The sequence below is a fragment of the Hippocampus zosterae genome, chromosome 6 (assembly GCF_025434085.1).
Source record: "Hippocampus zosterae strain Florida chromosome 6, ASM2543408v3, whole genome shotgun sequence".
Classification (NCBI taxonomy): Eukaryota; Metazoa; Chordata; class Actinopteri; order Syngnathiformes; family Syngnathidae; genus Hippocampus; species Hippocampus zosterae.
Genome location: NC_067456.1, coordinates 1593100 through 1714995, shown reverse-complemented (window position 1 = coordinate 1714995; position 121896 = coordinate 1593100). Strand labels below are relative to the sequence as shown.

The following is a 121896-nucleotide window of genomic DNA, read 5'->3' as shown; positions in this document are numbered from 1 at the left end:
TGCCATTTTACTTTATTCACTCCTTAAAAGTGTAAAAAATGTTGACTTTATTGATGTATGTCATCCGTCCTGATGTTGGCCTCTCACAACAACTGGACTTCATCTGTCAGAACTAAATTTATTCCATTCACCCGCATGCATCTTTTCTGTCGTGGTGGCAACAGGACTTTGTCATGACCGACTCTGATTTCTCAGCCAATCAAAAACGAAAATATTACTCCGCTGGCGCGGTAATGATAAAGTCATGAAATGGATTCTGACACCTTTAAATTGGCCTCACCGCTTAAGAAAATAATTGAAATGCTTGCGCGTGGATCAATCCATATTTATCTAATAAGACAAACACAAAAACAAACACAGCGAGAAATCAAATCCAATTTACCCAAAGCCAAAAATTGATGAAATTATGCTCATTTGTAGCAGATGCGCCTTGCGACTTGAGCGCTTTTGCTCCAAGCGACTGACCACAGGGTGGAAAAACGCTGACGTCATTGAGGGTTAGCGCTCTGGCCCTCCGAAGATAGATTTGTAATCTGATTGTTTGTACTGTAATGTAGCAGAATACCCCAATGCCCGCATACCCCCCCACCATCCCACCCACCACCGTGCCAAAGCTGGAACACTTTGCTGTTCTCCTCATCTGGTTTTTGCCTTCTCCTCCGTGCTTGTGCACGCGGCGCGGCAATCCCCGCAGATTCACCTTTTCACAGCGTCGCAGCCTGTCGGCAACGCTTGACATTCCCCGGAAAAAAAAAGCTCACGGGACGGCTTAAGCCGAGCCTCCACCTGTGCGAACGCGCAAAGTACCCACCAGACCCGAACTGCCGCCGCAGAATACTGTCTAAAGGTTTTCTTTTTTTTTTTAATTTTTTTTTTAGTCAAGTTAAATTTCTTTTAAAATTTGGGCCCAGATTTTTTTTTTTTGGTCTTAGGCTTTCGTTTATTAATTAGTGCAAGTAATTCATTAGTATTTTTCATCTTTAATTTTTTTAATACGATGCTTTTTTTACTTTTGATAATTGTCTTTTTAAAAAATATATATTTTTACTTTTTTTTTCTCGTTATCTTTCTATGGAGGGTTTCATTTATAATAATAATAATAATAATACATTTTATTTGTGGGCGCCTTTCTAGAAACTCAAGGACACCTTACAACAAGCGGTTAAAATCACGAGTACAATATGTTAAAAACAACATCAAATAAGATGAGAAAAAAATACAACAAAAATAAATAAATAAAATAAAATTGATGGATGTTTCATCAAAATGTCAAACAGGATGTGCTTTATAAATACGCAGTCAAAATTGCAGTCAAAATTGTTGTCAAAACCAAAAAAAAAGAGAAAAAAAAGTGCACTTTCTGAACGGCAAGGATTGAGTTGAGTGAGGAATTTCAGGTGACGAGCACTCTTGACGCTGGCTACGTTGCCGTGGTGATCAGTGTTGCAATAGGAACCTGCTCACAGGATAAAAATAATGCTCCAATTTAGAATCCCAACCACAGCATGGTCTCCATGGCAAGATGGCCTGTTTTGGAAATCATCATCATCATCATCATCATCAGCCTGTAATTGGTTTGCTGACTGTAATTGAATCATTTGAGACGCAATATAAGAGTGCCGTGAGGGCTTTTCCAAACAGTCTCATTACAATCTTCTGAAAATTCAGCCCCCGAAACCGGTTGCACTTTGCAAAGTGAAACCTGGTAAATGTGTATCACGTATAAATGTGTATCATGTATTTGAAAATTCATCGGCTGAAGCTCCTATATAGGCGTGCTAGTCAGACTGACAAAAATACTCTCAAGAAAAACCATGGCTGAAAACACAGCAAGTCAGCCATTTTGGTTCAAGGGTGTCCCTCCACAAACTAACTCTTCCTGGAAAAATTTGGAAACATCCGCCCCTGAATCCAATTGCACTTGTAACGCTTCAATGTGGTCGACATCTTCTATCGGCTCTCAAGAAGCTAATTGAAATGTTCTTTTATTGTTAGCTCTTGCTATGCTAATGCTAACTACCAGAAGTAACCTATTGAATTCTTAATAATAATAATAATAATAATAATACATTTGATTTATAAGTGCCTTTCAAGACACCCAAGGACACTTTACAATCAGGAACAAAAACAATAAAAGAGGCCTAATAGAACAAAGCTAAGCTGGAAAACACACTGAAAGTCAGCCATTTTGGATGGAAATGGCCATTTTCTTGGAGAGGGGAAAAATATCTATATAAAATATAGACATACACACACACACACACACATATTTTTCCCCCTTTCTTTTTCTCCAACCAATCTGCCGTCCTCCCCCATCCTTCGCCCTCCCATGAACCCCCCCTGCAGCACCAGCCATGCGAAATGGCTCTTGTAATTGATAGCCAGCGTGACTGTTATTTCATCCAGACGATCTTGTAAACAAAATGTCCCCTGACGGAACCAATATGGAAATCTGCATCAGTCGGGGGGCAAGACTTATGGCCAATGTCGCGACTCTGTGTGTGTGTGTGTGTGTGTGTGTGTGTGTGTGTGTGTGTGATACCAAACATTCACAAGACCCTCCGAAGATTAGATGTCCTCCACACCCGCAGATGGTCGACCGCGTGGAGGATCTTAATTTACATCTCCAAGATTCAGTCAGATGTCAACAAAATTCAGTCAGATGCACTCTCAACCTGCAGAGGGCGATCTCACAATTAAGAGTCGATGGGAGCTCAATTATCCCGAAGTGCTTACATTAGTGGGTTGCCCGGTAGTCCAGTGGTTAGCACGTCGGCTTCACAGTGCAGAGGTACCGGGTTCGATTCCAGCTCCGGCCTCCCTGTGTGGAGTTTGCATGTTCTCCCCGGGCCTGCGTGGGTTTTCTCCGGGTGCTCCGGTTTCCTCCCACATTCCAAAAACTTGCATGGCAGGCTGATTGAACACTCTAAATTGTCGCTAGGTGTGAGTGTGAGTGCGAATGGTTGTTCGTCTCTGTGTGCCCTGCGATTGGCTGGCAACCGATTCAGGGTGTGCCCCGCCTACTGCCCGAAGACAGCTGGGATAGGCTCCAGCACCCTCCGCGACCCTAGTGAGGATCAAGCGGCTCGGAAGATGAATGAATGAATGAATGAATGAATTAAGTTCGTTCATTCATTCCGTTCTGTTTTTGTTGACGTTTGGTTTTGCTCCCTCGTGTGCCCTTTTTTTTGTCTCCACCTGTTCTCTCATCAGTGTCCCTCGCGGTGAACCAATCAGCTCCCTCAAGCCACCCACATCGCGTCTCGTCCAGGTGTTCCTCGTTGCCTCGTCACTCTGCTCGCATTTAGTTCCCTGAGTGCTGTTTGTCATTGTGAGCTCTGAGTGTCGGTGTGCTCCGGTCACGTTTTTTTGTTTTCTCTCATAGGTTTTGTTACTTTGTTTTCTCCAGTGCACTCCTATTTGTATTTTCTGCTAAATACATCTCGGTCAGCCAACTCTACCCCCTCCCTGCTTTTTGGAGGTCCTCCAACTACCACCACAGTTCAACAGTTGTATAAATAAAATACATACCAGGTAAGCTAACCTCGCTAAACGTGAAGCTAGCTTCACGTTTATTTTTGTTTGCGGTACAGGTGACGAGCCGAATTGTATGGGTGGGCGTATCCGCAGATTTGTATCTCTCTAAATATGGTCACAAATCCCGCCGAGTGTGCAGGACGCTATGCGTGACGTAGCACAACCCGTAGCCTAATTAGCTGCCGCGAGGCGAAGCGCGTACAAAGTTTCACTTTGGCGAGAAAAAAAAAATACTGTTTGTCATTCAGTACCAGCCAATTCTAGACCAAGTCTGAAAAGACGTCTAAAAACGTCTTTGGGAGTGAATGAGTTAATTACAATAATTTTTTTAAAAAATCCAATATTTGAAGTTAGTTTGACAAGTATATTCGGATTAATCTGCAAAAAAAAATGAAGGGCATGATAAAAATAAAAATGTCAAGCCCAGTGAGCAGTCTGAGAACTTGATAACGCTTTGCGTTGTTTCATTCGTGGCTATCGGAGGAAGCCCGCGTCCCGGAATGCTCATTCATTACGCGTCGCCAAAAGAAGCCATCCATCACTGTCGCCGGTCATAACCCGGCATAGATTTGTGATAAGAGATGACGGCGCACTTTTCAAGTCATCTAAAAATCCAAACTCTGCGTCTGGCCCATTCGAAACGGCTGTTCTCCTTTTTACGGCGCAATCAGGCGCGGCGATATAAGGCCGACCGTCGGAGGCACAAATTGAAATGAAACCTACGCCGAGGTCCAAGGTTTTATTTGAACGGCAGATGCTCCATCTCGGTCCTCCTGGGTCGTTTGGAAAGGTTCAGGTTGCCGTGGTAACGGATCAAAAGGAGAGACGGGTCCCGGAGCCCAAAAGCCAAAACAAAGAAAAGAACGGCGTATCGTAGCAAGGAACGGGACAGAATTTGCTAACTCACTTGCGATCTGGAGGGAAATTTACAGCATCCTGTGGAAAACGGTGCAACGGCTGATTCCACGTTGTCAGAACCTGACGAAAGGTTACACTTGGCTGCTTGAAATTCTATGCGTCTATTATGAGCAGACCCGCAAAAAAAGTCACAGCTAAAAATACACATCATGTCCGCCATGTTGGTTTGATTTGCCATGTTTACAACACTTTTACTGGGGTTCTACAAAGATAAACTTGTCCCTTGATTTTTCTTTATTTTTTCTTCCTTTCAAACTTTGCCCTCGAAGCTCACTTAGAATCACGGAATTTGGTTGGTTTGTTTGTTTATTGAACATAAAACATATACAGTAATAATTTGACAGAAAATAAGGTAGATAAAAAGCAAAAGAAAGAAATCAGTCTTCATTCAACACAGTTATTATGTTCAAGGGAGTAGGATGAAGTAAAAAAACGTATCTAGTCCTACCCCGTTATGTGTTTATATCTACTAAATCATTTTTATATCAATCAGAAAATCGTGTTGATGTGAAAATCATGAGAAGACACACAAAGTCTCAAGAAGACATGCCTGAAAAAACAACCGAGTGATTTGGTTTGAAATGGCCATTTTAGGGAGATTTTGGTCCTGTCCAGGTGCTGAAAGATGATAAAAACATTTTTTACAGATGCTTTTCCTCCTCCCACATGCTTTCAACACATAAACTCATGAAAACATACTTTTTAAGATGAGTTAACAAAGTAACATAAAGGTGGCGTGGAGCTATCGTCTGAAATCTGTAAAAAAAAAAAAAAGTTCGACTAGCTTAAGCAACGTTAGCCCGCTAAGTGAGAACACTGGCAAGGAGAGGACATTCACACCAAAATGACTGGTCGCGCCACCTAAAAAAAAAAAATCCAAATCCAGCACGGCAATCCTTCACTAGCCGGGTTATTTATAAAAAAACAACAAAAATATTCCTTGTGACAAATTAAAGACAAGACGAAGGATGCATGCATAGCTGATGGCCACCAGAGGGTGCGCTTGCTCCTCCCTAAAAGATTCCCCAGAGTCTCTCACACACACACAAGCGCACACACACACGCACGCGCGCGCTTGTGAGAGTCAATCGAAAGTGGATGCGTTTTATTACAAAGTGGTTCACCGAGGCGCGGTCACGTGGTGCACGCTCGCCTGTAGAGCCGATCGATTACACGGAGAACAGGTGTCGCGCGTGTCAGCCGATGAATAATACAGAGAAGGCACGCGCGCCGCTCGCGCACGCGCACGCGGTCCCGGAGACTCGAAGACTCGATCTTGATCGTTAATGGACACTATATGTTTTGACTTTTAAAATGGATTTAAAAAAGAAGATTGCAATGGATCATTCAAAGATATGACGACGAAATACATCTTGGTAAAATATGAACAATGATGATTGACATTTGTTCATAAGTAGATGTGTAATCAAAGAATGCAAATACTTGAAAAAGTTAGTCCTGTACATGCCAAAATACCAATCAAAAAATTATTCAAATAAAGTATCGTTAAAATAACAGTCAAAATAAAAATACAATTAAATGCCTGTACCAATGGAAAAGTGATTAGTTTTTAAAGTAAAATTATGAGCAGAATAGCAAAGATCGTAGTATTAAAGTATTTTCAAGAGTTAATTAAATAAAAACCCAGTTTTAAAAATATACATTTGTTATAAGATAAATGAAATGTTTTTTTTTCAAAGATTAACTACCTGTAAAAAATGTGTAAAATGCATTTCACTTCCTTTAATTGTTTTAAAAAGGACAATTAATCAACATTATACAATGTAAATGCGACCGAGCGAGCTCAATGGAGCTGAATTTCATCGGCAGTCCCTTGGGGGCAGATGTAAAAATGAAAAATGAAAAGCATTCAAATCAAAACAAAAAAAAACCCGCCTGATGTTTCTTCAAACTATTAAAATGAAATAAACTTACGCTGACAATAAAGTCATGCTGAGTAAGGAAGAAAACAATGAGGCGGGTTTCTCTCTCTTCAGGCTAAATGAACAATGTGTGTGTGTGGGGGGGGGGATGACACTCGCGCCCCCCCTGTCTGAAATGTCAGTCAAACTGCCAAATCCCCCCCCCCCCCCCCCCCCCCCTTCATCACCACATGGACCCTCCTCTTCCTCCTCCTTCCATCCCGCGTCCGAGCCACGCTCGACTTGATGGACGCGCGCGCACACGAGCACGCACGCACGCGCACGCACAGAGTTATAGTCGGAGCCCCGTGCTGGAAGCAGCACAGTGTTTAGTTGGGTGGCGAGGAGGAGCGCACCATCTTCTTCTTCGTCATCGTCACCGTAAACCCTTTCGGATGTATTCCAATAACGCGACTCACTTTTTGCGCGAGTTGAAGATCGGACTTGTGATTTTCATTGTTGTTTTTTGGTCTTGTCAACTTGCCGGCAGGTGTCTCAACTCTGGATTGTAAAAGCGCCAGGAAGGAGCTCCGCGCGTCGTTCGCCTTTGTCGTTTCCCCGAATTCGGAGCGTCAAAGCACTTTTTGGGACTCGAGTCCGCCATGAGGTCGCCGACGGCTCCCCGCAGCTCGCCGTAAGTCGGCCACCGAGGAGACGCGCTGCCATCATCACCACCTCACCCGGGATCGAGGAGCCTCAGCCGGCATCCCCAGCCCGAGGAAGGATGGAGGCTCCGGGGGCGAGAGGAACGGGAGCGCCCCGGGGACGCGCGCGCTTCTGGAGGACGCTGCTGCTGCTCGTGCTGTGGGAAGGTAGGAAGAAAAAGTTGATCGCGATTATTTACGGCAGTTGGACGCTTTATTTTGGTTTTACTTTTTTTTTTTAATTTTTCCTCGAGACGCCGGCGAGTGATCGCATTGAAACGAAGCCCTCAAATGCAACACGTGCCATCGTGGGGATGGATTTCACTTATTTTACTTTTCTTGAAGGAAAATGATTGACTCAGTTTTGTCATTTTTTTGCCAGATACTTAATTTTTTTTTTTAAGCTGTACTCAGACTTAAATGCAGTGTATGACATCTTTCGCCACCTCTGTTGTGTTTGCGCCAGCGTGTTCGTGAAACCCGGTTCATGGTCCGGTGGAGACTTAACGGGACGTGCTGATGTGCACTGGCTCGAGACCGGAAAAAAAAAGTACAGCGATTAGATTGGGTGGGGTGGTGGTGGTGGTGGTGGTGGGGGGGTTGTTGAACAGAACAGCTGGGGCTGAGTTGCATGAAAAAAAAAAAAAAAAAAATTGCGCCCCCCCCCAAAAAAAGAACATCTGAGGTCTGGTTTGGCTTTGGTGCTTGTTTGGATTGGCTAATTTGTCATTTCCAATCCACTTCATCTTCATGAGGTTCACAGGCGTGCTGGAGCCTATGCCAGCCGTCATTGGGCAGTGGGGATGTTGAGGGGGGGGGGGCATACCTTGAACCAGTTGCCAGCCAATCGCACGGCACACTTGGAGGAACAACCATTCACACCGAAGGACAATTTAGCGGGTTCAATTAGCCTGCCAGGCATGTTTTTGGAATGTGGGACGAAACTTTGGTTGCAGTGTAAACACGACGAATCAAGTTGAACAAGGTTCAAAATCGGATTTGCTGTTGAGCGTAAACGCCGCATGCAGTCGGCGTCAAACCGAGTCGAATCAAAGCGGAAACAGATTTTTGCTCTTGACCGCAATCACGATGCTACACGTCATGTCAATCCGGGTTGAATCCGGTTCCGAACCAGATTCGGTGCCTGTGAGCTTTCAGGCTGTGTGTTCATCAGCAACACATTTCCCTTAACGTTAGCTTCACTTGGCCGACTGTGCGCGTGTGCGTGCGGGCGCATGCACGGTCGATCATTATCGGGACGCGATGACTCAAGACGGGACTCGGAAAGGATTCGCGTTTGATTTTAATCGCTCATTTATCAGCATGTGCGAATCTTGAGCGCGTGCGCGGGTTTAAGGCAGGTAACGGCTTTTTGTTGATTAAACGCTCAATCTCTTTCTGAATTTGAATGATTCTTATTTATTTCTTCATTTTTCGGTCAGACGCCAACAACAAGTGCCGTGTGTGAATGATTATGAGTGACTCAAATGTCAACTTTGAATGACTTCCTCTTAGATTTAATGCCGGTGGTGTTTATCCAGCGTATAGAACACAAACGGTGCAGCAACACATGTACCCAGCAATTGACCTCTCCATTCCAGCTTATTGGCATTGCATATTTTTGATTAATTTTTTTGTCCAATGTTCTTTTTATTTTAGGGGGGTGGGGGGTATTATTTATTCCATTTGCCTCCCTTTTTTCTCAGGAGACACATATGGAATGTTTATCAGCCATTTTTTTTTCCAGAATTTTGAGTGATTTTAATATTGCCTTTATTTACTCACCCCCCACCCCCCCACAAATGTCAATATATCAATCAAATATATGTGGCTTTTCACTCAGCATGCCCCCCCCCCCACCCGCAAATCGCGGCGCTTTATTGCACACCTGTATTAGTGCCGTACCAATGTGCTGAAAGAGGAGTTGGGGTGTGATGAGACCCCGCCCCACCGCGATCCGATTGGCTGCTGCATTCAGGCCCCAAACTTGACTCGTGAATTTCAGCGTGAGAGTCCAGCGGCCCCAAACTCTGGCGTTCCTCCCCCCATTGGCATATCGATGTGGCAGCAAGTTGCTTCTGCAGGACGTTGATTCCATCCAACCAATAGCTGCGCTTATTTCCGTTTTCATGACTTTCTGTAGGAACAAATGTGTGCATGTTAAAAAAAAAAAAACGCTTGCATGGTTGCGAGGCGTTTGTCCGGCGAGACGGAGGTTTTCAATTGGATTAGCGCGATCAAATGGAGCGCTGTTAACGGGGCGCAGGCTCTAATAGAAAATCATTTGGCTGCGGCGCACACTCACTCACAGGAATGCCGCCGCCAGAGGGGCGAGGAGGCGGACGGCGCCTGCGACAGGGCGGGAGACCCTCACAAAATGGATGGATGAGAAGAAGCGGGATGAAGGCCTTTTTTTTTTTTTGTTTGTTTGACGAGAAAAATACAAAGATAAAAGACGCCATGGCAAAAGGTGCAAGATGAGGACGAATGACCTTTTTCCTCCACAAAGTTAACATCAAAAGTATGCAAAAGGTGCAAGAGTGTCACAGATGGTGTCTTCCCACTTTGAGGGTGGCACGGTGGCATCCAACCCCTAAAAAAAAAATTAAAAAAAATATTCCAAATAAAAAGCACATCAAACACCTTCCACTAGAATAAAAAGAAGCAACGCAGGCGGAATGTGATTAAAGCAAAAAATAAAAGCAATGGACAAAAAAAAAAACAAAAGCGCAAAATATTGACCACGTGAAGAAAAAAAACATTACAAAATAAGCCGGCAAAATTTCACAAAGTGAAGTTGATAAAATATGAAAGACGACTAAAATATTCAAATAAAAAAAATCAAAGTGGGCGTTTAAAACATTTGAAAATAATTCCGAACATTCGCAGAAGACCACAAAATAACAACAACTGAGGTCAAATCCACAAGTATCAGACAAACGGCTTGACCTGAACAAGCAAGCCACTGTGACCCCCCCCCCGCCCCCCCCCACCCCCGTCAACAAGTCTGCAAAATGTGGGGGGGGGGGGGGGGGGAAATGCGCAAGCGAAGCACAAGCTAATCCCATTTGGGAAGTGGCCGCGCCGTGTGATGTCATTCAGCTCCTTGTATTGAAGTGTGTGTGTGTGGTGGGGGGGTGGTGGTGGGGGGGGTGCTGTTGCCAGGGACCACAGGACAACACTCGACGGCATCCGCGACATTCCCGAAGAGGAAGTAGAAGAAGAGCATGCGGGGGGACATTAAAAGGCCAGACGAGGCCGACGAGAGCGAGCGGAAAGAAAAAAAAATGGGATGAAGGGAGATGATGTTGTGCTGTGAAATGAGAATCGGGGCGGCGGAGGAGACGAGCCAAAAACGGGAAGAAAAAAATTTTTAAAAAGAAGATTGAGGAGGAGGTTTTGAATAAGAAGCGAGGAGGATGTGGAAAAACGAAAGCAATGAGAGCGGCAGCCCGCGCGTTTAAACTCGTACGCATGGCGGCCTTCCGGACGACGAGGCACACGCACAATTGTGAAGGAGGACCGCTTGAATTTACCCACAAAGTCTGGCACGTTGGGGCTGGTTGTCGTGTTGCGTTCGGCCACCAGTGGAAACGCAGACGTCGTTTTGAAGGAGGGCCGTCGTTTTGCGCAAAACGACAAACGTCGTTTTGAAGGACGGTCGTTTTTTTTGCGCAAAACGACAAGCCGATTTTTAATCCGAGCCAGCCGCCTGCGTCACGCAATCCAAATGCTTGGTGACCAACAACCACACGGTCCAAACTGTGCGCCTTCAATCAAAGTTCTCATTGATGAAAACAACCGTTTTTCTACAACGGATATTTTTTTCCCGGCCGTTATTGAGCGCCACAAAAAATGCCGTTGCAGTTGTTAACCGCCATCTTGCGCAATAGAAATCGCCACCCGGTTGCAAGTAATCGCCATTTGGCACCATAACGATGATCTGTCGGCGAACGTCCAGCCTCTCCTTTCTCAAGAGCACTTTCGAAACACGGAATTCATGCCGCCTGGATTCCCGTAACGCACTTTGGAATCGGGCAATCCTCCATCAAGCGTCTCCAGCGGGTCCAAAATGCTGCCGCTCGCTAAAGGCGCTAGCTAAGCGGCGGCTTATCATTCAATTTGATTCCAGGTTCGGGCCAACTTCTCCGTCGTTCTTTTTCCAGTTTGCAAAGAGACTCCAACGCCGCATCCACGTGTGATCGAGTTCGGTCAACGCGAATGACGGGGAAGATGTATTTCGCGATGACGAGCGCCAACGATAGAAATTCTTCGCCTGCTCCTAACAACCGCCTTGAACATTAGAAATGACAGCCTAGTTGTTGCTAACAACCGCCTGGCGCAATCCACACTCTTTGGCATTTCTAAATGATAACGGGCTACCCAGAAATGCGTCGCCAGTTCTTAACGACAGCGATGACTTTGCACAACAGAAATGCGGAAGCGGAATGGGGAGTGTGTGTGTGCGTGTGTGTGTGTGTGTGTGTGTTTTCCTTCGCGCTCGTTTGTCAAGGAAGCCGAAAAGTGATTAGCATCCCGCTAACCGCGCGCACGTCCTCCTTAACCAATTAGGAAAGCCCGAGGGCGGCGGTGGCGGCGGCCTCCTAATTAGATGCGCAAATAGGGGAGCTCGTTATGCAAATAGGGGAGGGAGCTCGTTAGCCGAAACGCTGGCGGCTTCACCTGAGACGCAAGTTCAAGCGCTAAGCGCGCCGCTTAGCGCGCCGGCTATAAATAAACAACGCCGACTTTAGCGGGTCGTCCAGAAGTCCGTTGTCAAGTGTGTGTGTGTGTGTGTGTGTGTAACAAGGATGCTGAAGGGAGGAAGGATGCTCGTGATGGAGGATGGAAGGAAGAAAGCCCGGGGAGGAAACGACCGCCTCTCAAAGGAAGCGGGGAAGGGTGGCATGGAAGGAAGGAGGAAAAGGGAGGAAGGATGAGGAAAGGAAACGAGGGCGGGGTGAAAGGAAGGAAGGAAGGAAGGAAGGAAGGGAGCGGTGAGGATGTTGTGAGGGCCAGGGAGGAAACTCAAATTGAAACGGAAGGAAGGAAGGACAGAAGGAAGGAAGGAAGGGGTGAGGATGTTGTGAGGGCCAGGGAGGAAGCTCAAATTGAAACGGAAGGAAGGAAGGAAGGGAGCGGTGAGGATGTTGTGAGGGCCAGGGAGGAAACTCAAATTGAAACGGAAGGAAGGAAGGAAGGAAGGAAGGAAGGAAGGTAGCGGTGAGGATGTTGTGAGGGCCAGGGAGGAAGCTCAAATTCAAACGGAAGGAAGGAAGGACAGAAGGAAGGAAGGAAGGAAGGGGTGAGGATGTTGTGACGGCCAGGGAGGAAGCTCAAATTGAAACGGAAGGAAGGAAGGAAGGAAGGAAGGAAGGAAGGAAGAAGGGGTGAGGATGTTGTGAGGGCCAGGGAGGAAGCTCAAATTGAAACGGAAGGAAGGAAGGAAGGGAGCGGTGAGGATGTTGTGAGGGCCAGGGAGGAAACTCAAATTGAAACGGAAGGAAGGAAGGAAGGAAGGAAGGAAGGTAGCGGTGAGGATGTTGTGAGGGCCAGGGAGGAAGCTCAAATTCAAACGGAAGGAAGGAAGGACAGAAGGAAGGAAGGAAGGAAGGGGTGAGGATGTTGTGAGGGCCAGGGAGGAAGCTCAAATTGAAACGGAAGGAAGGAAGGAAGGAAGGAAGGAAGGAAGGAAGAAGGGGTGAGGATGTTGTGAGGGCCAGGGAGGAAGCTCAAATTGAAACGGAAGGAAGGAAGGAAGGGAGCGGTGAGGATGTTGTGAGGGCGAGGGAGGAAACTCAAATTGAAACGGAAGGAAGGAAGGAAGGAAGAAGGGGTGAGGATGTTGTGAGGGCCAGGGAGGAAACTCAAATTGAAACGGAAGGAAGGAAGGAAGGAAGGAAGGAAGGAAGGTAGCGGTGAGGATGTTGTGAGGGCCAGGGAGGAAGCTCAAATTCAAACGGAAGGAAGGAAGGACAGAAGGAAGGAAGGAAGGGGTGAGGATGTTGTGAGGGCCAGGGAGGAAGCTCAAATTGAAAAGGAAGGAAGGAAGGAAGGAAGGAAGGAAGGAAGGAAGGAAGGATGAGGATGTTGTGAGGGCCAGGGAGGAAGCTCAAATTGAAACGGAAGGAAGGAAGGGACGAAGGAAGGAAGGGGTGAGGATGTTGTGAGGGCCAGGGAGGAAGCTCAAATTGAAACGGAAGGAAGGAAGAAAGGAAGGAGGATGTTGTGAGGGCCATGGAGGAAGCTCAAATTGAAACGGAAGGAAGGAAGGAAGGAAGGAAGGAAGGAAGGAAGGAAGGAAGGAAGGGAGGGGTGAGGATGTTGTGAGGGCCATGGAGGAAGCTCAAATTGAAACGGAAGGAAGGAAGAAAGGAAGGAGGATGTTGTGAGGGCCATGGAGGAAGCTCAAATTCAAATGGAAGGAAGGAAGGAAGGAAGGGTGAGGATGTTGTGAGGGCCAGGGAGGAAGCTCAAATTGAAACGGAAGGAAGGAAGGAAGGAAGGAAGGAAGGAAGGATGGAGGAATCCAAACAAGGATGACATAAAAAGAAGAAGGAAGGAAGCTAAAATTGTGCATTTTGTGTGTGTGTGTGTGTGTGTGGGAGGGGGGGGGGGCGGGGGCTCAGCAAGCCGAAGAATGCTCTGAAAGAGTGGAAATGACTCGGGTGCGCGTGCGCGTTTGAGTCATTAGCGTGCTGCTTCTCAGCTGATTATTTACTGTCTTGACTGCTGACTTGCGTCGCCGTCGGCAACCTTTTTCATCCCCCGTTTTTGAAAGTACACACACACACACACACACACAAATGTACACTTTCTAGGCAAATGGAAATGAATGTTGCACACTCAACTAGATTTTCCTCATGGAAATGGAAAAAACTTTTTTTTCAAAATCCCATTTAAATGAATAAAATCTTTCAACTAGAGCCACATATATTTTTCCTCTATCAGTAAAGTGAACAGAAAGCGTCTTTTAGTTACGTTTGTTTACTCGTGTATATATTTAATCTCAAATGTATTTTTTTTTAACCTTGTAATTCTCCCCACCAACTATAATTTATTTATTTTCCTCATAAAAGTACAGTAGAAAGTGGCCAGTAGTTCAAATAAAAGAAAAAAAAAATTCCCAAAAAGCAAGCAAGCTTTCTTAAGTGTCACGAGTGCGTCCGTATGAGCGGGGACACGTGGCCTGGCGTCACCGGCACCCATTTTGATCAACTGCTGACATTTGCCTCTCCATCAGATGCATTCCTGGACACGGGCGGCTGACATTTGCGCTCTTTGGCCAGTGCCCACTGTCCTCCCATCTGACATTTTGTTGGGTGTGAATGCTTATTCATGGACTCAAAATGGCACCTCTTGTTTACCTGTTTGGTTGTGTGTGCGTGCGGGCGTTTGTTTTCCTGTCTGTTGACGACCCAGGCGGGCGGGCTCAGCCAAACATCCCTTTACCGAAGGTATAAATTCCACTCAACACGTGACGACACGTTGGAATTTCAGCTGTGAGAAATGCAAATCCGTTACATATTCATTCATTCATTCATTCATCTTCCGAGCCGCTTGATCCTCACTAGGGTCGCGGGGGGGTGCTGGAGCCCATCCCAGCCGTCTCCGGGCAGTAGGTGGGGGACACCCTGAATCGGTTGCCAGCCAATCGCAGGGCACACAGAAACGAACAAACATTCGCACTCACAATCACACCTAGGGACAATTTAGAGTGTTCAATCAGCCTGCCACGCATATTTTTGGAATGTGGGAGGAAAGCGGAGCACCCGGAGAAAACCCACGCAGGCCCGGGGAGAACATGCAAACTCCACACAGGGAGGCCGGAGCTGGAATCGAACCCGGTACCTCTGCACTGTGAAGCCGACGTGCTAACCACTGGACTACCGGGCCGCTCCATTACATATTTTTGGGAAAACATTTAAGCTATCAGAAGTTAGCATCGACGTTCGGCTAAGCGTGAAGCGTCAACAACCGCGACTTCACCCGCGCGCGACGCAGTAGCGCGTCCAAACGGCATAAAACATAATGCGATATTTGACATTTCAAAATGTTTTGTCAAATGAAAGTCGGCTAGCTTCACGGCAACGTATGATGCGAAGACGGGCGAATGTAAACTAAGCGCTAAGCTCAGTGCTGCCGGACATGTTGTGGCCTAACGCGGTACTGCACTGAAGACTTGGACGTGTCCCAATACTTTGAATTGGGGGATGTTTTCGTGCTATTATGTGGCTAATGGCTAACGCTCAGTGGTGTCACGCTGATGACTTGGTGTGTGTGTGTGTGTGACTGGGGGGCAGGCAGATAAAGGTGTCTGCTTTTTTCCGATAAGGGCTCCCACCTCCACCTCGTCATCACTCCAGTGTTTTTCCCCCCCGCGTCCTCTTCCTCCCTTTCCTTCGTCTTCAACCATCCGCCATTTGCTCCTCGAGCTTCACCTTTGCTTCTTCCATTTTTATTTTTTTTTTAATTTTACAATTTTGTATTTTTGGCGGATTGGTTCATTTTTTTTTTTTTCTTCGCTACTTAGTTTGTATTCGTTTGTACACGTCATCCATTTTATTCAAATATTTTGAAATCAAAGCAATTTTTGGTCAATATTCTGACATTTTTTTTGGACTTCAATTTAAAGAATTGATTTGCTCTGTGTTGAATTTCATGACGATTGACATTTACACTTTCATTCAAGTTGAAATATGACATACGTATGTAGAAAAACAATACACAAATTAATATAGCCACTGTTTTTTCAAAATAAAATGGAGCCAAGTGTACAAATGCTATAAAAAGGAAAAGATTTTTAAAGTATTTAATATCGTTTCTAATGATTAAAAAGACTGATAGAGCGCTTTCCCAACCGCTGCAGCGATGCAAAAAAAAAAAAACGGGTGACATTTTGACGTAATTGAAATTTTTAGTCCTTTAATGTGATTAATATATTTTCTTGTAATTTTCAATTATTACGTTTGTACTGTAGGGAATTATTTTTAAATGTAATAACTGTGAAAATGAAATTCCCTTTTGGGTAATGGAATCATCCGTCATTTTATTGTATGAGACGCATTTTTCATTTTGTCATTTGATTTCATGCTTTGAAATGATGGCGCCTCTTGAACAGAGAAAAAAAAAGAATCTAAATAATTACTTTTTATACATTGTTTTCTAATATGGCTTTCCTTCATTTTGTTCTGCTTCAAATGATGTCATTTCAGGTGTGGGGAGGGGGGGGGGCAAACTTTTTTTTATTCATCACAAATCCCAAAAATGACTTCTCAAGCTCAGGATTGCTGTGCTACTCAACTGCAGAGGGTACAAGGCGTCAAGACCATCCCGTGTGACCTCTTTTGTCCCTCTCGCCGCATTCTTCCCTTTCTTTCCATTTTCCTTTCAGTGTTCTCTCCTTCCTTCCTTCCTTCCGCCATCCCTCCATCCTCCTCCTCCTCCTCTTCATCCCAGCTGGCTGTTTAAGAGCCGTTTGCCATCGGATATTCCTGGGAGAGGTAATTAAAGCCTAACTCGCGTGCGCTACATGTGTGTGTGTATTCTTGCAGTTTTTCCTCGTCTGCTCCGTGAGGTGAATGACTTTGTTGTTGTGGTCGGTGCCTCAAAGACTCTCAAAGAGGTTTTTGGTCACATGACTCGATTTGCACCTCGTCTCGTCGGCCCGCCGCCACCACCGCGCTTGTTGTTATTAGTTGTGTTGCAAGCCACGCCCACGCAGACGCTCATCCATCAAATCAAAATAGAACCCAAAACCCGGCAACCTTTTGCGTTACCATGGCGGCTCGTATTCTCTCCTTTTCTACTTGTATAAATGTTATTGCGTCATGCTATTGTGAAAGGATTCGGAACCTGGCCAAGCCCGCAAAGAGCGAAGATCTGAATTCACGAATCGGATGGAATACACTCGCCAAGAAGCATTTTCGACCGAAAAGTTACAGCGTTTCGACGAGTTTGGGACACATACTACAATCCCCCAAATTCCACTTAAAACGGCCAAAAACTGTTCGAGGCTAACTCAAGGGAATGCGCAGCCTTAGCTTCCGAGCTACCAAGCTAGCAAGACTGCGACTTGTCTACCTACCCAGTTAGCATCCCGCCAAGCTAGCTATCTAGCTACTCGGGCCGTGCGATATATTTTTATGGTATCGAAATCGAGATATAAACACACACACGATATTACAGATATATTGTTTGTTTTTGGATTAGTCCCCCCCCCCCCCCCCCCATCCCCCACAAAGGCAAGATGAGGCGTTAGGTCCCTGTTGTTGTCGTCGTCAACGTGCAGATTGGAGAAATGAGACGGCTAACAAGACGAATGGCTCCGGCGATATTAGCCGGGGTGAGCGCGAGGACAAGCGCTTATTCTTTTCCCTTTTTTTTTTTTTTTCCTATCCGCACTTCTGTTGTCGTCTTGGCAGGCTGCGCCGCCGCTCATCCTTTTTTTTTTTTTTAATTTTGTCTTCCTCTCCACTGATATCCACACGGCGCGTTAGTGTTAGCCTTTCAAAAGCACCTGCGCTAGCTAATCCTCCTTTAGCGCGCGATGACATCTGTTGATTAGCATTGCGAACGCGTGAGACAAAGTGGCAGCTTAACCCGCTGGAAAAGTTCATCATGTAATAATGCTGTTTTAACACAAAGCCATAAAAACGGCAAAATGGACTTGGGGAGTCTTGCGACTGGATTTGACTTATTTGTCACCATCGGGAGTTATTGCGTCGACTTACCGATGGCTCGGTTGAAGTCCAGATTTGCACTCAAGTGGCAACAGTTGCAGTAACGGAAGTAGCTTGTTTTTGCGTATCTGCAAAAGTCAGATACAAAATGTTTTGGGGGTGGGGGGTTGCCAATTTGGATCTCGGTTCTAGTCAATACCGATTCGTGTTTTATTCGGTACGATCGGTTTATTTCTTGACAGGAAAACGTTTCATAGTTGTTGCGCAAAACTAGTTCAACATGAGCATTGGAATAATGTCCACATTATTATACGGTTATTATACGGTTATTATACGTTTATTATACGGTTATTATATGGTTATTATACGGTTATTATACAGTGGCTCGGATAATATGAAAACATTCGAAAATGGCATAGTCAATATAAATATAAGAATTTTTAAAAATAGATATTGTGGCGCATGAGTAGTATGAAAAAATTTTTTCCATTTGCTGAAACGGCGGCGCTAACTGAGCATCAAGTCACGCCCCGTGCCCACGAGTGAGGCCGCATATCTGCGTGCGCACGTTTTGGACGGCAAACATCTGGCGCAAGTCGTGGGGGGGCGGGCGGGGGCGCGCGGCAGCGAACACGCAGTCCCCGACGACCCGTTTTTGATGCGTCATGAATTCTTCATGGGCCCAAATTTCAAGAGGACAGTCGGCGGCTTTTCGCGGCCGCCGTAATCCTTTTAGCATCCGTCAGGGCCGCTAATGCTGTGTGCTGCCTTTTCAAAGTGCTCCTTGAAATTACTTCTGCAACCTTCACACACACACACACACACACACACACACACACACACACACACACACGCACACACACACGGGCATTATCGTCATCTTTCTATCAGTTGCGACTGTCAACAGATGTCCACACACTGATTTTATGTGACATTTTGATTCTTGTAATCAAACTCAATATTGTGTCTCAAGCTAATCTAAATTCATGCGAGCGTGTGTGACTGAGACTTCAGACCAACTTTTAGTCAACAAAAACTTTGTCCATACCAGGCTGGTGAACGTTGACGGCAACCATTCATCTAAGTTAACACACACACACACACACACACACACACGTGCCTATTTGAAACATTGTTAGCATGACGAGCTTGTGTTCACCTTTTGTTAACAACTGACAGGCATCGGAAAGGACCAATCAGAAGCCTTTGTTTATAAAAAAGCCGCTGACATGACATCATCTGCAACTATTATGACACCGAAATGTTTTGGACAAAAGAATTCGGACGTCTCTCAGTTTTTCCTTGCTTGGGGAGGTTGCGGCTACTTTGCACTTGTGCCACATTTGAAGATTTTTTTTTTTTTTGTGCGCATTCAGCACCTGCCAGGCTGAATTGTTCTGCCTGGTGTCAGCCGCTGACACTTTACTAGGAACAGGTTGAGATACACTGTTGTGTGTGTGTGTGTGTGTGTGTGTGTGTGTAAGTCCGAGAGAGAAAGTAAATCTGTCTTCCCGCTTCTGCCGACAGCCTCGGGAGAGGATGAAAAAGATTTAATACCTCTGCCAAGGTGATGCCCTACAGTGCTTCCTGTCTTTCACATGATCGCACTTACCCACGCGCACACACACACACACACACACGCACGCGCACACTTGCACTCTTTTGCCTAGTTAAGAGTACAGTTAGGAAGCAAGATGCAAAAAAACAAAAACAAAAAGAAAATCAACTTTTCTTTGACTTATATTTTTTTTTCAAATTTGACATTTGACAAAAGAAAAAAAATATTAAATATATAAAAAATATAAATAAATAAAAAAATATATATTTTTTTTCATTTTATATATATATTTTTTTAAATCTCTGAATATATATATATATTTTTTTTAAATCTCTGAATATATATATATATATATATATTAAAAAAATATATGTATATACATTATATATATATATTTAAAAAAAATATATATACATTATATATATATATTTAAAAAATATATATACATTATATATATATATTTTAAATATATATATATATATTCAGAGATTAAAAAAAAATATATATATATATATATATATATATATATATATATTTTTTTTTTTTCAGTGACGAGTGAGCCAACTGTGTGCTGCCATCTTTTATCCACAATTAGGAAGCTTCTCTGACAGACGAGACGTACAGTCACACGCCCGAAATGATACATTGGCATGATTACTCCACAACACTCCCTCGCCAGCTGTGCAACACCAAGTGTTCGTATACACACACATACACACACACACACACACACACACAATCCCCGACACCCTGATGTGCGTGCAGACGTAACACCGTTAGAGGTGAAATTCATGAAAAGAAAAAGTAAGCAGGTGGCAAAGGCGCCTTGGCGGCCATCTTGCTTTCCCGTGACCTTCCGGTCCAATTGACCCGCCAAGCAAATCGTATCGCAAGTCTGCTTTCTTTTAAATATTCTTTTAAATGAGCATGAATATAAATAACACATTCATTGGCTATGATTAATAATATTTTTTTTTTCTCCGAACGCAGTCTTTCACACGTGCATCTTCTCACAATTTGGAGCATTCTTTCTTGCGAGCGTAACGTCACCCGTTGCCATTTGCCGGCGTTTTTTTGCAGCAATGTGGAACAAATTGCGGGTGGAGCGTGATGTTTGGCGTTTCTGCAAGCGAGTGGGCGAGGAAGATGAAAGAAAAAGCTTCTTCCACCTGCTGCGCTGCGTTGTCCCCTTTATCAAAGCTCTCCTGGCTTTCTTCATTCCTTCCTCATTTCCTTTTGGCGGCTGGCTGGACCGGCTCTCGTTCATTGACTCTCATTTCCTGGTGTTATTGTGGCGACGGGCCGGCGTTTTGGCTCGCTCGCCCCTTCCCCGAGCGGCAAAAGGGAACAAAGAAGGTGGAGGATGTTCCTGGAAAAACAACATCTGACGCCGCGTCTGCTCTGTCACTTTGGCCAATGCTAACTTGTTAGCCCGTGCTATCTTTCGTCTGCTCGTTGGGCCAAAAGACAAATTTGTCGCCCGATGTCGGCAAAGAAAGATTCAAATCATCTCCCTTCTCGTTTGCGTTGAAATTTGATGGTTTCTTGTCAAAAAAGCGGATCCATTAAAAAATGGTTTTTTAAAATTTTTTTTGCCATTTTCAGCTGCAAAATTTTTCCCACTCATGAATTTGGTAGCTTCATTATTTTTCATGGACAATCAAATAACTTCAAAAACGCATACTGCCACTTGCCGTCGACTAAAAATGACATCACAGAAAACAAATCCAACACATAACAAATGGAATGAAATTTCAAAATACAAAAAAATACAATTTAAAAAGGAGTGCCACCTGATGGTCACCCGGGCTCCGTCCAAAAGGTCGACCCGGGCTCCCCTTCCCATGGGCTTCCCAAGGCGGGGGGTCTGGGGGGTGGGGGGCTCCATAAACTGCCTCTGCGGACTTGAACTGTCACCTCTCTGTCAGGGAGGCGTCGGACTGGAGTGTTGTCATCGCGTACCTCCGTAGACACCCCCGCTGGTGAGGCATGTTCTTAGCGTGTCCCGTGTTTACACCACACTACTGCGTGTGTGTGTGTGTGTTTTAGTCCCACGTGCATGCGTGTGCACATCGATATTTTTAGCCGGGGCGCATCTGGTCCCCCCTTGGCCCGAGGGAGGCCAGGCGCACGCGCACCCTCAGACCAGTGCCCTCCAAAAGCATCCTCCTTTGTTGCCGTGGTAACAATGAGACATCAAAGCCACTCTGGCTTGTTGTGAATTCCCGATCTCTTTCCGACGCCACGTCAACTCCGGCTGAACTTTTCCGCCACAAAGTGTCGGGAAAAAGTTGTCGGAGTCGGATGTGATAAAAATAAGACTAGTTCACAGGAAGTGGTTTGAAAGCACACGCGCGCGTCTGCCGACTTCTTCCTTGTTAGTGCGGAAGAAGCGGCTGTCTTTTTTTTTTTGTTTTAAACAAAAACAAGAAATTTGTCACGTCTTCTCCTCCCTGTTCTACTTTTCCCGATTTGTTGTTGTGATTGACAGGAGAACTTTGTTTATGCTGATTGGATATTGCACAAGTCGGATCGGCGTTGGGCATTTTTTTCAAGTCAGGAAGTGAGCTTGAGCTCATTTTAACTCGCAAGTGCAGCGTATGAATCGAAATGGCTTCAATTCTGTCAGAAGGACACTGAAAAACAAAAAAAAGAAATCGGTCATATGGTCGTGTCTCGAGTTTAGTACAAAAGTAAAATCTGGTCTTATGCTCACTTCTTTTTTAATTTTATTTAAGGTTTCATAATTTTAGACTTGTTGGAAAAAAAGACGTAAATTTCAAATCGTTTAATTTCATTTTTGCATCAATAAAGAGTTAACGGACCTCCTTTGAAAACAGGTTCGTTAAATTTTAAGTTATTTAAATCTTTTTTTTTTTTAAATGAGAAATTTTGCGGACATCCTGTACACATTTCGTTTGTTTTTGTCAAACAAAGTCCGATTGACACAATTTGCAGTCAAATTTCCCCTATTTCAATCAAAATAGAATTTTTTTTTCTGTGTTTGAAGTTTCATAAAATTTTGAAAAATTCAACCTCTTTGGAGACAGCAACAACCAAAAGTTTTGTAAAAAAAAAAAAAAAAGATGTGTTGAGAGACATTACTTAAATGTAATAGGATTTTCAGAGGGGGGGAAACAAAAAAACATTCTTATTTTGTGGCCACCAAAAATGATCCACATGGCCACCGAGCACAGTTAGCATGACAAGCTAGCAACACGTCAGCTAGCGCGTCTTGGCGTCGTAACCCGATTCCACACACACAAAAAAAAATGCGTCGCCACCAAACAGGAAGTGACAAGGACGGATCGACTTCCCTCCTCGGCAGCCATGTTGAAAGGCGTCAAATCGTCGAGGTGGTTGTTTAAGAACATTTTATTCCCTGCTCTGTACATTCTTGGTTCCTCATTTTTTTGGTTTTTTTTGTGTGTGTTGTTTTTTTTCCCCTTCCTGTCCTGGTTTTGCCACCTCCGCCTCCCTTTGCAGCTTGTGTGTCGGCATGTCTGTGTTTTGGCTGCGTGGGCACCATCCTGTCAAAGCCCTGCTGTGTGTGTGTGTGTGTGTGTGTGTGTTTATTTTCAATTGCTGTGTGTGAGTGTGTGTGTGTGTGTGGCTGTCAGGTTTGATAAAAAGCCTCTTCTTCTTTAAATGTTTTTTAAACACACCAGCTTTTCCCGCCCCACGCGGCGGAGCCCCTTTGATCGATTGCCTTCCTCCAATCCCGCCTTTGATTGCGTGGTGCGCTGATCAATGGCTGCTCGCACGCTTTTGTGCGTATGCTCATTCGAGCAGTGCAAAAGTCAAGCGGCGCCTCGCCGGATTTCCTTCGACGGGCGAGACGGAAGCGAACTCGGTACAGGGCGAAAACCTTTGGATTAGCTTCCGTTTTGCCTGCGGATAAGGCGCGGTGGGGGTGTACGGCGGCGCCTCGAGATGCACGTGACTCTGGTTTACAAATTTTTTTATGGAGATACAGACCGTTGTTGGGTAAACTCCCATTTGGAGTGCAAATGTTGAGTGAAAACAACTGCATCGCTTTGCCTTAGGAAACTTTCTTCGACGCTAATAAATTTAGCATTAGCGCTTCGAGCAATTTTGACCGTCTCTTTTGTGTCAATGTGTGTATGTATTATACTGCCCCCAGGTGGCCAAGGCGCACACACCAGAAAAAGCACTCCCATGTCTATAAAACAAACACACACAAAAAAAAAAACACCTCCTGACATTCTGTTTCATTATCTCATTACTGTATGTTTTTATATTATTGGAGAGTGCTATTGTTTGTACTAAAACTGCAAAACAACTTATTTTTTTGTTGGTTTGTTTTGGCAGGCTGGAGTGGCCGAGGGGCATTTTTATTCCTTTTAGTGCGGGAGCACGGGCGGAATAAAGTAAACGAGCATGAAAGAGATGGTTACCATTGCTCAGTAAGATGCGCTAATATTAGTCGTCCTTGGTGGGGATAAAGAATACGTGCCTGTTTATTTGTTATATTGTCTTTTACATTTCTTGATTCATAGGAGGGCAGGGGTGGGGGGGGGACGAACGTTGCTTGCAGGGACACAATGTGGTGTTGATGCTAGTTTCATTAGCTTGTTCATGCCGTTTTGCGTTGTGTGTTAGCATAAAGCTTAATGCCTTAAGCTTTATGTTAACAGGTTGTTGTGGGGGTTGCTTTTGGTGCGTAGTTCGGCCCCATTGAATACTTGCAACTCAAATGCTTGCTTGCCACTCAAGACGAACAAAATCGACCTCTAAAAAGTCAAGTGACGCATCAATAAAGTGGCCACTAAACATTTAATCGGCGGCGTTCAACCTTGAAAGTTTGCTAGCTTAATGCTAACGCATAACGGAAAGTATCATAGACAGACAATGTTAATCTTTAACAGTTAAATTGTTTTTTTAAAAAAATATGTGTGTGTGTTTGAACAAAATCTACCAATGTAGGCAACACAGACGTGAAGCGACTTTGATGGAATTGCTCTTGAAGAACTGGGTATTTATTCCAAGACTGAGTTGAGCGAGCGTGTAGCGCTTTGACCCGGCAACAGACCGGCGGTGTGAAAATGCAGCGAAAGTGTGAATGAACGCGAGCGCGCGCGCGAGCCGGTCACATTAGCAATACACAACGCTGTGTGTGTGTGTGTGTGTGTGTGTGCGCACGCGTATGTCTTATTTGAGGACCAGCAGGCTACAGCAGGAACACTTTGCTAAGCTCTCTGTAAAGTGAAGGAAAGGAAGGAGCAAAGGGGAAGTGACAACATCTCTTAGCATTCTTCTAGCTTGCTAGCTTGATTTCTCTGAACCGACTTGTCTTCGTTTATTTTATTTTTTTTTAAGCGTCTTTGTATCTTGGTTGCATCATGAGAATATTGTTATGCTGGCGTCTTAGGCGGATTTATGTCTTTGCATCTTTGTATCTCAGCATCTTCGAATGGCTGCGGCTCGACAACCTGGCATCTTCAAATGTGGACTTAGCGTTTCGCCATCGTTGCATCTCTGTATCTCGGCGTGTTTTTGATCTCGCCATTGTGGCATTTGTATCTCGGCGTCTGGGGGATTTGTATGGACGCACCTACGGCGTACTCGTTTGTTTCTCGGCATCTTAGAATCTCGTCACGTTCTGGATGCGCATTTATTTCTCGATATCTTTGGATCTCAGCACATTAGAACATTTGTCACTCTGCTAATTTCTATCTTAGCACCTTTTACATCGTGGCTTTTTTTTGTGTGTCTTTGTAGCTTTGAATTGCCACATTCTTATCTGGGCATCTTTGAATCTCAGCACTGATACGGATTTGTACCTGTAGCAGCTTTGCACCTTTACAACTTGGTATCTCCGGGCAACACATTTAGCTTATCACGGTTGTACATCTGCATTTCAGCATCTCGGAATCTCTGTGTCTTGGCACCTTTGTGTTTCACCATCTTCAGATTCCCGCATCTTCCCAATATTTGAATCTCAGAGTCTGCGCGCATTTGTCTCGGCACCTTTGTATCGTGGCTTTTTTTGTCTCTTAGCACATTTGTAGCCTAGCATGGCTACATCTTCGTATCATCTTCAGCAGTGTTGTGCCTTTGCACCTCTGTGTCACCTCAGTTTTGCTTCGCTGTAGCTCCGCATCAAGGCACCCTGGCATCTCGGCATGGCCGTGCATCTTTTTATCTTAGCACGGTCCTCTCTGTGCATAATTGGCAAGTTTGTGTGTGTGTGTGTGTGTGTGTGTGTCTATCTATAAATAAATCCAGCTGAGCAATTAAATGAAGCTAACGATGGGAAGTATGGCTGGCCATACAGCTGGGATAGGCTCCAGCACCCCCCGCGACCCTAGTGAGGATCAAGCGGCTCGGAAGATGAATGAATGAATGGATGAATGGATGAATGAATGAATGAATATATATACACGTGTGTGTGTGTGTGTGTGTGTGTGTGTGTAGCAGGGAGTCTTTTAAAAAAGCATATTAGCGAGCGCCTCGAAAGCCGAGTGGCAGCTTTAATACTGCCTCATAACCTCATGTGCACAAATGCACATTTTTAATCACACCGTGTGTGTGTGTGTGTGTGTGTGTGTGTGCGTGCGTGCACACGTGAAAGGCTGCTTGATGTTGATAACGCTGGCGTAATAGATGTGTCACTCTGCACAATTAAAGCAGCACACTGACTATACAATTTCAAGAAGCAATATGAGTGCACACGCACGCATACACACACACACACACACACACAGCTTATTTAGAGTTGTAAAAATGTGGTGCTTCAATGAAGGATTAGGTCACTGCCTGTCACATTTGCTCCGCGCTTGTAATTAAGCCTGAAGTGATGTCTTTTACACACGCACACACACACACAGAATGTCCAACCAATCCAAGTAACCAATAAAGTCCCGTAGCTTTATGCTAACACATAATGTGAAACGACTTGGAGAGGCTAATGGAAATTAGCATCAATGTCACGGCAATCGTAAATCTTCAAACAATGCTAGCTACCGAGCTCATCTCATCACGAACACGCACAAATGTACACGCACGCACCCGTACACGAGCGGTCGCGACACTTCTCAAGCGTCCAATCAGATCGTTCGTTCGTTTTTCCCTCCATCAGAAATGATTCCATTAAAAGCTCTGCCTGGGCTGGCCGCCATTTTTTTTTGTGTAAGAAAGACCGAAGTTGGATCGAAAGACACGCCGTTGTCTGCCTCGGGGCGAAAAGAAGCTGCTGAATTATTGAGGTGACACCTGCAAACAAGTCACTCCGTGCACACGTACACGCGTGTTGTAGCGGGCGGCCATTTTTTTGCTTTGGAGAGCATGTCAAGACAACGAAACGTGACCACACAACACTTTCCCCCCCCCCCCCCCAAAATTTACAAATGAATGACTTTGCTCTCGTAATTTTGCGTTTTGTCTGGAAAATTCCTTGTTCTGACCTTGTTTTTACCCCCCACCAAAGGGTTTCCATAATTTTGGTGTAATTTATCAGCTCCAATCTGCTCTCGGCCGCTACTGGGGGGGGATGCTTTTGCCCGGAAGTCAACTCGCTTCTGGCAAAACCGCAAACGACCTCGCCGTGGTTGAATCCGACTTTGGTCCGCAAACTTTTCCATCTGATGACTTGTTTGTCCTGCCAGCTTTCGGTTGCCAGGTCAGCAGCTGTGTGTGTGTGTGTGTGTGTTAGTGCGCGGTTAGCGGCGTAGAGGACAGCCAATATCAACGCTGCAGGAGGGGACCCCCCCCCCCAAAAAAAAAAAACTGAACGATCCAGACTCAGTTAGGCATGCAAGCCATTTAAAGAAAAAAATATTATAGGGTCTACTTTGAAGAAAGTGCTTTCGATTTCCAGCAAAAAAGAGAAATAACACAGCTTTTGAATCATTTAGCGGAAACAAAGGCTAAGCATCCTTTTCTCGCAGCCTCACTCTCAATAATTTAGTGTCGTCAGTGTGTGTGTGTGTGTGTGTGATCTGCTTTGCCATTTGGCGTCAAAGATCAAATGGAGTCGTCACGCTCGCTTTGTGAAACAAATCAAACATTTTTGAGGCATAGCGCAGCATGTCGGATGCCCAGTCAAGGTCATTGATAGCGTTAGCATCTTGTATATGAGAACAAAGCGCTGTGGCATTTATGCTTCGCTTAAAATTGGCACCCAAAAATCATTTGCGGCAATAAAATAGATTGATATTTCAGAAAATGAGCGACATTTTTTTTTCCACCATGTAGAAACGCGGCCAAATCTAGAAATCATGAAATAAAATGCATCGAGAATGAGAGATGCTAGCATGCATGCTAGCACGCTTATGTACATGGTGTACATTGGTGGACGTAAAACAAAGATGCTTGATCAATTAAAGTGGATATAAATGAAAAATATTCCTCACATTCATTCGTGAAATTTCTACGGGTTGGGCCATTGGGCCACTGTTAATGTCGGACCTGGATGGAGTTAGACCGGAGTTGTTGCTGCAGCCGCTGGAGGCCGCAGCGCGTTTGCGTTTCGTCGCCATCCACTCCAAATAACATCAGCCTGGATTCATCATCTTGCATCATTTGCACGGCTCATTAAAAACCCGAAAAATAGCCAACATTCTCTTCAATAGGCTCCGTTTACTATTGTTGCAGGGTTTAGTGTGTGTGTGTGTGTGTGTGTGTGCCTCAGCATGCCACTATCTGCCTTTGTTTGCAACCTAGTGCGTGTGTGTGTGTTTGTAGGATTACCGGTTTGTTGTTGCGAGATGGGTTTGGATTACGCGAGGTGCACACACAGGAAGGAGGCGGGACATGTGACTCGAGCAATACGCACGCACACATATGCGGAGACGTGAGGTGCTAGCAAAAAAAATGACACCGCCAGGTCGTCGAAGGACATCCCAGTCGGGCTCAAGGCCCGGGCACCGTCTTGCTCTCTCGCGAATTTCGCTTTGTTGTTCATGATACACACACACACACACGCACACACACACACACACACACACACACACACACACACACACACTTGGAAACAGTCAGGTTAGCTACCCGGTCAATAGGTTGAGCTAGTTGCTCTGTGAAGTAGTTGGTTGATTAGTCGCGTTTTGCACACTGGGGGGAGTCCGCGGGACGTTTGCGGTCTCGAGGCAGAAGAAAGGTTCCCTGTAAAGAATGTCATTATGAAAATGAGGCAACCCGCAGCTTCTTATTAATTTTTGTTTATATTTGGCTGCAAAGCGACATGAATGCAGAGCCCGGCGCTAAAGGTGCGCCGCGGGTCAGCCCGCCGTTTTGCTAATACGCGTGCGCGCGCTCGCATGTTGTCTAGTTTAATGTCATCCAAAAACTTTCTGGCACGTGGTTTCGCGGTTCCAAGGCATTCCCACAGGAAATGAAACGATCAACATTAATCCATTATAGTGAGTATTCAATCAATATTATTGATCGTATTTACAGTTATCCAGATCACGTTTCACTAATTCTAATCACAACAATGTCTGTGTTTGGAGACGTTCTCTACTTTTAACCTTGTGTGTGTTTGGCTAGTCCGCTAACGGGTTCGCGTGTCACTTGCTAGCTTAGTTCGTCAGTTAGCAAGATGATCGTTTTGTTTGTCGTCGCGTTACGAGGTGGTGATGGACCCCAAAAAGCAGGCAAGGGGGGAGGAGCAGGGCGAACTTGACGAGTTGTATTGATAAAATCACGGAAAATTAAATCCTAAACAAACAAAGTCCTGAAAAAACAAAAAGAATCCAAAGTAGCTAACCAGCTAACCAAGCACCAGATTTGGTTGGTTAGCTGGTTAGCTACTTTGGATTCTTTTTGTTTTTTCAGGACTTTGTTTGTTTAGGATTGAATTTTCCGTGATTTTATCAATACAACTCGTCGAGTCCGCCCTGCTCCTCCCCCTGGCTTGTTGCTTGATTGGTTGGTTCATTATTTGGTTAGGATGGCTAGCTAGCCACTGAGTCGCTAATGGGCTTGATTGGTTTTGTTGCTCACTGCCCAGTTGGTTGCTTTTATTTTTGGATAATCTGCAAATTGTTGGGTTGCTAGCCTTGCTAGTTGCTTAGTTGGTTGGTTCATAGTTTGAGGGCTAGGTTGGTTAGTTATTCAGTGAGTTATTGGTTTGTTAGTGGCGAGCTTGTTAGGCTGATCGGTGCGCTTGTTTGTTTGTTTGTTTGTTTGAATGGCTAGTCTGGGAATCGGTTGCTTGGTACGTTCGATACTTACTTTAGGTTTTTGGTTGGTTGACTAGTTGGCTGGCGCAAGACGACTTCAAGATTTTGTGAAGTCGTTGCACATTTCAATGATCGATTGAGAACGACGCCAAAAGCCCATCTTCCAAACACACGTTTTTCTTCATGTGACGATACTGATTTGGGGTTGTTGCCGTAGCCATGGAAACAAATGATGGGTTAGCATTTCCCGCCTACCAAATTTCGTCGCACTAGTGTGTCATTTTGCATTATTTAGTGTGTGTGTGGGGGGGGGTGGGGTGTGTGTGGGGGGGGTTGTCTGTCAGACATACACCTGCCCACACGTGCACACACACACATACACGTCACTTCTGCAGGTGATATACCGACATGACAAGCGAGAGTAATCCCAGCCTCTGTCACACTTGGGGAAAGGTGAGATTTATAAAAAAAACAAAACAAAAAAAGCAACATGTGACAAAGTATTTTTTTTGTGTGCACGCATGCATGCATTGCGTTTGAAATTCGAATGCGATTTTCTTCCCCAAAGGAAATAATAGAAATAGAAATTGAAAATGAGCCCAGAATAGAGCAAGAGGAGACAGAATTTTCGACATTGGATCACGGCTGGTGTATTAAATGGAAAAGATATGTTTTGTCACCACGGTGATGATTAATGCACCCACTGCTGGCTATTTTGGCTGACCTTTTGCAACCCGCATAATATTGTGCTGGGAGACAATACAGGTGCTAGAAGGAAGAATGGACTCACCAAAAAAAAAAAAAAAAATTAAATTCTCTCCCTTACCGATTTTGAGTAATCATCACTCAGAATGTGGTTTGTGTTAGCCAAAAACATTGTTTGTTTTTTTTGTTGTTGTTGTTGTTTTGCAAAACAGAGACCTAAACATGATAATGATTTGTGATCCGAGACTGCAATGCTGGCTCCGGGTGAAATGTCGATGCCTTTTTTTTACATGGTGTGTTGCCCATTCACTCCAAGGATCGGTTGTCACCATCGTGACACGCCATCTGTTAGCTCGCTACCGAATATATACATACTGTACTTAATTTGCAAGCGAGATGCCAACACTGTTTGCATTCCGTGTTGGCATTTCGCTTCCTCATCAGTGACATGACAGGTTGAGACTCCCTCTTCCTAATCTTTATCTTCTTCTCAAAAGCTGTGCTGATCTCAAATCAAAAGCACTGACAATGGTCATAAATAAACAAATTATCTCGTTTATTTATTTATTCATTCATCAATAGTTGAGCTTTTTTACTCTGTGTGTGTGTGTTTTTTTAAACAAGTACTGACTGTAAAAGGTGGGCCTCTTAATTACCGTGGCAACCTTGCATTTTTGCGCCATCCTGCCCCCGTTTAAAGGCACACACGTGTATTTTTAACACCCGTTATGTGAGCGACTGTGCTGACTACTGTAAAGTCCAAGTGGCACCCCATCTTTCACACCAACCCCCATCCTACACACACACACACACACACACACACACACACACACAGTTCTGCGTAAGCACCAACTGTCCCGCTAATGAAGTTTAATGAGCACAATGCTGGACCTATGCACTTTTTTTTTAAGGCCAAGATGCCCACCTGCCTTCCACTTCCAAGCTGCTACTACTTGCAACAATGATTTCCCCTGTAACACGCCTGAAAAATGGGCGGGAAGTCGCCATTGATGGTGAACGCTCGAGACCGCTGGGAAATGCTGTGTTATGAGTTATTGGAGTTTGCCATTTTACCGTGAATCATCAAAATTTTGCCCTTGTGGTCTGCGCACCCGGAATGACTCAAAGCCAATCCTTTGTAATTTGGTGTGGTCCGTCTGTTTTGGATACGTGGTAGAAAAGACTAACGAGACGAAAGCTTTCTAAAGTTTGTCTTTGACGGATCCTTGGGAATGTCCAAGATGACTCAAAATGGCTTCTTCAAAGCTAAGGTAGACTTGTTGTGTCTTTTTGGTGAAACACCCACCAAATTTCACTCGGATAAGCTATACTGTACAGGCTTTGAGTAGTGCAGTTTCAAAAACCTCCCATAGGAGGAGCTTATCTTAAGGCATTATACCTTAAAATGGTTACTTCATGTTTTTGTGGGTCTGCTCATGATAAACATGCCTACCAAATTTCAGGTTTCCATGTCAAATGGAACAGGATTTTGGGGCAGAACCCTCCCTCCCCCCATCAGAAGCCTATTTTTGAAGGAAGGTTCCTCAAGAGAATAAAATGTCCTCTTCGAGCCCAAATGGCAGATTTCAAGTCACGTCAAGTACAACTTTATAAGATAAAGTGGGGAAATTTCTACAGCAGATTTGTAAACCTGATGCTAAACATAATGTCTTGCAGATGTAAGGTTGCTTATTAAAACAGGCCTTGGGGGGCCGAAATTTCAAAACCTCTTTATTTTCTTCAGTGACTTTTGGAAATGGCCTAAAACGGCCCCTTCAAACTAAAATGCTGGCCTTCTTGAGACTTTTTTGTGGGTCTTTTTATTTTTGATCATGTCTCCCAAATTTGAATGTCAAAAAGTCTCAAAGTGGAGTTCATTTTTGTATTGTGGAAAATGATTCCAAAATGTCTGCTTCAAAGCAAAAACGGCACACTTCCTGCACCTGTCAAACTTTTTTTGTGGGTACACCGATGCAAGACATGTCTACCAAACACGTTGCGAAATGAAACGGGCTCTGTGGCTGAATTTCAGAAACTTTGGAGTTTGGCTGTTTCAAACCAAAATGACAGACTTCCTGTAAGGTTTTGGAGTGTCATTACTTCTCCAGACTTTTGTGGGTCTTGTCACAATTGATAACCCCACCATGTTGCTCTGTGACTTTAGAGGCAGGATTTTCAAAAACTCGGAAGGACTTTGTCTCTGTCGAACCTCAGGAAATGACCCTAAAACACTGACTTCAAACCAAAATGACTGAATCTCAAGCTCATTTCTTGCATGGCTTTGAATCTTTTTTTGTGGGTCTACCAAGATCGACGTGCCTACCTAATTTCATGCGGTTCAGTTAAACAGGCTCTGGCGGGTGAATTTTCAGGGGATACATTCTGCTGTCGTGTGAGCAACCATAACAATAACAAAAATCCTGGCATGCATACTGATTTAAATTAATAAACATAATATACTGTATAATAAATATTTTTTTTTTTTGCTTTCCGAAAAGACAAATTGCGTCCCATCACGGCATCTCTTTAGGGACTCGCTGACTCTGATGCTAATTAACGCTGCCGCCGTGGTTGAAAGCATCCATCAACATCAGCGCTGCCTGTCGACACGTCTCGGCCATTTTTGAGGGATTAGTCGCAAATGAGCGCGCACGCGCACACACACACACACACACACACACACACTTACGTAGTAGTCATCGCTGTGCATTAACGGGTGGGACGCACCTGTGTGGAATACAAATCATAACCTCTGCTGCCACTTAGAAAAGCACGCCAGCAAAATAAATGGACTGCAGTACAATGCATATGTTCAATTTCATAGTCGTGATTCGCTTAGCGTTGTGATTCATATATTTAAAATGTCTGCCTAGCAACAAGCGACTGAGAAAATAGTTGCAGTCCATTCAATTGTTTAGTAGTTTTTCAAATGTGGACTCTGTTTCCAAAACTTGTCTTGTGAGAATTGGGCTTGATTTGGCGTCATTTCCTGAAAAGGATTTCTGCCTAGCAACAAGTGACTCTGATCAGAATTTGTCCGATTCTGTTAGTCTATGTTGATAAATCGTTTCTGCTTATTACAGCGTAGTGATTCAAATCTGGACTCGGTCTCTTAAATGTGTCGAAACACTTTTATTGTGCTTTATAGAAAATATATAATCATTCATTTTCCATGCATGTTTTCCTGCTTGGCAACAGGCGAGGTTGATTCAACAGTTGTGTTGGTCTGCGTGGATGCTTTCCTTATAATAAGTTGAGATTTTTAACGGGGACTCATCTGAATATTTCATATTTTGGGGAACATTGTACTAATTCTAACTGGCAATCAGTGGCGGTCGACCGATTTCAAACAATCCTGTTTATCTGTGTTGCTGCACCCTTGATATTTTCACTGTCAATTTGTTTAAATAAGTAGAGCTGAACTACATCACACATCCAACTTGTGTTTTTTTTTTCTCACAATGTCAATCAGCAGACTAATTATAAGTGCCGTCTTGTCATGTCTGTTTAGTTGCCGCGACGCTTGAAGGGGGGGCAAACAAATCTACCCGAGCCGTGGCTAATGTGACGTGTAAGCTCACACCTCATGTGTGAAGAAAATTGCCCGTGGGCCACTCGTGTCATTGTGCCAGGCTAAATGTAAAATCTTGAAATCAATGCGGCAGATTTTTTTTTTTGGGGGGGGGAGGGTAAAGGTCGGGATTGATTGGGTATGAATGCCGTTGTCGGGGCAAAAGTCAATGCCATGTCCTCTGTGTGCTTTTGCAAATACGCTGACAAAAAGGCCAAGATGAGCGCTTGTGAGACAAATTGACTTCCCTGCGAAGATGGGCTGCCAGTGATGCACGTTACCACCATTCGCAGGACCCGAGTCGCCCGCTACGTCTTGAGGGGTCAATCAAACAGACACGTTTTGGTGAGCAGATACGAAACTGACATTTTCAGTGAGTGACCTGCTTAGACTGGCTGCGTGTAATGTGTATTACAGCCACCAGGCAGGACTGGAATGACACTGCATCGCCTGCTGTGTCATGATTCGGTAATCGAAATGGCTGTTTAAGTGTTGCTTCTGCTCAGACGGGCTGCCGCTAAGGCCCGTTAGCGCCACCCGGCAAAGTGGACTGGAAAAATTGCTTGCTAGGTCATGATTTGTCAATCAAACAACACAAATGTGTTTAACTAAGCTGGCATTTTAAATGACGTGCGGGCTTAGACGGGCTGCGTTGAATCTGCATTATCGCTACCTGCAAGACTCTAATGCGACGGTATTGTCTTTCGCGACGTGATATGTCAATCAAATGGACAGGTTTGGCTAAGCAGACGCCAAGCTGACATTTTAAGTAATGGAACCGCTTGGACGGGCTGCGTTATGACGCACATCACAGCTACCGGCAGGAAATGAGTGGGACAGTACTGCCTGCGTGATTTTGTTCATCAAACGAGGCAAAGTGACGTTTTAGCCGTGAAGTTGAAAATCGGACATTTTAAGTGACATACACGCTTCGACGGGCTGCGTTTAAAGCGCATTACCCTCACCTGCCACTGTACGTCATCATTCGTCAAGCTAATGAACATGTTTTGCTGAGCAGATGCAGAGTGGATATCTTAAGCGTTGTACGTGCTTAGACAGGCTGCATTTAATGTGCATTACCGCCACCTGTAAGACTGCAGTGGAGCAGTCTGTCTTGATTTGTCCATCAAACAGACGTGTTTTGCTCCGCAGATGCTAAGCTGACGTCTTACCTGGGTATGAATTATCGGCTTAGACGGGTTGCATTCAATTAGACGGGTTGCATTCAATGCTAACATCTGCCACGTTAATTTGTTTGCTAGCGTCCCCGTTGGATTTTCATAGAAAGTTCAGCCCTCCACGTCAATTTCGGTTTGCAACTTCACATCCGTTCGACGTCAACCCACCAAAAAAAAATTTAAAAATCCCCGGAAAAGACACCGGGAGGTCTGCAATTTTGGTTGGTAGTGACCATTTAGGTTTATTTCCAGAGGTCCTACAAAAATTCCGCGGAGAGAGTAGTTGAAAATTCGTGCCCAAAAGCTGGTTTCAGTTCGTATTGACAAAAAATTGGTAGACATGTCTGTCATGAGCAGATCTCCCAAAAAGTCAACAGATGTTTCTGCACGAAAACACACAAGAAGTCTGCCATTTTTGGCTGAAAGTGTACCTTCAATTTGTTTCCCCTCTCATCCTAAGATGAACTCTTCCTTGACAGTATTTGAAAATTCAGCCCCAGTTGAATCAGCTCATCTCAGGAACATGACCCACAAAAAAGTCCCAGAAAGCCAAGATGGAAAGTGATGGAAAATCTGCGGTTTTGGTTTGAAGCGGCCATTTCAGAGTGACTTCCTGGGGTCCTACTTAGCGACATGAAACTTTGTAGATGTATATCTTTAATCAGCAGACCCACAAAAAAAGGTTCAGGATGCTATACACGAAAATACATAGGAAGTCTGGCTTTTTGGTTTCAAGTGGCCTGTTCACGTTATTTTAATGCCGAATGATGAATATGGATGTCTTGTAATTAGCGACCCGATCAAATCTCAGTCTCAGACGAGGCTATGACGCAAAATTCAACAACTCGTCGTTCAAGATGAGCAGATGTGAGATGACACACATGACTCAAAATGTTTTCTGATGAACAGGTAGCGTGAACGTCTCCTTGAGAGTGTTTGGCAATTCAATTTGGTCAACCTCTCCATGACGAGTAGACCCACCAAAAAAAAAAAAAAAAAGTCTGCCGTATTGCTTTGAACAGGCGGTGTTTTAACTCATTCACTTCCAAAGACGTATTTAAACGTCTTTTCAGACTTGGTCCAGAATTGGCTGGAAATGAATGAGTTAAGTGGGGCTTTTTGGCTTTTTCTCTGGTACCCCAGAGACAAAATCGACTTTTGTCTGATTTCGACCAAATTAAAACCATGTCAACATGCAAAACAGGCAACCGACACTAATTTGCTAATCATGTTCATTTTTACCCTTTTATTGGCGATCTTATTCCGCTACCGTTTGTCCAAAGTGCGACGACGGCGCTTAGCTCGAGAACCTGAATCGGATTATTTCAACCGGATTAGGGTTGTAAAACAAAGTACCAATATAGCGGGATGACCAGTTGACTTTGCGTAGTGTTGGCAACAATTTTGTCGACTCTTTCAAAGTCTTGGTGGTCGTGAATGCGCAAGTGGTCAGCCATCACTTCCTCCTCCTCTGATTGGCTCGCTTCCTGTTGGTCCATTAAATCATTCCAGGCTGCGATTCCTTTTAAAAAAAAATTATTTATTTTTTTTGGTGCTCTCCATTGAAGATGAATGCTGGGTGTATCCTTTTTTTTTTTTTCTTTTTTCTTTCTGTGGGCCTTCCCACGTGATTCGCAAGCCAGCCAGGTGACGCCCCGGCGGCCTGACCCCACCGCGCTCAGCTCGAGAGGTTCTTTCTCGAGCCGCTGCGTCGGCTGTCATGTTTGCTGAGCCTGAGGTGCTGTTGACTCCATTTATTACACATCCCGCTCCCTCCATTTGAAATACTCCAGAGCATCTCGGTGAGCATGTTTTCCAAAACGCAGCCCTGTCTGATGCGGCAACGTGACATTTTGCTTAGCATGTCTGTCATGTGGAGACCCACAAAAAAAAAAAAAAAAGGCTCAAGAAGCCATGCCCGACAAGTCACGTTGCCGGACATTTTGGTGACACATAGTTCCCAATGTTGCTGTATCGTGGCAGTCTTGTTAAATTAAAAAAAAAAAAAAAATTAAAAAATTTGAATGACCAAAAAAATTTTTTTTTTTTTCCTTTGGTCTTCGTTGCTTTTTTTGGACATGTGGATCGCTCAAATTTGTCTTCGATTGGTTTGCTCAAACAAAATAAACACGTTCTGGTGATCTCGCGATAGGGCACAAAAAGTATAGATGAAAAAAAAAAAAAAAAGCAAGATTTCATATTTACGCCTCATTTTGTATCGTTCCTTTAGTTGTTGAAAGGACAATTTTAGGGGGGGGGGAATTTTCCAGCACGCCGACCCTTGGACGACGCGCGTGTTCTCGCCCTTGAGCAACGTTTCGTCTCGCTCTCGTATGGCGAGCGAGTCTCCCACATGACACTTAAGTGATGGCGAGCGTGATCGCTGATGACACCTCGCGCCCCCGCTTACACACATGGAAGCGTCCCCGTGTAAAGGTCCTGCCGGGGTACACTGGGAAGCAGTGTGTGTGTGTGGGGGGGTGGGGGGTAGCCGGACCGAGTCCGGCGAAATGTGACTGCACGGACCCACTGACAGGCGCATCAATCAACAAATGTAGTGTTTACGCAGCACGTCGATAAACGTAAAGGAGTCGGGTCGGACACGCACCCCCCCCCCCCCCGTGTCCCTCATCCTCAGACTTCAAAATGTCATTTTAGACACACACACACACACGTTCTGATTCAAGTTTATTTTTTAGCAAAAAAATACCCGAATCGCTTCCACCACCTTTGACATCATCGATTGAAATGGCGAAAAGTTTTTTTTTCCGAGTGAAAAGGAAATGTTGAAATTTTTCATTTTCTATTCGGGGAAAATACGATTTCATGGCACGCGCACCTCCACTTTCAGTTTGTAATTTGGAATTAAAAATGTCACATGACGGCAACCGCTTCGAGTTCCCGGTCAATCTTTTTATTCAATTTTTTATAATTCAATTTTTTTTAAATTCAATTCGAGAAGCGTGTCAGCCTGTCTGACACGATTTGAACCACGCGTCATCGCCTTTCGCAAGCGAGTTGGCGCACCGCCCGAAATATTTGTGTTTCAACTTTTTATTTTGGGGGTGGGGGGTGCACGCTGAATTCAGTTTATTTTCCACTCCCCTTGAAGGACGCTCCTGGGGAGACCGTGCAAGTGTGTCGCCGGTCGACATTTTAGCCGCGCCCCCCCAAACATCTGAAGAATTTCAATGGCAAAAAGAGTTGAAGGCTCGACGGAGCTCTCGGCCACCTTTTCAGCAATTATCTCTAAACGTTGAGAAACCAAGGTTGAAATTCACTTGGCAGGCTCTCTTAAAATTTGCCCCTTTTTTAATTTTTTTTTTTTTATTGTTTCGATGCCCTTCTGAAAGGATGGTCGAGCAGGGCGTGGCACTTGGAACGTTTGTTCCCCCCCCCCCCCCCCCCAAGCGCATAAGATCTCATTTGCGGCCTTTCAAAGCCCGGAAACCGAGCGGCCGTTTCCACAGGCTAACATTTAGCTTCCTCTTTGACGCCTTGCCATTCGTCACGTGAGTAGCGAGCGCAAAGAGGACGGCTGAGGAGACGGGAGACGGCCAAAATAAACCCCCTGATAAATGCCGGGGCTCCGAAATAGAAAGTCCATCCTTCTCTCCATCGCTCTATTATCTCTTTTTTTTTCTTTCTTTCCCTTGCTCTCACGTGGAACGCCGCTGCCTCAGCCGCCTCCGCGTTTGGAAGTTTCGCAGACAGCGCGCCATCTGCGTGATCAATGGAGTTCATTCTTTCAAAGAACATTGCGCCGTGATGGATCTTTTCGGCGGCCGTTGTGAGCGTGGCGTAAACTCTTATTTCCTGGGCCAAGGTGATGTTTTTGCGTCTGGCGTGCGTCGCACTTCCGGCTTCAGATGGCCACAATTGAACCTGAAAAGGGGGGGGGGGGCGATTGAGGTACTCGTACGGGGCGTTCCCTCCCATCGCTTAACTGTTTTGCTAATCCGGCACACCGCACTCGCCAAAGATGTATTTATATATTTATTCATTCATTCATTCATTCATCTTCCGAGCCGCTTCATCCTCACTAGGGTCGCGGCGGGTGCTGGAGCCTATCCCAGCTGTCTTCGGGCAGTAGGCGGGGGACACCCTGAATCGGTTGCCAGCCAATCGCAGGGCACACAGAGACGAACAACCATTCGCACTCACACTCACACCTAGGGACAATTTAGAGCGTCCAATCAGCCTGCCATGTATGATTTTGGAATGTGGGAGGAAACCGGAGTACCCGGAGAAAACCCACGCAGGCCCGGGGAGAACATGCAAACTCCACACAGGGAGGCCGGAGCTGGAATCGAACCCGGTACCTCTGCACTGTGAAGCCGACGTGCTAACCACTGGACTACCGGGCCGCCTTCGCCAAAGATTGGAATGGTAAAACCCAAACTAAAAATTTGGAAAAATAAAAATCACCATTTTTGGTGAACGAGCGGCATTTTATTTTGGACTTGTTAGTTTCCTTGAATCCGGCACCAGATACCCAATCGGATATTTCAAAAGAAGGGGAACCTAATGATTTGAAAATCACCCCCTCACCCCCCTATAAAAAGATTCTCGTTTTACTCGAGTTTGGCCGAAGATCCCAAGTAAGCATCTGAAGAGAAGTCAATGTTGAGGAAGGTCTGATAAACGGATTTTGTTAGATAGCTGGAGTGTGTGTGTGTGTGTGTATGTGCGTGCGCGCGTACAATTGGACAAGAACACAGTCAGATGTACAGATACGACGAGGCCCATCTGTTATTCTTCTCCACACACACACACACACACACACACACACATGCACACACACACAAAATATCTGTTCTATTTTCCAAGGATACGCACACACACACAAATACACACACACAGGCGGCAGATAGCGAGAGAAAGCACAAAGTGCTACTCGATGTCGCGTTGGTTAAATATTGACACTTGGTTCTTTGACATGACATTAGACGCAAGCGCACACAAACACAAACGATAATACACCAGTGACGGGGAAAATCCGAAGGAATGTTAGATTCAGTGATTTTTTTATTTTATTTTAAATTTCTTCATTTATTTTTGCACCCGCGCGCCCGTCAACAATCGACAGCCGCCATCTGTCGGTGTGGTGTCCTCGTGCTCCGCCCCCTCCCCCACATTATTTTGTTGTTGCTTTTTGTTTGGCGGGAGACCACGCCCGTGCAGGAGACGCCATCTTGTGAATCCAAACCGATCCGCCGACGGGAAGGCGACGATGATGATGATGATAATTCGGATATTCTGGTAGATTCAGAAAACTTTATTCATCTCATGGGTCCATTCAGCGCCATTGACTGTTACGTTCGTCAAAATGAATCTGTTTATTGCCGGCGACGAATCTCGCCCGGCACGTTTGGATAATTCTGCTTTGTAAACCGGTGTAATGACGGAGAGATCTCTTTGCGGTGTCAAATCGTTTGGATTAGAGCTGAGCACAGTTTTCGAGTAGAACACTTTGGTTGTCACTGTAATTTTGAAATTTGAAATTTCGGACAATTCTTGGCACCTGACACTCCAGCAGAGTTGGTGTTCTTAGGGTGTAAACAGAATATGTGTGTGGGTAGTTAGTTGAAAGTGTGTGTTGGAGTGGTGGGAAAAGATGAGTGAATGGTTGGTCTGGTCGTGGGTTCCACCTGCGTAGCGACTTTTCGCAGTTAGCTTCCGTGCTAACGTCCGCGGTTAGCTTCCGTGCTAACGAGCTAGCGTTTCGTCCAGCCCCCTCTTCACGTCGCCAATTTCTACGCACGCGCTGCCACCGTGTTTCGCTCGGTGCTGATAGGTAGCAACAGATCACTCAATGGCGGACACCATGAAAAAAAAAAACACCCTCAAAAAAGCCACTGAGGTTCAAGTCGAGTCATGTGGCGAGTCAGCTTCATGCACAGCGCTTTTGTTACTTGTTTACAGTGGCACCTCGACATACAAACTCAACTGTGCCGCGACCCCGTTTGTAACATGAAACGTTCATAAATCAAGGTCATGTCTCTCACTGGAATGGATGGAAATGTCAATAATCCGTTCCGGTCCCAAAATTAAGTGACACTTTTTTTTTTTTAACCAATGTGTAGTTAAAAAATTCGAATATAAATAAAAGGGAACAAAAAGTTCTCTACCGGCGGCCCGGTAGTCCAGTGGTTAGCACGTGGGCTTCACAGTGCAGAGGTACCGGGTTCGATTCCAGCTCCGGCCTCCCTGTATGGAGTTTGCATGTTCTCCCCGGGCCTGCGTGGGTTTTCTCCGGGTGCTCCGGTTTCCTCCCACATTCCAAAAATATGCGTGGTAGGCTGATTGAACACTCTAAATTGTCCCTAGGTGTGAGTGTGAGTACGAATCGTTGTTCGTCTCTGTGTGCCCTGCGATTGGCTGACAACCGATTCAGGGTGTCCCCCGCCTACTGCCCGGAGACAGCTGGAATAGGCTCCAGCACCCCCCGCGACCCTAGTGAGGATCAAGCGGCTCGGAAGATGAATGAATGAATGAATGAATGAATGAATGAGAACAAAAAGTCAAAACAAACAAATCAAAAGTGATCAAAGAAAAACGCCAAATTCGATCAACAAGCCCAAATCGTCGTGTCCATCCCGTGCTGAGCGAAGATCAGATCTGTCGCCATCTTGCTAAGATATGTAGCCTCATAAAGAGAGATACTACGACTTTATCACACTCACCTGTGCTGGTGTGCCTTATATTCCGTCTGCTTACAAAAAAAAAAAATCAAATAACAAGTAGGACAAGTGAATATTGTGCTCATTCAAGTGTTGAGTATTGTTGAGAGTCATCACCGCCAACAAAGAACAATTTGCAAAGTGTGAGCAGCCACTCGTTTCAAAATGCCACCAAAAACTTGGGCTTGGGGGTTGGGGGGGGGGACAAATTTCCGCACTGGTGGATCCAAACCAGACACACACACACACACACACACACTCGCGCTTGTGTGAGTCCTCCGCAATGTGCCAGTGTAGCAGAGTGTGAAAATATAATGAGGGTGGGACAGTGCGGCGCCGTCTTGGGCAAACCATTTCAACGCGTCTTCCACACATGCGCTTACATACACAAATAATAATAATAATAGGAGAGATACCTCCGAGCACCGCAGGGTGGGCGCACGAGCTGGGATGGTGCGAGGGCAACGGTGAGTTAGTTGTATTGACAGCAAGAAAACAGAAGATGAGAAACTAGCCGGAATACGATTGGGATGTTTTTTTTTCATCACATCCAGCACGGCGGAATACAAATGGCAGTCAAAGAGTTTGTCTTGGATCCGTGCTTCAGAAATCCGACTCATTTCCAGGATAATTTTGGTTCTTGAAGAACCGCTTTGGATAAAACTGGGAGACGTCATGTGTCTTTTCAGGCATGGCTTTTTTTGTGGGTCTACTCATGATAGACATGCGTACCAGATTTCATGTTGCTACATGTGCCTTGACAGAACCCTGAAATGAGCGGTCCAAGTGAAAAGGCCAAGGTGTCTGTACATTTTCAGGCTTTTATTTAGCTATTTTATGCTCATATCCGACATTGCCACCAAATTTCACGTTCCTTCGTAAACAGAATTATAACAATTCGCTAGGCGACACTCGCTTTTGCGGCTAAATTTTGAGGCGAAGTGATCGCTGGGAAAAGGATCCCGAAATGGCTGCTTCCACGGCAAAATGGCAGTTCCATTTTCGGATCTTTTCAGACTCACTTTTTAAGACTTTATTTGCGTCTAGTCATATTCTCAAATGTCATTTTGCTCGGCAAAACAGATTTTGGAGGTGGAATCTTCAGGAACGGATTAGTTGCAGTTTTTAGAATTGCTTTCACAGCAAAATGGCCGACTTGCTTGTACGTTTTTGGTTGCGGCTTTTTGGGATTTTGTCCGGTGTTTGCCTGCGAAATATCATTTTGCCGAGTGAATCTGCCTGTGGGGGGCGCACTTTTTAAACCCTGTGGCGTACTTTTTCAGTCAGTTCCAGCTGTTTTTCTCAAATTTGGAAAGACAAAATCTGAGAAAAGGCTTTTTGTGAAAGAATGCATTTCAAGCGCAACTTTCACTTTGATGCTATTTATTTATTTTTTGCATATGTAATACCTTAAACAAAACACAAAAAAGGGCACCGTGATTGCAAAAAAAACGACACAGATGCACGAACTTTGCATGAACTTTTCATAAATGTTGAACGACATTTAACCTTGATAATTACTGAGAAGCTGCGCGAAGCCCGTTCTGATTTTATTTTGAAAATTTAAAAAAAACGTAATTTTATTTTTTGTCACAAAATGATTGAAGCATCTCGTCTTCTGTGGCGAATCCTAAAACGTCACCTAGCGCGCTAACCGACGCTCACACCCCTGGCGCCATTTAGCATCATCCATCTTGCCTGTGGAGCATCTGAGGTAGCAATCGGAAAAGGACCCCTTGGAAACGCAACAAAATCACCCGAAAATGGCTCCTTCAAACCAAAACCTGTTTGTGTGTGTGTGCGCTCGTGCGCGTTAGTGTCGGTGGGGATTTCATGAAGCATATGTCATCCTCCCGTACAAGGAATGAGAGCATCTGACACACACACACTCATGCACACGTTAGCCTCACTGTGACCCCGGGAGGGAAGCATTAGCGCCGCACGAGCTAACGCAGCGTAGCGCCCGAAAAACCCAATATTTTTTCCAAGCATTGGCATTGAATGACATGCTTAAATATGGGCTTATTTTTTTGGGGTACTGTTCCTTTTGTGGAGCGGCAGATTGGTGTCACCTCAGCAGGTGGCGCTACGCCTGATGTCACAGCTTTGCAAGCTGGCAGCGCGATTGGCCGCCATCAAAGCTGGCATCGAATGCCGTCAGCGGCACCAGAACGGCTCGAGCGACCGCGGCTTTTACGACCGGTAAATACTTGTGAATGGATGCGCTCATCCACTATTTTATGGACGTGCTAATTACAGTCGATAATCAATGATTTGGGGCTTATTTGGACCAAGAATGCATTTCACCTTCTGCTTCAAGGCCAAAATGGCCGACTCGATGTTGATTCTTGGGCATGGCCTTTTTCGTGGGTACGGTTCTGATCAACATCTCATTTTTCACGATGATACTCAAGAAGAGATCCAAAGTTGCTCTCCCGGGCAGAACGCCGTCACCTTGTCTTCTTTTGATAAGAAATAGGGCAGAAAAAGCCGCAGTAATCCTCCCTCGCAACCTTCCTGAATTGTATCGTAAATACTGGCGGAATTGGATAATAAAGTGCGCGGGAATATATTGTGCGGCAGCGCCGTGTGTCATTTTGCCCGCGCGCCGCTGTAAATCCTTTTGGAATTGGCGATGGAAAAAAGCCACGCGTCAGAGTTGGGGGGGGGGGGAGGGGGGCAGCGCGATGCCGACGCTCGTGTCCCCGCGGGAGCAATTTCCCCAGGACTGCGCCGTGACGTGGCAGAGCTAGCAATGCTAGCAGCTAGCAATGACAATGTGACACTTTTTTTACCGAGTGTCTGGTCTGTATGAAACTTTCATGGCTTTTGTCTTTGCTTCCCGCGCTCAACACGACGAGAAAGGTTCGAGGAATCTGACATTTTTGCATATGAAGATCGGCGAAGACGGCGCAATCCCCCATCCAAGCGAATCCTAAAGAGCTAAAATTAGCTAGTATGGTTGGAATGGCAAAGTTAGCTTGTCGCCAAGAGAAAGATGCTAATTGGGGGCTTAGTTTTCATAAACCTTTTTGGTGCAATTTGGATTCTTAATGAGAACTCAAGACAAACAAATTTGTTAGGCGATCAGATGAATTCTTTTGGAAGTTTTTGTTTTGCTCCAACTCCTGAAACGGCCCAATTCAAAATGTCTTTTCATTTAAATACGCTTCAATTAAATGCGCTCCTGATTGTGAGTCCTAGTAGCTTATTAAACCGGATTAATGTTCTTACTGTCAATGAGACGTGGGTTGTTTTTTTTTTTTAATTTCCCGTCATTTCAAGCTCAGTGCTAATGCGCTAACGCTAATGCAACTCTCCTCACTCCCTCTGTGCAGAATCGTTTGGCGTTTCTGAATGTCGTGTTGCTTGGTGAAATATTTATAATAATAATACATTTTATTTATAAGCGCCTTTCAAGACACCCAAGGACACTTTACAATAACAAAAAACACAAAACAATACGGGTTGAGCAGCGGAAGCCAAAACGCGCTAGCGTTCACTCAACCCTCATTTGGTCAAGATCTGACCATGTGGAGTTATTAGACGTTCGTGTTTGATGGCGACTCATCACATGTTGCCACCATAAACTGCCCACACTGAAAGATGTTTTCAAATTTTAATTTTGCAGTAATGCCACAAAATCGCGAGGACACGTTTTTGTTGGGGTTTTTTTGTGGGGGTAAAATGATCATCAAATGGTGATCCTGAACCAAAATGGCTGCCTTGTTGTGTCTTTTTTGGTCTGCTAACAATAATGATTCCTACCAATTCTCATTTTGCTCTATGTCTTGAAATGCGGAATTTTCAAACAAGTCCTGTTTTCGTTGTTCCAATTTCGGGCTTTATGGCCGGTCGTCAAATTCACAACCGTGCTTAATGTTCAAAATGATCCTCGAATTGGCCTTCTTTCACTGAGCTTCTTTTCTTCTTCTTTCAGTAAGCGGCAGTCACTCCGGATCATCTGGTCCTGGTCAGGCGGCACCGGACTTGGCCCAGCCTCATTTCTCTGCCTCACTGCCCACCTTCCTGCCGGCGCAGTGCCAGCTTAGCGGCGTCGACTCGGCCTTTTTCCTGCGCGACGCCAACCAGGACGTGATGCGAAACGGGAGCTTGGCATCACGCGCCGAGCCCTTCTTACTCCACCGGCTGGAAGCCGGGGTGGCCGCACCGCACGCCCTACCCGCCGTGGCGTGCGGCTACGGCAACCTGACCGCTGAGCGGCAGATCCCCGTGGAGCTGCTGCAGGGGCCGCCGCCCAGTCTGCAGCCCACCGCCAGTCACGTCACCCTCAACTGGAAGGTGAAGGGCCACGTGGTCGTGCCCAAAGTGGGATCCACGCAGCCCTGGATTCAGGTATTGCTTTTCGGAAGCGGACATTTTGAGGGTCTTTCAGTCGTCAAATATTCAACCCCTGAAGCCCTTTTGGCCTCGCAAAAGGACATTTGGTTGATTTGTCATTTCCGAGTAGGGCCACTAAAAGTCTTCCGAAGCTATGCCGGGGAACGATAAAGGAAGTCAGCCATTTTGCTCTAAATCGAGCACTTTTGGGTCATTTCCAAAGTACGACAAAGATGAAGCCCTCCTCGAAACTGGAAAATTCTGTCCCAAAATGTGATTTTGTTTAGCAACATGAAATTAGGTTGACATACAAAAAATCTCAAGAGTCCTTAGCTGAAAAAAAAAAACGCAGCATTGTCATTTGATGCCGTCATTTTAGGGTCAACTTTGAGATACCGTTCCAGTCTTGGTGGACGTTGATTTGTTCCCCCCCCTCCCCCCCTCATTCCATCATTTCATTTGGCTTTCAGGTTCTCTTTTACTTGGTGGGCCGCCGTTGGGACGAGCCTGACCCGCCTCCTCCGGGCCTCCTCCCGTGCGTCCGAGCCTTGGCGGTGCGAGACCCCAGCGAGGCGGCCCCCTCTGCCGGCTGCCGACTGATGGGGCCGTCGGGCATCTGCGTGGTCCGCTTGGAAATCCCCCCCGCCTGGTTTGTACCCTTACAGGCCAAAAGACGGCCGGCGGAGGGGGCGTTGCCCTCCCTGGATGTGTACTACTCCATCATACCAATAGAGGGAGCTGGAGTGGAATGCCCTTCCTTTGTCAATGAACCGTGGAAGAGTCCCAATGCGAACGCCGGACCTCTGGGAGGACTGGGCCTGAACCCGTGGAGCCCCCTGGTGGAAGGAGGCCTTGAGGACATGCAGAAAGCCGGTTCGGTGGCCATGAGCGTGGGGACGGTGGCACCCAAAGGGGAGACGCTGACTCTGGACCACAACGTGAACGTCCTGGTGCCCCCCAGTCCGGTCCGCCTGGGGAAGACGGTGACGTTCGCCGTCTACATGAAGACAGAGTCGCATGTTGAGCAGTTCACCCTGAGGTAGGATTGCAAAGGCTTCCGTTCTTTGTTGATTGAACTTCTTTCATCAGAAACATGACATTTGGTGGATGTGTCTTGCATGAGCAGACCCACAAAAAAAAAAAAAAATTCAAGAAGTCAGGCCAGAAAAAAAACAAGTTGGCCATTTTGTTTAGGGGTAGCCATGCTGTCTTTCATAAGTAGACCCACCAAAAAAAGTCACAAGAAGTCAGACCTCGAAAAAATAAAATAAAATACAGGAAGTCGACCATTTTGTTTTGCCGTGCCCATGCTCTGGGTCCTTCGACTTGTTGACTGATTTATCTGCGCGAAACATGACATTTGGTGGACGTGTCTTTCATGAGCAGACCCACAAAAAAAATTTTTTTTCAAGAAGTCAGGCCAGAAAAAAACAAGTAAGTTGGCCATTTTGTTTAGGGATAGCCATGCTGTCTTTCATAAGTAGACCCACCAAAAAAACTCACAAAAAGTCAGACCTCGAAAAAAAACCAAATTACATGAAGTCAACCATTTTGTTTTGCCGTGCCCATGCTCTGGGCCCTTCGACTTGTTGACTGATTTATCTGCGCGAAACATGACATTTGGTGGACGTGTCTTTCATGAGCAGACCCACAAAAATTTTTTTTTCAAGAAGTCAGGCCAGAAAAAAAACAAGTAAGTTGGCTATTTTGTTTAGGGGTAGCCATGCTGTCTTTCATAAGTAGACCCACCAAAAAAAGTCACAAGAAGTCAGACCTCGAAAAAAAAAAAACAAATTACAGGAAGTCGACCATTTAGTTTTGCCGTGCCCATGCTCTGGGTCCTTTGACTTGTTGACTGATTTATCTGCGCGAAACATGACATTTGGTGGATGTGTCTTTCATGAGCAGACCCACAAAATTTTTTTTTACAAGCAATCAGGCCAGAAAAAAAACAAGTAAGTTGGCCATTTTTTTTAGGGGTAGCCATGCTGTCTTTCATAAGTAGACCCACCAAAAAAAGTCACAAAAAGTCAGACCTCGAAAAAAAACCAAATTACAGGAAGTCGACGTTTTGTTTTGCCGTGCCCATGCTCTGGGTCCTTCGACTTGTTGACTGATTTATCTGCGCGAAACATGACATTTGGTGGACGTGTCTTTCATGAGCAGACCCACAAAAAAATTTTTTTTTCAAGAAGTCAGGCCAGAAAAAAACAAGTAAGTTGGCCATTTTGTTTAGGGATAGCCATGCTGTCTTTCATAAGTAGACCCACCAAAAAAACTCACAAAAAGTCAGACCTCGAAAAAAAACCAAATTACAGGAAGTCGACCATTTTTTTTTTGCCTTGCCCATGCTCTGGGTCCTTCGACTTGTTGACTGATTTATCTGCGCGAAACATGACATTTGGTGGACGTGTCTTTCATGAGCAGACCCACCAAAAAAACTCACAAAAAGTCAGACCTCGAAAAAAAACCAAATTACAGGAAGTCGACCATTTTTTTTTTTGCCTTGCCCATGCTCTGGGTCCTTCGACTTGTTGACTGATTTATCTGCGCAACATCAAATGTGTTCAATGGCAGACCCACAAAAAGTCTCTAAAAGTCATGCCTTGTAAAAATAGTCTCCCGTTTTGGTTTGACGGGCCTTTTTCATTGAGGTCATTTCGTTTCCTCCAAAGGTGAGAATTCAGTTCAATCTGAGGAAGGATTGCAAATCCTCCATCTTTTTTTATTTCCTCTCCCATTGTTTTGATTTCTTTCCTTGACTCCCCCCCCACCCCCATCCACCTTTTTTCTATCATCGCTCAATGCCACCGCCGCCGCCTCCTGAGCTTGATGGCTGTCACCTTTGTGTACTCAGCCTCTTTTCAGGAGCTCATGAATATGCATGCCGGGAGACTGGGAAAACAGAAAATGAGAGCGAGGCGAGGGAGACACTGACGGAGGAACATTTACGATGCGAACGGCTCGTACGGGACAATGCAAACATTTGAACGGCCATCTCAGGCCATGGCGGCGTGGCGCGCTTGGCGTCGGTTTGCCGACCGATGCACGGGCGGCATTTGGAGCGCCACTCCACACGGCGACCCAAAGCCACGGCGTAGGCAACAAAAGCACTGTGAACAACAATGGCGCGAGCAAGAAGTGGGGACCGTTCAAAGAAGCTCCTTCAGGGACCACTTCTGTTGAAAATGTCAAAACATGTGTACAGAACTGCTCAGGGGATGTGAGGCTAGTGTGTGCAGCAGAAATGTGAATGATAAAATAAAAATCTGAGAGACACACACATAGGAGGAAATGAATACAGCAAAGACTAGAAATAAAGAAAATGTTGAAAATGAACATATATGAAAATAAAGCTGCGGGAAATTGAAAAGTTTAATTTCAAATGGATGCAAACATAAATACAGAAACTACTGAAAATATAAGCACTGAAATGAATAAGTACTGCAAATATTGCAGATTTTTTTTTGTCGAATAAAAAAAAATCTTTTATGACACACGTGTGTGTGTGTATTTAAGATATCTATATATATACTGTATGTATAAACTTGCAAAATAAATCCTGAAGTGATATAAATGTCATCATCAACTTGTATGATGAAGTGACATCGCCAACTAGTGGCCTGGCCTGCGCATAGCACCCCAACCCCCTCACGCCCCAGCCCCTCTGATTTTGACCTTTGAAAAAGGTTGCCGCAGTTTTGTCGGGGAAAAAAAAATTAAAAATGGCGCCTTGGTGAAATGGCTTGTCAGGTAAGCTTTTGAGGGCTTGTCTACGCGCTTCCCGTCCGTCATTATCCCGAGAAAATAATCCACTCGGGGCGGCGCGTCATATCGGCTGCTCTCGGCGTGACAAATGGCGCGCGTGCAAACAAACAACCAAAGAGATATTTCCATAACAATCAACCCTGATGCAGGAGGGCTTGGGAGGTCAGCGTCGTTATCCAAGTGGAATCGCTTCCTTTTTAGGACGATTTTTTTTTCCTTAGGAGGGCAAGTTGCTGTAGCAACAGAAAATACAGTTTAAAAAAAAACAGAAAAAAATGCTTCCAAATTTTAAACAGACAAGTAAAGCATCAATCGTACAGAAAACAAAAAATTCTTGAAAAATTGCAGGAGGGAAACATACAGAAAATATACATTAGTTTGTTTGTTTTTCAATTCCAGACAAAAACAAATCAATCAAATAAATCCAGAAAATAGAGACATCGACTCCACACAAAAAAAAAATCATTGCAGACAACACGGATAAAAAAATAAAAAATAAATAACGAAAGTACCGATGACACTGAAAAATGTAGCGAGACGAAGAAACGACTTCAAAAGTACGAAAACGAGAAAACCAAAGAAGACAAATGCAAGCAAACATCAAAGGCATGTCTTCTCCACTCCTCAATCTCCACTTTGCTGCAGTTTGCCCGAGTTTTCATCCGCACAGTAGAGACTCAACGCTAACACTTAGCTTAGCTTAGCTATCGCTGTGCCTTAGCGCCGAGCGCTATGCCAACCTTCTCCTCTGCCCTCAGTCTCCTCTTGGATCAAAGCGAGTCTCGTCACCGCGGCGTAATTGCCAGCCGGCTGGGCGAGCGCGTCGCTTTCCCGCTGGTGCCTTCCACGCGCCGTCTTTCTTCGCAGTAGTCCGCTTCCCGCTTCGGCTTCACAAGTGGATAATCGGACATGCTAGAAACGCAGTCGGACATGTAATAGGGCTTAAGTGGAGCCCACCTTTTGTGTGTGTGTGTGCGTGCGGGTGTGCGTGTGTGTGTCTTAATCAGGCTTAAGTGTGCTCCATCACAGCGATGTGGATGTGATTATGCTAAACTGCCGCGGAGATGGAAGAGCACGCCGGAGCCGGCGTGGACGATGGCCAGGGAGCGCCATGAAACCCATAAATAAATCTTTTTTTTTATGACACACGTGCTGCTGTCCATAAAATGTTATCATGCTGTTGAAATGTGAAAATCCATCACTTTGATGTCGGTTTGATATCATCAAATACGATAAAAAAATGTTTGTTTCCTTTTGGGCAGCAGCGCCAAAACAAATTCGCAGCACACTGGAGAGTTCCGGGGTGCGATTTGCGGGCTTTTCAACTAAAATTGGACAATTTTCGTCAATGAAATCAAATGAAAATGCTTAAAAAAAAGTAACTGAACAACTGAACATTTTACGTTGATAAAAAACAACTACATCCACTTTGTTTTCATCTAAGTATCGTATCTGATGATTTAAATGAGTCTGCTAGCTTAATGCTAACACAAGTGGAATCCTCCATCCTCTCTTTTTCATGTAGTTTCATATTTAAAAATAGAAATATTCGCCTCTTTATTCTCTTTCACTGTAATCAACGTAATCCCGCGCGTCCCCGTCATGCTAGCCGTCATCGAGGGAATATTTATGATGCTCTTATTTGCCTCACGTAGGACCGTAAAAAAAAAAAAAGAAAAAAGAGTGGGCGGCAGGCAAAGACGCAGCGTTCCTGCCGTCAGGTCAGATATTAGTGATTGTAATTAGGACGTCCACGAGTGCATTGACTTGTTGTTGTTGACGATAATTATATTTGATCGTGGCCTTTGGAAACACAAGTTTACTTGGATTGATAGCGGGGTGGGCTAACCGTCAATCTTTTAATTGGTGTGGTATGAGAAATATGACCCCGCCCCCCTTCCAAAAATAAAGAATATAAAATAGTTACTTTGCAGCCATAGCAACGTGTCCATTGAAAATAGTCTTTCTCAATGAATTATTCTTAAAACAACAAACACAAAATCATGAAAGCCACCATAGAAAGTCATGAATTTTATTTATTAAAAATTTTGATGAGGCATGTGTACTTTGTTAGACTTGCTCCGACTGTGTGGCGTTTTTTATTTTATTTTATGGCGAGTCAACAAACCTCGCCGCGAGCAAAAAAAAAACAAAAAAACAAACAGCTAGCTAGCTCTGGAAATAACGCTAAAAGGGACAATTCAAACCCAAATGACAGACTAATTGTGTCTTTGCAAGCATGGCTTCTTGAGACTTTTTTAAAGGGTTTATTCATGATAGACATGTCTCCCAAATGTCATATTTCTACTTGAAGTGGGCTTTGGTGCAACTCCCATTCCTGCCAATGAGGTCGTCACACAAAGAAACCCTGACAATGAATCCAAAATGGCTGCCTCAAACCAAAATGGAAGACTTCCTGTGAGAGAATTTTTACTCATGAGAGACACCAAAATTAATCTTTCGACATGAAACGCACTTTGGGGGCTGCTTTAAAAAAAAAAAAAAAACTCTCAAGGAGAAATTTGTTTTTATCTTAAGTCTAAAAATCATCGCTTTGAACCAAAATGGCCGCCATCATGTGCCTTTTTGGTTTGAGATTCCTCAGACTTTTTGGGTGGTGTAGTTATGATGGACAGGTCTCCTAAAGTTCATGTTTCTACACATAACGGGCTCCGGGGGCCTTTTTAAAAACTCTCAGGAGAAGTTTTGGGCAAAAAGCAAATGCTCTCTCTCCACACTGTGACGAAACGTTGGTCTGGTATACATATTTGAAATGTTCATGGAAAATAAATTCCCGTGTTTAACCGCGCACGTTCTGAACATATCCCGTCGTGTACGAAGGCTGGAGTGGAAGCCTTTTAGGGGGGGGGGGGGCGGGGGGGGCTCCCCGATGTGCCGAGTGAGCGGCGGGATGCACAAAGAGAGAAAACGATTTGGCGAATTGCGTTTTACTTTTTTTCCCCTCTCTGCCGTGAATTAAAGCGGAAAGAAGGCCATTGTGAGGAAATGGAACGGAAAGAAAAGAGTCGAGTGGAAAAAAAAAAACACGTGGAAGCCTGTGAGCAGATAAAGGCGCTACTTATAGAAACATGGCTGATGGAGATGAGCAAAAGCCTCAAGCACTTTTCTTTTCTTTTTTTGTTTTTTTTTTTTGTATATCCTGGAGGGGCCGCGTTCGACACGGGCTCCATTCGGCCGTCAATGCGCTAAATGGAACGTGTTCTTTATTCAATAAGCGTCATCGCGAGCACATTTAACGTCTACGCGCGTTTCCCCAAAATATTTAGCCAGTGCCAACGTTTTTGTGATTTTTTTTTTTTTTGCGCCAAAATGTGCCGGTGATATTTTCAACTGAAAATTTGGTGGATTTGCTCATTCTCACTCTGAAAATACCAAATTCAAGAAATAAATTCTCAAATTTCACCCAAAATTTTGGCCAATGTTGATGGTAATTCTGAGTGACTTGCGAGTCAGATTTAGCATATTTTTAAAACATTTTTTAGTACTTTTTTTTCTCTCTCAAACATTCAGCAAAATGCGGCAGTGATTTGTGCTGCTTTTGTGAAAATTTTGACGCATTTCGTGTATGATTTTTATAAATATTGGAGACGATTCTTCCTGTTCTTTTTCCAATGTTTTGTGCAACTTCTGTTATGGAAAAACGTTCGCCTAAAATGGTAGCTGGAAGTTTTGGTTGTCTATATGTTTTTTTTCACCAAATATTTTGGCCAAAATGTCATTTAAATGTTGTAGTGCAGGCGTTGCAAAATTTTGTGGCTTTTTTTCCCCTGAAAATTGTTGCTGTAATGAATAGTTTGAAGCCGTCGGACATCAGTGATAGCATTTGTATTCTTTGATTGCCTGACCGAATGGGAATCGAGAAAATAATTGAATTCGGAAAGTGGATCGTTGATCACGAGTCATGGATTCAGAGTCACTTCTCATTCCTGCCAGGCTTGGTGAAGCAGCATGTGGCTCAGCGTCAAAGGGGCTTCAAAAATTCCACTCAACCTGTTCAGGACTTACTGTACCGTCTTGCTGAGGTTATTTCAGTTTGCGACTTGCTGGCAGCCACAGCAAAGAAAGAAAGGAGTAAAAAAAAAAAAAAAAAAAGCACATTTGGAGATGGTGGCACGGCTTTAAACAAACTTCCATTTCAGACGCTTTGGGGCCTTTGTGCCGCTTTCAAGAGGACTTTAATCGGCGGGGGAATTAAAGGCGAGCCGAGGTCCAAACAGCTTGCATCACGCTGCTAAGCTTGCTCACTCCCTTTCTTTTTTTTTTTTTTTTTTTTTTTTTCCCGTTGTGACTTTTTTTGAACCAAAAAGCAAAAGGGCAAAAAGGAGGCGCCCATCTGACGTTAACGGGAGCCGGTCAGCAGTCAATTGCAGCGTGCACATGAAAGGGGGACCGCGTGCTGGTGGAGCGAATTGGGCCGCAAGAAGGCGACAAAGACGACGAGCGGCTTTTGTTGCGACTTGCAAATTGTATTTGTGAGTACTATTTGAGCGTTTTAAAAACATTGTCGATATTTTGGAAATACATATGTTTCAAAAGTAGATATTTGAAAAAAAAAAAATTTGCGGATTTTGCACATTCCACAAGTACTTTTGCTAATTTTAAAACTATTCAAAGTCGGCAAATTATTGGAACATATTTGTAAATATATCAGAGTATTTTTGAGATACTTAAGTAATTAAATGAAAGACAAAAAATAAATATTTGTAAAATAGTTCTTTGGAAACCTAATTTAAAAAAATGATGCAATCTAATTTTTTAAAATAATTGTCATTTTATGTATCCCTGTTTTTTTTTAAATAAACATATTTTCAAAAATGGAAAATATTTATCAAACCCTCGTTAATCATTTTTATTTAAAATTATTTTGGGAATAAAATTATTTGATTTAAAAAAATTAGAAAATTATATAACACAAGTTCATTTAAAGTTGCTGCATTGAATTGAAAATATTAAACTGATTTTTTTTTACATTTTTGGAAATGTTTTAAACACATTTATAAAGTTTTTTTAAAAACTATTTTATACACCGAAACAAAAAAGATTTTTGAACATCTCAGAACCATTTCTTCTCAATAGCCTGAAGAATGACTTTTTTGCAAAACATTTGCAAAGTTCTGTATGGTGGGGCCGGGATCTAATCCCCAAAGTATGTTTCCTAGCTTCTAGGGTAACTTCGAGGTAAGGGCGGAACAAAAGAGACACATGCGAGGAGTAAAACGTGGCACGGCTTCAAGCAGCCGCAGAGTTGCCCCCCACCCCTCCCCAAAAGGACGAGAGCACAGAGGCACGCCTGTGCTGAAATGGAGCGCTCTTCTGTAGTGCAACAAGCAGCCAGGCGCGTACACAATCAAAAGCGGACACACATTTGCATTTCAAGCGCACCCCAAGCAAGCACAAGCGCTCTGGAAAATCCGGAGGTTGACACGCACAACGCAATGCGCGCAACAACGCAATGCGCGCAACGACGTTAAACGCGCGACGACGCTACGTGTGCGAAACTGTGGTGTTGTGCCCATTCCGCAATTTTTAAATTAAAAATATATTGATTTTAAACTTTACTTTATTTTTTTTAATGAGAATCATAAAACAATTTTTTAAAATAAAAATTGCAGCGATTAAAAAAAAATGAAACACTTTCACTAATATTTTGACATTTTTCTCCTCAATCTAAACATGTCAAATATAGTATCATAAAGCCATTTTAAACCGTTTAAAATTTAATTTGACAATATTAAAAAAGTGAACTCATTAAAAAAAATTACATTGTTATTACAACAATCATGTCCAAATATTTTATTAATAACCAAAATTAGTGACAAGAAATTGACAATTGGTGGCTCATGCCGCCATTTTGCTGCATCTTTCAACTTTCACTCTGTTCACATTTGGAACTTCTTCATGCGCATGCGTCTTTGCATTGTCGTCGAGCGAGTTCCTTGACGAGAAGTCGCTCGCCACTCGCTACGCGCCAAATTCGATGTCGTCTCTGTGGATCAGACTCGAACCTTAGTGAGTGACATTAATTAGTGCGTTGAAGACGAGGCTGCAAGTGCCTGGAGGGTGCGAAGTGTGTGTGAGAACGTGTGATGAGTGTGTGTGATGAGAGCGTGTCGAGGGGTGTTGATTGTCATTGTTTTGTTGTTCTTTCTCACTAATCCTGTGGCAATTTTTCCTCGACTTGCCTTTCTAGTTTATATTCAACCACCGTCTATGGCAGGGGTTACGTTTCACCCCCCCCGCCCCCCACCCCATAAGCGGAATCCACTAAATACAAATTCCCTATTTACAGACTCCGTATGCATTTACAGTCTTTGAAAAGAATTTAAAGGCGTGTCATTGAGGGATAAGGATATCTTATCTTATCTTATCTTATTGTACCGAACCCTTATCGAGTTTACAGTAAACAAATCCCATTTTTTAAAATCAAAACTCAAGTTATCATCTGGCATTCTACATTAATAATCAAGCCTAAAGGTGTACACTGTAAAATTAACCCACAACTGTTGCTTTCTGTAGGTGTAAAAAGCAGGATTCAAGAGGACTTGGGATTCAATGATCCCCCCAGAGGAAAAACGAGGCTTCTTGTTTTCACTCTTCTTCTTTCAAATGGACCACTTCAAGCACAATTGTGTGCTGCCATCTTGTGGCCGACAGTGAAGTTACATGCAAAGTGGACGGATGGCAGAACAAAATAGCTATAAATTAGTGTCTCGCATGCCAGAATGAGTAGAGCTTGCACAAGTTTCCAGAATTCCTGGTGAAATTAAAAAAAAACTGACACATGAAACAAATTTTGATGTTGTTTTTAAACACCAACATTTCGAAAAAATAATTTTCTAACATCAAGCCTCAGGATTTGACCCAGCGAATTAAGAAAACCTTTATTAGTCTCGCAATGGAGAAATTCCAGATTAGGCGGACATTTTGAACTAACTGAAGAGATTAAGTCACCAATTCAAATAATTCTTTTTTTTTTTGTGGGAAAAAAACTAGTCCAAGTCCAACAAAACGCCTAATCTGAATTTTCAAGAAAATTAGACCTAAAACGTCAAGATGAGTCACTCAGGAACCCTGAGGTACACCAGTGAACTCTCACTGTACAGTGTGTACACTTTTCAAGAGATGGAAAACCTGCAAACCTTAGAAGCAGCCCTATTGGAGTACCCGGTAATGACCCCTGAGGGACGCCGTTGGCTTGCACAAATTTTCCCTAGATTGAAAGCTGTCACTTGTACTTTTTTTCTCAGCTGTGCTCATGTTTCTATTTATTCTCATTATGCGCTGTATTGCCTTTGCCAACAGGGATGTAAAACCGTTGATCTGGAACCGGAAGCTTATTTGAAACAGCCGCTGGTCTCGCCTCCGTTACCAAACAAGTGACCGACCACCTTGATTCTTGCTGGCTGGTTCGTTGAAGCTAATTAGCCGCACTAATGTATCCATTAGGCTCGGCGAGGAGAGGACATTAGCTCGGCTGTTATGACTGACTAATGGGCCGAGATGGGAAGAAAAAAAAAATTTGCTGTTACGCTTTATTTGGGTTTCATCTTCCTGCTTACATTTTCGGACCTTTTATCTCATGTCACCCGCCAGACGTCAACAATGGAAATCAACAGAACAGCTAATCGTAATATTCCACAGTGCATGGTAACTGTGTTCGCCAAAGCTAGGCTAATTCGCTAAGAGCTTCAATCCAATATGCAACCTGATAATCACCGAGGTGCTTCCTTCGCTTTGACGACCGCGCAAAATGTAGCATCTGCATGCGTCGGAATCGGAACACTTCGTGGGCGTATCTAACGAAGCGCGTAAAATGGCGGCGTGCTAACATCAAGGCGACATGAAAGAATGTGACGGTCGTGGGATGATAACAACTCCGCCTTTTGAGGTTCCGACGCTTACGGCTTTTGTTTTGGTGAACACGGGCGTGAAACCCTGGCGCCTACCTCTGCCGTGCTAATCTTAGATTCGCGCGTCGAGTCCTTTGACGCCGTCTTTGTCGTCCTTTCTGTTGAAAGAAGATGGCTGCTGGCTATTGTCCGTGTCTATATGCGCCACTAAGCTCATTTATCCCCGTCTTTATTTGGCTTCTCGCATTCTTTGCTTCCCTCAACCCCCCCCACAGCCCCACACACGCGCCCCCTCCAATTAGCCTGATTAGTGTTTATTAGGGATGCGGTTAATTCATTAACGTAAGTACTGTACTGTCGTCATTTTGTGATTAGTAGGAAGGAGTCATCTCCGCGGAACATGATCCCGATACTTTACACACCCGCACAAAATGGAACACACACTCGCACTGATGCATGTTAGCAAATCACACACACACACACACGCACACACACACAACACACACACCCTAAGGCACACGCTACATTATTTGTAGGCATCGTTTTCGACTATCTGTACAGCTTATGTCTGTGGTTAGCATTAGCGTAGCATGGATAAGCGCAACCATGCGGCTCGGCAACTTTTTTGTCACTCTAAACGGGACGAAATTATCCGTTTTTTCTTCTTTTTGTGTCCCGGTTTTTGCTCTGCTTCCTCGCGGCCACGCCCTAGCAGGTTGTGCGGCCACGTTGTCGTCGCGGCTGATCAGCGTCCGCTAAATATTCACTCGCGGTCCCTGAGACGACAAAACGGAGGTTTGATCTGGCTGTACAGCTGTGTGTGTGTTGTAGTGTGTGTGTGTGTGCCATTAGTCAGAGATTAGAGCTGAAGAAGAAGAAGAAGAAGAAGAAGAAGGTGATAATGAGTCCTCCAGTGGAGAGCGATAAGAGGCAAGCCACTTTAATGAGCTGTCTGGCATGGCGGGACGCCACCCGACACGACTGGACGAATCTACCAGTTTGTGCGGGCCGCAAACTGGAAGAGATTTTTATTTTTATTTTTTGTTTCCTGCCTCAAAAGCACATGTAGTTGTTGTTAGTTGATCTTGCAGATGCAGTTTTAGACTCCAGAGTCTCCACTTGGCTGCAGTGCGTCGCTTCCTTCCTCGTGTGGGCCAAACTCACGAGAACGCTCCGCTATTCATGTGTCTTGTTCTGATAGCTAAGGCGTCATATCAGTAGTATTGTGATCCACAGTCTCCATTTTGCTGCATTGTTCTGGTGTATGGTTGCCCTTTGTCTTCTCTGTTAGTCTCAGTGCACTCTTGTTCCTTGTTGTTTTTCAGCCCGGTTAACTGTCATCTGCACGTTTATACACCGCAGTCTCCACTTTCTCAGCGGTCCTCCTTTTTCTTCTTGCCCTCAGTCTCCTCTTTGGTAAAACTCAAGAGACCCTCGTTCTCTTTGACGTGTTCTTACGTTAGCTTACCATGTTATTAGCAGCGTTTGAATTGCGCCACGGTCCCCAATTTGCCACGGTTTTCTGCTGCCTTGCTGCTCTTCTGGTTTTTGGTCCAATTCAGAAGGCCCGCATTCTCCTCCGTTGTTTGTTTTGTTACCAGTCTTCACCTTGCTGTGTTGTCTCCTCTCAGGAGACCCTGGTTCCCGCCTCCATTGTTCTTTTGCTGGCCTGTCTTCTTCTTGTGTTGGTCTGTACTATTACCTGCAGTGTTGTTAGACAGAATCTCCTCGTTGCTGCCCTTAGTCTCCTCTTGGAGTGTGTCATGCTCCTCCATTCTTTTGTTTTGTTTTTGAGGGGTGTGGGGGGCTCATGCTTTGTTTCAACACATGCTAATATTGGTTCACTTGCCAGGTGCGGTGTTACACTCCACAGTCTCCACCTCGCTGCAGTGTTCCTGTCTACCCTTAAGCTCCTCTCAGATAAAACTCTTCGTCCTCCTCCATTGTTGCTGTTTTAAGGACATCTCATTGCTAAAATTAGCACAGGTTTTTTGCCATCTGTCTTCCTGGTCCAAAGGGAAGGCCCGATACCACCTGCGTGTGAAAGGGTGATGTCTGGGCACGTCCAGAAAATCCCGTCAGAAAAGTCATCGCTTTGTCAGCCTGTCAGACTGAGCGACGACAGGATCGGGAAGCGTCTGTGCGGCGGTTACGTAAGAGCAGCGCAGCGGGAGGAAGCGAGAGTTACGGGGGATGAAGAAGAGGAAGAAAAAATAGACGAGAGGGACTCGGAGATGAGAGCAGCGAGTAGGTGTCTGTTGAAAGGAATCCGGAGGAGCGGCGAGAGGACGCCAAGTGCACCTTCCAGGAGGAGACGGTCCCCCCCCCCCAACTCTGGAGACGGAACACTTTGCCTCAAGTGTGCATCTGTTCCTTCGATATCTTGAATTGAAGATGGAACAGGATCTGAAAAGCGCCAACCGGGCCTAAATGTCAACCCGACCTGGTCGTCATAGCGGTCCCAAAAATTCCTTGAAAAATCCGAACAACTATACTTTTTTGTTCGGGTTGGAATTAGGGCTCATAATTCGGTTTTTAACCAATCCACTTGGAAAAACGATGACTCGATTCAGACCACCATTGGAGCAGTTAGCATTTAGCTCCCCGAGCATGTACACGACATGCGGCTAACAGACCGCGAAGGTCCACTGTGCGCTAATATACTCATCTGCGTTTCGAGTAATAGAGTGAGGGGAAAACGTTAGCATGGCAACAAGACGTGCGTTATCACGGCGCGGCACCTGGACGGCAGGCGGACGGACGGACGGACGGCGGGAGGAGGAACCGGCCCGTCCGTCAAACGCAATCGCCGGCGTGCAGAGTGAAAAGCGGCGAGTCAATTTGTTTAGCCGCCGCTGGTGCATCTGGGAAAGGTCGCCGCTGCCGCCGCCGGGCTGTCATATTCTCTTCCGTCGCCGTTCGTCTCGCTGTCACTTGCCACCCTCGTCACGCCCTCACTCGAGAAGGCTTCTTTTGGCTTTGCACGTTTTCAAAAAAGTGCTTCGTGGCCCGCAGGGTGGGCACAGCTGTTTTCAGATGTTTGTCACTACCATGCGAGCTAATGTTGTTGCCCACAGTCTCCTCTTGGCTAAAACTCAGCAGAGCTTCATTCTCCGATTGCGTGCATCTGTCTGTCTCACAGTGCTAACTTTATGATTGTTTTTAGCACTTGGCTGAAAAGCTCTGTTGTCTTGCCACCCTTATTCTCCTCTGGGATAACCCCTGCCTCCTCCTGAATATTGTCTGCATGTCTCGCTTTGATAAGATAAGATAAGATAAGATAAGATAGCCTTTATTTGTCCCACACTGGGGACATTTACACGTTGTCATTAGCCGCAGTAATACACGGTGTAGTCACAGCATTCCTGCAGTGTTTCATTGTCTTACTGCCCTCAGTCTCCTCATGGATAAGCGCTATCTTGTCAGCTGTTGTTTTTTTTGTAAGTGCATCGCTTTAGCCTCCACTTTTAGCTTCAGTATTATACTTCCAAGTCTCGGTTCTGCTAAATTGCTCCATGTCCTTACTGCCCTCAATCTCTTCTTGGATATATCCGAGGCAAAACTCATACTCGAGCGGTGTTTTTTTTTTCTCTTCTTTTTTTTTTCGTCTTATGCCAATGCATGATAAAGTTTGCTTTCGCTGTTAGGTGCACGCCAATAGCGTTTAACTCTTTTTATGCCCTTAGTCTCTGCTTGGATTAAAAAATAAAAATCACGACTAACCCTCTGTCTCTCCAAATATAGATTTTTATTTTTAATTAGTTTGTTTAGTTGAGCATTTACAATATCTCATGCCGATGCAGGCACTCTCCTCTTCACCGAATCTTGACCTATTGCTCTTATTCTCCTATTGGATAAATATCTTCAGACCCTGGTTGTTCTCCATTGTCGTTCTTGTTAGCATTTTGCTTTGCGACCGGGGCCTTGTCTGCGATGTGCTCTCGGCAGTTTCTGAGGTCTTATTTTTCTCGTCAGCGTCCCACCGGATCGCTCGCATCTCACCCAAGTGCCTTTGGCGTGTCTACTCGACTGCTCTGATGTGTTGTGAGGTTTTGGCTGGCGTTACTTTCAGTCGCCGGGATGCTTTTTTCTTTGCATGGAAAACGGAGGATGTGTTATTTGAGTTCTGTACGTCTTCCAGCCTTTTGAAGTACGCCACTTACGCACGTGTCGTCCCCCTGTTAAGGGCACGCTCGTCGCTAGCTGCCAGGCGACGTGTGCGAGCGCATAAGCAAATTTCAAGTGTCGTTGAAGAACAGCCACCGAATGAGAGAATTTGCGCCTTTTTTGATTTTTTTTTTTTTTACTTTAAATGACGGAAATGGAACCTCGATGCACTGCATCGTTTCCCGCAGGCGGCGACTGTTTTAACCTTTGAGCTGCGCTTTGGATTAGCGGTGCCGCATTAGCATACAGAGCAACTCACAAAGACTCGAGGTTTTACTCCCCCCCCCCCCCCCGTTTTTTTTTCTTCTTTGTATTAGTGAGAGCTATTGGTAGGATATGATAATGAAGTACAACTAGAGCAGTAAACTTTTCTTTAAATGAACACGTCATGTTCTTCGGCACTACCGAAACAACAACAACAACAACAACAACAACAACAACAACAAAAAACTGGAAATGTCAAGTCAAGTCAAGAGTATTTCTCGAGCACTTTCAAACAGCCATCGCTGCATACAAAGTGCTGTACATGGAGCAATTTAACATGCACAATAAACAGTAAGACAAATCGGTAATAAAGGCGGTAGAAAGCACCAAACAGTAAAATCAAGAACAAATCTAAGTCATGTGACCATTTTTTGCATCTCCATGGACGTTTTTTTGGATAGTTTAGCCTGTAAACGGACAAAAGAACCCAACAAAAGGCCGCTTCAAAGCAAGATGGTAGAATTCCGTTGTCTTTTTGGGGTTTTGGAGACATTTTGGTGGGTTTTCTCATGATAGACATGCCCACCAAATTCCATGTTGTGAAGTGGAATTGGCTTTGCGCTTTGACTAAAAAAACAAAACAAATCAGTGAGAGGAGTTTGATTTTCAATTACCGGTGGAAATAAAGACGACTCTTCAAATCAAAATGGCAGACTTCCTGGGTGTATTTTTTTGGGGGGGGCGGGGTGACATGGCTTTTTGAGTTTAGTCATGATGGATGAGCCCAGCAAATATCACATTGCTAAGCAAAAGTGGGTTTTGAGGGCTGGAATTTCAAAATCTCCTGAGGAATTTGTCTTTTTTTTTAGATTCCTTGAAATGACGCAAATGCCCCAAAAATGGCCGCTTCACAACCAAAATGACAGACTCCATTTTTTTTGTTTTTTGTTTTAATGACTACGTTCTTATTAGATGCCAATTCTTCCCGATTCACATCCCGTTTGATGTCAAAAATATTATACTAATCATATAAATTCTGGGGATCCACCAGAAAAACGCATTAGACATGAGAGAACTTCAAAAAAAGATCAAACATATACGAACTATATACGGATAAAACATGCCGTGTTTTATACTGTACATAAAACGCTCCTGCGATATTCAAAACGTGCGAATATATCATTTACTTTTCGACATCAAAGGCCCTTTTAAAGTCTGCGACACAGCCTCTTATTCTTTTTATGGCGAATATTAAAGGAGCCGCGCCTGACTTGTAAGCTGCAGGAAGTTGATTAGCCGCTTCAAGAGCGCCATTTTCTTTTGCTTTTGTCTTTGCTTTTGTCCCGCTAATGAGTCATTTTTGAAAAGTCGTCATTGGCTTTCGGAGAGTGATGTCGAATGGTAATCATATATCCGTTTCCCACCCCCCCGACGGCAAATGATGGAACTCCAAGTAGGAGGGAAGACGGCGTGCGTGCGTGCCTGTGATGTATTTGGCAAGACTTGAATCAACGAGCGCGTAAAAATAACAACAAGAAGACGAAGAATAATGATGACATTGTTTTTGCCTTTTCTTGTCTCGAATCCAAATCAAGTCCCGAGTCAGTTGAAGGCATTCCGTCTTTGCCAGCAACGTCCACGTTGAGATGTTTGAAGCAGATATGTAAAAGATGCCTTCAGCTTGCTCGGAATTTGAAACCCCATTCCTATGTGGAAACCTAACCATAAAAAATATTGTCTTGACGCCCTAATCGGAAAATCTGTTGACATAAAACCCCAACACATACCTTTATTTTGTTACCCCGACTGTTGCTTCAAAGCAGAACTGTGGCTTGAAACATGAAATGAGAAACCCTAACCCGACCTTCAAACCTTACTTTGAAAGCTTAACCCAGAACTGAAATCCTTAACTAATCTGAAACTTCAATTGTTGTTTCAAATCCTACTTTGAAACCCCCAAAGCGGTCTTGAAAGCATCATTCGGAAAGCTAATGTTAGCTTGAAGCCCTTATTTTGAAACTTCGATCCCTTCTTAAGAGCCAGCTTCGAAGCCCGGACCCTGTCTTCAAACTTTGATTTGATTTGAAAGCCTGACCCTGGCTGGAGATGCTAATTTTAAAACCCAGTCGCGTTAGCCTTGCGTTAGCATGAGCGCTAACTAGCATGTGTTTTGTTTGCGTGCGCAGGGTGTGGTTCCAGTCGGGCGTCGGCTTCCTAGCGGTGAAGCCCAGCGAGCTGGTGGCCTGGGAGATCAAACAGGAAATGGCGCCCGGCGGAGGCTCGCTGGCCGTCATGTGCCGGAGGAAGTCATCGTCTTCGTCTGCCGCCGCCGCCGCCGCCAGGTAGGAAACCCGCGACGGCACTCGCGTTCTTGCCTAGCCTGTCGCCAAACGTTGCAAACGGGGCCGCTCGGATCTTCGGCCTGTGTGCCACAAGAGAATCCAGGATTTGGATCGATTCTCGGGTTCTGAAAGGTGGGCCAGTTTCCTAAACGCGGATCTACGACCGGTTTCGGATCTGCGTACTCAACCCGCATTCTTGATCCGACGGTTCATTCCCGGCAATCGATAATTGACACGTACAACACAATAGAACCGATACAAATTGCTCATTATTCCGAGAGCTTGATGACAAGGTGGGAGGGTACACACACACACACACACACACACACACACACACACACACACACATCAGATCCACGTTCGTAATTATTACGAGAGCTTGACGAGGAGGTAGGAGTGAAACAACGGCAACCCGCACACCCGGTGAGTGTGATGGTGTGGGCAGGCTGGCTCATTAAATGGATCTGATGGGTATTAATCTCTAATGAGATATTAGCACATTTTTTAATTTTTTTTTTTATGAATGAGTGTGGGGAATGGATCAAATGCCTCCATCCCCGCTAGGAAACAAATCCTACGCCCAAGCGCCGACTTGTTGACGCACACAATGGAGCTGCTTTGCGCTAATTAGTGCGAGCGCCGCGCGTAGGCTTGGCTGCTGACACGCGAACGTGCGTATGAACATCCGTAAATGTCGGCAAATATGTACTTGTATACATATATCTGTAACTCTCTCGCAATATATATAAAGTATATGCTGTATATAATTTATATTTTTCACGGTTTCGCTGTTTCTCCGATTTTTTTTTCTGCATCCTGATTGGCTAAGGGACTTAAATGATGTCTCGAGAGAAAGACAGAGAGACATCGGCCGGATGATCCATGGGTTAGTGCGTCGGCCTCACGGTGCAGAGGTCGCGGGTTCGATCCCGGCTTCATGTTCTCCCCGGGCCTGGGTGGGTTTTCTCCGGGTACTCCGGTTTCCTCCCACATTCCAAAAAATATGCATGCCAACCGGTTGAGGGTGTCTCCTGCCTACTGTCTGAAGAAGACAGCTGGGATAGGCTCCAGGCCTCACAGTGCAGAGGTCGCGGGTTCGATCCCGGCTTCATGTTCTCCCCCGGGCCTGGTTGGGTTTTCTCCGGGTACTCCGGTTTCCTCCCACATTCCAAAAATATGCATGCCAACCGATTGAGGGTGTCTCCTGCCTACTGTCTGAAGAAGACAGCTGGGATAGGCTCCAGGCCTCACAGTGCAGAGGTCGCGGGTTCGATCCCAGCTTCATGTTCTCCCCGGGCCTGGGTGGGTTTTCTCAGGGTACTCTGGTTTCCTCCCACATTCCAAAAATATGCATGCCACCCGGTTGAGGGTGTCTCCTGCCTACTGTCTGAAGAAGACAGCTGGGATAGGCTCCAGGCCTCACAGTGCAGAGGTCGCGGGTTCGATCCCGGCTTCATGTTCTCCCCCGGGCCTGCGTGGGTTTTCTCCGGGTACTCCGGTTTCCTCCCACATTTCAAAAATATGCATGCCAACCGGTTGAGGGTGTCTCCTGCCTACTGCCCGAAGAAGACAGCTGGGATAGGCTCCAGGCCTCACAGTGCAGAGGTCGCGGGTTCGATCCTGGCTTCATGTTCTCCCCGGGCCTGGGTGGGTTTTCTCCGGGTACTCCGGTTTCCTCCCACATTCCAAAAATATGCATGCCAACCGGTTGAGGGTGTCTCCTGCCTACTGTCTGAAGAAGACAGCTGGGATAGGCTCCAGGCCTCACAGTGCAGAGGTCGCGGGTACGATCCCGGCTTCATGTTCTCCCCGGGCCTGGGTGGGTTTTCTCCGGGTACTCCGGTTTCCTCCCACATTTCAAAAATATGCATGCCAACCGGTTGAGGGTGTCTTATGCCTACTGTCTGAAGAAGACAGCTGGGATAGGCTCCAGGCCTCACAGTGCAGAGGTCGCGGGTTCGATCCCGGCTTCATGTTCTCCCCCGGGCCTGCGTGGGTTTTCTCCGGGTACTCCGGTTTCCTCCCACATTCCAAAAATATGCATGCCAACCGGTTGAGGGTGTCTCCTGCCTACTGTCTGAAGAAGACAGCTGGGATAGGCTCCAGGCCTCACACTGCAGAGGTCGCGGGTTCGATCCCGGCTTCATGTTCTCCCCGGGCCTGCGTGGGTTTTCTCCGGGTACTCCGGTTTCCTCCCACATTTCAAAAATATGCATGGCAACCAGTTGAGGGTGTCTCCTGCCTACTGTCTGAAGAAGACAGCTGGGATAGGCTCCAGGCCTCACAGTGCAGAGGTCGCAGGTTCGATCCCAGCTTCATGTTCTCCCCGGGCCTGCGTGGGTTTTCTCTGGGTACTCCGGTTTCCTCCCACATTTCAAAAATATGCATGCCAACCGGTTGAGGGTGTCTCCTGCCTACTGTCCGAAGAAGACAGCTGGGATAGGCTCCAGGCCTCACAGTGCAGAGGTCGCGGGTTCGATCCCGGCTTCATGTTCTCCCCGGGCCTGCGTGGGTTTTCTCCGGGTATTCCGGTTTCCTCCCACATTTCAAAAATATGCATGGCAACCGGTTGAGGGTGTCTCCTGCCTACTGTCTGAAGAAGACAGCTGGGATAGGCTCCAGGCCTCACAGTGCAGAGGTCGCGGGTTCGATCCTGGCTTCATGTTCTATCCGGACCTGCGTGGGTTTTCTCCGGGTACTCCGGTTTCCTCCCACATTTCAAAAATATGCATGCCAACCGGTTGAGGGTGTCTCCTGCCTACTGTCTGAAGAAGACAGCTGGGATAGGCTCCAGCACCCTCACCCCCACCCCCCTCAGGACCCTTTTGAAGATAAAGCGGTTCGAAAAATGGAAGGATTCGGGTTTTATTTTGAACATAACCCCCGCGATAAATGAGCGATTACTGTGTGTGTGTGTGTCCACGTGAGAAGATAGCATACTCCGATTTTGGAACCTTCATTTTGGTTTGAAACCACAGTTCTGCCCCCCCCCCCCCCCTTGTTTAACTCATTCAGTCCCAGCCAATTCTGGACCAAGTCTGAAACGACGTTTAAAAACGTCTTTGGCAGTGAACGACTTAAGAAATGTCCTCAAGCAGATCAAGCTTTGAAACCTGATTTGTTGCTTTGCGTTGACAAAAATATCGCTCCGCTCCGACTGAAAGCGAATCGTTTCTTGCCAGCCGACACGTTGCTCGCGTGTACATGAAGCAAACCCTCCGCGGTGGCCTCTTTTATAAATAAGTGATGCTAAATCCATGTAAGATTCATGAAACGTACATGGCAGGACGCCATGACTCAGCCGTGTCGTCACACTGAGGAGCCCCGAGACGTCACGTTGATTCGCGTTGGGACCCAAATATTTATTTGCACTTTGAAAACGTCTCAATCAAAGCCTCGCCGCAGACCTCTTCAAGTAAACCCCCCCCCCCCCCCAAATCGTACGGCAAGGAAACCAACCGGGAAAAATGAGACCCGCCTTGAACTGCTGGCATTTATTGATCGCAACTGAGCATAAAACAATCCTCAAATCGTCTCTCCCCCCTTTCACGTGTGCATTTGTGCTTTGAAAATAAATACCCGAATGCGCACGAATACCAAAACGTGACCGAGAATAATGAAAGGGGTCGTTAGTCCCGCATTTAACCGGACCACTTTGACCACATCGCAATAAAAATCATACGCAGACTCTCTACCCTCGTCTGCAACGAACGTCTCCCTCAAATAAATTCTTTTTCTGTTTCTTCCCGTCAACCTTCTTTCTCATCCTTTGTGCTTTTGTTTTGGGTTTTTTACGGGTGGGTGTGCTTGCCGGAGAGGTCCCGCCGTCGCTGTTTAATTGATTCTTTTCATCACGTTAATCAAAAAGCCGAGCTCCGGCGTCCTTGAGCGGGTAGAGCGCCTCGACATGCATGAACGCCGGCAAACAAGCCAGCCCCGGCCTCTCCCGGGACGGCGCCCGCCTCAAAGGCTCAAAAGGGGGGAAAACGCAGTGAAAAAAAGGGGGGGGGGGGGGGAACAAACTCGCGGCGCCCAGCCAGAGGGGGGGCGGCTGAAGGGCGGTGGCGTCGAGCCGCCTGCCAGGGGGGGATGTCGCGACGATCCCTTTGGATCTTTTTTTTTGGGGGGGGGGGGGTCCTTCCTGAGTTGCGCGGTAGCATTTCATGCACTTGATTGATTACAGCCTAGTGCTGTCAGTTTAACGCGTTATTATCGGCATTAAGCGGCCCGGTAGTCCAGTGGTTAGCACGTCGGCTTCACAGTGCAGAGGTACCGGGTTCGATTCCAGCTCCGGCCTCCCTGTGTGGAGTTTGCATGTTCTCCCCGGGCCTGCGTGGGTTTTCTCCGGGTGCTCCGGTTTCCTCCCACGTTCCAAAAACATGCGTGGCAGGCTGATTGAACACTCTAAATTGTCCCTAGGTGTGAGTGTGAGTGCGGATGGTTGTTCGTTTCTGTGTGCCCTGCGATTGGCTGGCAACCGATTCAGGGTGTCCCCCGCCTACTGCCCGGAGACGGCTGGGATGGGCTCCAGCACCCCCCGCGACCCTAGTGAGGATCAAGCGGCTCGGAAGATGAATGAATGAATGAATGAATATCGGCATTAATTGAAAACAACTTTAACGAGATTAATGTTCATGTAAAATTAAAAATCGATTAATTAAATAAAAATCGATCAATTGTTGTTTCAGTCAATAGTTGCATTTTGCAAACGGATCCACGATTCCATGTTGATGAGCGCATTAAAATGGGGGAAAAATAGGACAAAAAGAAATCAGAATACATCAAATGTGTGATTAATTGTGATTAATCATGAGTTAACTACGCCATTTATACATTGAAGCGCGATTAAATATTTTAATCGTTTTGACAGCACGATTACAGACGCTTGTTTCTTGGCCTGGAACAGCCCCGCCCCACGTCGCTGTCACTTGCCGGTGGCCGGTGTCACTAAAAGGCGCCGTCGGGGGCCGTCGACAACACCTGTGCTCATGTCTCGTCGCTTCTTCCCTTCCCCGGACGCCGCATCTCTTCTTCCCTCCCCCCCCTCCCTCCATTTCCATTTCATTTCTTGCTGTTCCAACGCCGTCTCTCTCGTTATCTATTTCCATCTCCGCTTGGCTTTCCTAACAAGCTGCTTCCTGTGTGTTTGTCTGGCGCATCTGTTGATTACCTAATTACCTCACTAGCTCGGGTGTGCACACACCCGCACACGCACACACACACACACACACACACTCGGCAACAAGAGAGAGCAGCAAGATGAACCAAGCCGCGTTCCGTATCTGCCGTTTGCAATCAGTAGCCGGGTGGGACGTGCCATCGCATTTTATGCCAAAAGAAATGAAGTCTCGAGAGGTTTGCCAAAGGCCTTGCAGAGCAGAGACGTCGCTGTAACTTCTGTTTGCTCGTCGTCGTAACTTTGCTCTTTGCCCGTTGCGAGTAGCCCGTTAATAAAATACGATGAAAAGTCGTACGGGAACGGGAAAATGTATTTCGTTTTTTTTTTCATGTGGTTTGTATTCCTTCGCTTCCACTTTGTTGTTTTGTTTTCTTTCCTGAATTGATGCGTTTTGTTTGCATCTTTCACGCGTTTGCAGCATTTTTTTTTTTTTTTTGTGTGTCTTCTTTTTGTGTTTGTGTGCAATGTTTGGCCACTTTGCCGATGTCGGTCGCCGTCGTTTTGTACATTACCTGCGATTTCAATTTGAAATCAAGTCCTCTTTTTGATTAGGCTGAAAAATTTTTTTGATATCATTTCGATTCATCGATGAATCGAATAATAATTGATTCACTGATGACTAAAGACTTTTACATTCATTCATCCTTCATTCATTCATCTTCCGAGCCGCTTGATCCTCACTAGGGTCGCGGGGGGTGCTGGAGCCCATCCCAGCCGTCTCCGGGCAGTAGGCGGGGGACACCCTGAATCGGTTGCCAGCCAATCGCAGGGCACACAGAGACGAACAACCACTCACACTCACACCTCGGGACAATTTAGAGCGTCCAATCAGCCTGCCACGCATGTTTTTGGAATGTGGGAGGAAACCGGAGCACCCGGAGAAAACCCACGCAAGCCCGGGGAGAACATGCAAACTCCACACAGGGAGGCCGGAGCTGGAATCGAACCCGGTACCTCTGCACTGTGAAGCCCACGTGCTAACCACTGGACTACCGGGCCGCCCTAGACTTTTACATGTCTACACAAATTTTTGAATTGACATTTGTGTATTATTTATAATACAATATGTATTTTTTTTTAAATAGCTTGAAAACTTTAGTTTCTTCTTCCTTGCTCTTTAAAAAAAAAAAGGTGGCTGCAAATTCCATATGACGTGAGCTGACCTTGCGTAAAATCCACCTTTTTTTTTTTTTTTTGGGGGGGGGGGATTTCTCGGTGTGGAGTCTTGGTGGTGGGGTCCGGGGGGCTCATGAGGGTCGCTCATTAACCCCACTGACTGATGTGTCCCATTTTAGCCTTTTGGACCGCTATTGACTTTTGTAAAGCGGGCGCAGTTCGAAGCGCCGGTGATTAACGGCGTGATTATGTGTGCCAGGATGCCCATTAGCCTCCGCGCGCACACACACACACACACACACACACACACACAGGTGGCACTCTGTATGTGTGTGTGTGTGTGTATGCGCTGACAGCCCGAATGCTCCCGAGACTAATTATCAGTCAGGTGTGTCATCTTGCGTTTATTTGGGCCGCTAGGGCGCTAACAAGCGTTTTTTTTCCCCCCTTCTTCCCTGTTTTGCCATCTGTCTGCCGTCTTTGGTGCGTGGCGACGGCGTCGAATGAGAAAGCGGAAGCGAGCAAAGCGGCGGCCGAGGGTGGCGAATTCGCAAACGAAGGTGGCGCGCCGCATTCCAATGAGGAGGGGAACAGAGGCGCTGTTTTGTTTTGCGGCAAGCAAAACAAAACCGCGCCGAGAGCGGCGTGACCGACATGAATAAGCAACAAGTCGCGCGTCGGCCATGTTTTGCGTCAGCACTCGATGGAGTTGCCGCGCGCGGCTTGACTTGTTGCTAAGTGACCGCGTCATCTGCTAATCTCACTCGGGGGTTTCGTCTCGTATGTTGGAATTTTTTTTTTTTCGTCCGGCGTATTTTGCATCCTGTACTTTTGCACTTTTTATTTTATTTTTGGGGGAATTTTTTGGCTCACATTTTTTTTTCAAATATTCAAAATATTTTTTTTCGATATTTTTTTCCCCAACTATTTTTTTTTTTGTGTATGTAGCTCTCCTTGAAATCAGCAAATTTTGGATCTTCATCTTTTCAATCACCCATGCGCCAAAAGGTGCCCTGAGATGTGCGGGTGTGCAGATGTGTGTATGAGGTTGAATAATTTTGCATAGACGTAGCGTCACAGTCCACCAGATGTCTGGCCAAGGCCCGAGCAGTTTTATCCTGTCATGGCGAAGCATCAAACTTTGCCGCTATGCTCCGCCCACATACATTGATGGAACATTCGAGTCCTTGCAATCAAGCGTCAGCCATCTGTCGAGTGTACTCGGTTCTAATCTGGTAGCAATTGAGACAAAATCAGGAGCCATCCACCTGCAAGTGGACAAATTGACTCGAAAATGGAAATTCAACCATTTTGGTTGATTTTTTTGTGTCCTACTCGCATTCGCCAATTAAGCCAAGTTTCGTGTTATTGAGTGAATTGGGTGTTTGGGGGCTGAATTTTCAAACCCGCTTGAGGAAGACTTTGTCATTGTAGGACCCTTGGAAATTCACCGATTGGTATCAAACCAAAATGGCACACTTGCTATTTTCTCAGGCATAGATTCTCCAGATGGTTTTTTTTTTTGGTGGCTCTACTTGATGATAGACAGGCAAATTCTCACATTTCAAAGTAAAATGGATTTTGGGTGCTGAATGAAAGAAATTTTTTTTTGTCTGACCGCATGACTCCTGAAACGATCTCCAAATTCCCCACACGTCATTTTGGGCACGGCTTCTTTTTGCAAGTCTTGTCCGGTTCGACAACATGCCGACAAGATTTCACATTGCAAAGGGAAATGGATTTGTTGAGGCGTTTTTGGTGCTCTACGCATGAGAAACAGGCCTCCCAATTCTCGTGTTGTGAAATCGGGTGGCTGAATTCCCCCCCTTCCCCAAAGAAACTGCACAGGTTTGTTTTTTTTGTTTTTCGCCGGAAATGGCCCAAAAATGGCCAAACATCGCATGTCTTTCAGGGCTCGACTTTTGGAGACGTTTTTGTGGCTTCACTGGTAGAAGATATGCCGAGCAAATTTCATGTCGCTAAATAAATGCTATACTGTACATTCTTTAAAACAGTGGAAATTGCTGTTTTAGAGCCAAATGGCTGACTTGGGGCCCTTCAGGGCACGTCTTCCGGTGACTTTTTTTGGGGTGTTTATTCATAATCGACGTGTCTACGAAATTGCATTGTTGCTAAGTGACCCTGGCACCAGAGGCTGAATTTCCTCCGACAAAATCCCCCCCCCCTCCCTGCCCCCCCACCCTCTTTTCGCTCCTCGATGACATTGTTTGTGAAGATCCATTAAAATGTATGATCAGCGCTAGCTGGCCGCTAGCCAGAGCGGGGCCAAAAAAGTGAGACCCCCAAGGCTCAATGTTGCTTACGCTCTGATTAGCAAATTAGCATGTCCCGACAAATGGCGGAGGACGTGAGCATGGGAGCTAACGGAAAAAAGGCCATCGAGAAGGGGGCACGCGGCGACATTTTGCGCCACGGCATCGTTAATCGATGCGATGCTAAGCGCCGCTAAGTGGCTGATAATGTGCTTTTAGGAAAGCGGCCACCCCTAGGTCGCGCGGGAAGTGAGTGGGGGCCGTGTCATTGCGACAACGCAGGGGGTGACCTTGGCGATGTGACTTGATGCTAGCATTTGCACTTTTTATCTTGAAACTTTGTTGTTGATACACACACACACACACACACCCTGCCTAATTCGTGACTAAAAATGTTGTTTGTTTAATTAGCGTCTTTACATGACTCAACATGTAAGGCTACGTTTGTATTGATTGTCAGGAAATGCAGCTCTGAGATATGAAAGTTAGCGCGCAATTTCACAGTTAGCGTGTGCGCTAAACTGCGGGGCAGCAGATGGAAACCCGCTGTAATTTCTGCGACTCATTCCGCCTTTCCTGCTCATTTTCTTCTTGTCGTAAGCCCCACTTGGGCTTGCCGTGATGCTCAGTTTTCATCAACTATAATCTTTGGTGAGTTGTCATCATTCAATGCAAAGTGACTACAAGCCAGGATGTACAAAGTAAGAATCGGCCTGGACCTGCCTGGCTAGCATAATGCTAACACAGAATGCAAAATGCCATCAGCGGGCTAACATACAGTAGCAATGCTGCGGTTTTCATGCTTTTTTTTTTGGTCACCAGACCTTTGACTACAAATGGTGGAGCAACACACAAGATTCACGGTAATGAATTCTTTATCCTCTGTGAAGACAGACGAATATTTGTGATGTGGTGACGTTCGTCTTTGTGTGTGTCTGTGGTGATGGAGGCCCGCGCGGCAGAAGGAGCAGTGCAATCTTCATTGAAATTGTTTTTTTTGGGGGGGGGTTTAATGTGGAAGAAAATGGATCGTTTCTTGACATCCTTTGAATGTGTCGTGATGTTTTTGTAAAGAACCTGATTACACAAACTTGTGATCCTAGAGTGTAAACCTTCAAATGACCCACAGCTCATCCGAAACAATTGTTTTATTCCGAGTCATTCCCGCCACTTGGCTCCTTGCATCGTTTCTCATCTTGGATTCCCGCTGTCATGTGGAAATGGCGCTTTGACACAAATGACCCGAACGCATCTCCACCGTTGCAGTCTCGTTGCAGAAAAACATCCCGCCGGGCCCACGGCGGGCCGTATTAAAAGCCCGTTTACGGTCTCGGCTGGCTGTCGTAAAAAGATGTACAGTAAAAATTTTATGGACACGCGGCGAGCTCGCATTCATTAGCCGCCGGGATTATTTGCGTTTAATAAAGACGCGGAAAAGAATGGAATGTTGTCGAAGGGCGACGCCTTCTTTTAAGACCTCATCCAGGGAAGCGCACACGAGTGATGTTGACACGCAGGCGGCGGCGGCGGCGGTGGCGGCGGCTCCGCAACAACGGGACAAATGGCGAGACATTACGGCGGCGGGTGACCCTGAGCGGGAAAACTCTCCCGGGGAACGTAACATTTATAACCTCGGCGAAGAAAGCGGCCCGCGGACGCAAAACGATAAAAAAGAGAAACTTTGTCAAAGGCGGATACCTCGAATTGGTCCATATTTGACAAGATTGAGATGAAAGTCACGCCGTCGCTTCAAGCATCGACGACCGTTTCGAGTCCTCGCCAACCTTTGCCGTTCCGCTTTTGGACGTTCGACAATTTTCCATGCCGCTCACGCGTTTTCCAAACCGATAAATTGATCCGAAATGCTTCCAAATGACAAGCATTGTCGTTTTCCTTTGTAAAAGCGTCTTTGAGCAGGAAATTACCGATACCAATACCGATATCAGGTTGTCGGGTCGATACCGGCCCTTATTTCAATGTATTGACTACTTGTGAAGACTTTTGATACCAGCCACTGAAACGTAAGCCCCCCCCCCCCCCCCCCCACAAAAAAAATCACTTGTGTCCACTGCAGTGTTTTGGCACACCGGCAAGTAAGATAAGAAAAGCTTTATTTGTCTCACAATGGAGAAAATCACAATTTACAGCAGCAAAATTATGAAATATAATAATAATAATATTCATTCATTCATTCATTCATCTTCCGAGCCGCTTGATCCTCACTAGGGTCGCGGGGGGTGCTGGAGCCTATCCCAGCCGTCTTCGGGCAGTAGGCGGGGGACACCCTGAATCGGTTGCCAGCCAATCGCAGGGCACACAGAAACGAACAACCATCCACGCTCACACTCACACCTAGGGACAATTTAGAGTGTTCAATCAGCCTGCCACGCATGTTTTTGGAATGTGGGAGGAAACCGGAGCACCCGGAGAAAACCCACGCAGGCCCGGGGAGAACATGCAAACTCCACACAGGGAGGCCGGAGCTGGAATCGAACCCGGAGCCTCTGCACTGTGAAGCCGACGTGCTAACCACTGGACTACCGGGCCGCCCTATAATAATAATAATAATAATAATAAACAAATAGATTTATATACTAAATAAATAATAATACAAATAAAATTATCGCGTGCGTCACGTTTTGTCATGATGTTTGAAATGTTGCGCCATCAAAAGTAGTCGTGTATCCGGACCCGGTTTCGGAGGGGGAGTATTCAAGACTGACCGTTTTTCAGACCGATAGCCGTACAGATCGCCTGCTTTCGGGGGTTCGATTTTTAAACATTTTCACGAGCTTTTGACGAATGCGTATAAACCTCAAGGGGCACCATTATCCTTCATGTTTTGGATGTTTTCCTTTACTGGAATCATCTCAAACATGCAAGAGAGAGAGGGGGGCCCTTGAGGACCGGATTTCGACACTCCTTTGATCCAAAATCCTGTTCCCTTTTTTCCTTTTGTTTTCTTTTCTTGCGTCGACATGATCTCTTGGATGGCGAAGATAAACCTTCGCCCTCAAACCAGACTTGAAATTCACCCCTGCACGCGTTTTATTTTTTTATTTATTTGTGTGAACATTTGGCTTCTTTTTTGCTTTTTTTTTTTTACTGCTTTGCGGTCTGAATCCTCTTGCCGGGCGCCCCGGATAGCCGTGATTGACGGGGTCACCGGCGCTTCACATTGCGAGCGCTCCGCTTACCATCTGACATGAGCGCATCTTGAGTGGGGGGGCTTGACGCTGAACTTTTGGGTCATGTTCTTCCCCCACCTTGACACGTTTTCCTTCCTTAGCCAGGCATTAGCATGAAGGTAGCAAACTCCGCCTCCTTCCTTGCTGTCAGCTAGCTAGTGAGCGAGCGAGGCAGGCAGTACGAGGCCTTGCGGGAGTTGGACTTGATTTATTTATCTTTTTAAAGGGCCGGCCGGGGCGCTCGGCATGGCTGACAGGCCAGGCTTGATACCTGGCCTGATTCAGTCACTCCCGGGCCCAGCGCGGCGCCGTGCGCTATTAGCGGCTAAATATACGCCGGGCCAAGTCCCAGCGCTTCAAAGGTTACCGCAGGCGATGACACGTTCGTATTTAAAAACTTCAAAAGTGCCCAAGAAGACCAAAACTCTGTACAGCGCTACCTTGACTTCCAAGCGTCGCAACTTTAACGTTTTTCAGTCTCACATTTTGATGCGACGACGACGACGACAACGACGACCTTGAGCAAAAATTTATTACGCTGGCGCCCGACTGCAAAGAGTGAAAATCGGCGAGTGATTGATGTCCGTGGTAATTGTCGGGGCTACTTCTGCTGTTTGCCGCTTTGTCGAGTCAAAGCGGAGCAGAAATGAAACTCGCCGGCTATGCTAGCTTGCGCGGAAGTTACTTAGCGGCGCCGTAGTGAGTCTCTGCCATTGATTTCACTGAGGTTAGACTTGGTGTTAGCAAACATTGATTTCAAGACAGCAGTAAAAGTACTATTTCCATTTCTTGGTGCTTAAATGCTCAGTTTTTGGAATAGGAATTTTGTAAATGTACACATTGTTCTAAACATGGAGTTGTGAGAAAGTGAATACTGACAAGTGGGTTTTGAATTCAACTTGGCATCAAAGAAAAAAAAAAACAGAAGGAAGACCATCAACCGATTACATATCTCCAGATACACACACACACACACACACACACAGACCGGTTTATTTGATTTGTGGGGACCACTTTTTAGTTCATCACTTTCGGGGACCACCCTTTCCAAATGACATACAGCTCTGCAAAAAAATCAGCGATACACAAGGTGGTGGTGTTAGCCTATAAACACCTTTAAATATCAGGATTTATGAAGTCACATGTTGGACTGTGTCATATGGGGACTTCAGAAAAGTCCTGTTTACATGTGTTATGGGGACTTAATTTAAATATATTTAAATATATTTACATCATTCACACAGTATCCACACCAAGTACATGTGATTATTGGTTGACCTCACACAAAGTGCATTACTCATCAAAAATGGCAAGCATCTGAACCTAACTGTCAAATGAAAGTCAAAATAATCTATTTTGATATGTTTTGTTTGTTAAATGTCCTGTGACTCGAATATATCTGCTTCAGAGAACGGAAGACATCTCCGGCTTGTTCTTCCAATCATAGAACCGGTCAATATCAGACCAATGTGATGAGTTTTTATTTAACGGAAGTGAACACACACACACACGCACACACACACACACACACACACACACACACACACACATAAATCCTGTATCTTGTCTTTTAGTGGCTCTTTGTGGAGCCACTAAAAGCTTTCAGGTGGTCCCCGAGAAGCTCCTCATTGTCTCCCGCGGCTGCTCGTTTTCACGTCTTTAGCATATTTGAATAATATTTTAATAATGTGCTGCCGTCTTTTGTGTGAAAACGGCTTCTTGGCTAACTGCTGTTTTTCACTCTATTTGTTGTGATAAATGACTGTTAGATGTAATTTCCCCCGGATCGTATCTCTCTCAGGCACACACACACGCCATAATTAGACTGTCTGATTAATAATTCATTATTACCTTCTCCTTTTTTTGACACCTTTTGGAATTGCTCTGTTTGGGAGAAAAAAAATACTGAAACACTGAAAGTGATTTCCCCCCCCCCCCCCCCAAGCATGTATCCAATAGTAACCTAGTGTCCCAGAATAAATAAATAAATACTAAAAAGTTACACAACTAGTGACAGGAATATACAATTATGCATGGATTCATCCTCGTGAAAACTAATTTTTGGTCGGCTTGGTGGCTGAAAATTCAAATACATTCAAGGCCAAAATCCAGTTTCACAGTTTGTCCTTCAAATTGTTTGAAAATTCTGATCCTGAAAAAAAGTTTGATTGAGTGGCAGAACATTTGATCGGCATATCTATCATGAAGGAAGCCACAAAAAAAAATGTCTCAAAAAGCCATGCCTGAAAAGATGTTTGAATCGGCCATTTTCTGATCATTTCCAGAGGTGGAGAATGTTTTCCAAATTCAGTCCCGATTGTCACTTAGCTGTATGACATTTCAGTGTCATGAGACAACCCACAAACATGTTTGGACCAATTCTGCCTTTCACGACTCAGAGCGTCCACCATTGGAGTTTTTATCAGCCATTTTAAGGTCATTTCCAAATGTCAGAGAGCTCATTCCACTTTTAAGCTTTTGAAAATTCAGACCCTGAGGCCACAGTTTCACTGACTATTGTGAAATTTGGTAGTCGCGACAATATTGTGCAGTGTCAGACCAACCAAAAAGTCTCAATAATCCATACATAAAGACAGCAAATACAAACTCCTCTTGGGTTTTGTAGCCATTTTCACTTGGCTACATTCAATTTGGTGGGCATGTCTATCATGAGTAGGAACCCCCCCCAAAAAAACTTGAAAAGCCATGCCAGGAAAAAAAACAAGTCCGCCTTTTTAGGTTCATTTCTATCAGTCCTACAAGCACAAATTGCACTGAGAGTGTTTTTAAAAACTTGAGCCCACAAAGACAATTTGGTTGTATATCACGCATAGACCACCAAAAAAAGTCTCAAGACGCTGTGCCTGAAAAAATACATGGGAAGTCAGCCATTTTGGTTCAATGTTCCTGTGGTCATTCCAATTGGTCGAAAATCCAGCTCCCTCAAACCCAGATTGATTTCAGAGCCGACGATTTGGTGGCCATATCCGCCATGAGCGAGCCAACAAAAACATCTCGAGGGGCGGTGCTCAAAAAGACACAAGAAGCCTGCTGTTTTGGTTTGAATGGGACACTGTGGAGTTAGTTTGGCCTTTTCCAGGGTGACCACTAAAAAAACTCCACTTCGAGATTTTCAAACTCTGATTTGCTTTAAGCGCAACCTGAATAGAATAATCATCATAGTTAGTGTAGCCTATCCGTGACGCTGCTGTTGCTGGAGGACATTGGTGATAATGAAAGATATACAATTATAGGGATGGGTGAGGGGTGTGGGGGGTGGGGGGTAAGTAAATGTATTCCCCGCAGCAAGGCAAACAAAAATGCGAAAAATGAAATGCGTAGTAGTAAAAGCTTGCTCTCATCTCACCATAATGACCTTTTTCCCCGCTTGCAGATGTCGCCGTGCCCGCCGCGTGCGTTTTGGAAAGAACACGTTGAAAAAGACGAGGAAAAAATAAGGGTGGGGGGGGGCCTGGAAAGTGACTTTTCGTTTTCTTTTGTTTTGTTTTCCAGACTGTAGCCGCGAATCTGTGACGCTCACTCAAAAATAGATTTCAACCCCAAAAAGTGAGAGACGAGAGGAAACACGGCTCGCGCAACTTTTTGACACGTTTGCAACTTTTGAAGAGCAAGGTTGCCTGTCGGACAAAGTCGACTGAAAAAAAATGTTGTTTGTCGTGGTCGTGGTTAAATGGCAACCATCATGACCGTTTGTTGCTCGTTTTTTCTGCAAGCCCTCATTAGCTATATGCTATTTGTATTAGCATCTGCGCTGTGAAATCATTTTGCGCTGATTTGAATTGACTGCGGAGAAAAAAAAAAAAAAATCTGCCAAGCAGGCTTTATTCTCAAAAGATCTAACTTCTCAGAAACGATATTCTGGATGTAACATGTTTTTGAGTATAGGAGGGGGGGGGGGGGGGGGGGAGACTTTTTCTAAATGTTTTTACACCTATGAACGTAAACGCATCAAATTTTATTTTTTGAAATTTTGCCTTCTTCAAACATGAAATCATTGTTTTCTAGAAAGTATCTGGAAAATATCTGGAGAAACGTGACTGCCGGTTTTCCCTCAAAATAAATTTATTCTTGATTTTAAAAAAAATCATCAAAACAACATCAACAAAACAACATCAAAAAAACATCAACAAAAATATCTTATTCTGGATATAACATGATATTGTTTTGAAGATTTTTGGGTGTATTTTTGCCTTGATTAAAAGCATTACATTTTCTAAAACGGATTAAATTACGATAAATTCCAAATTTATTCTTGAATGTGTTGTATTTGTTTTTTTAATTTTTTTTAAAATTTGGATTATCTGAGGGAAAAAAAAAGTTTCTGATGTCCAACAAAAAATAGTTTACTGAAAAATGTAGTCTTTTTGTAGTTTTTGTAGTAGTTTTTTTTTTTTGCCTTCACCAATTTGGAATGCCGCGAATATGTCACAACATCCACAATAGCATCCGTCACGCACACACACACCCACACACACAGGTAAACTGTAACCCCCCCCTCCCCCCCTCCCTCCATTGCCCCGTTTCAGTGCGTGTAATCAGATATTGATTTAATGCGCCACTCGCTGTGACATCCATCTCTGCTTTTTCTCCATCTTCTCTGATGCCCCCCCCCCCACCCCCCACCCGCTTTTATGATATTACGCACACGCACACAACAAAGCGTGAGCTGTGGGCCTCTGGCCGGGACAAAAAAAAAAAAAAAGGGATTTCTTGCTTTTAATTTATTTGAACAAAGGCTATTTCTCCTGGAAGGAAAAAGCTCGTCTATTGGAGGCGTGCGGGGGATGCGGGCCATTGCGCGCCGGACCCGCTACTTTTAGCCCATATTTATTTTACAAACGTCCTGGAAAATCTCTTCTTGTAGCAAAATAGCATCCAGTTTGTCTTGATGATGTTGTGCCACTACATGAAAGTCCTCAAAGTTTGATTTTGTTCAAGGAAAATGGCATTTTTAAAACAAGAAAAGTCCCAAAGGGGGGAAAAAAGAAATAAAAAGCCCCCTGTTGATTTTCTGTGCTTTTATCGATCTATATATCAATTTTTTTTGTGGGGCACAAAAATTGCGTCATCATTGGAGCAAAACTTTCCTTTCTCCCTCCACCGTTTGAAATCCTAACAAGTAAACCAGCGCCCTTTTTTTTTTTACAATTTCACCATCTCCTGCCATTGTTTCTCTGTTTCCCCCCCCCCCCCCCTTCTACAATTTCATCTTTGCTATGCCGGCACCCCGCCGCGCTCGTGAAAGCTTTCGGGCTGCATTTAAAGAAAAATAAAGAAAAAAAAAACAAATCTCAGTGGGAGATGTTTGATGCATGCACACGCACGCGGCGGCCTCCCCCTTAAAAGCATTTACATGTTGCATGTGCGGGAGCGGTGGGGGGGGGGAGTGACGGGGGGGGGGGGTGCTGCTTGTCTAAGTTTGTGTCACACTTGCTAACGTGTACGGGGGTGGTGGTGGTGGAGGAGGGGGCGGGGGTGCTTCTCCATAGGCTGGTTGATGCAAGGAGACAATCTGTGCGTGGGGGGGTTTCTGCGGGTTGGGGTGGGGGGGTTGCGCATGTCGTAGCATGTGTGATGTGCAATAAGATGGTGATGGTGGAGGGTGGAGAGGACATTTGAGGCTCTCCCCCACGACTACATTTACTCGCTGGTCCTCTCTACAGCAACACAAGACGAGAAATTGGAGGCCGGCAATCACAAAGGTCAACGTGATTTCACTTAGATCGTTAGCTCGTCAATTAGCTTAGTTGGTTGACTTGTTTAATGGGTTAGTTGCTTCGTTGGTAGGTAGATATGGGTGTGGCTAGTTGTTTAATCCATCCGTTTGCCTGAAGTTTACTTGATTATGTAGATGAGAAGGTCGTCATCAAGTTGGGGAGATTTAGTCATTAAATCCATAGCTAGCTGGTTGGGTGATTAGCGACAGAAGATAGTTTGCTAATTGCTATATATACTGCCCTCCATAAGTATTGGCACCCCTGGTTGAGATGTGTTTTTTAGCTTCCAATTATTTTATTTTTTTTCTAAATAATATGGGACCTTAATGGAAAAAAAGAGAAAAATCCAACCTTCAATACAAGTGCATTTATTCAGTGGGGAAAAAATCCCACATAAAGAAATAATTATTTGACATCAAATAATGTGTGTCACAATTATTAGCACCCCTGGTGTTAATATTTTGTACAACCCCCTTTTGCCAACAAAACAGCACCTAATCTTCTCCTATAATGTTTCACAAGATGGGAAAAGACAGAAAGAGGGATCTTCAGCCATTCCTCTTTGCAGAATCTCTCTAAATCATCCAGAGACCTGGGTCCTCTCCTCTGTACTCTCCTCTTCAGCTCACCCCACAGGTTCTCAATGGGGTTGAGGTCAGGGGACTGAGATGGCCATGGGAGGAGCTTGATTTTGTGTCTGGTGAACCATTTCTGTGTAGATTTGGCCATATGTTTAGGGTCATTGTCTTGCTGAAAGACCCAGTGACGACCCAGCTTCAGCTTTCGGGCAGAGGGCAACAGATTTTGATTTAAAATGTCCTGGTATTTCAAAGCATTCATGATGCCATGCACCCTAACAAGGTTCCCAGGGCCTTTGGAAGCGAAACAGCCCCACAGCATCACTGACCCACCCCCATACTTCACAGTGGGTATGAGGTGCTTTTCAGCATGCGCATCTTTCGTGGTACGCCAGACCCACTTAGAGTGTTTGTTGCCAAAAAGCTCAATCTTGGTCTCATCTGACCAAAGCACACGGTCCCAGTTGAAGCCCCAATACCGCTTGGCGAACTCCAGACGCTTGCGTTTATGATTGTGAGTGAGGAAAGGTTTTCTCCGTGCATGCCTCCCAAACAGCTTGTTGGCGTGTAGACAGCGCCTGATGGTTGATTTGGAGACTTTGTGACCCCAGGATGCTACCATTTGTTGTAATTCTGTAACAGTGAGCTTTGGAGATCTTTTGATTTCTCTTACCATCCTCCTCACTGTGCGTGGTGGCAAAATAAACTTGGCTCCTCGTCCAGGCTTGTTTACCACTGTTCCAGTTGTTTTGAACTTCTTAATTATTCCTCTCACAGTGGATATGGGCAGCTGCAGTTGAGTGGCAATCTTCTTGTAGCCTCTGCCTGACCTGTGAAGGTCGACGCACATCTGCCTCACTTGTATGCTGTGTTCCTTTGTCTTTCCCATGTTTAAGAGTGGATAAGAGAAATGGCCTCGGTGTCACGTCATATTTATACCCCAGGGAGACAGGAAGTGATGAATTACTAATTAAATGTTCCTACATACTCTGGTAAACTTTGTAAACTACTGTAGAAATGACAGAAATGCTTCAATTATGTTTATTTCCTGGGAATTGTTAAGGGTGCCAATAATTGTGGAACAGGTGATTTGATGTCAAATAATTATTTCTTTATGTGGGATTTTTTCCCCACTGAATAAATGCACTTGTATTGAAGGTTGGATTTTTCTCTTTTTTTCCATTAAGGTCCCATATTATTTAGAAAAAAAATAAAATAATTGGAAGCTAAAAAACACATCTCAACCAGGGGTGCCAATAATTATGGAGGGCACTGTATATATATATATTTATATATATTTTTTTGCTTTTAACTTTCCTCCCTCCTGGCGGCCCGGTAGTCCAGTGGTTAGCACGTCGGCTTCACAGTGCAGAGGTACCGGGTTCGATTCCAGCTCCGGCCTCCCTGTGTGGAGTTTGCATGTTCTCCCCGGGCCTGCGTGGGTTTTCTCCGGGTGCTCCGGTTTCCTCCCACATTCCAAAAAAAGCATGCGTGGCAGGCTGATTGAACACTCTAAATTGTCCCCAGGTGTGAGTGTGGGCGTGGATGGCTGTTCGTCTCTGTGTGCCCTGTGATTGGCTGGCAACCGATTCAGGGTGTCCCCCGCCTACTGCCCGGAGACAGCTGGGATAGGCTCCAGCACCCCCCGCGACCCTAGTGAGGATCAAGCGGCTCGGAAGATGAATGAATGAATTAATATCTTTATTGAAAGCATAAGCGTTCTTCTTTGCAAGCAAAATCAAACTATCATGACAGGCAGAAGCATTCTTCTTGGCGAGCATAAATTGACGACGCGAGAATCAATCGAATAATATGCGAATGTATGATTACTAAAAAATAATAAATCCAACAAGATAGTTTGCTAATTGCTTAGTTTTTTTTTTTTTGCTTTTAAGTCAAGGCGGCCCGGTAGTGCAGTGGTTAGCACGTCGGCTTCGCAGTGCAGAGGTACCGGGTTCGATTCCAGCTCCGGCCTCCCTGTGTGGAGTTTGCATGTTCTCCCCGGACCTGCGTGGGTTTTCTCCGGGTGCTCCGGTTTCCTCCCACATTCCAAAAATATGCATGGCAGGCTGATTGAACACTCTAAATTGTCCCTAGGTGTGAGTGTGAGTGCGAATGGTTGTTCGTTTCTGTGTGCCCTCCGATTGGCTGGCAACCGATTCAGGGTGTCCCCCGCCTACTGCCCGGAGACAGCTGGGATAGGCTCCAGCACCCCCTGCGACCCTAGTGAGGATCAAGCGGCTCGGAAGATGAATGAATGAATGAATGAATGAATGCTTTTAAGTCATTCGAGCACAGGGTCATGTACTTCTGTTAGCGGTGCCACCTTCCACTGATTTTCTAGTGTGTATGTGCATCCGCATGGGTGCATGTCCTTCCTCTTCTGCAAGATCATTCATCCAATGTCCACACACTGTCTTTTACGTGCAAGCTGACTGACAGCTTGGACTCCCGCACACACACACGCACACACACACACACACACACAATGTAATATATGCGCGTATATATTTTACATACATGCTGATTTCATTTCCATGTAAAGTGGCTGCTGTGACACCTCTGCTGTGTGTGTGTGTAGCATCTCTCTCTCACACACACACATGCACGCATGTAACTCAACACAGCATGTGTCAGCCACTCAGTTGTGTTAAAGAATGCACAACATGCTGTGTGTGTGTGTGTGTGTGTGTTTGTGTGCGCGCGTCCTTTCACTCTGACACGCTTGCGTTAGCACAAACTGACAGGAGGCGCGGCATGGCTGTGACCAGCTATGTCGCTCGTAAAAACACAAACTCACACATGCGCACACACACACACTTTGTTGTGCGACAGTGCTGTCGACTTGTGGTTCTGCCTGATGTCATTTTACCGTCTTTGCTTGTTCATGTCACAGACACACTTCTGACAGCCGTGTGTGTGTGCGTGTGTGTGTGTGTGTGTGTGTGTGTGTGTGTGTGTGAGACAGGTAGGTGGACTGGTCCTTGCTTCCAACACCTCCTACAACAAATTGTGTGTGTGTGTGTGTGTGTGTGTGTGTGTGTGTGTGTCTCAGCCTGTTTTTAGGGATTGGTGACTAGTTTCAAATCATTTTTTAAAACGTGGCCATTTAAAAGTAATTATTTGCTTGCCACATTCACATTTATTCATTTGAAATATCTGCTAGGATTACACTTTGCAATTTTGTTTAGTTTTTTTTCCTAATTTTTTTATTTTATTTTTTTATTTTTTTTTCATATTTTTTTATTTATTTTTATTTTATATATATATTTCAATTTTATTTGTATTTGTCTTATTTTGCACAAGAAAATGTATTAATATATTATTCATTTATTTGATATCTATTTTGTCACACGTTACTTGACAACGTATTTTTACTTTCTTTTTTTCATCGATGTTTTAGTTATTGCCAAAGTTACATTTTTATTTCTGTATTTATTTGCCAAGTAGTGTCTATTTTTTTTTCTTCAGTTTCTGTGTATGTCGTATTTGCCAAAGTTGTCGTTTTTATGTTTTACAGTAACAACAATACATATAACTTAAGTGTTGATACGAATTAAATGCTCATAAATCTGGGAGGGGGTATTTAGTTTTTTTTTTTTTTTTTTTATGGCAAGCGCTTTCCTCTGGGAGTCCATTTTCTCAGATTTTAATTATTGGGATGTCATTAAAGAAGTGATGGAAATGCTGAAAAGCTATTAAAATTAACATTTTAAAAATGCCGTCAGCTCCTTTTGCTAATTATGATGATCATCTAGTTTAAAAAGCAACACTTGTATTTCTGCCATCTGATCACTGGGGGGGATAGAGGGGGGGGGGTGTCCTAATCATCAAGGCAAATTGTCTCGATATATGTGAGCCGTAAAATTAATTTGTGCTAATGGGCATATAAATATATAAATATCAAAAAATATTGTCTGCCACTTTTGTTGTAATGGAGATGGAAGCGTAAATTAAAGGCGTCAAAAAGGCATTAAAATGTAAATTGTCATCTGCCGTCGGAGCTCAGTCAAAAGTGAAAAAAAAATCATTCATGGGCACAATTTTCTTTTTCTTTTTTTTTTTTTCGGAATCATAAGCTTTGAAAAACAGGCTGTTGTGTTGCTAACCATGCTAAACTAACCGTTGCATGTTAGCTGGTCAAGCTGTGCTCGATGTCGAGTGACGTTGGACTCCCGCATGCGATATTTGATGATGTTTTGTTTCATAAAACTATTAAAAGAGCGCCTGCAGTTTTTTCCTAACCTCTACATCACCTATTACGGATGCTAATTTTCTTTTTTTTTCAAACTAGGCTATATTTTGTTAGCTAACATCTCTTTTGCCAGAGATGTGTAATTGACCAAAACATAAAAATTATATATATATATATATATATATATTTTTTTTTTATCGGTGATGTGCACAACGCATTACGCGAACTGTAATATAACGAGGGACATTTGTTTTGTCCTTTACTTTGTGCTAATGATCGTATTACCAACTGTGACCTAGCAATGTTATGCTAGCAACTGAGTACTCGACTCCCTGTTTGTAACTGCAAGCTAATTATGCTACGGCAAACAGCAGTGTGCCAAGCTGTGATTCATTTTGTTTTTTTGTTTTGTTTTTGTCGTAAAAGTGTTGTTTTGTAGACACGGCGAACACCTGGATGCAGCTGTCAGTGTGGACACATTGCTTTTTCTGCTCCAGCGATTACACCTCCCCCGCAGACGCGCGTTTAACACGCCGTCTCTCCTTTTAGCTTTTCTGATGCGTGGAAATGACAGGGACAGATTGTAACCATCTTTCATTTTTCAATTTTTTTTTTAAAACTGATACATAAAGTCACAGTTAAAGCGAAGCGTTTTTTTGCTGTTGTTTTTTTTTTTTGCTAGCGATATAACAATAAAGGCCGTGATTACGCTTGTGACGCTGCTCAAATGTGCCGTTTGACGCCTACTCCTGCCCCTGCCATGCCCCGGCGCGCGCACACACGCAATACACGCACACGCTAAATGGATATCCAGCTGTGTTTTCATCAATGTTCTTGTCACTTGCTGAATGCGATGACTTGACTTGAGGCCGCGGAGCACTGAGGCGCAGCTGCGAGAACCAATCAATGAAAGAGTTTGCGCTCTTTATTTTCTCTCCTTAATTTTAATGACACAAGAAGGAAAAAAAAAGTTGATGAAAGTCTTCTCGAGGTGTCTAAAAACTGTTAAAAGGTGGGGGAAATTGGCTAGGTGCCCATGCTAGCAGGACAAGACTTGGAGAGATGACGTAAGATGCAACAGGAATGTGTGGTTTTTGATTTTTTTGTCAAGTTATTGTTACTGAAATAAGAAAAAAGGGAAAATATTGTAATTTCGTTTGTATGTTGAATTGTAAGACGCTTTGTTAGCTTGTATTTTAGCTAGCAGGTTACTTCCTGGTTGACTGAGGAGAACGGAGTGTACTTTTTTGATCATTAGTATTATTATTATTGTTGTTATTTGACAATTTAGACATGTCTAAGGTTATCTAAACAACAAAAAGCAGCCCCCACAAAAATTTTTTTGTGGATTTATTGATATGTTGGGAGGTTACTTCCTGTTTCTCGGGATCCTGCAATTCGAATGTACCGATTTTGTTTTGTTTTATCATCTTGGGCGGGAGGCATGCAAAAAAAAATGCAAGAAATAAAACTACTGACAAAAACAAAACAAAACAAGTCTGTGTTTTAGTTAGCAGGCAGGATGCTAGTTGCTGATAATTGCTAATCGCACCGCGTCGTTTTCCTTCCCCCAGGTTGGAAAGTCCGTCTTACGAGGTGATGCAGTTGGATTTCGAGGTGGACAACGTGATCACTTTGGCTCCCACCCAAACTTTGCACTGGAGCGTGGAATACGCGTCGGGAGCGCCGGCGTCCGCCGAGAGAGTCTCGCATCTCTACATCAGCAACGCCGACATCCGGGGCATCGTACCGCTCGCGCAGGTAAACTCATCTCCTCCACCCGAATCATTCCTTCTTTTTCGGTACATTGCCAGGTGGCCTACTTTTCATTTTCTTTTTCCATACCTGGCTGACTATATTATAGCGCAAGCTATTCTTTCTTCTTCTGTATGTAGTTTTTCCCTTTCTTCTTCCATATCTTGCAATAGTGTTTCAACAAACAGGAAGAAGTGAATCCTTACATTTTCGTGGATTAAAAGGGACCTTTCCTGTCTGCCCAAAGCAAAAAAATAGTCACCGAGAGGTAAAAAAAAAAAAAACTAAGAGAAAGAAATGGGGCATCCAGCTGCTGTAGATGCTTTTGAAAGCTCTCCGGCTTCCATTAGCGGCAAGCTAATCTGGCCTGATAGTCCCTCCTTTAGACCGCAAAGCCCCGGTGAGAAAAGCCAATTTGGGGCTGGTGAGGCATCTGCCGTCGCGACACACCACACAGACAAAAAAACATCACTGCAGCCTGCACTCCGAAACAATCAGAAACGTAAATCTCCCTTTTTTTTGGGTTCCCATTTGGGCTTTTTTTGTTTTTGTTCAAATGTGACACACAAAATGTGATAAGACTTCAAATGACAATCAAAGTACAGTGCTGTGAACTATTTTTTTTTTGCCCCTTTCCTGATTTCTGTGTTCTTTGCATATTCATTCAGATCATCAAACCGATTTTAAGATCACACCGAGACAAGATACCAATTTCTAAAGGCTACGGTAATTTTATTCATTTGGACACGCGCCCACAAAAAAAAAAAATCCAAACCTACCTGTCCCTCTGTGAAAAAGTCATCACCCCCCTGAACCTAATTATGGGTTGTGAACCGAAACTTTTCTATGTGATAAATATGCAAAGAACACAGAAATCAGAAAAAGGGGGGGTGGGGGGGGGGCAAATAGTATTTCACGGCACTGTATGTTGACACATGATCACTATGCCTGCCCGTCACAGCCCGTGCTTTTTGATTATTTTTCCATGTCATTAAAAACAAAAAATCTGTCCATCTCTCATTGAATACGCTACACCTTCATTATTTTAGAAACGTACGCATCTGTGAAATCACCACTCATGCCGAAAAGTACATCCAGGTTCTCGAGAAACGCATGCTGCAGTCCAGGCAACGTCTTTTTCATGGACGCCTTTCTTTATTCCAGCAAACCAAACCACATTTTCTGCACCCATTACAACAGCGTGAAGTCGTAGTCAAAGAATGCAGGCACTACAATTGTGCCTGCCTGCAGTCCAGACCCGTCTCTCGTTCAAAATGCCTGGCGCATTATGAAGCGGAAAATATGACAACGGAGACACCCCCGGTCTGGTCAACAACACAATGGGAGAGTAGTCCACCAACCGAGTCACATCGGTTGGTCGGTTTGTCTGTCGCTGGGTCTGTTGATATGTCCATGTGACCCCCCCCCCCCCCCCGCCACATCATCCAAATAGACATAATGGAATAGTGCTCCTTTTCTTTAAAGGGAATGGTCAGGATGTGCCTCTGAGTGGCTGAAGCTAAAACAAGGTAAAGAGCATTCCACTTGTTAGCTTGTTAGCGGGGGGGGGGGGGGGGGGGCTGAGAGGTGGGGGGGCTACGCTACATCAAAGCCAAGGGAGGTCCGGAAAGGATCTGTTATGGTGTTTGAGCACATAAACGGGATGAGTAATCACGTTGTATCACGACCGCCGCCATTATGCGTCCTCGCTCGCTCCCCCTGCCGCTAAACGTAAAAGCCCAAGTGTCCCACGGGGGGGGTCCGAAAGGGAAGGAATGAATGCTGTTCTTGTCGGCCATCTTTTATTTATTCAACGTCGTCTAACCCGTTCCTGCTTCTTCGCCGCGCTTCTTTGGGCGCGTAAATCCCCGATGTCCTCTTTGACCAAACTGTTTCGCCCGCTTCGTGCACGAGCAACACGATTGACATTCAGGACAAAAGTTTGCGGACACCGCCCGTTCTTTTGGGCTGAAAAAGCGTCCCGTTAGTTTTGTCCAAGTGGTGGTGATTCATTTGGAGTCTGACAGATCACAAGCAGGCAGCGTGTCACTGTTTGCTCCGACTAATTACTCTGTCCAACAACACACTTAATGACAGCACACACACACACACACACACACACACACACCACCGCCGCCAACTCAACAAGCCTGAGGCTTAATAATTTGATTGTAATGAACATTGTCGTCATGATAATAGGCATTTATCCCTGACAGATCGCACAGCGTTTTCGGGCATTTTCCTACTTGGTCGCTGAAAGATACAATAAAGTCATCGTTTAAAAATGGCAATATTGCACGATGAGTGCGCAGCGGGGTTCCAGTTTCGCGTTTTCCTTGTGAGCACAAAGCGGCACTTCTTTCGAGGTTTTGAATTACAGCCACCGGAATAGTAATTTGTGTCCTTTGTGCGACAAGTTAGCTCACTGTGCTGCTGATGAGGAGGATGATGGTGGTGGAGTTGGTGTTGGGCATCGATTTTAAGATAAGATAAGATAAGAAGACCTTTATTAGTCTGGCAATGGAGAAATTCCTAATTCATAGCGGCAAAGTTATGAAAGGAAAAAGTAGAACAACAAAATATAGGAGCTGCTGTAAAGGCAGCCACTCTGGCGGCGCCATTTTGAAGTCCATCCATCCATTTTCCAAACTGCCTGATCCTCACTAGGGTCGCGGGGGGTGCTGGAGCCTATCCCAGCCGTCTTCGGGCAGTAGGCGGGGGACACCCTGAACCGGTTGCCAGCCAATCACAGGGCACACAGAGACGAACAACCATCCACGCTCACAATCACACCTAGGGACAATTTAGAGTGTTCAATCAGCCTGCCACGCATGTTTTTGGAATGTGGGAGGAAACCGGAGCACCCGGAGAAAACCCACGTGGGCCCTGGCAGAACATGCAAACTCCACACAGGGAGGCCGGAGCTGGAATCGAACCCGGTACCTCTGCACTGTGAAGCCTAACCACTGGACTACCGGGCCGCCCCCATTTTGAAGTCAAAATAAGAAAAATAACACAAGACAACACATAGGACGCAGACAGTCGTGCAATCTTCACCAATTTTCTGCATATACTTTGTCTGAAGCAGTTAGAGATGAAAGAGGAGAGTATCATTTAAACATCATTTAATTTCTGGTCAATTCAAATTTCTGTTATTTTCCAACCCAAATGTGACCCCAATCCACCACACGGCAATGCTCCATTCCCATTGGCCACCTTCCGCCATCAGTCAAATGATCTTCGTACGCCGCCGTGCACTTGCAGTGAATTGTTACGACAACGGGAAAAAACAAAAAAAAACATTCGTGGTAACGGGTTTTGTACTGGTGTACCTAATGAAGCGACTGCCGAGCATGCACACGTTTGACATCCCAACATTTCTGTGCTCATTAAAAAAATAAAATAAAATTGCAATTGGTCCTTTAACAAGCTGCACATCAGATTTGTACGCGCGTGCACCTCCGCTGACTTTACTGCTTATTAATGCCATGTCACGCCGTAAACAACAATCACACACACACACACACACACGCACGTCCCCACAAGGAGGGCGGAGGCGTGAGTCGCCATATGTTTCAGATGGCTTCACATCTCTCCGCATGGCCGCGCACAAATTAAAGCACTTTTGATTTGATTCTTATTATTGTCCTTTTACGAGCATCTCGACCGGTGTGAGATGAGAGAGGAGGAGCGAGCGAGCGAGCGCGCACGGCAAGTGGACGGTAAATCACGCGAACGAATCGACGGGATAAAAGGCCGTGAGACGGTCTCACGGTTTGTGTGATAAAACAACATTTAAGAGGCTGCTTGTTATGTGGGCTACCGGAAGACCGAGCAGATACATTTTCAAGGATGTAAAAGTCAACACACCCCTGGTCAATGGCCATTATTTTTTTTATTCATTCATTCATCCATCCATTTTCTGATCCACTTTATCCTCACTAGGGACGCGGGGGGTGCTGGAGCCCATCCCAGCTGTCTCCGGGCAGTAGGCGGGGGGACACCCTGAACCCTGACACCCGGTTGCCAGCCAATCGCAGGGCACACAGAAACGAACAACCATTCGCACTCACACTCACACCTAGGGACAATTTAGAACGTCCAATCAGCCTGCCACGCATGTTTTTGGAATGTGGGAGGAAACCGGAGCACCCGGAGAAAACCCACGCAGGCCCGGGGAGAACATGCAAACTCCACACAGGGAGGCCGGAGCTGGAATCGAACCCGGTACCTCAAATTAAAAAAAAAAAAAAAGCTCAATCCTCTCGTGAATGATATTGTGATCGGCAACTGGGGGTAATTCCGAACAGTTGCAAACAGCACCCTGGGTTAGCAAAAATAATCCCAAAACTTCTTTGCACACCGCCATTTCTCAACCGCCTGATTTAAAGCAACGGTGCCATCAAGAGGGAGTAAAAACATTTACAATTGGTTCATGAAGCAAATTTGAAGCTTCATTTTGCCATTACGATCATTTAGCTTGTTTTTTAAATAACCACCCTAATTTAAATTATTATTCTTTCTCTGTCGAAACTTTGTTTGTCCAACTTATTCCGCAGTCAATAGCACCATAATGACTTGAAATTCAAATTCGAGTTTGTGTACTTAACAAGACTTTGATAGTCTTTTAATTGGGACCAAATGAGTTTAGATCGCTACCTTCAACAGTCACTTTTCTCAACAGCACACACACACACACACACACACACACACAGCGCACGGGCGCGCAGGCATGCTAACGGTTGCATGCGCCGTCTTTCTCAGACTCAAGTGCGTACACGCATGCACCTGAATACATTTGAGACATTTACATTTTCCGAGAGGGAAAAAAAACAACAAGATCTCAACCGGCGATGCTTGTCAACAACACACAGATCGTGTGTGTGTTGCTCATCTGGTGTATCAGTGTGTCTGGGGACACAACAACAACAACGAGAACCGACGCCTCGAGTAGCCACTGGGTGACATCACGGTGCACTTGCAGCCCGCAGTCAAGATAGCGACAATGCGGATGTGATCTTATCGACACGTTTCATCGCATGACGCACGCACGGCAGGTAAACATTTCTCTTCCCGCTCAGCCTGCGGGCAGAACCTTTTCCTTGATATCTTCTTTCGGCACTCGATGCCCCCCCCCCACACCCTTCTTTTTTTTTTTTAATTGTCTTTGTCATGCTTTTAATCTTCTTTATTCCCTCCTGGCCGCCTGCCTCCTCACCTGTTCGTCATCTGCTTGTCGCGTGGCAAACATTTCGCCGTTGTTTGTCACGGGATTAAAGTGTGTACTTTGGGGTCATGAAATGACACACACACACACACACACACACACACACACACACGCGCGTGCAGAAAAAAAATGTTCTTCATAATGTTTAGAAATACATCTATGCGACGCTCTGCATTGCTATGCTAGGCTATGCTACACCGCTAACCCCGTAAAACGAAGCGGGACTATTTTGTGGAAGCAGTGCAGTTCATTTTCTGTATTTTTTATGGTTATTTATGATGGCTGAGTTGCCCTGGCGGGTCTAATAACACTCACAAAGCTGCCATCCACAAACAATAACCCATAATCACGAGTGCATGCGTGTGTGTGTGTGTTTGTGTGTGGATAAATGCCCCCTTTTGAAAGAGCGGCGGCGTCTAATCGAGATGGACGCCGGCAGGTCGGCCGGCGTCTAATCGCACTCCGGCGCTCTGATTATAATCATCAGCGTTTGATGCTCTCGTATTGAGCAAAACATGTGCCCGGAGGTCTAGCCATGGAACCGCCAACTGATTCATCGACAGCTAATCAATCATGAAATGAACTGAAAACTATTTCGATCGTCAATTTATTTATTTTTGCGGGATTCAAATGATCCGAAATCCTCAGGGTGACAGCCATTTGACACGATTCCTGCCGTTCACCATTAAAACCAGACCAGACTGAATATTTGGTGTTTTTCAAAATAGGGCCTTTGCAAAAACTTTTACTTTGAAAAGCAACTAGCAACATTCATTCATTCATTCATCTTCCGAGCCGCTTGATCCTCACTAGGGTCGCGGGGGGTGCTGGAGCCTATCCCAGCCGTCTCCGGGCAGTAGGCGGGGGACACCCTGAATCGGTTGCCAGCCAATCGCAGGGCACACAGAGACGAACAACCATCCACGCTCACACTCACACCTAGGGACAATTTAGAGTGTTCAATCAGCCTGCCACGCATATTTTTGGAATGTGGGAGGAAACCGGAGCACCCGGAGAAAACCCACGCAGGCCCGGGGAGAACATGCAAACTCCACACAGGGAGGCCGGAGCTGGAATCGAACCCGGTACCTCTGCACTGTGAAGCCCACGTGCTAACCACTGGACTACCGGGCCGCCTCCGACTGAATATTTGGTGTTTTTTCAAAATAGGTCCTTTGCAAACACTTTTACTTTGAAAAGCAACTAGCAACATATTTTGCTGATTTCATGACGTTAAACCGATTCATCACTGAACACACAATGATTGCCTGATGTTTAAAACTATTTATTGGATGAAAAATCGTTTGTCGCAGCTCAGCTGGAGTTCAGGCCGTTGAACGTGCCTCGACTTAACAAGCGACCGCTAGGAAATTCTGAGGATTCAATTTGCAAGCACGGTGCCAGTTCACCTGAAGAAAACGGAGCCAGGGCGCAGAAGGACGACGCGCGCAAGGTCTCGTCATAGTTTGTAACGTATGACGCGTGTGTGTTTGTGTGTGATAGGACACGGAGGTGTTGAACACGGCCATCCTGACTGGTCGCCGGGTGTCTCTGCCCATCAAGTTGGTGACGGTGGGGACGGACGGCCAGGTGAGGGAAGTGGACGACTCGCTCAGCTGCAGCTCGGCCGACGTCCACGTGCTCAAAGTAAGTGTCTTTGATGTCCGGCCGAATAGTTTTTTTTTGAAAGAAGAAGCCACCTGCTTTGACTCTGATCTGGTCTTTGATATTTCGGGAAAATGCCCGTGGTATTTTCATCAAAGGCTGCGACGTTGAGAAAAAGAACATTTGCGTTCTTTCATGCACGTCTGCTCGTTTTGTCGCCGGCGAACAAAAATGGTTGGCGGAGATCAATGATATTTTCTTCAATGTTTACAAAAGGTGGAAAAAAGTGGAAGACTAAATTGTCTTTGATGTTTTTCAAAAAGCACAGGACGGGTTCATCAAAGACTGAAATTCTTGTCATTTTTACAAAGATTTAAGTTATGTTGTATGATTGACTCGATTCAATTGGAAAAGAAAATTGAAGACTAAATGGTTCAACGCATTTTGCAACTCTCAATTAATTGACTTTGTTTTTTTTGACAAAAACGTCGCTCGCATTAGTGTCTTTGACGTTTAGCGAAAAGCGAGCTCAAACTCATTCGGTACCGGCTAATTCTGGACCATGTCTGAAAAGACGTTTAAAAACGTCTTTGGGAGTGAATGAATTTTAATTGAAGCTTGAATTCTCTTTAAAGTTTCGTAAGGCTTGCGATTTTCCGTTTTGTTTTTTTTAATTGTCCCCGTGCCATGTAGACCAGGTCTCAACTTTTACTGGGCTAAGAACCTCGCCGATAAAATCTTCCTAAATTCGCAGAAATCTCATCTTGTGCGGTTTTAATTCATTTTGAGCAGCGGAGCCTCTAATGACTCCATTCATTACGTTACTGGCCTCCTCGGTAAATGATGATGACGACGACGACGATGGCGGACATTTCCAAAGCTTGGTTAAAAATGGCCTCTTTTGACAAGTTTCCAACGCCGCTGCTTGTTTTTGGCTCATTTTTCCCACCGTTGGCTCCGGACTGATTCACATTAGCGAGATTGAACTCCGGCGAGTATTGGAGCGCGTGCAATCGCTTCGTTAGGTTCAGTCAGAACTCGCAACTTGTCTTTGTATGACTCGACTCTTTCAAAGAATAAAATCAAATCAAAACTTTGTCTTTGATGTTGACAAAAAACTTACATTCAATCTAAATTGTCTTTTTCTACAAAAACATGGACTGAATTATCTTTGCTTACCGAAACGTCAACATTGCTTTGGTGTTTATTTTGGTGTTTATTTTGATTCTGAATTGTCTTTGATGTTTTCAGCAATGTTAATTTGTACAAAGACTAAAAAGTGCCTCTGTTTGCAAAAAAAAACAAACAAAACGAAACCAAAAAAAAATCTACATTTTGTAAAGACAAAAATGTTTGGGGCGTTTATTCAAAAGACTTGAAAGCATTTTTTTGCCATGTTGCTTGAAGATCAAAACAACAAACTTTGCTAGCATAGTCAGCGTTTGAAAGCACCGACGTTGACACTAGTTTTTTGTTTTTTTTGCACCCCCCCCCAAAAAAACATGTCCAGTAGATCAATTCAAGACTTGAAATTGTCAATCACCGAGCTCAACATAAACACAAACACAAAACAAAACGATGCCGACTCAACAATTGTCTTTGATGTTTCAGACTGCAAATCGTCTTTGATATTTTGAAACACATTTGCATTGCGATTGTCATCGACGTCCCCCCCCCCCCCCCCCGCACCCGCCCCCCTACATGCCCGATTTTGATCTTCTTGAGTCAACTGCCTTTGAACGTTTACCAAGTCAAGTCTGCAACATTTCTCTTCATTGATGTGTACAAAAAAAAATTTTTTTTTAAGTGCTCACTTCAAGAGCGGCTCAATTGAAAACGGGCTGAAAGAATTTGCGTGTGCACAAAGACAACAAAGTCAAATCTATACGCGCGGTCAAGCCGTCGTGTTTATGGCGCACAAACGTGGCAAATTCATCCGGCCGTAAAAACTTTAAAGTGGCGGCGACGGGCCACGCTAACGCTAACGCTTGCCGCCGCAGCGGTGGAATGTGCCGGTGCGGCCAAAGTTAAAAGATTGATTCCCCCGACGTGGCGTCGCCTTTGTCCTCGGGAAGCGCAAATGAAACGCGCGCTCACTTGTGGCACTTTCAATGCCGAAATGATTTCCTCGCGCCGTCCGACGGGAGCCTCGCTCTTTAAGTGCGATCAATAACGCCGGTGACAGAGGACGCTCGTTTCCACGCGCGTCTTTGAGCGTGCATGCGCTTGCTGCTAAAGATTGAGTCCACGTTTTCCGCACGCCCACAAAAACACGAAGCCTGTTGTTCTCGCTCCCGATTGGACTTCCGAGTTATTCGAGGGGGGGCCAAATTGTCTTTGATGTTGAGAATAAAACATTTTTTGCCAGTTTATATGGTGACTTCAAATACCTTTAAGTCATTCACTCCCAGTGACGGTTTTAAACGTCTTTTCAGACTTGGTCGAGAATTGGCTGCTACTAAATGAGTTCATGTGGAGGAAAAAAAAAATAATGAACCCCCCCCCCCCAAAAAAAAAACCATGTGAGTTTTGCAGAGGACTGAAACGTGTTGGTTTACTTCAACGCTTTGGTTTGTTTTTTGGAGGACTCACAAGCGGCTTTGATGTGGACAAAAACACGTCCGGTGGATTTCTTTTTTTTTTTTTTTAAGACTCCCCCCCCCCCCCAAAAAAAATCGGCGGCGAAGTCGCCTACCTTCGGGTTGATTTTTGAAGTGAAAAGGTATGGTGGCGTGAATTTCTAAGAGTGACGCGCAGCGAGTTCGACATTTGGGGCGTCCTTGTCGCTAATTACTCGCTTGCTTGTATTTCCTCTCGCGTTGTCGTGACTAATTTGGTCGGATGACGTTGACGCGTACGCGCCCGCGCGCGCGCTTTAAGAGAGCTGTTTGTGCCACGAATGGACACGCGGGTGATTAAGAATTGATCTGAGCGACATTTAATAAGGCACTCGCCCGCTTTGACACGCGTGATCTTTACACGCACGCACGCGCGGCTGTCCTTGGAAAGTGCATGCGTCTGCACACACCTTTCACCTACTGGAACAGTCCTCGTCACTTTTGCACCCCCCGCCCAAGAAATGCAATGCAAGTATAAAGGAAGCCTCATCATCATTCCATGACTTGCACGCCCCCCCCCCCTTTGTTTTTTTGCTGCAAGTTGTGAGGGAAAATTACAAGGGCTCATTAAAAACCTGATGGTTACACGAGAGGTTGGTGACAATTTCCAATTGGAACTTTAGCGCCCCCCCCTGACCCCCCCATGGCCACCTTCCCCCATAAAAAAAAACAACATAGGAGAAGTCATTTCAAGAAATGACTTTTCCTCTCCAAGTTTACGAAAAATAACGTTGACAATTCCGTCAGTCCCCGAGAAACGGCCGCCCTACCTCTTTGCTACACTAGAGGGCGCAATTATTGTGTTTCGTGGGGCAGGCTCATCTTGGATCTTTTCCTGATGCTCCCTTCAGACTTTTTGCTAGTCACTCTTAGCTGGAATTCACGTCATGCCGCACATTTGCAGAAGTTTTGAAAATCTGTGAAGATGAGGTGGCTCGGGCATCGGGTTACGATGCTTCCCGGACGCCTCCCCCGGTGTTCCGGGCATATCCGGACCGGCAACAATATATTTCAAGTTGTTCGGATCATTTGTAGTGTTCCTGTGGAGCCCGCTCGCCTATTGAACATTTTGACTTTGTTTTGACTCTCGCCAGGCCGACTCGAAGCGGCGGCGCAATGAGCCCATAACTCCTCACTAAAGTGCGGCGGGAGTGCTGACAGCTTTTTTTTTTTTTTTTTTTTCTAAGCGCGCATCAAACGCCGCTTTTAAGTCCGCCGAGCGGACGCCTCGCAATGTCAGGCTGGTCGCCGACTGTCAGCGTGACCCAAAAGTTTCACTCCCGGCGGTGCCGCGCACTCATTGTGTCCAAAGAAATGCCTTGCAAAGGTGACAAACCACCAAACCAACGTTGTTAACCAACCTGCCGTATTTCGAACGACAAAAAAAAATCGTCACGTGTATATATAGTAGCTAGCCCCAGCTAACACGTTCGGTGTCACGATGTTAAAAGAAAAAAAAATAATAAAAAAAAATATTCTCCCTCATCACTCTTTGGTCCATCTTAGCATGACGTAAGAATATTGGCAGCCAACGACGAGGCACTCTAAAATGTCCAAGCCAGTGTGAAGCGAGCTGCCACCCCCAGTTTTTGTCCGCTTGCCCTGGTCTGCATACTAGCTCCCAAGTCAGATTTTGAAACCCCAATCCTTGCCTCGCCCCCCCGCGTGCTATTCCACCAGTTTCTCTGTGACATGCAAGCACTCACAGCAGATGGTGAGGCACTCTCAAGCGGCCACCAGTCCCCAAGCCCCCCGTCCACGTGCTGGCTGTCACGGCGGATCAAATAAATGAATAAATACAATGACAACAAAAATCCCCCTACTCGCTCTTCCATTTCTCTGTGTGCACACTCAGGGCTGACAACGGGGCGCTCTAAAACAGCCATGCTAACAGACTGTTTGAAATGAAGACGCATTCTGGTGGTCGAAGTAGGGCTCCATTGCTAACTATATGTTGCAATCGGGCCAGACAAATGCTGACGCGAAAGAAAGCAACTTTCATGATGACATTGTGGGGGGCGTGGCTAGTTTTGTGACTAGACAGAGTTTTAGCCACACCCGAAAATCTGAAACGGTGAAAAGCACTATTCACGCTCCACACCCCCGAAAATCTGAAACGGTGATCTATTCACGCTCCACATCGGAGTACCGCATGTTCACATTGTCAGAATATTTGTATACATCTCTGAAATGACCTGACAAAGATGTAAAGATGCTACGTTAGCGACGATCCACACGAAATCTGCCGTCAAGACGGTACCGTTAAAAGCGCTCGCTTATCCGTAAATGTGTGCACGTGTGAAGTCCGGTCCGCCCGCTGAGTGTGACCCCTGTCACGGTCCATAAAACATGGCCGCCTGGGTCGATAACTAATTAGCTGAAAATTAGCATGCTAGCTTACGCGGCCAGCAGGAGTCATCAATACTAAACAAATGGAATAAAGGGCCGTAAAATGTCATTTCCTTTTTTTTTTTTTTTTTTTTTTCGGAATTTACCAAACATTCCTCCGATTTTGCACCAGCGTTTGCAAACTTCCTTATTTTCCCTCAGTTGCCTCAAAAGGGACGCGAGTTGAAGCGTGCTAGCGTGTCTTGCCACGCTAGCACGCTTCAACTCTCCCAGCTTGTATGACGACAAAAGTCCGCTCGGACTGACTTCGACTCGGACGATTCCGTATTCTTTGATCTCTTTGTCTCATTTAAATAACGCCGCGTGACAAATCAACACACACACACACACACACACGTGTAAAGTTCAAATTGAACACGCGCACACACACTCTGAGGCCACGCAAACAGACATATTGGGGCCAGCGTTGACTTATATCCCTATGCTAATAAGGCTGCTAAATCACACACGCTCGCGTGTGCGCGCACAGACACACACACACACACACACACACACACACACACACACACACACACAGACACACACCTTTTATTATTTAAGCCCACTTGACGGGTCTGAGAAAGAGCCAAACGAGAGGAAGTGTTTGAAGCTAACACCAAGAAGTAGATTGTATTTTTGCCGACTTCACACAAAAGGAGTTGGGCGATTTTTTTTTTCTTCTCTCCGCTCAGCTTGCAACAGTCCCAAACAATTAAGTGAGTCTCCCCCCCCCCCCCCCCCCCCCCAACTGCAATTGGATTCAAGTTGGGACAAGAGCTGACATTGGAGTCCACTTCACGGTGGCTATGCTTGGTGTCAGGAGTGAGTTTTCAAGCTCAGGCTAATTTTTTTTTTTTTATCCGCTTAAAGGAGAGATGTATTTTTCCGGTTCTCATTGTTCCGGAAATAAAGTTTGGAACTCTTTTAATAAAAATCCTATGAAGGCTAAAAAAAACTTTTTTCCTACCTTTTCTATTTGTTATTTGGTATTTTTCTTCATGAAATCTAATTAGATTTCCGTCGAAGTAGAATAAATGAAAACAATTATTTTGATTGAATTCGTTTTTTCGTTCAGATTTTTGCAAAAGGCTTTTAAGCATTGACGCTGACATTTGGTGTCAGAAAAAAGGATTCAAAAAGCATTTTTGTGTTAAGCGCAATGCACATGGGAAATTGTTTTCCCTTATTTGATATCAGAAGTGGGATTGAAAACTGTACACATCCTTCAAAAAAGTGACACAAAAACTTTTCTTGTTCAAGTGTTTCACCAAAAAAATTTGGGGAGTCATGTTCTAAAAACATTTTCTTGTTAGGATAAAAGTCACACTTTTATTAGTGGAGTCCCAAAGGGGAACGTTTTTGATGTTGGAAACGGGATTGAAACCCCACATCCAGTTATGAAAACACGGAAGACATATTGTTTTTGTCGATTTTATTCATGCTATTCAATGCAAATCGAAATGGAAAAAGAGATTTGGTTTCAAGTGTCTTGATGACGACCGCCTCGAGGGTTAAGAATATTTGGTGTCCGAAGTGGGGTTCAAATCGAATACTTTTTTTTTTCTTTTTTTAAATGTGAAAAATACAACAAAAAAGGGTTCCATTTTAAACCGTTTTGGGGCTATTTGGTGTCAGAAGCGGAACTGATCGATTCCTCTCTTTGAATACGACACGGCGGCTCGGAGGCGACTGGCCTCGGCGTGGCCCCTCTCAAGTGACGGACAGGTGAGAGGCGTAATCTCATCAGCGGGCCTGTTATCCAGCTCCCCCCTGAGGGCACGCCCCCTTTCCGAGTGACGGGGCTCCCTGATTGGATGAGAGCCTCCCCGAAGTCTGATGGATGGGCTTTACCGCCGGCGCCGGCCAAACGGATGAGTGGCGAGAGCAAATGCAGACGGATGCGCGGCCTCGTGGGGAGAACAGACGTTTTGGGGGGGGGGGGTTTGCAAAATGTGCAGTTTGCCCACATTGAGTCAAAATGGGACAGCCTGACTTTGGTTTTCGTCGACATTTTTTGGAGAAAAGTCAAGTCAATGTGCTCATCAAATTCTGTGCTAATTGCCGCCGTACCACAAAAAAAAAATCAATCAACAACATTTCAACGTCACACATTCGAGCTTTGGTTTTGTATTCAATGAAAGGCGATTTTGAACACTGTTTCAAAAAGTTCGATAAAACGCAACATCAAATTGGCTTTTACTTGATCATTTTTATTTTTAGGAATAAAATGTTCAAAAAATATTTAAGATTGGTCATTGTATGCCCATGTACTTTCTTTAACTATGTACAGACACGAGTATTTATCTTTTTAACATTTTAATGTTATACCTTTTTTAAATATTTAAAAAAAATATTTTTTTAATATTTAAAAATTAAAAAAATTAAAAAAATATATTTTAAAATATTTTTTTTAAGAATATTTAAAAAAGTGGAAATGATTTTTAAATAAAATTTACTTGAACAATATTTTGGGGTAGAATAAAATTTTTAAAATTGGTTTTATTTGACCGTTGCATTCACATTGAATTTCTTGAAGTAAATGTAGAAACTAGTAACAATCTTTTTCACGTTTTAATATATTTTTTTCATTAAATAATAATAATAAAGATTTTAAAACAAACCACAACATGGATACGATTTTCAAATTGTTCACCAATTTTTTTTTCGTCAATATGATTTCTTTTTGCATCAAGTCCTACAATACAATACAATACATGCTGATTTATATAGCGCTTTCACAACAGCGGCAGCTGTAACAAAGCGCTTTACAAAACAGTTAACATAAAGTAAAATAATAAACACAACACATAACATAAAACACGGACAGTCGTGCAGTCCTAACCACTTTTCCGTCACACGTTTTGTTGTTTGAAGCAGTTTGAGATGAAAGAGGAGAGAATCAAAGTCCTAGTAGCAGGGAGCGAACCGGTGTGGCATCTAATTAGCATATCGCGCTAATTGTATAGCATGCCACAGGAAACAACCCACACGTGTGATTGGACGTTTCTATTTCAAGTCAGCGAAAGTAAGTTGCTCTCTTTTGATGGGTGGGGCGAGAAAAAAAAAAAAAGACAACGAAGCAAACGTGTTGTTTTGAAGCGGTCGAAAAGTTAGCCAAAAGTTTTCCCGCGAATGCTTTTGCGGCACTGTCGGATGGAGTTTTTTTTTTTTTCCTTTTTCTCTTTCCCCCCACCGCACACTTGTTGAACTGCTGAGGCCGCCGCTTTTCGCCTCGCGATTCCTCACATCTCGCTTTTTGTCGTGGCGCTTGCTGTGGCAAAGCAACCCAGATTAAATCCATTCTTCAGTGTCCTCAAAACTCACACTCAGCAACACGCGCGCACGCGGGCACACGATCGCCGTGTGTGTGTGTGTGTGTGTGTGTGTGGGGGGGGGTTTAACTTGATTTCTGTTCACTTTATTATTGCTGTTTATTATTATTATTATTATTATACGTTCATCATATGTTTATCATTAACATGTTCAAAATAGAGGTCGTGGGTCAGATTTTTTTTTTGTTGAGTTCCCCTTCAAGCGTCCATGTTTTTTTTTGTTGTTTTTTTTGCGGCTCAGGTGTCCGGCAACTGCGACGAGGTTCTGGTGAACGGCAAAGAGATGCGCGGACGTCAGGGCGTGTCGGTGGCCTTCGCGTACATGCACCTGACGGCCAGCCTGTCGCTCAACGTTTGGGTGCCCAAGTTGCCTCTGCAGATCCACGTGTCCGACACCGAGCTCAGCCAGGTCAAAGGTTGGCGGGTGCCTATCACCCCCGCCGCCGCCAACAGCAGGAGGTAAGCGCCGCATTTTAACACGCCAGGACTTCGGTTCGGAAAACATTCGTACCCTCGGAGTCATTATCAAGGGAGCCGCTTAACATTCTCAACATATTCAAATGCCGTCTTTGGTCGAAGGTGGCGATTTTAGTTGTCATGCAAAAAAGTACATTTTTAAAAGTTGCAATTTTGGTGGGAAAAAACATTGTTTGGGGGGGGGGAAGGGTCTTGGCTCCAAGGTCAAATGACAAACATAAGATTTGTATTTAACAAAAGAAAAAGAGAGAGTGAGAGATTATTGTAATTGGGTAAAGAAAATTTTTGTTTTTTGTGAAAACGTCTTTTTTTTTTGACAAAAAAAGTAGTTTTTGTGAAAACGTCTTTTTTTTGACAAAAAAAAATCTCAGGTACCTTTTTGGGTCCTTTGCAAAACACTTTTCATGAAGAAATATTTATAAATTTTTTAAAATTATTTCTTCATCCAGGTAAGGTATCCAAAAAAAATAAAAAAGACTTTGATGAAACTGTTAAAAAAATAATTTTTTGTGTGTGGGGGCGGGGACTCATATTTTTAAAAAAATCCGTCATTTATGTTTTCAACAATTTGTTCACGAGAATTAATTGCTTGTGATACAAGTGTTGAAAAAAAATCAATTTTTGATGGAAAAAAAATGTAAAAATCTTTCCAACGTTGCGGTTGGTGCAAAAAATACCCCAAATGTGGTTATGATGCTAGCTTCAAGTACGACTGACAATGCAATGATAATCGATATTTTTTTTGTTTGTTTGTTTGTTTGCTTATTTTTTGTTCAGGCCGACGAGAGACAGCGAAGACGACGAGGATGACGAGAGGAAGGGCAAAGGATGCGCCCTGCAGGTTTCTCCTCTTTGCTTGCGTTTCACGACATTACGCGTAAGAAAACAACGTTAAGCGCTGACGCGTCTTTTTTTTTGTTTTTTTGTTTTTTTTCTACAGTACCAGTACGCCCTGGTGAAAGTGCTTACGCACTTTGTGGCCGAGCCGTCCGACCCGGGAGGGGAGGTGGTCCGAATGCTGGGCGCCGACTGGCAGGCCGACATCACTCACTTGGTCCTTGATCAGCTCAAGGTCGACTGCAGCCGGACAACCGTTTTCTTTTTCAAAGAAATGAAATACATTTATATTTGGTTTTGAATTGTCAGTTTTATTATTGTTTTCGGATTATGGCTAAAAACTGCAGAGATTTTTCTGGGAATTAAAAAAAAAAAAATCTAAAGGTGTGGTGGACATAAGTGTACACTCAACTGGCCACTTCATTAGGTACCAAATGATATTTGGTTTACCTTCTAAAGCAGGGGTGTCCAAACTTTTTGCCAAGGGGGCCAGATTTTACGTGGTAAAATGTCGGGGGGCCGAACTTGGCTGACATTCTTTACATTGAACAACAATATTGTTCAACAAATTTTAGTAAGCCAATCTGTTTCACATTTCCATTTTTATTTTAATTTCGACAATCTTAAGAATTTCTTTTAGTTCATTTGAAACAGGAATTTGAAATATGACATATCAGTCAATATAAACACGGAGTGATGTCTTGTTAACTCGTGAGTGATGCCCTCTAGTGTCTAAATGCTATTACTCATTTAGTGAATGCTATTACTCATTTAGCCACTAGAGGGAAGCAGTACTCTATGAAACATCACTCACCAGTCTACGAGACCTCAGTCAATGCAACACGTGTTCCATTGCGCCCAACCTGCGGGCCAGACGGCACTGATTTTATGACGGGGGCCGAGGGCCGGATGAAATTCGACCGCGGGCCGGATTTGGCCCCTGGGCCGGACTTTGGACATGCCTGTTCTAAAGTGACCGTTGTTTTTACATAGGTGGAAGATGAACGCATCGCCAGGCTGGTGGACGGCCGCGTTCTGATTGGCCGAGACCTCGGCATCACCACCATCCAAGTACGCTCCGCCAAGAATTTCGCCAGCGTTTGTTACCTGTTGACATTTGAGAGCGTGACATTTCCATTTTCCATTTATACGTTGGCTCTCGTGTCACTCTTTGCTCATCCCGTCCATTTTGTGAAGATACGTATCACACTTGCCATTCTCCCGCTTTGGAGTTTGGCATTGAACCCAAGCGATCTGAAACGCGGCCCTTCCGTTTTACGTCCTGTCTTTTTGCTCGGCAGGTGTTGTCGCCTCTGTCTGACTCTATCCTCGCAGAGAAGACGGTGACGGTGTTGGACGACAAGGTAACAAAATGATCGCGAGAGAAGTGTTCCTGTGATAGTTGATGATCTGTGATATTGACTGGGACACCGACGTCATAATGGCGGCTGTCAGCCCAGTGGTCTGCGTGACCTCAAAATAGAAGGTTTTGGGCGGTCGGAATAAGCGGCGGTTCCTCTTGTGCGTAGGTGGCCATCGTGGACATGGGGGTCCAGCTGGTGGCCTCGCTGTCGCTCAGCGTGGCGCCCGCCGGCGGCAATTTACAAGCCATCCTGATGACCGCCACCGCCAGCCAACTGATGCGGGCGCCCAAACAGGTAGGAAGACGCACACTATGCTAGTGATGGACAACCGAAGCTTCATCAAGCACTTGATTGTTTTTCACTCCTCTAGATGGCGCTCTTGGTTTAAAGATGCCGTGGAAATTTGAATACGTTTCCAATGCACTAACCTTTATATGTAAACCAAGAGCACGAGCTGGTGGAGTCCAAAAATATCCCAAGTGCTTCATGAAGCTTCGTTTTCCCATCACTACACGACGCATTCACTTCTTTTGAATTAGAAATGATCCTAAAATGTTTTTTTACTTTCTTTATGGAGAAAGTCAACAAAAAAATGGATATTTTTACGTGCTACAAGTAATAAACTTTTTAGAGAGTCTAATAATATGATAATAAGATTTATTTTTTTTAATTGTGTGGAAAAGTAAAAAATATTTTTCCATAATGAAAAAAACCCGCATATTTTTAACATTAAAAAACATGATTTCAGGCAAGAAAATATATTTTTGTGATTTGGGGAAATCAAACAGATCATTTCTTAGATCACGTTTTTCCGGAGCAAAGCGTTATTGTGTGAAAAAAGTAAAAACATTCTTGGGGGGGAAGATATTTTTGACAATCTCATGACAAAATTTTTTTCGCTGATAAAAGTCATTCAAATCAAAAACCACTTGATTTTCCATGAGAATAACCCTCACGAATGTGTCTCCTGTGCACTTTGGACGGCTCTCGCGATCGGATTATTGCAGTTCTGTTGTTTTTATATCAAGGGGGTGCGGGGGACAAAAAAAAACACGGAAGAGCTGACTTCTCCTACGGCGCTTTTCATATCTTTCCAGCAAAACACACAAACACAGACGCTCACACACGAGTCGATGGCAGCTTGGTGTGGAAGGAAAAGGCCCGAGGTCGCAATCAGCCAATCCGAAGAGTAATCCTCCACTGTGAACATTTCACGCTGCTTATCTGCCTTACATGATAATCACGTCCTAATTAGCCGCATGCCTCACTTGCAGCCGCGAACACACTCAACGACTCAACTCGCTGCGTGAGAGTGTAACGTGTACGTACTTATTTACACGTGTGTGTGTTTGTTCAAGCAATGCCAAATTTGCGCTCCTATCTTGTTCCCATCTGCGCTATGATTTGAGGCGACATGCGCTTACCGCAATTGGAGGCAGGAAGGAGCTTGCCGTCATGATATCTGCATTTGTATTATGGATGGTTAATTCGTTCGTTAGTTCGACACCATATTGGTTTGCATCGGGTCCAAGTGGGACGAGCCAGGTGATATCTCCAGCAGGTGGCGCTGCGGTAAAACCGCTCAATGTTTTTCAAGCGCTCGGGATTCCATTTCAGGAAGCGGCCATCAGCGCTTGGATCCACTACAGCGACGGCGCCGTTACGCCGCTCGACATCTACGACCCCAAAGACTTCCTGCTGTCTGCGTCGTCATTGGACAACGACGTCGTATCCGTAACCAATCAGGTGGGAGCTTCTCTTTGAGCTCTTTGCCCCGCAACCCCTCGAATTGTTGTTGCACCACGGGTCCGTTGGGGTGGCTCTGTTGGTTAGCCACTTTTGCTACTTAGTTAGCTCATCACTCAGCCAGTCAGTGTGCTTGTTAGTCAGTGGCTCAATGAGTTAGTTAGCTAGTTCATCAGTTAATTTAATTGTTAGTTCAGTCAACGATTGGGCGAATAAGATGCTGGCTTGGCTCTTAGCGAGCGAGTGAATCGAAGGTTGCTTATTTCGGTAGTAAATGGATGCTAGCTATTCAGTTGGTGGATCATCCAATTATTTACAGCAACTCAGTGAGTCACTCGTCTGTTTCGTCGGTAAGTTAGTTAGTCAATTAGGTCAGTAGTGAGTTGTCAACAACTAGTTTGTTTGATAGTCAGTCAGCCCGTCAAGTTACTTACTCAGCCAGCCTGTTAGTGAGTCAGCAATTGAGTCCATCTGTTACTTACACACATAGCTAGTTAGTTTATCGGTCAACTTGTGAGTTAGCTTAAGCAGCTAACTGGCTCGTCAATCGGTAAACTTATGAGTCAGGAAGGGAAACGCCTTTCCCTTACGCTCTATCATTGGTGGCGTGGCACCGGCAGGAGCAACACTGGCCCGTGGTTGTGGCAGAAGGTGAAGGCCAGGGGGCGCTGGTGCGCGTGGAGATGGTGATCTCGGAGACGTGCCAGAAGTCCAAGAGGAAGAGCGTGTTGGCGTCTGGCGTCGGCAACGTGGCGGTCAAGTTTGGAGCCGCCCGCAGCGACGGCGACGAGGGCGGGGCCCCGGCGGAAGGGGCCGCGGCGGACAACGACACCGAGCAGCCGAAAGTCGCAGACGGAGCCGAGCGGGAGTCCAAAAGTGTGGCGGTGGCCGCGGAGCGTGAGGAAGGCGCCATGAGGAAGGTGGGATGAAAATGCGGCCTGAAATGGAAAAGGTCAAAGCTGACTTGCTGCTACGTCGTCAGGTGAGCTTAACGACCAAGAGCACCGTCACCCATCGGGCGTCGGCCGGCAAACCCGGCGGCGGAGGTCCGAACCGGGCGGAGGACAGCGCCGGCTACCCGGCCCAAGTGGAGGTGCCCGGACCCTCTGACGGCGAGCTGAGCCAGACCACCAGGGGACTCTCGGACCTGGAGATCGGGATGTACGCCCTCCTGGGAGTTTTCTGTTTGGCCATCCTCGTCTTCCTCATCAACTGCGTCAGCTTTGCCTTCAGGTAACCTCTTCCTTTCCGACAAGGAGGAATACATGAAAAAGTGCTCGGCGTCGAGGAACGCCTTTGTGAACGCCTCCCAAGTGCCAACGATGCCCGATCCCATTCGAGTGTACTTCTTTTTTCTCGTTTCCTTTCTGGCGCGGGGACCCTCAGGTACCGCCACAAGCAGGTGCCCGTGCTGGAGGCGGGCGGCAACATGAACCACGCCCACGACTGGGTTTGGCTGGGCAATGAGGCCGACCTCCTGGGGGACCACCCGGACCACGCCGACCCCTGTCCGGCGGCGCCGCCCGACGAGTGCACCACCATCATCGACCGCGGCGAGGATGCCTACGCGGAGAGCAAGTACCTCCTGAACGGGGCGGGCACCGCCTCGACCGTGGCCGGCGTCAGGGGAGGTGCGGGCCACCGGGGCGTTTCCCACAGCCAGACCTTACCCCGGGCTCTCCCGGACCCCCACCAGTGCCTTTCCGCCATCACCGCCGCCCGACGCGACGCCGAGCATCTCAACAACTCGCCCAGGGCGTCCGGCAAACGCAAGCGAGTCAAATTCACCTCGTTTGCCACCGTGCTGCCCAACAACCGCCACCAGGGCGGGGCCGGCGGGCCCTACGCCGACCCCTCGGTCTTGCTCGGCAAGGGCGGCGAGGACGACATCAAGTGGGTCTGCCACGACGTAGACATGGGCCAGTCGGAAATCAGGAGCTACATGGAGAGGCTACAAGACAATTTGTGACTGCGCGGCGGACTTGGGTGGGGGGCTGAGAAAGGTCTGGGGTTGTGGGTGGGGTAGGGTGCCCAAGAAAATCTTCCACAATTTGAACATGGAAAGGCCACGAAACAATTGGTGACTGTCTGTTGTCGGATGGGAGGGGTCACATTGTGGTCAGTGAGATGACTATTCGTAGGGGGGGCTCTAAGGGGGGCGCAAGTGGTTCTGGTGCCCAGCAGGAACCAGGCATGTGTTTCTGGGTGAACCCATGAAGACAGCTCGCCTGTGATGCTTTCTGAATAAAAGCGCGATAGATGAAGGACGGACGCAAAGGACTGACCAAGAATGTTGCGGCACGGAAACAGGAAGTGGGAGGCAAGTTCATGCAATAAGAGACCCGCATTCAAAATGAGTCAGTCAAACAAAACCATGTCCATGGCCGCTGCCAGGAAACCATTGTGCTTTTCACCATAAAAAAAAATTTGATTTTGTACATTTATTTATTGTCACTTTCAAGAGGTCGGGTTCTGGTTCTATGTTTCATATTCCCTCTCTCCAGAGTTTTTGAATGGAGTCATTTCCTGACTACAAAGTAAAAGCCTTGGGCGTCAAAAGTGGGGAAATGCGACACAACAGGCAATTGCACAACTCGCAAAGGAAGTGAAAGTAAAACTAAATCATGACAAGCTTTTATTTTGTAGGGCGTGGTAGGTAGTGTACCAAGCAACCATCGATTGGCTTTTTTGTTGCCATTCCAATGAAGATTTGCCACCTCCATTTAAAGGCTTTATTTTCTAACTGTATTTATTTCTCTGTACACCAGGTCGGGTTTCAGATCTCCGTATGAACATGTTTGTGTGTGTGTGTTTGTTTGCTTTCGTCATTTCATGTCCACAAAATTGTTGAATGGGATCATTTCCTGTCTACAAAGTAAAAGACTATGGCAAGGAGTTGGAAGAAAATGAGCCTGGACTCTAACTTGCACAATTAGCAACAGGAAATGATTTTACTTTGTATTGTTTCAAACTTTACAACAACAACAAAAAACCTTCCAGCCAATGACAGGTCTTTCTGTCGACTCCTCCCACTGGGCAGAAAGACTTCCTGGTTCCTGTAGGCAAGACATTGGACTACGGCCCATTAGAATTATTTTTAGTTTATTTTGAAGTATAGTCTGTTTTTTTCCCCCTTTGTTCTTTACAAGTGTGTTCGACTTTTCTTTTAGGATTGAATTCTGATTATTTATTGAAATTAAGCACATGGGGGAGAGGGGCTCACCTTTGTTGTTTTGTGTTAAAAGCTCAGGTGATGACGCGGAGAACAACGACAATAAAAAGCGATGACCACATTGTTGAAGAAGGCAATATTTATTATTTGTAAACTTTATTGAGTCAAGAGTGCTATGTAATCAATCAGATGTTGTAAATAAATAAAACAGGATCTTCAACGAGATCACGAGTTGGACCTTTTTCAGAACAATCAACATTTGCACAATGTGTGAAATCAGCTGCCTGTTTAACAACAGAGACTCTGCAAGCATTTCACACGGTGAACCTGCGTGTCAGTCAGTTTTCATGCAAATATGCTGCAAAATAGCAGTGTGTGAGTGAGAGAGAGAGTGAGTAAAATGGCCTTTTTTTTTACTTGGTCCTCACTGTGCCACAAGTACAGGAATATGTGTTTGTGTGTGTGTGTGAGCAAGAGAGAGAGAAAGAAAATGGATGTCACAATATTTTTAATAACCTATTCCCAGGACTAACTGTTGCCGTTTTCAAACTGGACAGGCAACCTTTTAACACTCTTTTTCACAAGTGGAAAAATAAATGAACCATGGTTGGTAGGAAAAGGTTAAAAAATAATCATAATAAAATGTAATTCATGACACAAAAGGTGACAGCAAAAGTGCACATATTTGTTTTTTTTGTCAACGACACAAGTTATTTTGTCTATTACTATGAGTGGTAAAATGTTTTGCAAACCACCGACCAAGTGCTACTTTACAACTTCCAGAAACAGAGCACGGGAAACCACTTCTTCTTTCTCTCACACACGCCGCATGCCTTCCAGTAGAGCTCAGTGCTGCCAGGCATTTTGTGGCACAACGCGGTATTACGTTACACGTGTGCAACTCCATATTAGGGCTCGCCTCTCTCCTGTAAAGACTCTTTAAAAAACAACAACAACAACAATGCTGACAATCCTGCAACTGTGGTTGACTGTACACCGACTGCAGTAAAGGCCATCTGAAAAAAAGTAGTGCCAGGGCGCTTCAAGAGCACCCTTAGACCCCCGCCTGACAGTGCAATGACGGTCCAGTAATTGCTACTGTGCCGCCGTCGGTCCCGGGGAATTTAAAAAAAAATAAAAAATCTCAAACAGCGCAAGTACTTTTCCGGATGCAAGCACTGGAACTGATGGAACCACCCCCACTCCAGCCTAGACCCTCTCGCATGGTGATTTGGCTTTCTACACCGCGCAATTTTGTGATGTAAACTCAAGTCGGCCGTGGCTGTTTTCCGAGTTAATTGCAGCATAAGTGCGCAGGTGGAGGCGCTCATCAGGCGCACCCGCCCGGGTCGGGCCAAAGTGCCTTTTTTTTTCTCGCTCATTCCCACATATCCTGTTTCGACGCTTTTGGGGTGGTTTGGCATCTACACCTTCACGTTCTTGCGAAGCGATTCCGTTAATTGGCGAAACTTTCACCTATTTCTGTTTGTGCTCACGTATGTGATTGAATCTCAGTTTAGGTCGAAAAGATGTTCGATTTGGGGAAGAAAGCATTTCTTGCATCTCATTTGGAAAGCGGTGAGAATAACAAAGGAACTTGACGCACTTTTTTTGTTTTAATGTTACAAATTTGCGCTCTAAATGTCATGCGTTAACATGTTAAGCTTCATGTGATAAATTTCCTGTTACATGTTCGGTCACGTGTTAACATGATAAGTTTGCCGTAATTATGTCTTATGTTTCATGCTATCATGTTCAGTGATGAATTTCACGTTTTAAAACATGCTAACAAGTTTGATAGCTGCAATTGGCGTTTTTTTTTAAGGTAATAATTGAAATCAGCTTTTTTATTTTTTCAATTTGATCTTGTTCTGCTCTCAGCTAACCTGAACATGATTGTTTTTATATCACACGAGCTTGATTGTGAAAAATAATAATAATTGGCGAGGTTTCGCACACGTCGCTATGGCAACATGGCAGGCGGCGGGCAGGTCAGCTGAAAAAGGCTCTTTAACGGCGTCGCTTTTGAAAATCGAATTGAAAGCGTCATTATGCTCGTTGAACTTCATTAGCGGAAGCGCGTCGGCTGACCTGCATCGTGCACACGTGACAAAACATGTCAAGCGCTCTTGAAGTTGAACTTGCGGACCCGCCGACGTGCCCAAAATGGAACGCTATTCCTTTGGAAGACTTTCGTGACTTTAAAAAAAAAATTAAAAAAAAAAAAGGAGAAAATGTTTGAATATTTTCACAATCATGGTGTGAAAAGGTTGCAAGATTATGACTCCAAAATGATTTTTTTTTCTGAAAAAAAAAAATACTTTCCTCCTTTACGATTCAGATTTTTTTTTTTTTTTTTACATAAAAATATGATTTTTTTCTATGCCGGTCTTTTCAAATTTGAACATGCATTTTGCATTTGTGAATTGAAAGTGTTGCAAGATGAAAACTTTTTTCACAATTTGTTTTTTTTTTTAACTATATTTTTCAGGAAAAAAATTGTTCAAAAAGTAAGTTTTTTTTGGTTTCTTGGTTGTTTATTTTTCTCTTGAACATTTTCTGTAGAAAAAAAAACGCTTGCAAAAACAATCATGGTGTGAAAAGGTTGCAAGATTATGACTCCAAAATTATTTTTGCATTTGTGAATTGAAAGTGTTGCAAGATGAATTTTTTTCACAATTTTTTTTCTTGAAACTTCATATTTTTCAGGAAAAAAATTATTCAAAAAGCAAGGTTTTTTGGTTTCTTGTTTATTTTTCTCTTGAACATATACTATTTTCTGTAAAAAAAAAGGCTTGCAAAAACACTTGCAAAAAAGATTATGCCTTATCTTCACAGAAAAAGTTGAGACAGTAATTCATGCCTTTGTAACATCCCGGCTCGATTACTGCAACGCCCTGTACTTTGGAGTCAGCCAGTCCTCCATCAAGCGCCTTCAGCTGGTACAGAATGCCGCTGCTCGCCTCTTGACTGGTACTCGTAAGAGGGAGCATATAACTCCTACTTTGGCATCCCTTCACTGGCTCCCCATTCATTTTAGAATTATTTTTAAGATCCTCCTCTTTGTTTTCAAATCTCTGAATAATCTCGCGCCACCTTACCTCTCTGAGCTCATACGCCCCTACACCCCTGCCCGGCGCCTCAGGTCTGTGGACCAGTCTTTGCTAGACGTACCAAGAACTAAACTGAGGCTCAGAGGGGATCGAGCCTTTTCTGTTGCTGGTCCATCTCTCTGGAATGACCTCCCACTGAACATTCGGCAAGCCTCCTCGCTGCCCATCTTTAAATCCCTCCTCAAAACTCACTTGTATTCTTTGGCGTTTGACTCAGCATGACTTAGATTTGCTATTGGTTTTACTGCTTGGTGCTTTCTACCGCCTTATTACTTATTACTTATTACTGATTCGTCTTACTGTTTATTGTATGTGTTAAATCGCTCCATGTACAGCACTTTGTATGCAGCGATGGCTGTTTGAAAGTGCTCTATAAATACTGTTGACTTGACTTGACTTGACTTAATTTTCAATAATTTCCCCCCACCCCCTACAAAAATATGACTATTTATGATCAATAATTTCTCAATCGAGACCTTTTTTATTCAAATTTTATTCAAACTGAACCTGAAACTGACATCTGTTGAATGAAACACTTTCAAGATTCCAACTTATTGTCAGTTTTTTCAAGTTCTTGAGAAATGACCGTTTGTGGCGGTAGAAAAATCACTTTCACCAAAAATACTATTTTCTCAATCTGTTTTTTTTTTTTTTGTCTGGGTCTTCCTTTCCTTCTTTCTCACTCGAGTCTTGATTTTGCTCATGTTCCGATTCAGTCCCAAAGTCTCGGCACTCTCCATCCCGGCGTCCAGGTGACTAATGGAATGACACAACAACAAAGGGCCATTGTGTTTTATGGAGCCCTTCTCCTCATCCTCCTCCTCATCTCTTGACCACCATTCTCTCTATTTTTCCTGCGCGGGGCCGTAAAAGAAGGCCCGATGAATGGAGGGGGAACGCAGCGCGTGCCGAGCGACAAACGGGAGAGCGCAAATGAAAGAGGGGAAATGTAGAACGAGAAGGAGCGAGGCGGCTGATGATGGATAATGGGATAATGGCGCTAAAAGAATTTCCACAAAAAAAAACAAAAAAAAGAGGAGGAGGAGGATGTGATGTAAAAGGAGAGGAGGAAGAGGAGCACATAAAAGGACGTCGAGATGGTGAGTAACGCGCGCACGGCGTTTCGGGGCGGAATCGATGCTCGATACTCATACTAATTCCCTTGCCCCTGGCAGGTGGGCGGGGCTAAAGCCAACACTTCCTGCTCAGATTGATCGGGGCCAGGGCACCAAGGGCGCGCTAACATTGCTAACGCCCAATTACTCATCGGCGCAACGTGTTGACTCCGCTAATGAACTTGACCGAGCTCTGAAAGCATAGCGCAAACGCTCAACATTTTTGTCCCTGCACAAGGAATTCAAAAACAAATCATTAAACTGTGACTTTTTTTTTCGCCCTGCAAAGATTAATAATTGAAAATATTGGACTTTGCGATTAACAAAAAGGAAAAAAAAAACCTCCCCCAATATTTTTTTTGGCTCACATAATTCTCCTTCACATTTCAGCCCGGGCGGCCCGGTAGTCCAGTGGTTAGCACGTCGGCTTCACAGTGCAGAGGTACCGGGTTCGATTCCAGCTCCGGCCTCCCTGTGTGGAGTTTGCATGTTCTCCCCGGGTGGGTTTTCTCCGGGTGCTCCGGTTTCCTCCCACATTCCAAAAAATATGCGTGGCAGGCTGATTGAACACTCTAAATTTAAGGTGTGAGTGTGAGTGCGAATGGTTGTTCGTCTCTGTGTGCCCTGCGATTGGCTGGCAACCGATTCAGGGTGTCCCCCGCCTATTGCCCGAAGACAGCTGGGATGGGCTCCAGCACCCCCCGTGACCCTAGTGAGGATCAAGCGGCTCGGAAGATGAATGAATGAATGAATGAATTTCAGCCCGTTCATCAAAATATAGTAAAAATGATTGGAAATGTGAATTTCTATTTTAAGAATTGATTTGCAATACGCGCCCCTAACTTTTCAACTAGCATCCCTAAATTTCATTTTAGGGGCCACTGTGCTCCAAGTAAAAAAAAAATTAAAAAACTGGACTCCTGCGGATTGGTTGATATCTGCCAAAAAGCTCCTTCTCCAAGGCTCCGTCTGTGCGGCGTCCCTCAAGGCTCAATTCTGAGTCCGCGTTTATTCATTCACAATCTTCTGGTGAAGCGACGCCAAATCAGCCGCCGTCACAATGAACCCCCGCCATGCCACTTGAAAGAAACACATTTTCCTCCCATGAAATCATCTGCCATTTTTTTTTCTCACAATAATATTGAGACGAGCCAAGAAATGACACATTTTTGTGTTCTCATTCTTGCAGAAGTTTCCACCGCGCCAGATAGCAGAGAAAGGAAAGGGAGGACATTTTGTCTGTTTACATTCATTTTGCGCTTGAATGGGAATCCTGTCACCACTCACGGGCTCTTGGTTGCGTTGAAGACGTCATTCGGGAAGAGGTGAGGTTTTTTTTTTTCCTAGTTAGGATTAAAAAGCGGACTCTTGTGTGTGTGTGTGTGTGTGTGTGTGTGTGTATGTGAGTGTGGTTTATGGGATGGATTGTCGCCACGGCTGTTGTGTGTCGATTTGTGCGCTTGTCGCCGGTTTTTATTGTCGCAGCAAGTCATCCTGTGTGTGCTCGATTCTATCTGTTACCTTTACAGCCCCCCCTCCTTTCCCCCCCCCCCCCCATTTATTTTTTTTTAATCAATTGGTACTTTCCTTTGAATTGGTGCCATTCTCTCCTTTCACTGGTTTGCCTTGACATGTCGTTGTTGAAGCGGGCCCGCCTGCAACTGGTGCCTGCAACCTGGCAGATTTGTTGCGAGTTGCTGGACTTGCTCAAGATCTGACCTTGCGGGGTTGATTTATTAAAGTCTCGGGTTTTATGGGATGTCAACAGAAAATATGGCGAAAGTCACGGAGAGCATGACTCGGAAAAAGCCAAACGGACTCGATAAGACCAATTTAAAGCAACAATGGCGCCCACCACCCCAAGCATAGGTTCTTGAAAAAAATTTTGTGGGTCTATTTATGCTTCACTTGTCTACCAAATTTTATGTTGTTAATGAAAGAGACATTGGCTTTGCGGTACTAAGTTTGCAAAAACAATCTGTCGGAGGAGTTTGTCTTGCTCCTCTAACGTTTCTGACGTAGCTTCTTGAGATTTTATTTTATTTTTTGTGGGACTACTCACGAAAGACATGTCTACCAGATTTCATGTTCTCGAGAGAAATAGGCTTCATCTGAGTCATCTTCAAAAACTGTCACTTGCGCTCACGGGACGGCAAAATGCTAGCGGGACGGCAAAATGCTAGCGGGACAGCAAAATGCTAGCGGGACGGCAAAATGCTAGCGGTGAGCGATTTATTTATTTTATCAGCCGCGTGGAGATTAATGCTAGCGGCGCGGCGCTATTAGTTTGCCTTAAACGCGCTCACGGGCTAGATAACGGCAGCACACTTGTTTGGGTCACGCGTGCGGTGACTCGTGTTGATCCATCACCGCTTCGGGCGGGGGTAAGGTGAGGGGGGGGGCACACAAGAATCAGAGTGCGGCTCTTTTGGTGGCCAGGCAAACTCGTTTCTCAACAGTTGTTGAGAGTGACTCCTTCGACCTCTGTCGCAAATATTCAATATTTGCTCCGGTGTCATTTTTGTGCACAGAGCCTGGCAGTAATTTTGCGAGTGATGCGATAAAACTGTCGCGTTGAATGCGATGGAGGAGGAAATTTTGCTGCTTTTGCTTTGCGACGCATTGTGTCTCCACTGTTGGATTATGGCACCAACTATTTTTAAGACAACACACACACACTCACACACACACGAAAGGACGGACGGGGGAGGGAAGGTTGATGCATTCAAAGGTTGGTTTCCATATCACCGTTGCAGTCACCTTGAAATCACATCGTCGTGCGCTGGCAAGCTATACAATATCGCAAGAAATATGGAATGCATTTTTTTTTTTTAAGAGCATCTTTGACCTAGAAAAGATTGTATTCATAGAAGAAAGGAAGCGGCCCTAATTGGCTTTACCTGTTACAGGATATTCTATCATGTGCTGTTCGAGGTTGCATATTGCATGTTAAACGCTAAAGAATGCTTCTCGTGGATCATCTTCCGAATTTAGGGATGAGAGAGAGAGAGAGACAGGCGGCCCGGTAGTCCAGTGGTTGGCACGTCGGCTTCACAGTGCAGAGGTACCGGGTTCGATTCCAGCTCCGGCCTCCCTGTGTGGATTTTGCATGTTCTCCTGCGTGGGTTTTCTCCGGGTGCTCCGGTTTCCTCCCACATTCCAAAAACATGCGTGGCAGGCTGATTGAACACTCTAAAATTGTCCCTAGGTGTGAGTGTGAGCGTGGATGGTTGTTCGTCTCTGTGTGCCCTGCGATTGGCTGGCAACCGATTCAGGGTGTCCCCCGCCTACTGCCCGGAGACGGCTGGGATAGGCTCCAGCACCCCCCGCGACCCTAGTGAGGATCAAGCGGCTCGGAAGATGAATGAATGAATGAATGAGAGAGAGAGTCAGACAGAGCCCTACGAGGCTGGGCTCGATGCTAATGCTAAAAAAATGCAACAACCCTAAAAAAAAAAGATAAAAAACATTTTTAAACCCTTCATCATGATTTGCTCCAACCTGCAACATTTATCCGGGTAATTTGAACACCTGCGCCAAGAGCTGAAATGTATTCAAGCAAGCAGATGAACATGAGAAATTGCCTTCCTTTCGTCAGCAAAGAGCAAATCTTGACATTCATTGCAAAATGACGAGAGAAAGACCTCCGAGTCCGGCTGATAAATGATCGAGAATAGTTCAGAAGGGAACATAACTGATTTCATGAATGTCACGAATTGCGCTCTTTTTACATTCTAAAGTGTAAAAAAAAAAAATGAACCCGAAGTTAAGATTGAATGAGACTGGGACTGGGCGGGCCCCCAAAAATCCGCAAAAAATTGATGACTATTGCAATTGCATTGATTTTTAAAAAAAGTCTAAATTAATAATAATATATAATAATACATTTTATTTATAAGCACCTTTCCAGACACCCAAGGACACTTTACAATAACAAAAAACACAAAACATTACGGGTTGAGCAGCGGCGGCCAAAACGCGCCAGCGTTCACTCAACCCGGAAAAAAAAATTTAAGACAGGAAGCGTTATGGGGGTGCCTCTAGTTTTAATTTTTCTTTGTTTAAATACTGTTTTTGCTGTGGAATTGATCGTTTAAAAAGTCTAATTTTTTTCCAAAGTCAATTCTCTTTTTTTGTTCTGACTGAGCCGCTTCTCCTCCACATCGAGAGGAGCCAGATGAGGTGGCTTGGGCATCTGATTGGGATGCCTCCTGAGCGCCTCCCCGGTGAGGTGTTCCGGGCATGTCCCACCGGGAGGAGACCCAGAGGAAGACCCAGGACACGCTGGAGAGACTATGTCACCCAGCTGGCCTGGGAACGACTCGGGATCCCCCGGGGAGAGCTGGAAGAAGTAGCTAGGGAGAGGGAAGTCTGGGCTTCCTTGCTAAAGCTGGTGCCCCCGAGACCCGGCCCCGGATAAGCGGTAGATGATGGATGGATGGATGGATGGATGGATGGATGGATGGATGGATGGATGGATGGATGGATGGATGGATGTTCTGACTTTATGCACAAACATATCGCCATGAAATATTTTTTTGGTGGATGAGATTGAAACTTTTTTCTTATTAAAACATGACTGAAGACCAATTGACCGCATGATGACAAGCCAACACCCGCCACCCGCTGAACTTTTTTTTTAAACTTATTTTTGTGTGGGATGACACATGGAATCCTAACATTTGACATCTCTGACTAAATCTCTCATTTTTATGATTATTTTTTTAAAGACATGATTCTACACGGCGGCTTCTTAAATTTCCGGCGGTTTGGTGACCACGCAGCCCAAATTTATGTCACGCGCGACTGCCACCAGCGATTGCTCTCATGACTTTTTGTTCTGCTTAAGTGAGTCGACTTGATGAATAAAACATCGTTGCTTATGTGTGTTTTTGTCAAAACAATGAGGCGCGGTTCGCCGCAAATGTTGATTTCCAACGCAACTCCGCGGCGCTTCGTGCGGGCCGGAAAATGAAATGCCAGGACAATCTGGTGAGTGCAGGGCAACCGCCGAGGCGAAAAAAATAAAATAAAATAAAATAAAATAGTTACAGACTCTTTTGATCCTCCCCCAAAACGTTTTACATACCTTAGCAAGCATTTCTTTAAAAACCTTTTTCAAAATAAAATCAATAAATAAACGAATAAATTTAAGAATAACGTAAAAGTACAGTATATTTGAAAAACTTTTTTTGAAAGCACAACAAAAACATTCTGACAAAATACTAAAGTATTACCCCCCCCCCCAAAAAAAAACGAAATTTGGAAAAATAATTTTCAAAATAAAATGGCAAAAATGTTCGACAAAAAGTATGAGAAGCATACAGTGTTTCAACAAAAATATTGGGAAAATAAATGATCACATGCAACGCGGAAAGCCATAATGCAGCTTTTTTTTTGTGTCTAGATCCAGATAAAGTTATTTTGGGGGCGGGGGGGGGGCGTTTCTTTTTACCTCGAAATTTATTCCAGCTGTTGAGTGTCAGTGACATGCTAGCCCGGTCCTGTTTACAAGCGATAGTCATGAAACGCCATATAATACCCCCCCCCCCCCCCCCGTGCCCCCTCCCATGCGACTTCCTTTTAAAATCATCCCACCCAAGCGTGTGCGTGCGAGTGGGTATGTTTCGACAAGTCCCGGAGGAGAAGCAATCAGCACGACGAAATGAGTCACGCTAAAAGAGAAGTAAGTAGACTCCGCACGTTGGAATCACGAAAGGTGGTAGGGGGGGGGGGGGGGGGGGGCGCTTGACAGATCTAATTACACTGCTGCCCATTAGCTGAGTGTTAATTGGATGATTTATTGTCCCGCGGGAGAAGCTGACAGTCAATTGATGCTGATAGCCTTCAAATGGGGTTGTGCTTCGGATTTATGGGCAAAGCACGTGGGGACGACACCTCCCGTGGCCAAATGCAAACAACTAATACAGCGTTTGTGTGTGTGTGTGTGTGGGGGTGGGGGGGTGTCCAGTGTTTAGCTTGTCGACCTCACAGTGCAAAGGTGTAGTGTTTGATCGTGTTCTCCCCGTGCTTGCATGAATTTTCTTTGGGTACTCCGGTTTGCTACCACATTCCAAAAATATGCGTTGCCGGCTAATTGAACACTCCAAATTGTCCCGAGTTTTAAGTGTGAAAGCGGGTGGTTGCTTGTCTCTGTGTGCCCTGCGATTGGCTGGCGACCAGTTCAGTGTGTCCCCCCCGCCTACGGCCCCGAAGACGGCTGGGATTCTCTGTCTCATCACTATGCAAAATTGCGCTTCTAAAATCAAATTATCTTTTCCCATTGCAAAACTTTTTAAGAAGCACCTCCTGCGAAACTTTTCTTTCTTCCTCTTCCTTCCGGCAGGCAGACATCAAACAAGGGGAGTTAATGTCATCTCCGGACGTGAAATTCAGCTGATTAATTTATCTTTTTGACAATTTTGTATGTGTTGAGCAGCCTGTGGGCAGTGCCTCTATGTGTGTGTGTGTCACCTGCACTTTCCGCCTTAGCCAATGAGCCAAATTGGATTGTCGTTTCGTTTTATATTTATAAAAATAGATCGAAAGAGAAAAAAAAAAGAAGTTTAGGATGAACAAAAAATGCATTTCACACTTCTGGCCATTTGACTTGGACACCTAAACGTTTCTCCAGAACTTCAAAA

The 121896-nt window shown here is 45.0% G+C and overlaps 1 protein-coding gene and 2 long non-coding RNA genes across 3 annotated transcripts in view; all 3 read left to right on the top strand.

Moving 5' to 3' along the window:
- Positions 1-7082: 7082 nt before the first annotated feature.
- Positions 7083-109856, top strand: si:dkey-215k6.1 (transmembrane protein 132B). Its single transcript, XM_052068896.1, has 16 exons — positions 7083-7189; positions 45484-45899; positions 46355-46923; positions 64081-64236; positions 88078-88264; positions 94989-95132; positions 103670-103887; positions 104683-104746; positions 104846-104977; positions 105736-105813; positions 106044-106106; positions 106272-106400; positions 107724-107852; positions 108473-108772; positions 108835-109085; positions 109239-109856. Exons 1-16 carry the CDS (start codon positions 7102-7104, stop codon positions 109819-109821), a joined length of 3507 nt encoding a protein of 1168 aa, XP_051924856.1. The 5' UTR covers positions 7083-7101; the 3' UTR covers positions 109822-109856.
- Positions 109857-112488: 2632 nt separating this feature from the next.
- On the top strand, positions 112489-116785 carry LOC127602786 (uncharacterized). Its single transcript, XR_007962860.1, has 3 exons — positions 112489-112602; positions 114854-115237; positions 116442-116785. It is a non-coding gene; the product is annotated as an uncharacterized LOC127602786 (long non-coding RNA).
- Positions 116786-120811: 4026 nt separating this feature from the next.
- Positions 120812-121896, top strand: part of LOC127602790 (uncharacterized) — a 15192-nt gene continuing 14107 nt past the window's right edge. The window contains exon 1 of the long non-coding RNA XR_007962868.1: positions 120812-120938. This is a non-coding gene — a long non-coding RNA (uncharacterized LOC127602790). The remainder of the gene's footprint in view (positions 120939-121896) is intronic.

Excerpts from the sequence above, each read along its gene's own strand:
- si:dkey-215k6.1 (XM_052068896.1), top strand. The coding sequence starts at position 7,102 with ATGGAGGCTCCGGGGGCGAGAGGAACGGGAGCGCCCCGGGGACGCGCG. Across the intron at positions 95,133-103,669 it reads CCGACGTCCACGTGCTCAAA|GTGTCCGGCAACTGCGACGA; the intron begins GTAAGTGTCTTT and ends TTTGCGGCTCAG. Across the intron at positions 106,401-107,723 it reads TGATGCGGGCGCCCAAACAG|GAAGCGGCCATCAGCGCTTG; the intron begins GTAGGAAGACGC and ends ATTCCATTTCAG.